We start from the raw sequence: 135247 nt of genomic DNA, 5'->3' as shown, positions 1-135247 counted from the left end.
CACTCCACCATCAGCTGCGGCACTCGACCACCTCATTTTGACATAAAAAAAAGTAGTATAAAAGTAACAGCCGTTTGATCCCAGAGAACATGGACAGTCGAAGCCAAGCCCCAGAAAGCCTCATTCTCCCCATATATCTGAAGTGGATCTTGTAAAAAATATCAGGTCTATAATTACAGTAATCCGTTTCCCGCAGCGCGGTTCGTCCCCCATACACCCTGGCGCCACATTTACAGTTATTTTAAGGATTTCCAGCGATAAAAAATTTGAGAACTATTCTGGGAAATCAAGGACACCTGCAAGCCACAGTAATTACCCATTCCGCACCAGCAGCTTTCCGCTATGGAAGCTTTACCGTACGTCTTATATCTCATTTCAGATACAATGTGCGTTCCCTGTAAATTATTCAGCAGCATTTCAGATCCCTCACAAGTGTTAAGAAATGCTTGTGTGTTGTACAGCAGTCAGCAGCGCTCCGCCAAACAGCTCCTTTTAAGAATAAGTGATATTACACCCACACGACTCGGTCGTAGGGCTTCAAAAGAAGCGCAAGAAATGGGAAAACAAGTCAGGAAAGGGGGAAAAAATAAAAAATTCTGAAACGTTTTAGAACTTTTTAGTTATTTACTATACTTAAGGAAAAGTGCCTACAATGCAGTTGTAGGGTAGTTATTACATAAAGTGGCAATAACGCACTGCCTGACTCAGACGGTATAAAAGAAAACAAAAAATATTTTATTAATACAACACACTAAAATTGGGCTGCGCCCTATAAAGTATAAGGGAACCAGGCAAGTGGAACCCGTATCCTACAGGAGGTGTGTATCGTTGGGATAGTTTGTATTTATCCCTGTCCAGATTACTGTCACATGCACGCTATGGATATTAGTATATATGAATTGAACCGGATGAAGAAATTTAGGAGCCGGCCTATAGTGACCCGATCCCAGAAATATATAGTGCTAAAGCCTGGTGGTGTCAGAGATAAGGGTACTTTCACACTAGCGGTTTTCTTTTCCGGCATAGAGTTCCGTCACAGGGGATCTATACCGGAAAAGAACTGATCAGTTTTATCCCCATGCATTCTGAATGGAGAGTAATCCGTTCAGTTTGCGTCAGGATGTCTTCAGTTCAGTCGTTTTGACTGATCAGGCAAAAGAGAAAACCGCAGCATGCTACGGTTTTCTCTCCGGCCAAAAAAACTGAATACATGCCTGAACGCCGGATCCGGCATTTTTTCCCATAGGAATGTATTAGCGGCGGATCCGGCATTCAGAATACTGGAATGCCGGATCCGTCGTTCCGGCATGCGCATGCGCAGATCGGCAAAAATGTGAAAAAATGTACAAGACGGATCCGTCTGTCCGCATGACAAGCGGAGAGACGGATCCGTCCTTGCAATGCATTTGTGAGACGGATCCGCATCCGGATCCGTCTCACAAATGCTTTCAGTCAGCGGCAGATCGGCGGATCCGGCGACCAGTTCCGACAACGGAACTGCCCGCCGGATCACACTGCCGCAAGTGTGAAAGTAGTCTTAGGAATGTATTAGTGCCGAATCCGGCATTCAAAATACCGGAATGCCGGATCTTTCCTTCCAGTCTGCGCATGCACAGACCAAAAAAAAAGGTGAAGAGAATAAATGCCAGATCCATTTTGCCGGATGACACCGGAAAGAAGGATCCGGCATTTCATCCGGCGATGGAACTGCTTGACGGATCACTCTGCCAAAGAGTATCTTACTGCCAGAAGAACTGATATCATTCCTTGTAAGCGGAGCTGGTCAGCAGTCATATCCTTCTCGCCCCCAGGGCTTCAGATGGCATTAGATACAATGTATGTCAACCCCGGTGCGGTGAAACAGAGTATACTGCTCAGAGATCTGGATACTTTGTATATATTCACAACACACAAGCCATGTGTAAAATGCACCGCTGCTAATGTCAAGTTGCCAATCCTGCTCAACGTGTTTCATGTGTCGTTATTGCGGACACCTCATCAGGAGCTAGGACGAACGGCCATAGAACAAAGCATAGCAAAAAAATGCAAGTGGACCTACTTTTTTTCCCGCATAAAATGTGAGTCTATCAACAGTTGTAGTATATCTTATATGGCGAATGTGGCGTCTTGGTCACCCTCCAGCAGTCTGTAGTTCTCCTGTCTGTAAATGAAACCTTTTCAATCACCAAAAAGTCCATCAAAAAGCAAGGATGTGGATACTAGACAAGGTGGAAGGGTAGGAGGGGGATGCGGCTGCAAGTATCTCTGTCTCTGTGAAGCTGTGTGCTGTGAGGGGGGGGGGGGGGGAGACATCTGATTGGCTTAGAGCAGGGATGCTCAACCTGCGGCCCTCCAGCTGTTGTAAAACTACAACTCCCACGATGTCCTTCTGTAGGATGATAGCTGTAGGCTGTCAGGGAATGATGGGAGTTGTAGTTTTGCAACAGCTGGAGGGCCGCAGGTTGAGCATGCCTGGCTTAGAGCATGCAGCACAGCTCTGACGTCATACTAGGAAAAGCTTTACCTATTCAAGATGCATGGCGGGAGAAAATGTGCATGTATGAGCAAAAGGAAGGGGAAAAAAAACCTAAATATGCAGGTTATACTCTAGTTCAGTCTGCATCACATCTAATACACATCTACAGCTGCTTAGGGAGCGATTGTAAGTTGTTCTTTAAAATAATAGGTACAGTAGTAGACTTGAGTGAACCATTCATATACTTTGTGTCACCTCCCGCACAAGTTTCCATATTACCTTGTACGTATAGCTACTTAAAGGGGTTGTCGAGATTAGGACACTTAGGAGAGCGATTACATAGAGAGCTGCCTCCTGGAAAACCTGTCTTGCATTATAAAGACATGGCATTGTGTACGGTGGACAAGTCCTTTAAATAGCCCCTATCAGCAGGATCAATCCTATTAAATTGTGCATACCGCCGGGGTTGATCATGCTGAATAAAATGATATCTGTTTTGTGAAAATCAGTTGTGACGTTTACAAGAAATAAAAACAGACTTGTATTCTTTATGCAAATGAGGACTTCATTGCACCGAGGGGTGGGGCCTAACACCTCGGTGCACCTCAGCTTTTCAGCTTTCCAGTGCTGGCCATGTCCCTTGGTGCACTGCAACCTTCATTCGAATAAGGGGTCACGAACACAAATCCGTTTTTTATTTTAGTTTTTTTTGGCCCGTAAGCGGAACCATTCATTTCAATAGGGCTGCAAAAAAAAAAAGGAAATGACTCTGTGTGCATTCCGTTTACATATGTCCACAATTCCATTCCACAAAAAAATAGAGCATGTCCTATTCTTGTCCGTTTTGCGGACAAGCCTAGGCATTGTTACAATGGATCCGCTATGGCCTCATACGCACGACCGTATGTATTTTGCAGTCCGTAAACCACGTATCCGCCAAAAATACGGATGACGTCTGCATGCATTAGCTGACCCCTAATAGAACCGTCCTATCCTTGTCCGTAATGCAGACAATATTAGGACATGTTCTATATTATTTTATTTTTTTGCGGAAAGAACGGACATACAGACTTATGGAAAAGGAATGCACACAGAGTAACTTCGGTTTTTTGTTTGCGGACCCATAGAAATGAATCCGCATAGGGTCTGCAAAAAAATGGAACTGACATGGAAAGACAATACAATCGTGTGCATTAGCCCTAAGAATAGAAGTCTTTTTTTTTCGGGAATGCTGCAACCGATTTTCTCAAGTTCTCTTTTAAACCACAGGCAATAACAACTGCTGCATGTTATTGACTTATACATTCAAAGCTGCCAAAACAAAGCTGCCAGCTCTGACACCACTTGATGCTCTGCAGCCATGGGCTAAAGCTACATTGGCCCCCTCCCCATGTACTGTCACAATAATCCTGTTAATATTGTGTACTCTCTGCTCCCGCTCACCTACCTCCAGGGGTGCACCACTAATGAGGCCAGGTGAGGCCCAGGTAGGGGCAAGAGGGGAGCAGCGGAAGGGCTATGGGCAATGAGCGCTTTCAATGTGGCAAAGGGGTTAGGTTAAGAAATTGGAGTTGGGGGGGGGGGGGGGGCGCCGTTTCAGTTTTCAGGCTAAGTGCACCCCTGCCTACCTCTTCATTGATATGGAAGACAAAATGGAGGGGAAAGCTCAAAATATTAACAGGGGGCGGGCAAAGCAGGAAGTCTGCAAGGTGCAATTTTGGCCAATAGTTACAGAGCAGGAAGTGATGTAAGAGAAGGGGGCGGTGCTTAGTCTTCCTCTCCTGTACAGCCCAGTAAATTGCTGCAGTTATCGCCTGCGGTGTTGAGGATCCGCAGTGAGCGACAGAATGAAAAGTTCAAGGTTTGATTAATGTCCCTAGCAGGCTCATTTTACTAGTTTCAACTGGTGTTTCAGTTTAAAGATCTGAAAATGAGTCAGCTTCAAAATAATGTACAAAAATTGGAAAAAAACTTTAAATCTAAATATTGTTATTAAAATCAGTCATGCTGTACATTGCAGAAGCAGATAAGGGGGTCACGGTGTAATAATAATATGAATAGAGCTTTAAGGGTCTAAAACAGGAAACTTCCTAAGAAATCATTTTGTTAAATGGCTTTGTCTTTCGGTAATTGGACTGGAGGGGATACTGCCGAGGCAGCAGGAAAATGACTGATTCACTGTGTCCAGCAAGAGTAATGGCTCTGGAGAGGTCTCGTCATTTAACAAATTATGCTAAGCTGTGTCATAATTATGATTGATGAAATACTTTATCACATGCCAGCACTTACTCTAATGTGTTCGGTGCTGAGTGCAAGCATGTCGCCCCTCTCTTTAATAACTCAATTTCTAAATGAGTAGACCTGAACCCAAACGAAGAGTTAACTGTTACTCTAAATACTAAATTATTACCTTTATTAAAAAAAGGGATTCGGGGTCTACGGAACGGATTAGGATGGGCCATTAATTTTAGATTGATGGGAGTCCCAACAGCTGACTAAGGGACTCTCATAATTTTCTTCAAACGTTTTCTTCTGGTTTATCGGTATTTTGGTGAAGATCTTTTGCCACAGGTTTTATTTTATATTTTAATAAAAGGTTACATTTTAGTGAGTTTTTTACATATACTTTTACGTATACTGCAGCTTCTGTGGCTCAGTGGTTAGCGCTGGGGTCCTAGGTTCGAATCCGACCAAGGACAACATCTGCATGGAGTTTGTATGTTCTCCCCATGTTTGCGTGTGTTTTCTCCAGGTTCTCCGGTTTCCTCCCACACTCCAAAGACAGACTGATAGGGACCTTAGATTGCGCGCCCCATCAGGGACAGTTGGATGCTAATGTCTGTAAAGCGCTGCAGAAAATAGTAGCGCTATAGAAGTGCATAAAATAAATAAATATACTTGATACTGACCACCTGATGGAATTTATTGTATTTCATTTCTGAGAGCTACAAGCTGCCTCGGACTGGCCCACAGGGGTATAGGTGAATCCCCCGGTGGGCCCCTAGTCTCCCACCACCTGCACAAGTGGCACATAACACAGTAGACTTCCTGCACTACATACATATATTCCATGTACAGCACCTCAACCCGCCTGTGTTCATAGAAAAAACTTGATAGATTATTAAAGAAACTCCCAGTTTATTATTCTAGACACGATCAGAGCTGAGATGACTTCTAGGTGTAGAGGAAAGCCACCAGCGTCCTCTTCTCCCCAGGACCTACCTTCTCAAAGTCACTGCAAGGACCCCCATATTCAATCTTCTGGTACCATCTTATTGCTGTGTGAGCGGGTAATATTTAAATATATCTGTACGATGGGCCCCCAAAATAAATTTTACTAGTGGGCTCTAAAAAACAAACAAACTCCAGACTAGACTTCTAAATTCAGACCCTGGACCGGAATCCTAAATAAATTCAGACCCCACACCAGACCCACAAATTAATTCAGAAACCAGACAGGACCTATAAATGAATTAATATCCTAGTCCGGATCTCTAAATGAATACAGACCCCAGACCAGGAGCCTAAATAAAAACAGAAAACTTCAGACTAGACTAAATTCAGACCCTGGATCAGAGTCTTAAATAAATTCAGACCCCAGACCAGACCCACTAATTAATTCAGAAACCAGACCGGACCCGCAAATTAATTAATATCCTAGTCTAGATCTCTATATCTGTGCAGACCCCAGACCAGAATGATATACTTACCCTACTTACGCCTGGGTACTTTGTTACCGCCGCACACATGGGACTGTGTTTTAGTTCTCTAGGCTCAGCATTACTCCATCCCCTGCTGTGCAAAGAACCTCATCCTTGTGATTGACAGAGGACCCTGAGGTCAGAAGCCCGTCAATCATAATGTAATTGCATTTCTTACTGATATGCCATGACATTATCAGCCGGGAATACCCCCAGGATAAATCTAAACAGGACACTTTCCCTTTAAATCTGGAAAATAAATGCTTAAAAATACTGATCTATTTTATCACGAACCGTAATCATTTTCAACATTTCTCCCCTTTAAATCTATATTACCATCGGGGGGATGAGGATTTCGATCGGCCTGCCAAACCCTACCGGTTGTGATCGGAGAAGATACTTTGTTTCTTATTTTTAGTGATATTCATTACACGTGAATGGAAACATCTAACTTTAGGATGATATGAACGCGTCTTTAATGAGACACGACTTTTTTCTCCTCTTTTGCTGCAATCCCAAGCGCTGAACTTACGCTGAAAAGATGATCTTGAAATGTCAATCTTTGAAGTCTCAGAGCGCGGACGGGACTGGAGCGCCGTTCTCTGCTGAACTGCGATGAAAATGTCACCGTGAAAGTACAACTATTCAGAAGGTTAATGATGGAGGTTGGAGCTGCGGATGGAGATTCCAGATGATGAATTTCATCTTTGCGCCCCAGTTTCTAAATGTGTGAAACGGAAACTGACGTGATAGCGTCATAATGTTGAGAACAAAAGATTTCTATCAAAAATGGATTTTACATCTTTGTTAACCCCTTAGTGACTAAGCAATCTTTTTTTTATTTTCGTTGCATTCCAAGAGCTAGAACTTTTTTCATTTCTCCATCGATGTAGTCGTAGGAGGGCTTATAATATTTTTTTTTATGGAACAGCAGGGGACGCTAGGGAGGTTTGTCGCGGTCACGGCCTGCTATTAGCTGCTCCCCCTGTCGCAGGATGTTTTGATCAGCGCGATGGGAAGATGCAGCGGTGGCCGTGTGGGGATCAGGAGTCACGCGTGTGCCAGGGAGCGGGGTAAGCATAATCTACATGAGGGGCCTGTGCATTGGGCGGCATACTTTAAACATTGAATAACCCCTTTAACTCTTTTTTGGGGAATGGGAAAAAACAATACCGCCACTGAGGTATTATGTTATTGACTTTTATTTTTCAGAATAACAGCATAACTTTATAACAATACCAAATACATATAGTTTTAAATGTTTTGCTACTTTTGCACCAAAAACTTTTTTCAAAAAACATTTTTGCCTCCTTGCATGCTGAGACCCAAACCTTTTTTCGCCCTACAGAGCTCTGTGAAAGCTTGATTTTTGCAGGTGGTAGTTTTCACTGGTATTATTTGGGGTACATCAGACCTTTTAATCTTTTTGTATTCAATTTTTTGGCGGGCAAATAAGCAAAACAACAATTTTGTATGGGATAAATTACTTCAACAACAGTATAGGATAAATTACGGTACATAATAGTTCTGTTGTACTAGTCGTTATGGAGAGAGCGATTCTAAATATGTGGTGGGGATTTGATTTTTGCAATTAACGTGAAGATTTTATTTATTTAATAAAACAATTTTTTTTTACTACTCCCACAAGGGGATTATTTATGTCACCGCCAGTTCTGTGAGAAGGTCTGGCAGACGTTCTTCTCTACCTCTTGTATGATGTTCTTTGTTTTGGTTTCACTTTCTCATCTCCTTTCCATCTGCCAGGTGTCACTTATTTAGACTAATCGTCTTCCTTTATTTTCCCTCCCATACTGCCTCACTTTGTGGTTTATACTTTTTCCTGGATGAGGTGTTCACTGCTGGAGGCTGCTTCTGATGTTTGCTCAGATAAGTCCTTTACTTTATTGTGTTTCCTTGCTAGCTTGATTCTAGGTGACCCTGACTCTGTCCGTATTAAGTGCAGGGAGTCGGTGGTCGTGTCCCCTCACTATTATAGGGTTTTCAGGTGTCACACAGACTTAGGTACGTGGGCATGCAATCGTCTTCCATCGAGACCCTTGCATGTGCATAGCAGTCAGGGAGAGCTCTTAGGGTTTTATAGGGCTCACCTATAAGCTCCTTAGTTCGGGATCAAGCCAGTCGCTCGTTTATTCATAAGTTCCAGCTATCTGCAAACTTCATCTGTGACAATTTACAGCCAATCTTTTGATCCCTTATATAATATTTTATTCTGCTTCTACCGTACAGAGTATTATACTGTCAGTGCTCTACTGAGAGGGGCAGCCTGATATGGATATACAGCAGGCAGGCCATGGCCTATCACAGACCCCAGGCTGCCATGCAAATACATCAGGACTAGTAAAGCAAAGCGAGCTTCGGATCCTAGATCACCTAGATCAGAAGTTGCTTCGCTCAAAACTTCGGTTTAATGCTGTAAGGAGATCCATCTACGTATAGCATTAAAATGCATGGCCTCTGACGAGGTGAAGTCAGTTATTTCCGAAGTCTTGCCAGACTTTGGTGAATAATTTCGGTATTTGATTTTTAACTTGAAAAACCATTATAAAACTTGGATCCAAACACAACTTTGGTTTCGACTGGTGCCTTGGAACCGACGTTTTTTCAGTTTAAAAATCAAATACAGAAGTTATTCACTGAAGTCTCGCGAGACTTCGGGAATGACAGACTTCGCCTCGTCGGAGGCCGTACATTTTTAATGCTGTATAGAGACGGGTCTCCGTACAGCATTAAACTTAAGTTTGGAGTGAAGCGACTTCAGATCTAGAATCCGAAGTTCACTTCGCACATCACTAATCAGCACCCTGCAAATTCATTCTCGGGAGCCGCCAATGGGAGACAAAAACTAAACTACTTAGATGCCGCAGTTGCTATTGACAGTGGCATCTAAAGGGTTAAAAGGCCTGGATTGGGGGGGCCTCTGTGAGAACTGAACCCCTGCTTTATGCTGCATGGGTTTAGCCTAGGCCGCCTTAAAAAATGCACTACAAAACTGGCGGCATAGCCTAAGGCCCCTTAGTGATCTCTAGAAATAAGCATATTGGTGGTCACTAAGGGATTGCTGCTGTGTCGAGGACACACTATATGGATAGGAAAACCAACTCATTATACCTCCAGACATCCCATTCTAAATCCACAGGCAATAATATGGAGTTTTTCCCCTTAGCTCTTCTGGAAGGGCTTTTCTATAAATATTTTGGAGGTGTCTGTGGGAATTTTTGTCCATTCATCCAGAAGAGCATTTGTGAGGTCAAGTCTCTGTGCAACCAGACAAGTCCTTCTAACACCAATCTCCCCCAAGCCCAGTCTAGTGGTACTTGTCAACCGTTCATACGTTACACTCATGGGCTTTCTATACAAAATATTGTACTCCTACTGTAGCGTTGTCCGAGTGCCCTCTGAAAGCTAGGAATGTAAACTCTTTCCTTAGGATTTCCATATATTGAACCGATTAGTATTCTTGGCAGGATTCAGCTATACTTTGCATGGGAAGCTTCACTTCTAGTTTTTGCAACTTCTCTACCTAACCATTAGTGTATATTAGAAAGTGGCAGATTTGTTACAAAAACTTTAATTAATGAAAAATTACATTCATCTTCATGGGTTGGGTGGCAAGCACATGGATTTTGGCAAGCCCCATTCAGATCAGTTCAGGAGCTGAGCTGCAGTACCTTGGAGTAGCCACTACAGTGAACTGTGCTTTCTGCTTCTGGCTCCTTCCGGCGCCAACGGATTGGTGAGGGGGCTGGATGTTGGACCTCCATGATATGAACCCGAGGATAGGTCATCAATATATAAACACTGGATAACCCCTTTAATAATGCTATTTATTAACCTGGGAGGAGGGGTGGGGGTGGGAAGTCACAACTGCTCTGTGCATACACAAATAAGGGCTCATGCACACGAGCATGTGTGCCCCGTGTCTGTGTTGCGGACTGAAGATAGAGGGTCCACAATATACGGGCACCAGCCGCGTGCACTCCATATCACGGAAGCCCACCCAATGACTTGAATAGGTCCGCAATCCTCAAAATACGGAGTATTGCAGAGTGGAAGCATGGATCAGAAGCCCACAGAAGAACTATGATGCGCTTCTATGAGATTTCGGTCTGTGCCTCCACATTGCAAAAATAGAACATCTCTTTTTTGCTCTGCTAGATTTGCAGCTCAAGGGCAGGGTCTATTCTGCTGCAGCTCAGGGGGCGTGTCTCAGCTCTCCCTATCACAGCTCAGGAGGCGTGTCTCAGCTCTCCCTATCACAGCTCAGGGGGCATGTCTCAGCTCTCCCTATCACAGCTCAGGAGGTGTGTCTCAGCTCTCCCTATCACAGCTCAGGAGGTGTGTCTCAGCTCTCCCTATCACAGCTTAGGAGGCGTGTCCAATCTCTCCCTATCACAGCTCAGGAGGCAGTTGAAGGATTAAACTGAGCATGTGCGGCCATCTCAGTGAGCAGGACAAAGAAATAAGAAAAAGAACAAACAGCAGGTGGTGATATACAGATACATTTTATTGAAGAACTCAGTGGCTATGCTAAATTTTAAATTACATGCAATTACAAAAATATTTTGACCCAGGTGCTGTTTTGACAACTGCACCATATTTTTAAAGGGACAATCCCTAAAGTTTTAATAATCAGGCCTGAAAAGGCTTCAGTGACCAGACACTTTTTTCATACCTGTTGGTTTAATGGTCCAAACTTTTTTTTATATTTTACACTGTCAAAGTATTTTTTGCATAGTTTTACATGACAACTGGATCTTTTATGTAATATGTACTGGCAAATGGCCAGTTTAGTGCACCAAGGGCGGGCCCGAGCCCCTATGTACACTCTTGCTCCTCCTGCTTCCTCTACCGGCCCCTCCACCCCTTTGACAGGGCCAGGTTCTTGCATAGTCATCTTGCCTGGTTCTGTCAATCAAGAAGGAGAGGGAGGGGCAGGAGGAGCAAGAATGCACAGAGGGGTTTGGGCCCGCCCTCAGTGCACTTAATTACTTATTTGCATATGGATTACAAGTGCTTTTTCACCAGAATGGAGCAGCAGATCACTGAATGAAAGGTGTCATTACGTTCAGCTGAGCGAGCCCTACAAGGCCTTGTGCCTGGTATAACAGTGGATTTCCTGGTGACACGCTCCCTCTAAGAGTCCCTCCTCAAGTGCAATTATGGAGCAGTCTGATAGCACATTTGGGCTTCAGTAGGACTACAGAGCAGCAGGATTAGAAACCAGTTGGGTCGAGTGTCTTTATAATCGATGTTGAAGTGTTAAAGAGATCGGTTATTGCCAAATGGAGCTTCAAAGAGCACAAATCTGGCGGACGCCTCGCACAAAATCCAACTATCTGAAATAGATTTCACACGTTTGATGGGACGGAAATGTAAAATATGTAAATGTTCTGTTTGATTCCAGCTTTTCCGGGCCTCTGATATCTACAAGGAATGATTAGTTTTGTCTCTGCAGACCGTCTCTTGTTTTGAGTTTCTGTCAGATGAAATACCGCCTGATGACATTTGAGGCCGGATGTTGTACAGGAGAACGTCTCCTTAGAGTCTGTCAATTACAACTTCTTTTGGATCACACTGTAAATCAACTTCATACGTCTCACAAAGTGAAGGCAAACGTCTCGCTCGATAAATATGCTTGTTTAGAGGAAACCCCAAGCTACGACGCAACAAAAAATAACAAAAAAACAACTTGGATGGATATTTTGCAACTGTGGCATCGCAGCATGTCACACTGTGACACCATTGAGCTGCACTCACTATTCTGCTGGCGGAGTCACTGTGTACATACATTACATTACTTATCATGTACTGATCCTGAGTCACATCCTGTATTATACTCCAGAGCTGCACTCACTATTCTGCTGGTGGAGTCACTGTGTACATACATTACATATCCTGTACTGATCCTGAGTTACATCCTGTATTATACTCCAGAGCTGCACTCACTATTCTGCTGGTGGAGTCACTGTGTACATACATTACTTATCATGTACAGATCATGAGTTACATCCTGTATTATACTCCAGAGCTGCACTCACTATTCTTCTGGTGCAGTCACTGTGTACATACATTACATTACTTATCATGTACAGATCATGAGTTACATCCTGTATTATACTCCAGAGCTGCACTCACTATTCTGCTGGTGCAGTCACTGTGTACATACATTACTGATCCTGTACTGATCCTGAGTTACATCCTGTATTATACTCCAGAGCTGCACTCACTATTCTGCTGGTGGAGTCACTGTGTACATATATTACTTATCCTGTACAGATCATGAGTTACATCCTGTATTATACTCCAGAGCTGCACTCACTATTCTGCTGGTGCAGTCACTGTGTACATACATTACATTACTTATCCTGTACTGATCCTGAGTCACATCCTGTATTATACTCCAGAGCTGCACTCACTATTCTGCTGGTGCAGTCACTGTGTACATACATTACATTACTTATCCTGTACTGATCCTGAGTTACATCCTGTATTATACTCCAGAGCTGCACTCACTATTCTGCTGGTGGAGTCACTGTGTAAATACAGTACATTACTTATCTACTGAGTTTCACCCTGTTTTACAATACTCTAGAGCTGCACTCCCAGTAACTTCTCTGACTTAAAGGAGTATTCCCATCACAGAAAATAGCCGAGCGCTGCCCGCACGTGTGCGGTGCGCTCCCATTCACTTCTATAGGAGCTTGGTTGTGGACAGACCTCCAGCCACAGCTCTCCCCGCTTCGTTCTCGTTGTAGATGAGGGTCCCAGAGGTGGGACCCGCACCTATCAGACAATGGGGGCATATCCTAGCGATATGCCCCCATTGTCTGTGATGGGAATACCCCTTTAATAACATCTTCAATCAGCCATAATTCCGCTGCGTTATTTTGTGTCGATGTACAGTAACACCCAGATCTCCATAGGCATCTCATAAATTGCAGAAGGTTTGAATGTTTCCTCTGTATTACGGGTGCAAACAAAGCCACCATATGGGGACTGTGTGACGGCAGCCTTTACCTGTAGACTATAGAAGCATTCACAACACTCTACAGTCTGTAGATGGGTTCAAGACTACAGACTCTCCTGAAACAGAAAGATTGAAGGGAAGTCCTGCAATGAAGGAGAAGCATTTCCAATCATAACATTTTGCTTGGTAATTGCTGTTTAAGCAATTTTTTTGACAAATTTCCACAGACACTAGAACTTCAGAAGCGCAGCATTTTCACATTATCTGGTTTTTATGACATTTTTTTAAAATACATACAGTATCTACCGGGCAGCCAGTGATTTTATGGAGTCATCTGGGTCTGACAGCTGTTAACGCTGATTGGTGTTGTTTACACCCTGCACTTTTGTGTCTCCTGACAGGTCTATGAGACGGTCCCATGCTACAATGAATGCAATCAGTACTTGTGGGTGACTGAGCCGTGGTCTGCCTGCAAACTGCACAGCGAGGAGAAGACGGCTAACTGCGGGGCGGGAATACAGATCAGGAGAGTGCGGTGAGTGACAGAGATAAATATCCTGCAGCAATGGCATATTATTGCAATCTAATGCTGCATCATATCCTAATAGCAATATACTTTACTTTATATTCTAATGTATTCAACTGATTCTGTGAGAGAATCTAAACTGCACTAAACAGACATTATAGAGCTGCAAAGAATAAAACAAGGCAACTGGACATACTGTAGGTTTCCTGAAAACGTTTCACTCGTTCTTCCAACGAGCTTTCTCAATTCTGAGTGACTCTACAAGAATTATCTGGGAATAAATATGTAACTGAATCAATATCTGGTAATTATACCCAGCATGGGGTCAGAGGTCATTATACCCAGCATGGGGTCAAAGGTGTTGATTCCATTATCCTAATTGGAGTCAGTAGGTGATAATGACCTCCCAGAAAAAGGTGTGAAGGAGGCCAGCTACGTGAAAATGGAGAAGCCAAGCTTGAATAGAGGCGGGAGGGTTAGACATCTATTGTCTGCCACATACAATGCTGTCTTGACACCTTTTTCTGGGAAGTCTTTATCACCTACTGACTCCAATTAGGATAATGGGATCAACACCTTTGACCCCATGCTGGGTATAATGACCTCTGACCCCATGCTGGGTATAATTACCAGATGTTGATTCAGTTACATATTTATTCCCAGATAATTCTTGTAGAGTCACTCAGAATTGAGAAAGCTCGTTGGAAGAACGAGTGAAACATTTTCAAGAAATCTACAGTATGTCCAGTTGCCTTGATTTATTCTTTACAGATATACCATGACCTGGATAAATGAGAACCTTCACAGACAGACATTATAGAGGGTTGGGATCCCCAGCAGAAGCCAGAGTCAAGGAGTTGTTTGCCCCTTTGTGTAATTTCCAAATCCACATCTACTATGTTGCACACACAGTGAGATAGGGAGCTGCATTCTGCCTGGCATGCAACTGAAAAGGACATTTGGGAGGAGCATTGCGAGATCACTCCCATCAGTGTTTATTGGCTGCCTCTCTGATAAAGACCCCCAGAGCTCCACCCAAGTGTCCTTTCCAGGTGGAACACGGTATACACACCCAAACTATGGTTCTTGAGGGCCCCTGGTGTTTAATTCTTTTCAGGTATCTCTTACTTCTCCTTATGTAAAGGGTCTCATGATGTTGCATATTATCCAGATTTTCTGAACCGTCCTATTTTCACAATGAGATAATGATACTTCATCCAAAACGTGTTTTCCAACTGTGGTTGCCAAGGCAGAGTCGATTATCTACCGCGAAAAATCATTTTTGTAACGTCGGTTAACAAATTCAGCCCAGGTTATTGCGGCTGAAGAGAAACAGATTATTATCTGAGGCTGAAAAGGAGTCTGGATGCAGAGATTCAATAACATTAGTCTCGAGGCTCATTCATCATTGAGCACAAAGTTTCCATTACTGCAAGACATAAAACCTGTCCACACGTGTCTGATGTCTAGGTGCTCAATGTGGAAGATATAGACTGGGCAGTACAAGGGGTTTATGGCCAGAATGATGGTTCCCTTGTATTCCTAGTAGAGGATTGGTGATGTCATGTATTCTTAGTAGAGGATTGGTGATGTCATGTATTCCTAGTAGAGGATTGGTGATGTCATGTATTCCTAGTAGAGGATTGGTGATGTCATATATTCCTAGTAGAGGATTGGTGATGTCATATACTTCTAGTAGAGGATTGGTGATGTCATATATTCCTAGTAGAGGATTGGTGATGTCATATACTTCTAGTAGAGGATTGGTGATGTCATGTATTCATAGTAGAGGATTGGTGATGTTATGTATTCCTAGTAGAGGATTGGTGATGTCATGTATTCCTAGTAGAGGATTGGTAATGTCATATACTTCTAGTAGAGGATTGGTGATGTCATATATTCCTAGTAGAGGATTGGTGATGTCATGTATTCATAGTAGAGGATTGGTAATGTCATATACTTCTAGTAGAGGATTGGTGATTCATGTATTCCTAATGGAGGATTGGTGATGTCATGTATTCCTAGTAGAGGATTAGTGATGTCATGTATTCCTAGTAGAGGATTGGTGATGTCATGTATTTCTAGTAGAGGATTGGTGATTCATGTATTCCTAATAGAGGATTGGTGATGTCATGTATTCCTAATAGAGGATTGGTGATGTCATGTATTCCTAATAGAGGATTGGTGATTCATGTATTCCTAATAGAGGATTGGTGATGTCATGTATTCCTAATAGAGGATTGGTGATGTCATGTATTCCTAATAGAGGATTGGTGATGTTATGTATTTCTAGTAGAGGATTGGTGATGTCATGTATTCCTAGTAGAGGATTGGTGATGTCATGTATTTCTAGTAGAGGATTGGTGATTCATGTATTCCTAATAGAGGATTGGTGATGTCATGTATTCCTAATAGAGGATTGGTGATGTTATGTATTTCTAGTAGAGGATTAGTAATGACATGTTTTCCTAGTAGAGGATTGATGAGGCCGTGTATTCCTAATAGATGATTGGTGATGTCAAGTATTCCTAGTAGAAGATTGATGAGGTTGTGTATTCCTAGTAGAAGATTGGTGATGTCATGTGTTCCTAGTAGAGAATTGGTGATGTCATGTATTCCTAGTGTAGGATTGGTGATGTCATGTATTCCCACTAAAGGATTGATGAGGTTGTGTATTACTAGTAGAGGATTGGTGATGTCATGTATTCCTAGTAGAGGATTAGTAATGCCTTGTATTCCTAGTAGAGGAGTGATGAGGCTGTGTATTCCTAGTAGATGATTGGTGATGTCAAGTATTTCTAGTAGATGATTGATGAGGTTGTGTATTCCTAGTAGAGGATTGGTGATGTCATGTATTCCTAGTAGAGGATTGGTGATGTCATGTATTCCTAGTGTAGGATTGGTGATGTCATGTATTCCTACTAGAGGATTGATGAGGTTGTGTATTACTAGTAGAGGATTGGTGATGTCATGTATTCCTACTAGAGGATTGGTGATGTCATGTATTCCTAGTAGAGGATTAGTAATGCCTTGTATTCCTAGTAGAGGAGTGATGAGGCCGTGTATTCCTAGTAGATGATTGGTGATGTCAAGTATTCCTAGTAGAAGATTGATGAGGTTGTGTATTCCTAGTAGAGGATTGGTGATGTCATGTATTCCTAGTAGAGGATTGGTGATGTCATGTATTCCTAGTGTAGGATCGGTGATGTCATGTATTCCTACTAGAGGATTGATGAGGTTGTGTATTCCTAGTAGAGGATTGGTGATGTCATGTATTCCTAGTAGAGGATTGGTGATGTCATGTATTCCTAGTGTAGGATTGGTGATGTCATGTATTCCTACTAGAGGATTGATGAGGTTGTGTATTACTAGTAGAGGATTGGTGATGTCATGTATTCCTACTAGAGGATTGGTGATGTCATGTATTCCTAGTAGAGGATTAGTAATGCCTTGTATTCCTAGTAGAGGAGTGATGAGGCCGTGTATTCCTAGTAGATGATTGGTGATGTCAAGTATTCCTAGTAGAAGATTGATGAGGTTGTGTATTCCTAGTAGAGGATTGGTGATGTCATGTATTCCTAGTAGAGGATTGGTGATGTCATGTATTCCTAGTGTAGGATTGGTGATGTCATGTATTCCTACTAGAGGATTGATGAGGTTGTGTATTACTAGTAGAGGATTGTTGATGTCATGTATTCCTAGTGTAGGATTGGTGATGTCATGTATTCCTAGTAGAGGATTGGTGATGTTATGCATTCCTACTAGAGGATTGGTGATGTCATGTATTTCTACTAGTGGATTGATTATGTCATGTATTCCTAGTAGAGGATTGGTGATGTCATGTATTCCTAGTAGAGGATTGGTGATGTCATGTGTTCCTAATAGAGGATTTTGTGATGTCATGTATTCCTACTAGAGGATTGATGAGGTTGTGTATTACTAGTAGAGGATTGTTGATGTCATGTATTCCTAGTGTAGGATTGGTGATGTCATGTATTCCTAGTAGAGGATTGGTGATGTCATATATTTCTACTAGTGGATTGATGATGTCATGTATTCCTAGTAGAGGATTGGTGATGTCATGTATTCCTAGTAGAGGATTGGTGATGTCATGTGTTCCTAATAGAGGATTTTGTGATGTCATGTATTCCTAGTAGAGGATTGGTGATTGCAAGGGTCACCAAGTGAAAATGAATAATGTCATGGTCTCTTAGGAGAGAAATGGTAATGTATTGGGTCTAAAAGCTAAGGTTTATTGATGTCACTAGTTTTTAGTAGAGGATTTAGGATGCCATAGGTTGCATGTCAAGATTAATGTTGTCATGGGTTCCTAGAACAGGACAGTTGATGTCATCAGCCCCTAAAGTGAAGATAATTGATGAAGGAGGTTCCTAGGTAAGGATTTGTCATGTTATCGGTGCTAAGGTGATTGATTTCAGTCGTCTCAATTGGTAATCTTTTACAGTAAAGAGACAACACTCATTTGATTGGATGCCTTCAACATAGGCTGCGGCCTGCTTACTAGCAAGGCCATTCCTTTTCCGCCTCTAGGGCATGTGCGCATGCTCCCTTAGGCTCTTAGAGGGCCAATGCATGCTCCCCCTAATCTTCGCCAGCCAATGACTGCCAACCCTGGGGTTCTTAAGGCATTTTTCCCTGGTTCCTTTCTTGCTAGTTCCTGCAAAGATGTGCAATATTTGTTTGCATGTGTGCCGACTTCTTCCCATTCCTGGATATTGACCCTTCGTTGCCTGACCTGACCAGTGCCTGACCTTCATATTGACCCTGCCTGTCCTGACTTTGGACTGTTTATTGGATTTCTTGCATTGTACCTGCCCTGACCTCGGCCTGTCCCTGACTACGATTTTGCTTGATCGCTTGGTGCTCTGCACCGGTGTCTCTTGACTCCCGTGGGTCAGCTATCCGTCACACAGACACTACTCCAGGAGGTAGTGGCCTAGTGATTCCCCTGCACCAAAGTCCAGATCTCTGAATAGGTGTTAAAGGGTGAAAACCAAGAGCATGCCGGGATAACGCTCTTAGAAGTAGCCAAAGCTGAATCTGTTGATTAAGACAGTGGTTCCACACTTCAACACTTAGTTTAGTGCCCTTTATCAAGCTGGTCGGGTGCTCTCTAGTATCATGACGGTCCTAGGATAGGTCAATATTCTACTCCCAGAAAACCCCTTTAATACTGTAACTGCTGCAAGTTTTCCTTCTAACCCAAACAGTTGCTCTCCGTAGCAAAGGGACAACGTTGTGCTATGTCAGAGCCCTATATCTAAAGTATTTGATTTTACCCCTATAGCTATAGCTTCACCCTGTTTTGTGATCATATCCATGCAATGGATTTTATGATTTTCCTTAATTTTTTTTTTCTCTTTTTAGGCAGATTTAGCCCTTTAAGTTGTGCGTGTAGCAGCTGTGACAAATTTATGACACATTTTTGCAGTGACTCACGGCATCTCTGCAGCACAGGAAGGAAAATCAACTCCTTGGCATGAAAAACAGAACTCAGTCCATTTCATTGATTAGTGACAGCGGCTGATACTGACACCTGGTAATCAGAACGGCTGCATTAGGACATCAAAGCAGACATTTACACCGACGCTGATTCATTTATTTTTCGGCAAGTTACTTTTTCTGCGCATTAATGAATTGCGGCGCGCCTGTCAAATCATCGCCCCGGAACTGCCGCGCTGTTTACAGGGTTCGAAAAATAATATTAAAATACATTTAATTAAATTCTGGAATCCTTTTTAGCCTGGGATTTTATTACGCATGGTTGGCATTTATAGAATGTATGAATACAATAATTGGAGCGTGTATGAAGGTTATGGAGATTTATGAAGGATCTTGCCGTTTTCATACACTATGCATAAACCTGTGTGTAAATATTGAGAAACGAGCTTTGTATGGGAATTGGCTGTAATTCAGGAGGAAAGACGATGCAGAAAGCTCCAAACAGATTAAACTTAATTTTACAAAGTGCCTGTAACGAGAGGGAGGGGACGAGGAGCTAATATGGTGCGGCTCATCACCCACCAACCAAGCGTCATAGTTTTTGCAGGACTATCCCATGAACAGGATCATTAAGAGGCAGGGCTTGTGTGTATTTGCATGAACTGGGAATTTGCAGACATTATTGGGGACTTTCTGGACAGAATAGGGGAGGCCTTAAAATGTCAGCGTTATACTGTCACAAGAAAGCTGGGGGACAGTCCGATATCCTCAGAGATTAATGGATTGATACAATTTTGTAAAATTAATACGACAACAAGGGGTTGTCCGCCAAAAATTATTCTGCATTTTTCAAATCAGCACATGGATCTGAATGCTGTTTGTTCTTTTCATTATTTTTCTGCCTATATCACTGAGGTGGTCGCACATGCTCAGTTCTATCCTTCAACTGTCACCAGTAACTTGAGCTGTGACAGAGAGGGAGAAAGCAGCAGCAGAAAGGAGCTGTGATAGGGAGAGGGCTGAAGAAGAGAGGACATGACCCCTGAGCTGTGATAGAGAGTGAACTGCAGCAGAAAGGACATGCCCCATGAGCTGTGCTAGAGAGTGAACTGCAGCAGAAAGGACATGCCCCATGAGCTGCAGCAGAAAAGACATGACCCCTGAGCTGTGATAGGGTGAGAACTGCAGCAGAAAGGACATGCCCCATGAGCTGCAGCAGAAAAGAAGACACCCCCTGAGCTGTGATAGGGTGAGAACTGCTGCAGAAAGGACACTGCCCCCCCCCCAAGCTGTCAGTCTCAAATATGTCTAGCAGAATAATTGGAGCAATGAATGGGGACTTCTCGGGATCCATGAGAGGTACAGGGCTGGTTCTAGCTTTCTTAGAAAAATATAGTTCTGTATTATGATATCTGATTCTCATTTTTTACATTACTTGTAGGATAACCCCTTTAATGACCTACGTGACTTTTTTTTAAGGGCATGTGATAGAATCGACAATTAGGTTGTTAAAAGAGGATATCCCATTAAAAACAGTGATCAGTGGGTGATAAAGGCATCATCACTAGGGGTTCCACTATTGGCTCTTGGGTACTAGAGTAGGGGTCACGAGTTTCTTGTGGAATAAACCCTGGCTGACAACCCTATAGGCGCAGTTCTTCATATGCTGGGTGTATGTTTTCACCGTCAGTAGATATTAAAGTTCAGTCTTATTGAGTTTTAAGTCGTCCTTTGGCTTACAAAATACTTTCCAAATACTTTCTGACTTAGTAGATCAGGGGTCCTTTTTTAGGAAAGTCATCAAAAAGCCAGAGAAGAGAGGAGCTACAAGGAGCATCTCTTTCTGGATGACCCAGCACATCCTTACATTACATGGACAGCCCATTGATTTTAATGGACACTGTGTAATACTTAATTTCACCTGTGGTGGCACTGCAGGGACATTAAGTACCCACTGTCAGGTTACAGCTGATCGTTAGTGGTTCCAGTAGCTTATTTTCAAGGGATCCTTAGAGATCAGGGTCGCAAGTAGAGTCCTATGGTCCCAGGGGCAAATTCTGGATCTAGGCTAGACCCAGACAGTAATAATGCTCTCCTTTGGTGCATCACAGAGTAAACATGCCCCCCACAGTCATAGTGCCCCGACTGCCCACATTGCAGTGGTTTGCTCTGAGTGTCATCTACACATCAGTGCTTCTCTTTGTGCCCCACCTTGTAATAATGCCCCCGTTCTAGCTCCTACATTGTAATAATGTCTCCCATTTCTGCCCCCACAATATAATAATGTCCCCTTTTGAGCCCCCACAATATAATGTTACCTTTTGTGCTCCATATTGTACAAATTTCCCCCTTTTGTGCCCCTATCTTTTAATAATGACCTCACAACATTTGTGCCCCACAACATGACAATGTCCCTCTTTTGTGCCCCTACAAAATAACCCCCCCCCCCCCCCCCTTTGTGGGGCCCATGGCTCTTTTCTCTGCAATAGCTTTTTTTCTAAGGGCTCATTTTTCATCCGCATTTTGTGTAGATTGCACACGGACCCATTCATTTCTATAGATCCTCAAAAAACCTGAGGTCCATGTGCTGTCTGCATTCTGTATGTCCGTTCCGCAGATTATAGAACACGTCCTATTCTTTTCCATATTGCGGACAAGATTAGTCATTTCTAGTAATGAGAGTGAGAAAAATACGGATTGCACATGGAAAGTGTCCGGATTTTGTAGATCCATGGTTTGTGGACCACAATACAGACACAGTCGTATGCAAGAGGCGTAAGGATGTCGACTCAGCTGGTAAATGATACCGGACACCGGTGGACCCCCTTCCCATTCGGCCTGCAACTGAGATCGTTACGCCAACTGTCCCTATGACTAATAGTTGAGTTAATATTATTAATTTAATATGGATTCGAAATGTGTATAATAATAATAATAATATATTACACCGATGTATAAGCACACAGGTAATATATATATATATAAAAACTTAGAATCATTATTTTCTCCTGAATCTGAATTCATGAAGCGGACCCCATGCCCCAGGCCCTCCCAATCCTTTATGCCTACGCTTAGATTACATTTACATGGAGAAATTGCAGGAACCCCACTGACATAAATGTACAAGGTGTTCGGGGCGAGCGTGAAATATGGGCCAGGAAAATGCATGTGATGTTAATGTAGGCAGAAGAGCAGGGGGCATTCTATCAAATGAGACATGTATACATGAGTAGCCGCGCATAATCCTATCCGGTGGAGCCGTTCCAGCGCGCTTGCTATGCGCTCGGAGACCTCATCCATCATGACGGACTCTATCTGTTGAAAGACGTTTTATTCTCTTTTGTAATGTAATTGCTTCCAGCTACAAGATTACAAGCCGAAGACGTTGTCTACAAATTTTTAACTTTTTGATACATCATTTTTGAGACACACGCATTTTGTTTGGTCCATTTGATTCATTTTTATTTCAGATTTCAAGTTGTACATTTTGATGACATTTTTTAATATTTCATTTGATCCCTGAATATTATAATGGCGTGATATGGTGCCCGCCAAATACACATCCCTGTTTAATGGCCTTGAGAGTCAATAGCAGTGGACCTATGGGGTTGTGGTTTAGACGATATGGTCAGATGCTAGAAGGCTGACCCAGGGGAGGACTGGGAACTTAAAGTGGCCCTGGAAAAAAGAACCTAAAAGCGGCCCCATGTTATAGGTGGGTCCAAATTGACAGAAGGTGGAACAACATAAGTAGGCAACGTCAGCAATAGCATAGAACTACTTTCCCATTAGACTCTTACACCACAGTATAGCACAATATATTGCCTCAAAAGTTGTCCCTATGTGGTGGCCATCAATAGATGCCATTTTTTGTCCTCCTCCAGCTGTCTCTCGTTAGGAGGGGGGCTTAGGAGGTGAGATGCGGCCACAGTGGTTGAATTCAGGAGGACATGTGTGATAGCTGGCCATGTACATGAGTACCTGATTCTCACAGCTTTAGTTATCCCTGAGAGCTCATTATGTACCTGGCCAGCAGCAGAGAGGAGGGCTTGGGCGGCCCCCTGGGCATCGTCCTACTGGGAAATTACTCTGTAAGGTCTATGGGCAATCCTCTCCTGGTTAGACCTTTTAGTAGTTGAGTTTTATAGTTGATGCTTATGATCTTTCTCTCAAAAAAAACGGAAATATGGAGTTGACTTCTTATGTGCTGCTAAAAGCTATGGCTCTCACCAGCACAGGTATAGCTATAAGGGGGCAGAGGTAGTAGTCCCACTCAAGGACCTTCTGCCACATACATGTAAGAAGACACCATTATTGTACAGAGAACATGGTAGGTGGTGGCCTGTTACAAACGTTGCATTGGAAAACTGTGCCGTTTTTTTGCGGTCTGCAAATTGCCCGTGTGCCTTCCGCAATTTGCGGAACGGAAAAGAAGGCCTATTATAGAAATGCCTATTCTTGTCCGTAAGCATCTTTTGCGGACCCATTGAAATGAATGGTTCTGTATACGGGCCGTATGCGGAACGCAGAAAACGGCCCATATACGGAACGCAAAATACGTTTGTGTGAACGAGCCCTTAGAAAGTGTCTCATATAATCAATCACAGTTATAATTGTGATTATTTCCAGATTAGCCTAGGTTCAATTTTGTCATACTTTTTATCTTTTACAATTTTATTTTGCTTTTTCAGTTTTTACAACAGTGCTTTTGCAACACTAGTTACAAACCACTTTAAAAACTCTGCATTTTGCCAGAATGTCATAAAAATGTATCCAAATTTATCCTTATTTTTTTCTTACTCGTCGTTTTCTCCCTCCATGTAGCATATGTCAATGATGTGTATGATCCTTCATGACTTCAGTGTTTACTTGGATGAGAACACTTGATGAGGACACAGGTGCACCGATTAGGAATGTCCACGTGACACCCCACATACATATTACCTAGTGTAACACCCCAGAGTGGCATTACCACTTTTTCACCTTGCTACTATCTTTTATGGTCTAACCTGTATATTCACCTATAATTATTTCCAGGTCCTCCACACTGTGCATTTCTAATGTTATGTAATGTACATGTAATGTACCTTGTTCACCAGCAGGTGGCAGCAAACATGGCAGAGCTGTACTTAGGTAGAATGGAGTGTTCCACTCCATTTTAACCCCCCTCTGGAGAGAAGTGGGCAAGACCTACTTCCTACAGGAAGGGTGGGGACCAGATAGCTTCAGTCTAGTTTACCCCCAGCGAGGGGAAGGGTGTGCAAGGGCACGTCTCTGCTAGACATGCCCACGCCAGCCAGAGCACCCTAAGCTCTACTGGCCATGGAGGCCAAAGCTTAAAGCCTCAGGAGCCAGGAGGAAAGTTCCCTGGCATAACCTAGAGTCAGACTACAAAGTGAATTGCAAACCAACAGAAGAAATGGCGCGGTGTTAAACAGGCAGGAAGTGCGCAAACCCATATGCAGTTGTGCATGTGTATACAGGGGAGAAAATCCTGCACTTGTGGCCCAATGCTAATGGCGATCTCCAGCAAAAATGTATACAATGGAGGATGCCCGCAGCAGACCACAAGTATCACAATAGACATCCTACACAAGATAGCAATTATGTGGATGTGATAACCAATATAACAATATGATAACATTTGCAAAGACAGTTGCACTCTGCGCAGGGCCGGTGCTACCATAAGGCAGACCAAGCGGCATCCTTAGGGCGCACCCTGGGGGAGGGCGGAAAAATGTGACATGGAGGGGGAGAAATGTGACATAGGGGTCTGATGGCTGACATTGGGGGCTGATGGCTGGGTGATGATGTCTGACATGGGGTTCTGATCTGAGGTCTGATTAACACAGGGGGTCTGATTGCTGGTCTGACCTGAGGTGTAATGGATTTTTTATTTATTATTATCCTCCTCTAAAACCTAGGTGTGTCTTAGAGGGCGAAAAATATGGTCCTTAAACCAGCCATTGTCTGAAGCAGAGAGAAGATACCAGGACCACACAGAGGAGAAGCGTTGGGGGGGGGGGGGGCCGCCAAATTTTAGCTTTGCTTGTGTTGACAAAAATCCTTGCACCGGCCCTGAATCTGCGGTCTTACTAAACCCTCATACTGATGTTAAAATTGAGAGATTAGCCAACATATCCTACTGTGGAGGACATGTCTGAGCCCAAGCACCGCGCCAAGGTGTCTCAAGTAGCTCGGGACCTAACACTCACCTACCTGTGCCATATGGGCAATGCCAAGAGCCAGTGGGCGAATTACAGGAGCAAAAGGTCCGACTCATAGCCAACTCACCAGTTTCCTCCAGCATGTAGCTATGCTTACAATGGGAGGAGGGAGGATTCTGCGAGTCCCACTCAAGACTAGCACATTTAAATTGGAGTTCATACACCTCCAGGCATCTCTATATACAAACAAACAAAAAATTGCGTGGTGTTAAACAAGCAGGAGGTGCTCAAACCCATATGCAGCTGTGCATGTATATACAGGGGAGCAAATCCGTCACTTGTAGCCGTTGCTAATGGCGATCCCCAACAAAAAAGCATACAGTGGAGGAAGCCCGCAGCGGACCATAAGTACCACAATAGACATCCTACACAAGATAGAAATCATGTGGATGTGACAACTGATAAAACAATATCATAACATTTGCAAAGACAGGTGCACTCTGCGGTCTTACTAAACCCTCATACTGTAATTCGCCTCCTCCTCCCATTGTAAGCATGGCTACATGCTGGAGGTAACTGGTGAGTTGGCTATGAGTCGGACCTTACGCTCCTGTAATTCGCCCACTGGCTCTTGGTATTGCCCATATGACACAGGTAGGTGAGTGTTAGGTCCCGAGCTACTTGAGAAACTTTGGCACGGTGCTCGGGCTCAGGACATGTCCTCCACAGTAGGATATGTTGGCTAATCTCTCAATTTTAACATCAGTATGAGGGTTTAGTAAGACCGCAGAGCGCAACTGTCTTTGCAAATGTTATCAAAGTGAAGTGCAGCATACAGAAGAAGCTGAGTTAGACTGCCAGCCTGTCAGTACAGCAGATTCAGAGAGAAACAGATATAGCAGAGTGGAGTTTGCCTGCCAGTTTCATGCTAAAGCCTGCTGGAACCAAGACAAAGCCTGTAAACTGTTTTGGAGAACGTTTATGCAAAGTAAAGCTGCCATTGAACTTTATCTCAAGGTCTGGACTCAAGTTATTATTTTATCCCTCAATTATTCCAACTATTTATTGCTTCATAACCAAAGCCGTGATACTCATAAAGAGACATTTTAGGCCGCCCTATACCACTCAGCATTTCCTACACCTGGGACGTGTTATGTCGAGGGCCCCAGGGGGAGGAGCATAACACGTCAAGTCATTTTCATAATTCTCCCCCAGATTATTGTGACTCAATGACCCAATTACTTTATGATTTCTCCTAGATGTGTGAATATTTCTGAAAATGCAGAAGATGCTTTTGTAAATGAAACCTATTGCAACCACCTGGAAGCTCCTACGGCCAGGCAGCAGTGTAGCATTTTTTGCCCTGGGGAATGTGTGATGTCTAACTGGGGTCAGTGGAGCCAATGCGCAAAGGTAACGTAATAACTTCTCTATGGTTTATTTATTGCACTGAGAAAATGGTTTTGTTACAGGCTGAAACCTAAATAGTCACAAGGGAAGTGGAAATCATAGAGTTTGGAACATCGTTGCATCCATTTTTTCCTGAATGTAAGATGACATAGGGTTGGTGTAGAAGCTGAGGGTCTTGCTGCCTCCATCACTTGGACCTTGGATTTACATCCAATCACATTATCCTATGCTTGGTTGGTGTCAATATGTTTTTGTTTCCTTTGATTTCCTCCTTTATTTTCAAAAAAATATATTAATATGTTTACTATTATCTTAAGAAATTGATACTAGCATAGGGATGGAGAAGGCGTAGGGAAATTATATTGCGAGGCCAAATGTGACTGTGTACAGCACTTCAAAATGTTCTCGTGTATTTATGCCCCATTCTCACACACAAAAAAACTCTAGAAGCTGAAATACTCTGTTTTATAGAACTAAGCTCCCCTGGTCTACAAGGGTGCAGGAATACATATCCACAAGATATAGCATTTATATACACTCACCTAAAGAATTATTAGGAACACTATACTAATACGGTGTTGGACCCCCTTTTGCCTTCAGAACTGCCTTAATTCTACGTGGCATTGATTCAACAAGGTGCTGATAGCATTCTTTAGAAATGTTGGCTCATATTGATAGGATAGCATCTTGCAGTTGATGGAGATTTGAGGGATGCACATCCAGGGCACGAAGCTCCCGTTCCACCACATCCCAAAGATGCTCTATTGGGTTGAGATCTGGTGACTGTGGGGCCATTTTAGTGCAGTGAACTCATTATCATGTTCAAGAAACCAATTTGAAATGATTCGAGCTTTGTGACATGGTGCATTATCCTGCTGGAAGTAGCCATCAGAGGATGGGTACATGGTGGTCATGAAGCGATGGACATGGTCAGAAACAATGCTCAGGTAGCCCGTGGCATTTAAACGATGGCCAATTGGCACTAAGGGGCCTAAAGTGTGCCCAGAAAACATCCCCCACACCATTACACCACCACCACCATCAGCCTGCACAGTGGTAACAAGGCATGATGGATACATGTTCTCATTCTGTTTACGCCAAATTCGGACTCTACCATTTGAATGTCTCAACAGAAATCGAGACTTATCAGACCAGGCAACATTTTTCCAGTCTTCAACAGTCCAATTTTGGTGAGCTCGTGCAAATTGTAGCCTCTTTTTCCTATTTGTAGTGGAGATGAGTGGTACCCGGTGGGGTCTTCTGCTGTTGTAGCCCACCTTTCTTTCCCATTCTGACATTCAGTTTGGAGTTCAGGAGATTGTCTTGACCAGGACCACAACCCTACATGCATTGAAGCAACTGCCATGTGATTGGTTGACTAGATAATCGCATTAATGAGAAATAGAACAGGTGTTCCTAATAGTTCTTTAGGTGAGTGTATGCATGGGTAAATAATAACTTTGAATGTGCTTTAAAATCCATCTTTTGGATAGGTCATCAATGTCAGATCAGTGGGGGTCCAACTCCTACCACCCCCTTCTATCTTATGCTTAAAGGGGGTCAGGTGAAAACTTTTTTTCATCCTTTAGTTGATTAGTACTATGCTTTGCATTTTTGCTATCCATTGACTCATAGCAGAGATGGACTCTCTGAGCTGCTGGACCTGCTGCCTCCACCCATGGGGACATCTATAAGTGGGATGTGCGAGCCATCTGTTCTCGTAGGTGATTACATCTGTGATGTAGATCTAAACAATGCAATTTCCATTACAATAAATTAGCTAAGACAAACAAATAAAATAAAATTTTCAGGGGGACTTCCAAGAGGTGAATGAAGGAACTCAATAATAACAGGATTTTAATTTCCACAATATATTTGTGTCGAACCGCTCTAAACACAATAGCTGTTCATTACTATTCACCCCGCTGCTGGAATTAAATTGCATTGATGTTGTACACTTGACTCCGACGGAAATTGTCAGCCTCTTCTTCCCTGCCAATTTGGATTCTGAACGTACAAAACGGCATCTTGTTTGTCAAAGCCTCTTCTTTTCTTCCTTTTCTTGTTTTGTTTTTTTATTTTTCTTTATTGTGAAATTTGCATACGCGAAATGGACACATTTTTGGAGAGGCCATATGAGACACGGATTTCTTCTCTGTGTGTCCTTCCTTTGCCAGAGGGGATCGCATTCATTAACAAAAAACACGAGAATGTATTCCTAGGAAACGTGTTGAATATGGATAACAGTGGAGATGCATGGCGTCTTAGTGCGGTGGAGTGACCGGCTGTCTTTCTATTGTATAAGAAGATGCTTTGTACCAAGGAAGATGTGAACACAATTGTCTTCCATTGAACACTATCCCTCCCATCCCATCAGATCTGTATCGGTCATCTGTTGAACAAGACACAAGATGCTCTCCTTGGGTCACGTTAGACTAATGGAGATTAGCTGAGAACACTTTTCTTAAGGTCCGCTCATATATCCCTTGTAGGGTGCAACAGTCAAAAAAAAGTGATTATTTGGAGCAAAATAAAACATTTTCCAATATACTTCCCTAACCAAAGGTTGGCAAAAGGCAGAAAATATGGATGTGTTGAAAGGGGTTATCCAGGACTTTCCATTACACCCCGCCCTGGCTCATCTGAAGAAGGTCCTGTTGGACCGAAACGTCTGGAGATTTATTATACTATGTGGTGTCTTTTGCATGTATAAAAGTGGATCGCTTTCTGGACATAATTTTTGCAAGTACAATTTAAGTCTTTGAGCATCAATTGTGACTGGAATACGGTATACTGGATGGAGCTAATTACTGTAGTGCTGCTCCCCTTCACTTCAATGGGAGCAGTGCTGCAGAAACTAGTCCTACCCACAACACAGCAGATAGAGCTGTGCCTATTCCTTGCCTTAGGGCTACTGCAAAACAGCTGATCGGTGGGAGTGCTGGAATTTGGACCCCCGCCAATCAGATATTGATGACCAATCTTAACGATAGGCTATCAGTATTAGAGTCCTCAAACTCTTTTGACACCAAATTTCCAGACTTGTCCAACCTCAATTAATATATACGATTGCAAGAAAAAGATACTCTTAGAATGATCTTAAAGGGGTATTCCCATCATAATGATCACCGTTAAATCTGTTAATGATTTGACAGTGATCATTTTTGTAAATATATTTGATTAATCAATTCCCAGGAGAAAATTCATCCCCACTTACCTCATTGTTGTCATTCGGTCTCCCCTGGTTATGGCCACTAATATTCTCCGGAATCCCAGTGGCCGCGCTTGCGCAGAAGACTCCTTCTTTTCTCCTGGCCGGGCCGCTCACTGTCCTGAACGCGCAATGGTGACTTCTTCCTGGCCAGAATAGTACAGAACCGCGAACGCGCACGCCGGCTCTGTACTATACTGGCCAGGAATAAGTCACCATGGCACATGCATGGCGGCGTGCGCATTCAGCCCAACGCGCGGCCCGGTCGGGAGAAGACTTCAATCAAGATGAAGCCCGTCCCCAGCCAGAATCCAGGAAGTGAACGGCGCGCTGGCAGCAGGTAAGTATGAAAATGCGAAGTGGGATAACCCCTTTTACAGGACACCTGATCCTAGGGAGAGTAGCAACAGTTTTGAATTTTCTCCATTTGTGAATTTGTGGATCGATGCACACCCAAGTCTTTAGCAATGCTTTTGTAACATATTCCTGCTTCATGCGTCTCTATAGTAGTCTTCTGAGCTCTTCTAAAATTCTTTGCATCGAGATATGGTTAAAACTAATCAATTTTTCTTGACAAGAACAGATTAGTCAATAACCATGCTTTGTGAGCCTTTAATGGGCAAAGCACCTGGAAAGCAATACTTCCCATCTTATCTTCTTAAAAGTTCTTGGAGAAGTCATTATCATTATCACAGAAGTTCACTTACATTTTACATTAGACCACATTTCTTTAGTAATCAATGCAGAACTCCAGGTAATTCCAAAGGGGGTCATTTATATTTTTTGCAGCTGTAGAGAACCGGCCATTGCATCATGGGTAGTGCACATGAATTGTATCACAAACTTGTTCAGTTTTCTTTTTATGCATGACATGAAATGTAAGATAACAGCATCATATCCCAAACACAAAAAATGTTCAACAAACTCCAGACTGCAGATGGTGTCCCTTAACATCTCACCACTTAGCAGCAAAACCTAGAAATGTTTTTCTTAAAAATCTGAAATTATCCTCAGTAATCAGTGCAGCAACTAGAGATGAGCGAATTTCAAAAAAATTCGATTTGGTCAGTTTTCTGAATTTTCCAAAAAGATTTGATTCGATCCGAATTTACTTGTGGCGAATCGTGTTTAAAAACAGCTATTTACTGGCTGCAGAGAGCCTTTATAGTGGTGAAGAACACCGTGCCTTGCAGTAACACGCATAGGGAGTCTGCTAAGGTAGTGAAATAATACTGTGAGTCAGTATGACATGCAGATTACAGGCATCGCTCTTAGAATCACTGCACACTTCTCTCATTTGGGCAGTTATGGGGCCAGGTATAAAGAACCGTGCAAAGGCCCCAGATCCTACTATAGCGTGAAAGAGGGCATTCCTTTTACAGCGTCGTCAGCTGATTCCACATAGATGTCTACAGAACCTGTTCTATTAAACGCTTATACAAGTAGAGCCCCCCAACAGAGTGGAGAGGGTGTCAGCAGTAAGTTTGTGTTGACATCACTGATTATTTTGCCCTTCCTCTGATCCGTCAGAACAATAACCCCCAAAAAACTGATCCTGTCTGTTGAGCATCCGCCTTCACTCGGTCAGCATTTGGTCAATAATCCATCAGTATTGCTAAAGCCCAAAAAACCAGGAGTGGATCCAAGACAAAGATGACACGTGAATGGAATATTTGCATGTCTTCTGTGTTTTGTTCCCACTCCTGGTTTTGGCCTTACAGCTGCTACATAGACAGGATCCATTTTGCGTCTCTTTTTCCTTCCTTATGACTGATCAGAAGAAAGGTCAAATAAATGATAATGTCAACCAGGCCAAAATGGCAAAATAATGGCCCAGTCATGCAGTGGGAGGGTGGGAAAAGCATGGGAAGTCAACAGAGTGGCCCAATATCATAGTGGTAAGGAGGAAGCAGCATGAGGAGACCACAGAGTGGCCCAATGACATAGTGTTGAGATAGCACCAGCATGAGGAGACCGGTCTCTTTTGTCAAGGTTTGGGTGAGGCAGCATGGATGATCTAATCTGATGCATCAGGCATTGGTGGATGGAAACCCTGGCTGACCCACGCCTGATTCATCTTGACAAAGGTCAGTCTCTCCACATTTTGGGTGGACAGGTGAGTTCTCCTTGGGGTAACTATGGCCCCCGCTGCACTAAACACCCACTCTGATGCCACACTACTGGCCGGGCAGGACAGCTTTTCCAGGGCAAACTTGGCCAGTTGCAGCCACAAATCCAGTTTGGCTGCCCAGTAGTCCACAGATCTTAAATGTGGAGTGGCAGTCCAAGTATGCCACCACCTGATGGTTCAAGTTCTGCTTCAGGTCTAGCTGCTGCTGGTGAGTAGTTGTTTTACTATGCTGGTGAAGAAAGCTGCTCATCAGCGACTTTAGACTCAAGCTGCAGCTGATGGTGCTAGTACTGCTCCTACCCCGCCACAGCAGCCATGGCAGTGGAACGAGAATGCAGAGGGCCCCCCAGGTCAGACCTATGAGAGGATGGATGATGGCGCAGATAGACATCGGTCAACTGACTACATAGGATGTCTCTATAGTAGTTCAGTTTGTCCTCCCTCTCAGTGGGTGTAAAAAATTCCCCCATTTTGGACCGGTAGCGATGGTCCAACAGGGAGGATAGCCTGAAGTTATCCTTCTGCCGAATGGTGACAATGACAATTTTTAATGAAAAACTGCCACACCACCGAGTAGGTGATTTTACCCCCAACACGCCACACTGACTGACTGCTATGGCCACTGCCTTTGTGAACCACTGTACCACTACTTTCCAGGCAGGTAGGCTCCTGCGTAGCGGGTGGTCTATCCTGGGCACTTTTGGCTCTCGACCTCCCACTACTGCCACCCTGCTGACTCCCGACCACGCTACCGACTTGCTGGCTCTCCTGCTGCCTCACTTGCAAGCTTCCACACTTTTCTCCCGTATGATGATGAAGTCCCTTTGTCACCCAGCTCCCAATTGCGATCGGCTACATCATCATCACGTACTGTCTGCACGTCACTGATGTCCTCCGCAACAGTCTCGGAGCCAGGAGCCTGACCGCTCGCAACACCAGCTCCCACGCCACTCTCCTCAGAGTCATCACTACTTGCCCGCCTACCGGAGGAAGCAGCGGTGGGTGTCTCCTCCAGCCCTTGGCTGGCCAGTTGCCAGTAGCTGCTGACTATCTTCTAGTAACTCATTCTTGCTGTATAGTTGAGCTGAGCCCACAGCATACAATACTTGTGTGGCTGAGGGAACAGAAAAGGACAGGGGCAGGTTGAGGACAGGTGAGAGAACAGGGCCTGCTCCTGGGCATCCCAACTAAGGGTTGTGTCTGACAAACCCACCGACTTTTGGCTGGGGGTGTCTGATGTCACTTTGGACGAAGTGGATAACCGAGTCAACATTCAAGAACCGCTATGTTGCTGGTCATGACACGACCACTAGATGACACCTAGAGCTCAGGCCTCTTGAAGTAACCCCTGCTGCCATGCCCTCTTACTCTGCTGCGACCTCTGCCTGTGCCAGAAACATTTAGGACTCTGCCACTCCGCTGTGCAGGGCCTGGCCCTTGTCTGTCTGACATACTGTTAGATCAAATAAATAAAAATGGCACACCCTTTGTTCCCTCGGGATATATACTATTATTGGGGCTCCTTCCTGGTGGTAGTTGGGGTGCCCTTAATGGTAGATGAATTGGTTGGATGCAAGGCAGGATCGGTGGACATGGGAGACAATAATTGGGTCTGTTGGTTGTAATAAATAAAGCCTCTCTTGATAGACAATGATGGGATTATAGTACGAATAGCAGTAAAAGGCACAGTTTGAAAAAGATATCACAGTGCAGTGCTCTCCCAATAGCAGAGTATGGACAGCAACAATGATGGTGGTTATAGTACTTCTTCTCTCTAAAGACACTTTGCAGTTTCTCAGCAGAACCACAGGCATGCAATAAGAATAAGGTTTGTGTTAAGCCCTTCTGCAGTTCCCAGACTGAGGGGTGCAGAACTGAAATATGGGTGATATGTCTTCCTCTAAGAATGGGGGATGCTTTAGCAATACACATCAGCAAAGCCTTTCAGCCATAAATTAGCACAATACCTTTTGGCAAATGCACGGCCTTGGTTCTAGACCTTCTATTCTTCTCTCTTGATGACGTGGTCATATGGCTGTTTTCTGGGCAGTTGTAGGCACAGAGACTAGGGTTCTCTAAACTTGGGCCAGGAGGCCTCTCACACAGGTATTTCCTCCAAGCTGCTTCATACTAGAGGCTCTCTAACTAGCCAGGGGTTGGACCTGGTCTATCACCCTAACAACCTAACAAAGTTTGCCAAGTTGTTTACCATGTGTTGTCCATACTGTACTCTTAAAAGCAAATATATAAAATATCACAACACTTAACTCCACAAGCATTGCATTAATTCTGTTAATAGTAGTTAAACCTTCACAGTAGTTCTTCTGGGGTACTGCATTCAAATCATGCTTGAGCCCTACATTTGGCGCATACACTGGGAAAGGCATACAGACAATATATGCCTATACTGTGGCATATATCAGAGCTGTCGGTCACAGGCGTATATCAGAAGGTCCTCCCGACGTATCTCCAATATGAAGCCGAAATGTGATATGAACAGATTTCTTTCAACGACTGTGAGAGCACCGCATGGGTATTTACAGGGGCTCCAGGCACCATGGCTGCCACTATAGATGAGCGAATCGAAGTTGACGAAGTGGAATTCTATCCGAATATCAAGAAAAATTTGATTTGCACCGAATCCGAATTTCCTCACGCTTCATGGTAACGAATGGCATTTTTTCTGCTGCACATGTTAGGACACGGAGCAAAGAACGCTGAGAACGAGGGATCACCCACAATGCCATGCATGCAGCCAGCCAGCCCTGTGATGTCAAAGCCCTATAAATAGCCTCAGCTATCTTAAATTCAGCCATTTTGCAGTGCGCTTAGTGCAGGGAGAGACGTCAGCAGCCGCTAGGGAAAGTGGTAGAAAAGACTAAAACTTTTTTTGGGCTGAATAGAAGTTAAGGGAAAGATCATTAGAAGTGTAAGGAAAGAATAGGGAGGAATTATTCAACACTATAAAAGGAGAACAGGGTCCAATAGGGGAGTGTACAGCCTGGGTAATAGGAACAATCCTATTACACCCTGCTGCACTGACTGGGGATCCAGATTGCTATTATACTGCTGCTTTTTGGTTTGCAATAGATGATACCTCTGTGCTGTGTGATACAGCCATTAACTAGTATTACTAGGAAATATTTGTACATTTTATTAGCCATTGTGCGGTGCAGTTATTTGTTCTAAAGCATTTTATTGGGGTGTATTAGTGGGGGGGGGGGGGAGTCTTATTAGCCATTCAGCGGTGCAGTTATATGTTCTGAAACCTTTTTTGGGTTGTATTAGTGGGGGAAAAAAAGCTTGTTAGTCAATGTGCGGTGAACCGACACAATTACAGCCTTTTTTTGGGGTGTAGTAATTTTCCCGTATCGGTTCTATTAATGCCTCTATAGTAACTTTAATTTTCAGATTTGCACTTTTAATATTACGTCTCAGTTCTGACACCTGGGAACGTGCTGAAGTCTCCTGCGCGCTTTAATCATTACTTTGATCGATCTAATTAAACTACTTGAGGGTGAAAGTGAAATACAGTTCTGTAGAGAACTATGGCGAGAATCTGCTGACATGTACTAGACACGGGGACATTTAGATGGCAGATAAAGGCCAATTAGCCGTGGTGTCCAGTCCATTGCGGTTATTAATAGGTTCTCTCAGTAAAAAGTACTTCATTGTTGTTTTTGGACTCGTATTCGTCGGATGCAGACCCCTATTCCTCTAGATAATGAGCTATTCCTTTTAGCAGAAATTTAATAAAACCCATCCAATTTCCTGTTTATTTGGTAGTGATTTTGCAGGGTTTTTTTCTCATTTATTTGCGCTTATCAGTAATTCGTCGAGCTGCCGGCATTGAACGAGGGAGCGCGGGAAGTTAATTAGTCACCAGAGGACGTACAATGAAATGTAGGATAGTGAATTATTGACAGGCATTTAATAACTGTCAGCCCAGGCCGCAGCGGGCAGCGGTTATTGGAAAGTAAATGTGCGTGGAAATGACGGCGAGGCTTTAATAAACATATTTTTTATTAACAAAGAAAATTATTTAAAAAAAATTTGAAAGTAAAGCTTAAAAGAAAAAGGTTTGCATCAAAGGCATGCACCGAAATTACAGCGCCCTGCTCTCCACCGCAGGCTCTCCTACACCACTGTAACACTGTAGTCCATAATCCCCCAAAAAACAGAGTCTACACATTTCGGACCTCTCTGGTTAGGTCTTTATTCATGACTTAGATCATGACTTAGGTCATGAATAAGGATCTAACCAGAGAGGTGCGAAACGCATAGATACCGTTTTTTTGGATTATGGATTTTATCTGCACCATGTAATATTTAATAAAGATTGTTACTTTTTGGAGAAGCTGGACCTTTTCATCATTTTTTCATTTTATTGCATGAAAAACTTTTATTAATATTTTTGGGCAATGTTTTCATTGGTACAATTTTTGTAGTACAAGTTTTTAGCTGCTGTTTATTAAAAAAAAAAAAAAAAATCCGCACACAGTTTTTTTTTTTTTTTAAGTGATGGGTGTGGTACTGTAGTACCAATTATGTATTTTATTTATTTGTAATAACAATGGGCATGATATAGTTAAAAAGGTGATTTTTGTTAATTGATTTTTTTTTCTAGTTCTTCAAGGGGACTTGAATATTAAATTGGGTCTGGTATAATACACTGTAATACTTCTGTACAGCCTATTAGGCCCTGCCTCGGCACTAAGATGGCAGACCTGGAGGCCGTGATTAGACCCTTAGCAGTTATAGCAACCTATTAGCACCCGGGGGTGGGGGCGGGAAGGTGCTGACGAGTTGACAAAGGAAGCCCCTTAACTGTCTCTTGCCACTTAGATGCTGCATCTATCACTAAGTTGGCAACGACTTCCTGACAGTACCGTGCATGTACAGCAGATATCGAGAAGGGGTTAATGATCTGGCTTTCTGCAGCCACCTCTCATCGCATATAGGTTTAAAGAGCTAGAATTGAACTCTATGGGTGTGCATACGTTTTTATGCTGTAACCTCTCTCTAGGGGTGGCTGTTGGGGGCCGCTGTGATTAGTATCACTGTAAGCAATAATTCTACTCCCTATCGTTTTGGGTCTCATAACAGTCACAATTCCTGCCTCTATATAAGATAAGTCACCGCCTTAAGTTTTCATCTGTTTTGTTTTACAATGTATGTCTTTTTTTTTTTCCTGTGAAATTAGGTGGTCATTAAAAATGTCCAATTGTTTTGTTCCTACAGCTCCTATGCAGACAATGTGTCTCCATGGTAACAGACAACAATCAAACTGTGTAGTCTGATCTTGTACTCATATTCCCTCCCATCTAAATGTGTTTAGATCTTCATGGGAGTTGTTGAAACAAAAGGATACAACATTTCTAATTAAGACCTATTGCAAAGTTGCGTCGCTTTTCACTTCAATTGGTTTTGAAGGTGTTCATGGCCTTTAAGAGCAAGGAGTCCATATATTGGTCTTGTCACCCAGCGTTCCCAGACTCCTGAACAGCTAGTTTTGCTAGAATACATACATTTGGCATTAGGAATTCTAGGACATATGAGCAATTATTCTAATTCTCTCCTGTGTTTTTGATGTAACATGTTTCTCGACTGCAGCTTGTCTAATTGGCGCCCGATCGCAGCATGACAATCTCAGGTTGGGTCAGCATCTGTGAAATTTGCTTCTGCAGATATCCATCCTGCGGGGGCCTGAGATGCAGCATTCATGATATTAACCATCTTCTCCTCTGCTTTTTCCATCAGTCATGCGACATCAACTCTACGAGGTCAAGGACGAGATTTCCACTGAGAATTCCGACTGACGGGAAGACTTGTCCTGAGGATGTGGAGACTGAGCTCTGTGTCCTGAACAGTAATTGTTTCCACTACCAGTATAATGTCACAGGTACAAGCGCACCTTTCGGATATTATAATCTGTACTACAGCCTAATAAATCCCTCCAGAGGGATCTAGAGTCCACCAGAGTGACAAGTACTTTGGATGTGACCTTATATTATTCATCCATTTCTGGTCTTACTTTCATCAGATTTGTGTTGCTTACATACAGGGATTTGGTGCCCGATCTCCGCATGACAATCTTACTTGCTGGCAGGCAGTAATACAGTAAATGTTATCATATAATGAACTGATCTCCAGGCAAATATGATGGTTAGAGATCCCTTATACTGAGATGAATGTGGAACCCGTGTACCGGGGTGGGCTCCCCAGGATAAAAGGAAAGCAACCCCAACACCAGCTTTTGCCAGAACAGAATTTTACTTAAATGTGGCAATAAATACAACCACAAATGCTGGGAACATACAATCAATTTACATACTGTACACCCAGTCCGAAGGCTGAGACCCTTGTGTTGCACAGCACGACGCCATCCAAAGGATGAAGGAGAAAAGTGAAATAATTTACCTGCTAGCGGGCACAACTAAACTGCCACACCTTACCTATTATTACCTTAAAAACAAGAACCACTGTATAGGTGTTTGTTGCGGGATATCCTGCGGTGCAGCACAACGGCTTACAATCTTAACACGTTCTACAGTATTCCCCCTCCCATAACTGGTCCTGTAGCACGTGCCTGAGCATTCCTCCTAAGCAAGAAAACACCAGCCTGGCTTGAGTTTGTGAGAATTTTATCAGCTCCCAATGTAAAATGTTGCTTTAAAGGGGTTCTACAGTTTGTTTTAACTGATGATCTATCCTCTGGATGGATCATCAGCATCTGATCGGCAGCTGTTTGAGAAGGCAATGGCGCTACAGCAGCGCCGCGGCCTTTTCACTGTTTACCGCAGGCCCAATGACGTCACGACTAGTATCAACTGGCCTGGGCGGGGCTAAGCTCCATTCAAGTGAACGGAGCTTAGCCTCGCCCAGGCCAGTTCATACTAGTGCAGAGGACAGATCATCAGTTAAAACAAACTGTAGAACCCCTTTGAGTTAAGTCCTTGAAATGACACTTGTGGCCTGACGCAATCAGAAACCTTAACTAACTAACTAACTAAATACAGGCCTGGTCTCAGTATCTAGGCGCCAACACTGTGATGAGGTGCGTGCACGATCTTACCGACCCAGGTCTATTTTGCATCCGCTGGTGACTCTGAACAGAACAAATGTCTCTCCAACAAGCATGCGGTACCGCAGTGTATGTTGCTTTGTTCCCCTGCTCTCATCAGCATTCCTGGCCGCATTCTTCCTTCTTCTGGACAGGATTAGGGACTTGAACATGATCAGCTTCACTAAGCTGCTGCTCTGGTATCTGTGGGATGCTCTCACACCTGGATGTCGTCAGATTCTTTGCTCACTCAGTTCCTTCGTTTCACCTCCCTTTAAGATGACTGCTCTCTTTTCTCTTCCTCTCCAGGCACTGTGTGTAACCCCACCTCTCTCATGAATATGGAAATACATGCAGTCTTTAGCTGTGTTTAGGAAACAGCGGCATCTTGTAGCCAAACAGCAGAATTTCAGTCCAGAACATTTAATTTAATCTACACAAACAGTGTTCAGACAAGGAGAGCTGTTTCCCCATCTCACTTATGACTGGAGTATAAGGAGGGCACAAGGGTCCCCTTCCACCTTGGGGACCCAGGGAATTCAACCTGTTCCCGACCACCCATAGACTATAAACATCCTGGGGGATTCAGAAATCGCCACTGAACGCTAATTGTGCAGCTGCTGTGCCAGGTCCCACTGTCAGTGACAGCAGTGCACCCCAGGAAACGGTCCTCGGAGTCCCTGCCTTCGGTATCACTGTATACACAACTCTGAATTAGCGCTGTGTATACAGCTAAGGAAGCGCTATGCCGCAGTCATGTGACCACTGGGTCCGGGAGACTGCAGGAGCTGTCGGGTCTTCCTGAGACCGCGATCAAATTGTTTTATAAAATAAAAAAGTCACATATTTAAAATAAAGCACTCTTTTCCCCAATTAAGTAATTAAAAAATTGTTAAAAATGTAACAAAAATTAAATATAGAGATATTTTGTATCGTCGCCTCCGTAGCAATCGGCTCTATAAAAATATCACATGATCTACACCATCAGGTGACCACTGTAAAAAAACTGTCTGTCATGCAAAAGGCAAGCTCTCAGACATCTATGTTGCCAGAAAAATAAAAATGTTAATTTTTTTAAAGCTGGCACATGTGCATTTCTTTCCATGAGGCTGATGCCAGCACATGGATGGGAGACCACGCGAGCGCTCAGGTGACAAGTAAACACGCTTGCGCAACATTATAGTGCTGCAGATTACAGACCACCTCTTGGGCTCTTTTCACAGTTCATTTGTATACATATAAAATCATTTTTTCTGCAAAACTACAGCAGTCATAATTTACACACTGGTATACTTCTGACATGATGTAGGAGATCTCCAATAACATGTAATTGGCTCTATAGGGATAATCCTGGTGACAGAATCTCGTTAAATGGTTGATTTTGTTGAAAATGTAAAAAATTGCTTCTAAAATTCTAAACCTAACGTCCGAAAAAAAATTAAATAACATTAGCTAAATGATGCCAACGTAAAGTAGACATATGTTGATAACTATTTTACAAGGTATCACTATCAGTCTTAAAACAGAGAGATTCTAATTTAGAAAGTAGTAAATTTTTCCACATTTTCAGTAAATTTTGGATAAAAAAAATGTCATAATGGATTGCATAAGTTAAAGCATTTCAAAGTTATTACCACATAAAGTGACACATCAGATTTACAAAATTAGTCTTGGTCAGGAAGGGGTAAAAGACCTGGTCTGGAAGTGATTAAAGTGGTTATGTCAATATTGATGGCAAAAACATGAAAATCGGACAACATATAGTACATGACAATCTATTTCTAACAAAGCTATAACCAGTCCTGTACCTCACATAGATCCAGAGATCTCCACATTCATTGCCCTGCTAGATTATCTTCAGGCTGGTAGCTCAGGGGTGTGTCCTTTCTTCTGCAGCTCTCTTTCTTGTCACAGCTCAGGGGTGTGTCCTTTCTTCTGCAGCTCTCTTTCTTGTCACAGCTCAGGGGTGTGTCCTTTCTTCTGCAGCTCTCTTCCTGTTACAGCTCAGGGGTGTGTCCTTTCTTCTGCAGCTCTCTTCCTGTTACAGCTCAGGGGTGTGTCCTTTCTTCTGCAGCTCTCTTTCTTGTCACAGCTCAGGGGTGTGTCCTTTCTTCTGCAGCTCTCTTTCTTGTCACAGCTCAGGGGTGTGTCCTTTCTTCTGCAGCTCTCTTCCTGTTACAGCTCAGGATGTGTGCCCTTTCTTCTGCAGCTCTCTTCCTGTTACAGCTCAGGGCGGGTGTACATTCTGCTGCTTCTCTCTCCCTGTAACTGACACAGCTTCTAACAATAGATATGGCTGGTTGCGGTTAAAGGATGGAACTGAGCATGTGTGACCACCCCAGTAGGTGAATGTGGATGTTACTATACAGATTTGTGGAAAATAGATAGATATAGCATGGATTCAATAGAAATTAGATAGATAGACAGACAGATATGAGATAGATAGGTAGATAGATAGATAGATAACATCCACCTCTATGCAGTTTACATAGCTCTACCACAGTCTCTGTACTTCAATCCAAACAGCTTTGAGATCCTACAGAGGAAAGCCACCCAGAACATCACATAAGCTGACAGTATACCAGAGCCTGCAGGGGGGAGTACAAACTGGCTCCATATCTGGAGAAACTCACCATCCCCAGAGACCAACAGATCTTGAGCGGCTACAGACTGATTGCCCACAGCCTGCTCATCTGATCCGGGCGGCACCAACAGAACTACAAACCTAGGGAGAGCAGACTGTTCCAGCAGTGCAACCAGGAGACCATGGATGATGAGGCTCTCTTTCTGCTGCGGTGCCCCAAATACTCAGCAGTCAGGGACACTCACTTTGGGAGACTGTCTGATCTCTGCCCAGACGTCACCTCCATGGAGGGGCAAGAGAGACTCTCCATACTGCTGGGGGAAGAGAACACAGCGGCCACAGCAGCACAATATGTCAGTGCCTGCCATGGACTGAGAGGAGGCTGATATGTCATGGGCTCCTGTACACCTACCCTAAAAGTGGCCCTATCCCCATCCCATTTATTTCCCACTTGCTTTGGTAATGCTAATATGTAATTAGTCCTGCCAATAAAGTTAATTTTAATTTGATAGATTTGAGATAGATAGATAGATAGATAGATAGATAGGAGAATGATTGATAGATCTATAGATAGATACATTTTAGAGATGCACTTATGACTCCCTACATAAATGTTACATAAATACTGATGATACTGGATCTTTTACACATTCTTTATCCTCACTAGCACATTGCCCCTTCCTGTCAGTAATGTAAGACTTAACTGTCTGTAGCAATATATTTCTTGAACCTATAAAACCAGTGTAATTTTCCCTCTCAGTATATAGTCATTAACTGGTTTAATGATGCACCGGCAGAAGAATTATTAATTGTATATTTCACGGGCCCATAAATACACTGACTTCACACATCATTACTTGTGGACTTTGGCACATTAATATTTGTCCACATCTCAACAAGTTTGCTAAGAGAAAACTTTGAAACTTCTAATCCCAAAGTATAAGGCTACTTTCACATCTGTCATAGGATCTCCATAGCGGGGAATAACGCTTCCGTTTTGTCCCCATTCATTGTCAATGGGGACAAAACTGAACTGAACGAAACTTAATGCACCAGAATGCATTCCGTTCCGTTTGGTTGCGTCCCCTTAGTGGACAGAATAACGCTGGATAGCGCTGCATCTATCTGTTTTCTCGCACACAATAGAAAACGGATCCATCCCCCATTGACTTTCAATAGTCTTAATGACTAGCGATGAGCGAATTTATGAAAAGTTCGATTCGGGTGATTCGCCGAATTTTACAAAAAAATTCGCTTTGTGACGCCGCCATCTTGCTTGAAGGTCTAGAGGGAAATCCCGCGCGGCGCGAGATTATGTCATCAAGCCAAAAAACAAAAAAATGCATAATTACCTCCTCCATTTGCTCATGACGGGCCAGCTGCCGCCATTTTGATTGAAGATCTCGTCAGAAATCCCGTGCGTGGTGACTTATGACATCACCACCACGGGATTTCGGCCGAGATCTTCAATCAAGATGGCGGCAGCCGACCCGTCACGAGCAGATGGAGGAGGTAAGTATGCATTTTTTTGTTTTTTACACTATTTCAGGTTATATCGATTCGCTAACACAAAGCACAAGGAAATTTGGCTTTGAGGTGAATCGAATTTATCCTGAAATTCAGATCGAATTCCACTTCATGGGATTCCATTCGCTCATCTCTATTTATGACGGATCCGTCATGGCTATATTAAAGATAATACAACCGGATCCGTTCATAATGACGGAAGCGTTTTTGCTGATCCATGACGGATCCAGCAAAAATGCTGGTGTGAAAGTAGCCTGACTTGTACTGTCCAGTACATTCTCCACCCTGTGAATACATCAGTCACAGGACAGGAGGATTCGGCTCTGGACCCATCAGTGTAGGAAATGGTCTGTACTGTACAGAATGTTCCTTATTTCCATAAGTGCTGAGCGAATCGAAGTCAAACTAATTGACTTTGATCAGAATTTCAGGAAAAATGCAACGCATTACTAATCGGTCTCCCTCTCACTAAACTCTCCCCCCTTCAGTCTGTCCTAAATGCTGCAGCCAGGCTCATCTATCCATCCAACCGCTACATGGATGCTACTAGTCTATACCAGTCACTTCACTGGTTGCCCATCCACCACAGAATACAGTTCAAACTTCTCACCCTCACCCACAAAGCTCTCCACAGTGCTGCACCTCCATACATCTCCTCCCTCATCTCCATCTACCACACTACTCATGCTCTCCACAGTGCTGCACCTCCATACATCTCCTCCCTCCTCTCCATCTACCACCCTACTCGTGCTCTCTGATCCTCCTACCTTGAATCTTCAGCTTATTCTTCCACGTAGCGGTGCCCCGGCGACATACGCTCGTGTTTCGGTAGCCAACAAGTTTCCTGGAGCGTTTACGTCACACTGTACGGAAGCCTCAGGGGACCAAAAGAAATCCTCTTCTGGAGTCAATTCAGTGACTGTATTAGAATACATACAAGCACTGGGCATGTATCTACAGGAACTTTGTAACAATTATCAATTATTAGATAAAGTGGCAACAAAAACACATGGAAGAAGGCAATTGGTGATCATCAGTAAGCACAGGCGATATATTTAGTTTTAGTATTCTTAACAGCATTTAGAAAATTGCTTTATGGCAGCCCCATGGTCCATAGATACAATTGTCATTAGGGGATCATTGACTTCTATGGGAGAGTTTTTTAGGCATGCTCTGTGACCAGTGCAGAGGTCATTGTACGAGGAAAGAATAGATAAAATTTGACAATCACCTAGTGTGAGTGGTGGATCCTGTCTTATCACTACACAGAGGTGATATCATTACAGGCAGGATTAGAATGACAGATAAGCAGGTAACTTCAGTAAGGCCTGTATTACAGCAACAGATTATCTGACCGATTTCCTGATGGCCAATAACACACAGACGTTTTGTTATACACACCAACTATTGGTCTGATTGGACAGATATTGGTCAGATAATCTGTTGGTCATACAGGCCTAAAGTGATCTGTACAGCCCAAGATGTGGCGCCTATTATTAGGCTTAGCGGCCAGTGGGAAAACTGTAGGATTTCGTTTTTTTTTGTTTAAATATAGATAGTGACATGGAAAATTAAAAATATCATCATCAATAAAATTATTTTAAAAATGTTAACTATAAAAATTTGATTATCTCCCATCTATAATCTCTGATAACAGAGGACAATAGATTGCATTCAGCCGCACAGCCAATGGAGAAAATAGCTGTGATAGGGTCTTTTGGACCCAGCCTCTCCCATGAGGGTTGCCAACCAGAATTTCTCTTTTTTCTAGACAACTTATACCAAAATCACGGGCAGACACTATTTTTTACAGACAAATTGGAAAACCATATTAAATGATAAAGATTATAAGTAACACAGTTCTATAGCTCAATATACTGATAAAAGATGTAAAATCACAATAATTTACACCAAAATAATCTAGTCGTGTACCAGCAGCCTCAAAAAAATCACGGACACATCCATTTTTTTCACGGGAAAAACAATTTGCCTATTTTTATGGACTGCCCAGAAATTTCTGTACGGTTGTCTCCCATCAATAATGGCTGATAACAGGGAACAATAGATTTGGACGCCGCGTTACATTTTTAACTTTCCCCCCCAAACGTGAATGTAATATTTCAATAACCTTCCGACGATCTCGAGCTCCATGCACTAATCAAACAAAAGCCATCCGTTTTCTTTTTCTTCACATTGAAATATTCTCAGACATTTCTTGCTTTTGACAATGTAAAAACAGACATTTAATTAAAATGCAAATGACTGCATTCAATTTCATTATAAAACAATGATAAAATGTAATTAATTTTGGTGGAAATTCATGTAATTGCTTAATTACGGGACCAATCCATCCATTACCATCCACTGTAATATTTACTATGATATTCCCATGCGGCTTCTCTCGTTATCCGGCGATAGGATTTTTTATTTTTTGGGGGGAATCGGTTCCAGTGACAGCAAGAGATCTGAGTTTGTTGGCCATAGAAGCCAATCGGAGCTGAGCTTTCATTTTTTATTCTGCTCTTGAAAAATTAAAGCTGCGCTGTGATTGGTTGCTGTTTACAACATATCCTGGGATATTTACGTCCCACCCTGGGACCTCCCAGACAAAAAACTCCCACTTTGAGGTCAATTTAAATAAGCTCCACCCCTCCCGCGAACCATATTTTTTCTCCAGGGCTATTGGCTACTATGCTTAGAAGCTGTTTACTGATTGGTTATGAAGTCCATGGCACTAGGCACAGGCCCAACAGATAAATGTGATGAAGTTATAGCTTCATTCCTTAAAATTGAATGTTGGCTTCCAACCTCCATATTTCTTCCAGAAATCGCGAAGATGTCAGGACTTTGGGTCCAAGTGAGATACACGACTGTTTGGTAATAGCCATATGTCATCTACAGCGGACAGGAAGTGGCTTAGAAAACCTCTGAGTGACAACAGGGCACACGGGGAGATGGAGTCTTACTGTTGTCACTTAGTGAGTGCATTGACTGTTGCTAGGCAACATCCAGAGTAAATTTAGGCAGATATCTTCTAATAAGGCCCCTCCTCCTGGTACTGATTTGCTTGCTTGGGCTTCCCTTTACTCAAATTTCTCACAGGATCTGCCTTGAGATAGACAGAACCCCCGAAATATAAGACAATATAGCAATATAGTCCTTATGGAAACCGAGAGCTAGACTGATAGATGGGCCCCCAGCAAAGCTTGTAATGGGCCCTTTGGTCATTATAACCACCATCTATAGCGAGTGGGTATAAGATGTGAAAACCTTAGGAATATCTTGGTCTCCAAGCACCCTTAGCTGTGAGGTCTCACACAATACTGGATCTATGCCGAGGGCTAAGTGCTGTTTCTTAAAGGGACTGTGCCACCTGACTTCAGTCCACTAAACAACCAGAATACTGTGGTATAGCTGGGGTATAGGGTCACAAATCTTCCCACAAAAAGCCATCCATCCCCACACAGAACAGTAAGACTTACTAGGAGAAGAGTCCGGGACTCTTCTGGTCACCGTGCCAGTGACACCAAGGGTGGTACACCTCACTTCATGACACATACATTGAAGTTTGGCCACATACACAGTAGAGCGAGGTGTACCACACTCCACATAATTAGCGCAATGCTAATGGGCGGGCTCTGCTGGAGAAGAGTCCTGGACTCTTCCCCTGGTAAGTTTAATTTTCATTTACTATTGTTTGCTGGGATGGATGGATTTGCTGTGGGCCAGTTTAAAACCCTAAGGGTCCATTTACACGATTGTAAGTGTTTTGCGGTCCACAAATTACGGATCTGTAAAACACGGGTACCAGCCAGCACTATAATAGAAATGCCTTTTATATATAGGACATCTAATATATGAGTTTATGTGTGTATGTCCGCTAAAGCAATCAGCACCGTCGCAGTTACAATCGCGAAATTTGGCACACAGGTACATCAGGTGTCCGGGTTTTAGACCAGGTCTTAGCTCTCTAGCACGTACCGTTCCTGAGATATTACCAAAAAATGCATTAGCCAATAGAAGCCTGGTCACATGACCCTTATCAGCCAATAGAAGCTCGCAGGCTCTTAGTCTCCACATACACACAGTTTTACACCAGGTTTCCATAACAAACCAGCCATTTTTCTTCACTGCTGTAGGTCAGCTTTAAAGGGGCAGGGCCCTGTGGTTGACACTGTTAAGGGAGCGGAGTGCTGTAGAGGTTACAGTTCAGGGGGCAGGTAGGGTGTCCAATGGCCATTCAAAAGACAGACTTAAAAACACCGCCCCCAGGTCCCACTAAGTCACGCCCCTGACCCGGTTAGGCCACGCCTTTCCCACTCCGCAGCCAACGGGGAATGAAAAAATAAAGGTAAAAACCAACTTCTGTCAGCTGCAGGGGTGGGAGGGAGGGTGACTTTCTCCGCACTGTGCTGCTGTCTGAGAGTGAGCTGTTCAAAAGGACATCCCTGTGTCCATCCAGGCCCTGTGTCGGACAGAGGACAGGTAGTCTGAAAGCCAGACTGTCCGGCCTAAAATCGGACCTCTGGCCACCCTAGGGGCAGGCTGCTGTGGAATCACAGTTAAAGGGACGGTCCCCTATAGAGGTCAGTGTTAAGGGGCAGATTGCTGTAGAGGACCACTTTTAAGGGGAAGGAGTGTTGTGGAAATCACTGTTAAGGAGATGGGGTACTGTGGAGGTCACTAATAAAGGGGTGGCCACTGTGGAGGTCACTGTTAAAGGGGCAGGCTGCTGTGGAGGTCACTGTTAAGCTGGAGGGATGCTGTGGAGGTCACTGGTTAAGGGGCGGGCTGCTGTAGAGGTCACTGTTAAGGGGGCGGGATGCTGTGGAGGTCATTGCTAAAGGGGCAGGCACTGTGGAGGTCTCTGTTAACGGGGCAGGGAACAGTGGAGGTCACAGTTAATGAACAGTTAATGAGACGGTTCGCTATGGAGGTCAGTGTTAACGGGCAGGGTGCTGTAGAGGTCACTGTTAAGGGGACGGGGTGTGTTGGTCACATTTTAAGAGAACGGAGCTCTGTGGAGGTCACTGTTAAGGGGGTGGGTTATTGTGGAAATCACTGTTAACGAGACTGGGTACGGAGGTCACTAATAAAGGGGCGGTCGCTGTGAAGGTCACTGTTAAAGGGGAGGGCGCTGTGGATGTTACTGTTAAGGGGGCAGGCCGCTGTGGAGGTCACTGTTAAAGGAGCGGGGTACTGTAGATGTCACTGTTATAGTGGATACTGTTGATATGTTTTAATGACACACACAAACATTAAATGAAATAGATGAAATATACCCGTGCGAAGCCGGGTCCTTCTGCTAGTGCTATATTTTTTGCGAGGCCACGGCACGGTGTGCTGGCCGCATATTTTGTGGCCCCATTGAAATAAATAGGTCCACACAGAACGGATGTGGACCCAGAAATACGGTCGTGTGAATGGACCCTAAATCTCATCTCCATAACGACTTGCTTGTGATTAAGTGACCCCAAACCAGGTGACACGTTCCCTTTAAAGGGGCTGTCTAGCACTAGAAAAACATGGCTCCTTTCTTCCACACCTATCCATAGGTTGTGTGTGGTATTGCTGCTCGGCTCCATTCACATAGAGCTGAGCTGCAGTACAAGACGCTACCCATAGACAGGAGTGGCGCTGTAGTATCAGTACAAGCCCCACAAAGAAATTAGTGCCCAGTTTGCCCTAGTTTTTATGTGAAGATACCCTAAAAGCTAGGACTCAGTAACGACTCGCAACTGACTGAATTGTGGCATTTGTGCTAATTCACAGATACAGTAATGGCAGGTGACCCATCACTTGGGGGCCCTAGCCTGTGTCACGCTATTCCTCCTGCCACTGTCCCCCACCAGGACTGGGTCATGAGTTTGTATGTAGCAGACGGTATTGTGCTTGTATGTTGCCGTATGGTTTCTACATTGTAGAGGCTGTTATTTCTAGGACACATTTTTCCCACCCCAATAAATCCCAGTTGTCTGTGAATTACCTTTCATTAGGGAAGTGCCACTTGTCTGATACTCAGTCACATGAAACCTAAGCTTCCCCCGAAATGGAAAATATTTAAAGGGCATCTGTCATCAGATTTGCACCTCTGAAACTGGCTGACCTGTTACATGTGCGCTTGGCAGCTGACGGCGTCTGTGTTGGTCCCATGTTCATATGTGTCTGCATTAATGAGAAAAATGAAGTTCTAATATATGCAAATGAGCCTCTAGGAGCAACGGGGGCGTTACTATTACACCTAGAGACTCTGTCCTCTCTCTGCAACTGCTGCGCCATCTCCACTCTGATTGATACGACCAGTCATTATAATATTTTCTGTGCCTAGCCCTGTCAATCAAAGTGCAGAGGGTGTGGCAGTTGCAGAGAGAGCAGAGCCTCTAGGTGTAATAGTAACGCCCCCGTTTCTCCTAGAGGCTAATTTGCATATATTAGAACTTCATTTATCTCATCAATGCGGACACATATGAACATGGGACCAACACAGATGCCTTCAGCTGCCAAGTGCACATGTAACAGGTCACCAGTGTCATAGGGACAAAACTGCTGACAGATGCCCTATAAAAAAAACTAAAGGCTGGAAATGATGCATCATGGGAGATCACTAAAATAAAAAACATAAGGGAAGTATACCTTCCCATTGCACCATTTTCAGTTCCAGGCATCCTATAGGGGACTTATGAATGTAAGATCACGTAAAGATTAGAGTTCCTCTTTAATCCCGAATTGATTTACTTGCATATTGGGGATGCGCGATAGTCCCACGGCGCGACAAGTGGATGCGAGTGATTTTAAATTCTGTCAAGCACTGGAGTGGCACTTAAAGGGTCAGTGATGCAGTACAATGGATAATGTATTGCAGTGTCTGAGTCTAAATGCGTTTTTGTTGGTGATTTCAGAGTGGAGCGCCTGTCAGCTGAGTGAAAAGGCCGTCTGCGGAGAGGGAATAAAGACTCGCCTTTTAGACTGCACCCGCAGCGATGGAAAATCTGTAAAAATGTCCTTTTGTGAGCAGGTAATGTTTAGCTTACAAAACTCCTCCAGTCGGCCTCTCTTAACCTCCGCTGTGCTGGGCCCAGCGTGAAGGCGAGCGGTGCGCTCTTCGCAACGGTTTTCTCTCCTAACAATAGTTGTTACATTTAGCAACTTGAAAATATCGAAGTTTCATCAAAGAATAAAATAGTGCAAAAGTAAAAAAATAAATAAATAAAAATTGTTACGGTCAGTGTGGCCATTGTGTATTATCCCATCAGGGAAGATGAGAATAAACAATGGTTAAAAAAAAAAAAAAACTTCTCTGCTCAGAGTGTAATTGGATTTAGGGTTCTCAAGAGGCTGCTGAGAAATCTCAAGATAGAATTCAATTATGCTACAAGAATGCAATTTTATACCAAGGCCTGGACGATATATGAAAATTCCATTAATTTGGCAGCTGGTAGTCCAGCACCAAATTGAAAAATAGTCTGGCTATTATACATTGAACTCAATTATAAACCTGTATTCGTGAAGCTCCTAAGCTCCCTCTATTGGTGGCAGTAGGCAGTTACGTTTTACTATGTAAAAGCCTTGGACACCTGTAGGGACATTCTTTTATAAAAAATTAAATTATATTTTACTCATTTTGGGCTTCAAATCATTTGTCCAATTGGTCTTTTTTAAAAACAAGTCAACAGTTTTTCCCAATACAGCCTTTAGTTTTCACTGCTCTGCAGACTGTTTTTTCTCCTTCTCACTGAAATCCATTAGAAAGCTACTCTTTCGACTCGAACGGTAGCCCTTATTTCTCAGCTCACAAACACAAACATGTGAAGGAGTTGTCCCATCTTGGCCTTTCGTGGCCAAGATCGGAATAGGAGGAGGTGGAGTTATGGAAATGGCTGAACATCCGGTGCGCCGCTGTGTTCGTATCTCCCATAGCTGGGCACAGGAGCTACACAAACAACGCAGCACAGTTACTCCTGAGGTACAGATTCAGCATCACTTGCTGTGCAGTGCTGTTTGCGTAGCTCTCATTCATAGCTATGGGAGTTACGGAAACAGTGGAGTGCCAGCTGCTTGGAGGCTTCTGTAATTCCGACCACCCCAGCAGTGGCGGCAGGGTGGATGTTTCCATATTTCTGGCCACCCCAGCAGTGGCGGCTGGGTGGATGTTTCCATATTTCTGGCCACCCCAGCAGTGGTGGCTGGGTGGATGTTTCCTTATTTCCGGCCACCCCAGCAGTGGCGGCTGGGTGGATGTTTCCATATTTCCGGACACCCCAGCAGTGGCGGCTGGGTGGATGTTTCCTTATTTCCGGCCACCCCAGCAGTGGCGGCTAGGTGGATGTTTCCTTATTTCCGGCCACCCCAGCAGTGGCGGCTGGGTGGATGTTTCCATATTTCCGGACACCCCAGCAGGGCGGCTGGTTGGATGTTCCCATAATTCTGACCAACCCAGGAATGCTAGCTGCTTGGATGTTTCCATAATTCCAGCCACCCCATCAGTGGCGGCTGGGTGGATGTTTCCATAATTCCAGCCACCCCATCAGTGGCGGCTGGTTGGATGTTTCTGTAATTCCAGCCACCCCAGAAGTACCAGCTGCTTGAATGTTTCAATAGTTCCACCAACCAACCTGTGGTTATTCAAGGACAAGATGAAACAACCCTTTAAGATACAGATCAGGGCAGTGGATTGCGTAGACAGAGAAGCTCCCTGACAGATTTAAGTAAGAAGAAGGAACAGTTTGCAGAGGAGGAAAAACTGAAGACTGAAAAATGATCTTTAGACCAAGACTAGTAGAATATGTAAAAAAATATAATATTTAAAAAACATGACACCCCCCACCCCCAGGTTGTCCATAGTCTTCAAATCTCTGTTCATGCAGGAAATTTGGAGCTCTGTATCAAGACAAGATAATATTTAAATAATATTTAAAAGTGGACATTCCCTTTAAGGTTATTAAGAACTCATCTTTTAGTGGCTGATATTGAACAGGTCTGCAGGTTTATCTTTTTGGGGCAGCACGGCACCTCATGTTTTTTTCTCTTTTTGCCTTCCAGCTTGGATTGAGGAAACCTGAAAAGCAGAGTCTTCGCTGTCTGATAGAATGTTCCATTGACTGTCAGGTCTCTGACTGGTCAGCCTGGTCATCCTGCTCACAAACGTGTGGAGTCGGAGGTAAGACCTCGCAAGTTCTGTGTTACACTTTGATTTGCATTGGGATGTGGATGTGAAATATGTCAAGAACTTAAAGGGGTTTTCTGTGTGTTTAATACTGATGGCCTGAGTATCTGATTGGTCAGGGTGTGACATTCGGGACCCCCGATCAGCTGCTTGAAGAGACTGTTGTGCTCGGGGGGAACACTACACCCTCCTCTTAGCTTATCAAGCACAGCGCCATTCATTGTATAGTGGCTGTGCTTGGTATTGCAGTTGAATGGGACTGAGCTGCTCCTAGGCCACGTGACTGATGACTCTGATGTCACTAGCCTAGGAAGAGGCTGTGGCGTTCACCAGAGTACCACGGCCTCTTTAAACAGCTGATCAGTAGGGGTGCCAGGAGTCGGACCCCCACCAATCAGATACTGATGACCTATCCAGAGGATAGGTCATAAATAGAATAATATCACATCTACAGTCCACAAAATAATATGCTCCAGTCATGTATGGTGTTAATTACTTAATTAATTAATTACAATGTAGCTGATGTATTCCCTTTAAGGACTCCTAGACCCTTCTGTGATGCCAGATTTGGGACATTTTTTCAGGCATTTTCCTATGGGAGTTGAAAATGCCCGAAAAAAATACCTGTAAAACATTTTTTTTACGATAAAAAAAATCTAAAAAACAAAATTTTGCTTAATGTGTGGTTTCTTTACGTTCAGGTCCTTGTTGCCCTGCCCTGGTCCACTTGTTATTGTATATGTGGGACGCCCGCCGATCATGAGGTGTCTTGGGCTTTGCAGATGACTTTAGAGTCTGAATCGCAGCTCATTTTCGGCATACTGAGCCTCTCTATTTCCTCCAGAATTGAAAATGTGAGGCAGAGCGATTAACGGAACGCTTTTCTCCTTGTATTAAGCTGATAGAATTAGGAGATCGGCTAAGGAGAACATTTCAATTTCTCTCTGCTCAAGGTCGCCTTAACTTTATTCCTTTTCTTAGGAGTTTCGAGAAGTAACACTCCGTGGTGTTTAATATTTAACCAGAAATTTACTTTAAACATGACCAGACGCACTAAACGTACAATAGCGGTATTAGGGCCCAGGAAACCTGGTGCTGCGCAGTGCCGGGCCTTGCTGCGCCATCCTCGGACTCATTTCAGCACCAATTCTGTCTTGAGCTGATGATCTGCGGAATCTCGCAGGCCGGTTGCTATGGGGGTGCTTCCTGGCAACCAAGGCTGTGGTTGTTAGGGAGACTTTCTTTAGTAACCAGTCTGTTCCATATGATTTACATAATTGCCAAAAATCTTGAATCTGCCTGTTTTACCCCAAATTTTTATAGGCAATCCCAACATATTCGGCTTGTCCTAGCTTGAAAATGAGCAGGGTTTATGTAAACCCCACCCAGATGTGGGTGTTTACAGGTGAGCTTGGGGTTAGGCTTAAATCTATGGATTCATCTGTCGTATCTGTTCTTAGAATGTTGTGGTGTCTTTGAATGCTCCACTGTTATTCCTCCTGGAAATCAATGTATAAAAGTTATTTTTTTCGATATTAGGAAACTGTGGGGCACAGGCAGAGGTTCGGGACTGGCATATAATATCAGCATTACTTTCCTTGGGTTTTCCAATGCGATTCTGGTTTCCAGGCTGACCTTCGTTTACAAGGCTGCAACATGTGACCACTGCAGCCAATTACTGGCCTCAACAGTGTACATTTGAAGGCGATGATTGGCTGCAGCAGTCAGTTGCCCCAGAATTATTCGGAAGAACGCAAGTATTCACTAATATTGACTTGTCAGAAACCCTGAAGGGTCCTCTTTAAAGCAGGATTGTCAAGTTACTGTCAGGAAAACAGCTTTTCGTGTGATTTCCAGCCTCAACCTGCATTATTAATCAGATTTTTAAAAACATAAATATTAGAGCCTCAGGTTCACAGAAACATGGGCCACTTGACATCACAACCAATCAGATCATTTCTTTAATCTTCTGGCATGCATTAGAAGCTTCAATCTGATTGGGTGCTGTGGTCAACCCCTCCCCTTTCTGCTTGCTCTCATTTTCTATGTTTGAGGCCTATCATCCATCTACAGTAGGTATCTTTGTATATGTTGTCATGAGAGCCCCAGTCGCTCCGTGACATCCTTATTATAAGGGAGAAGAGGCGCCTCCAGGATTGTTTAATATGTCGGTAAAAATAGGAAATGAAGGAACACAGCTCTACAAGTCAATTTCTAGTTTTTGATTAGGAGATACAATAAATCCATTTTTTTTTTTTTTTAAACAGGAGATTTATGTACGACAGCTTCATTTTCAGTAGCTGTCAATGAATGAAAGGGCTTCACTTGTATTTCCGGAGGCAGAACCGTTCTCATTTGCTGCTTTATTTTCCAGTATTTTATAACCCATTTTGCTTTTAAAAAAAAAAAAAAATTTTTTGTGAAGTGTGAACGGACCAGAGAAAAAGATACAATTCTATTATGCTTTATACTTGGAACACTACAACTCTCAACATAATTCGACCACTGGACATGACCATAAGGGCTCATACACACAAATGTGTGCCAGCCTTGCCCGTGCTGGGGACTGCAAATTGCGGCCCACAATGCAGGGCAATGACCGTGTGCCTGCCGTCTGCGGACATGGACCCATTCACTTGAATGGACTACATGCACTACTTTTTTACGGTGTGGAGGCACGGATGAAAACTCATTGAAGCACTTCCGTGGGCTTCCGATCTGTGCCTCTGTTCCGCAATGCATTATGTCTCCCGGATTGCGGACCCATTCAAGTTAATGGGTCCGCATACACGATACGGTGTGCACACGGTCCGTGCCCATATATTGTGAACTCGCAATGGCCGTGTGCATGAGCCCTAATACAATTCTATTATACTCTATACACAGAACACTGCAACTCCAAACATGACCGACCACAAGACATATCCATAATACAATTCCTATATACTCTATACACAGAATACTACAGCTCCCAACATGACCTGACCACTGAACATAACCATAATGCATCTCTATATGCTCTATAAATAGAACACCACAACCGCCAACAACACCTGACCACTGACCATAACCATAATACAGTTCTATTATACAGTCCTGATCAAAAGTTTAAGACCACTTGAAAAATGGCAAACAATCCTATTTAGCATGGCTGGATCTTAACAAGGTTCCAAGTAGAGCTTCAACATGCAACAAGAAGGAATGGGAGTGAGACAAAACATTTTTTGAGCATTCAATTTAATGAAAACAATGAATAAACTGAAACAGGCTCAAAAGTTTCGGACCACAGCTCCCAAAAAAATATAAACCCCCCAAAACAGAAATCAAACTTCCAAACATGAACTCAGTAATCGGTAGCTCCACCGTTATTGTTGATCACTTCAAAAATTTGTTTCGGCATGCTTGGTGCAAGCGTTTCCATGAGGTGAGTGGGAACATTTCTCCAAGTGGTGAAGACGGCCGCATGAAGGCCATCTACTGTCTGGAACTGTTGTCCATTTTTGCAAACTTCCCTTGCCATCCATCCCCAAAGGTTCTCAATTGGATTTAGATCAGGGGAACACGCAGGATGGGCCAAAAGAGTGATGTTATTCTCCTGGAAGAAGTCCCTTGTCCTGCGGGCATTGTGTACTGTAGCGTTGTCCTGTTCAAAAACCCAGTCGCTACCACACAGACGAGGGCCCTCAGTCATGAGGAATGCTCTCTGCAACATCTGGACATAGCCAGCGGCCGTTTGATGCCCCTGCACTTCCTGAAGCTCCATTGTTCCACTGAAGGAAAAAGCACCTCAGACCATTATGGCGCCCCCTCCACTGTGGCGCGTAGAACACATCTCAGGTGGGATCTGCTTGTCATGCCAGTAACGTTGGAAACCATCAGGACCATCAAGGTAAAAAAAATTCTCATCAGAGAATAAAACTTTCTTCCACCTTTGAATGTCCCATGTTTGGTGCTCTCTTGCAAAGTCCAAACAAGCAGTTCTGCGCTCTCATACCCCACCACCACCACCGATGGTACCTTCCATCATACATCAGATCATATGTTTGCATTGGGTTTCTACTTTAAATATTTAGTCTTCCCTATAACATCTCCCTGTCTATGGAGAGATATCACTTAGACTAGAATAGATAGCAAAGTTCACTTATTACCACTGAGACGCCGTCGCCTAAGTGATCCTTCGGAGAGATGCAGAAAAAGATGTACAAGAAGAAAGTGAATCCGTAATGAGATTTAGCGATGACAATGGCGGGTGTTGTAGCAAATCAATGGTTGCTTTATTACAAAACATCTCTTCAAAGGCGAGGAGCCACATTGGTAATTGTGTCCCGCTACATGTGACCCATCAGAAATATTAACACTGCCTGAAAAGAGGGGGTCAGGAAGGGGTGCTCTGAAATTACCGATAATTTATTCAATAATTACAGCCCTCTCCTGTGGACTGAACACCGGCCAGTGTTTCCCGTCACCATTACGTTTGTGTTTTCATCTGGGGTAATTGGGACTTCTAAGCTCTCAGGAACGCATCCTCGCTCTACACGCGGCTCTTTGTCATCTTGATAATGAGATAAAATAGCTGGTAGATTTTCCAGCAATTTTCAGGACAAGTTTACACGTTTTTTTCCCCCTTTCTTTGAACAGTACATAGAAAATCGAGTGTTGATCGAGCACCAAAGTGCTCATGTGCTCGGGTAGAACACTTACTTGTTTGCAAGAATCGGCAATGTAATATATTAGCGATAAAGTCGCGATTAGAATATTCAACACTATTCACGAATACGAAAATATAGCACTATATTCTAAATATTTGCAAATTCTCGAAGTGGCGATATTCGCGATTAAAATTTGCGCTCAACCCTAATACCGAGCACCCGAGCACAATGGAAGTCAATGGAGGAACCTGAGCACTAAACCACGCACCCCCTTCAATGAAGAGGGGAGGGTATCGGGACTCTAGTTCGGCTTAGGAGTCCCTGCTCTGACTCCATATATAGCTATGTCCATATATGGAGTCAGTGTTTGGGAACACCCAGTGTATTTAAATCTAATTTAACCTTATGACCTTCTGTATTAGAGGCAAGGCACTTAACCACTCAGCTATAGCTGCATAGCCAGTTACTTAAAAAAAAAAGAGACTTCTACTGTACTGTACTTCTAATGAGACCTATACAGTAGAAGTCTCATATTTTGTTTTATTTTAGGGACTGGCTATGCAGCTATATAGTGTAGTGGTTGAAGTTCTGGGCTGTGATGCAGAAGCTGTGAGTTCAAATCCTCTCATAAAATTTTCAATTTTTTTTTTTGTAATTACGCATTTATTTTGTGCCATACATTTTTTACAATTGCTAAAAAAATAAAAAATATATAAATCTAATTTAACCTCTATTTCTGAAAAAATTTGTGACTGGATTTGAACTCACAGCTTCTGCATCATAGCGCAGAACTTTAACCACTACACTATATACCTGCATAGGCAATAACTAACAAAAATTAAAATATGAGACTTCTACTGTATAGGTCTCAGTAGAAGTACAGTTCAAGTTTAAACTGAGAAAATGTACCATTTTAAGGGAAAAATATGTTGAATCAGAATTTCATGGTGTCAACAAATCCCCAAAAGTTGGGACAAGGCCATTTTCACCACTGTGTGGCATCTCCCCTTCTTCTTACAACACTCAACAGACGTCTGGGGACCGAGGAGACCAGTTTCTCAAGTTTAGAAATAGGAATGCTCTCCCATTCTTGTCTAATACAGGCCTCTAACTGTTCAATCGTCTTGTGCCTTCTTTGTTGCACCTTCCTCTTTATGATGCGCCAAATGTTCTCTATAGGTGAAAGATCTGGACTGCAGACCGGCCATTTCAGTCCCCGGATCCTTCTCCTACGCAGCCATGATGTTGTGATTGATGCAGAATGTGGTCTGGCATTATCTTGTTGAAAAATGCAGGGTCTTCCCTGAAAGAGATGACATCTGGATGGGAGCAGATGTTGTTCTAGAACCTGAATATATTTTTCTGCATTGATGGTGCCTTTCCAGACATGCAAGCTGCCCATGCCACATGCACTCATGCAACCCCATACCATCAGAGATGCAGGCTTCTGAACTGAGCGTTAATAACAACTTGGGTTGTCCTTGTCCTCTTTGGTCCGGATGATATGGCGTCCCAGATTTCCAAAAAGAACTTCGAATCGTGACTCGTCTGACCACAAAACAGTCTTCCATTTTGCCACACTCCATTTTGAATGATCCCTGGCCCAGTGAAAACGCCTGAGCTTGTGGATCTTGCTTAGAAATGGCTTCTTCTTTGCACTGTAGCATTTTAGCTGGCAACGGCGGATTGTGTTCACTGACAATGGTTTCTGGAAGTATTCCTGAGCCCATTCTGTGATTTCCTTTACAGTAGCATTCCTGTTTGTGGTGCAGTGTCGTTTAAGGGCCTGGTTAACAGGTATCCGGTATGGTTTTACGGCCTTGACCCTTACGCACAGAGATTGTTCCAGATTCTCTGAATCTTCGGATGATGTTATGCACAGTTGATGATGATAGATGCAAAGTCTTTGCAATTTTTCGCTGGGTAACACCTTTCTGATATTGCTCCACTATCTTTCTGCGCAACATTGTGGGAATTGGTGATCCTCTACCCATCTTGGCTTCTGAGAGACACTGCCCTCTGAGAAGCTCTTTTTATACCCAGTCATGTTGCCAATTGACCTAATTAGTGTTAATTGGTCTTCCAGCTCTTCGTTATGCTCAAATTTTCTTTTTCCAGCCTCTTATTGCTACTTGTCCCAACTTTTTTGGGATTTGTTGACGCCGTAAAAATTTTAATCAACGTATTTTTCCTTTAAAATGATACATTTACTCGTTTGATCTGTCATCTACATTCTATTACAAATAAAATATTGACATTTGCCACCTCCACATCATTGCATTCAGTTTTTATTCACAATTTTTTTAGTGTCCCAACTTTTTGGGAATCCGGTTTGTAGAAGTCTTATATTTATTTATGTATTTTCTATTTTTTTTTTTTTTTTTTTTTAAAGTAACTGCCTATGCAGCTATTATAGCTAAATGGTTAAGTGCCTTGCCTCTAATGCAGAAGGTTGTGAGTTCAAATCCCAGGAGAAACTTTTCTGAAATACAGGCCTAATTAGATTTAAATACACTGCGGTGTCCCCAAGAACTGACTCCATGTATGGACATAGCAATATATGGAGTCAGAGCAGGGACTCCTAAGCCACAGACTGATACTGAGGGATTCCCTCACTGTGCAGCAATCTTCTGCATAAAAATAGAGGCTAAATTAGTATTAAATGCACTGACTCGAGCACACGCGGTGTTCGGCCAAACTCTGCGATGTGCCGAGCATAGCGATGCTCGAGCCGAACTGGTTTTCGCCCAAACATGCTCGCGCAACCCTATTCTTTGGTCTTCAGAGAGAAAAGGTGCCATTATTTCAATGTATTGCTACCGCTACTATTTGCTAGTATATGCAGGACACAACCACTTTAAGAGAAATATACAGGTGATGACTATTAGTACAGTGTTTTGTGCAGTCATACCCTGTTAACATGTAATTTATTGGATAGTGTAGCGTACACTAAGTATCACTATTAAACATTATATAAGGGCTTGCAGAAGGGAACAGTCATCAGTGTGTAGCTGAAGCCACATGGTGTGAGAGAGGAGGCATAACAAACAGGTGCATACAAAGGAATCGGGTTGGAGTCATTGATCTAGGAAGGATGCAGACTGCAAAAAAGGGGCCGGAGGATTGTTGAGTGACATAGCAGGATTGCAAGGAGGTGCCCTTTGGCTAGCAGGGATTGTGGACTTGACTGGTAGAGATGGCCTTGCGGTTCGCCCGACGGTCATTTCGCGTCGAACTTTGCATGTTCGCGATTCGCCGAACATGCGAACATATGGAGAAATTCGCGCCCGCCATATTCTTTTATATTGTGAAGAACTTTGGCCCATGACACATCCATCAGGTGGTACAGGACAGCCAATTGAGACGTTTCAGCACATGGACACACCCCCTACATTATAAATAAACCTGATCTGGGCGCCATTTTACATTCAGTGTTTTGCCAGTGTAGGGAGAGGTTGCTGTGTGGAGCAGGGACAGGCTGTTAGGGACACCAAACGCTAGCTAATAGGGCCACAAAAGTCATTTTAAGCACTAGTATAGGTGTGCTATCGATAGGTGTGATACACAGAGGGGTGTAATATACTTATAATATACTTTTATAATGAGTCAAAAACACATAGATCTATATAGTAATCACCTGGAAGGCAGCGGCTAGGAGCTTACTAGGGCCATTTTAAGATAGAGTAAGGGGTCGCTCTTATCAGGGCGGGTGGTCTGTGGTTAGGCTATCAGGGCCAGAATAGCACCCCCCTGTAGGGCAATGTCAGAGACAGTTCTTTGCCCACCCTTTTTCTTCAATACCACATCATCATCTAGCCCAGGGATAGATGTTTTTTTGCTTTCCCTCCTGGATTCATCGATGTGCACTGGAACCCCCTGTATTGTGGTAGGACATATGGTTTCTGATTTGGTGCCGCCGAGCACTTGTCATTGCCGACCACATCTATACTTTTTGCTTAACTTTAATAATTTAATTTATTTTCACTTTGAGGGATATCTTTTCCAGTCACATGTCCGCAAAATGGGTCCGCATCCGTTCTGCAATTTTGCGAAACGGGTGAGAACCCATTCATTTTCAATGGGTCCGAAATGTGCTGTTTGCATCCGCATTTGCGGATCCGCACTTCTGCATCTGTGCTTCCGTTTCCGCAAAAAAATAGCAATTGCAGACAAGAGTAGGCATTTTATATTATAGTGCCGGCGATGTGCGGTCCACAAATTGCGGAATGCACATTGCCGGTGTCCATGTTTTGCGGATCCGCAAAACACTTACGGACGTGTGAATGGACCCTCATACTAAAATTATTAAACGTTACGTTTTATCTTCATGTATATTCTAATGGATTGCCTTCCTTGTCCAATGTTTTAATATACTTTCTATGTTAGAAAGTATATTATAGTGCATTTGTATTGTGCGGCAGTTGTGTGCGGTTCTGCTGCTATACTGCTGGTATATAGAGGGACAAGCGTTATTGGAACAAATAATTTCTACTGGTGGGATATAGGGATGAGCGGCAGGTGCCATATTCGATTTCGACGAAATTCGCGAATATTCGATAGAATATTCGTTTTATATTCGTCGAAATCGAATATTCGTTATTATTCTAGTTATCGCGAATAATATGCGATTTAACTTAAAGGCTACTCTCCTATTGAAATAGCAATGCGATTAATTCAAGTTATATTAATCACATTTGCAATTTCAACGTAATTCTCAAATCCGACAGTACATTCTAGTATATGGAGACGTTCCCATGGTGATGGGGACGCTCCATGAGCATGGAATATAGCAGTGCTAACTAAGTTGGCACTGCTAAGTTGAAATCGGCATGCGATTATTTCGTGTTATATTAATCGCATTTGCGATTATCTATATTTTTTTTTTTTACTATGGTTGGCTTCAATGGTAGAATTAGCGAATATGACGAATATATTCGTTATATTCCACAAAACGAAGATAACGAAGTATTCTGCATCTTCGTTTTATCTACCTATTCATCAACTTCGCTAATTCTAGCAATCATATAGGAAAGTTTACTATAGAGACAGATAAGTATAATTCGCTATGCGATTATATTACTTTGCTTTTTTTTATAAATAGATTATAATAATTATCAGGTATTATAATTATTCTAATTATATAAAAAAAAGCAGTCATATAATCGCATAGCGAATTATACTTAGCTGTCTCTATAGTAAACTTTCCTATATGATTGCTAGAATTAGCGAAGTTGATGAATAGGTAGATAAAACGAAGATGCAGAATACTTCGTTATCTTCGTTTTGTGGAATATGACGAATACATTCGCCATATTCGTTTTGTGGAATATAACGAATATATTCGTCATATTCGCTAATTCTACCATTGAAGCCAACCATAGTAAAAAAAAAAAAAAAAAAAAAAAAAATAGATAATCGCAAATGCGATTACTATAACACGAAATAATCGCATGGCGATTTCAACTTAGCAGTGCCAACTTAGTTAGCACTGCTATATTCCATGATCATTGAGCGTCCCCATCGCCATGGGAACATCTCCATATACTAGAATGTACTGTCGGATTTGAGAATTACGTTGAAATCGCAATTCGATTATTTCAAGTTATATTAATCGAATTGCGATTTCAACGTAATTCTCAAATCCGACAGTACATTCTAGTATATGGAGACGTTCCCATGGAGATGGGGACGCTCCATGAGCACGGAAGGCGGCAGAAGCGGCAACGGGCACTGACTGGAGCAGCCAGGAAGCCAGGAATCCAAAGGACAGGTAAGAACAACTTTAGGGAAGTGGGAAAGGAAAAAATATAACAATTAAAAAAAAAAAAAAAAAAAAATCGAATATTCGAAATATCGAATTTATAGCACTATATTCGAAATATTCGCGAATTAGCGAAGTGCCGATATTCGCGAAAAAAATTCGCTATTCGAATATTCGCGCTCAACACTAGTGGGATATACCAGTCGTCCTTCCAAAAAAACTGATTGAAGTGGGGTGTTATATACCAATATACTTTCTTTGCGCATGCGCGTACGCGAAAATTATATTGCCGATATTTTGAATTAAAAATAAATTGAAGATCGCAAATTCGAATATTACATCTGGTCGGTCACTGTCCATGTTGTGGTGCGATTTGTGCACTTCTAGTAATTATTTCTTGGCTGCAAATATGAGCTGAAGGTTTTTCAGGTTCGCCTGCCATTAAAATGAATGGGACCCGCCGCGAACTTGCGGCTCGTGAACATTTGATCGCGTTCGCGCGATCACATTTGCAAACCATCCCGGCAGATGTTCGTCCATCACTATTGACTGGTTCTTGTAATAGTTAGTACTATCACTATAAACTGAGACCTAAGTGCGTTATATTGCAGTTTTTACCAACTAAATCTGAGCATGGGGCAAACAAACATTCCCCATGTGTATTATATTGATATGTGTTGTCATGCTGTGCAACACCTGGTTTACCTGTAATGAAATGGGTATTGTAGTGTTCACTCATCACACTAAGTGCTGCTGTTAAACATTAGAGATGGCCTTGCGGTTCGCCCGGCAGTCGTTGATTCACCGAACATGCGAACATCTGGCGATGTCCGCTGGCGCCATATTTGACCCATGACACACACACACATCAGGTTGGACCGGACAGACAATTGAGACGTTTCAGCACATGGACACACCCCCGCCCTATAACAGAACCCGATCTGGCAGCCATTTTACATTCTGTTTTGCCAGTGTAGGGAGAGGTGCTTTGTGGAGCAGGGACAGACTGTTAGGGACACCAAACGCTAGCTAGTAGGGCCACAAAAGTCCTTTTAAGGACTGGTATAGGTGTGCTATCGATAGGTGTGATAAACTTATGCTTTCTAACAAAACAAAGTATATTATAGTGCATTTGTATTGTGCAGCAGTTGTGTGCGGTTTTGCTGCGATACCACAGCTATATAGATAGACAAACGCTATTGGAATAACTAATTGCAACTGGTGTGATATACCTGTTGCCTCCCAAAAAACTGATTAAGGGGTGCGATATACCTGCTTCCACAAAATACTGATTAAGGGGTTCTATATAACTGCTTCCACAAAATACAGATTGAGTGGTGCGATATACCTGCTTCCAACAAATATTGATTAAGGGGTTCTATATACCTGCTTCCACAAAATACTGATTGAGGGGTGCGATATACCTGCTTCCACAAAATACTGATTGAGGGGTTTGATATACCTGCTTCCACAAAATAGTTATTGAGGCCTGCGAAACACCTGCTTCCACAAAATACTGATTAAGGGGATTGATATACCTGCTTCCACCAAATACTGATTGAGGGGTTTGATACACCTGCTTCCACAAAATACTAATTAAAGGGGATTGATATACCTGCTTCCACTAAATATTGATTGAGTCCTGCGATACACCTGCTTCCACAAAATACTGATTAATGGGTTTGATATACCTGCTTCCACCAAATACTGATTGAGGTCTGCGATACACCTGCTTCCACAAAATACTGATTAAGGGGTTTGATACACCTGCTTCCACAAAATACTGATTGAGGGCTGCGATATACCTGCTTCCACCAAATACTGCTCTTCTCTAGGGACTTTGGCACAGGGTAATTTTGAAAATAACAGGCAGAGGAAGAGACAGACCGTTCCGCAGGGGTGGCAGGTGCACCAGGCCAGAGCGTAAGTGGGAAGTTGGAGAAGGTGCGTGTGATTACTTTAAAGGACGCACCAGAGTTGGTTGAGTGGCTCACTCAGCCTTCCGCTTCTGCACCCTCCTCATACTCTGTATCTCCACCCTCCTCACTCTCTGCTGTGTGCACCCCCAAAGACACCACCGCGACCACCACCATAGCCCCTCCACTCGAGTCAGAGGAATTATTTTCCCATCCATTCCCAGACCTTACCGATGCGCAGCCATTCTTGGCATCGGATGAGGAAGAGGAGGTAGCAACTGCCCCTTCCAGAAGTCTGACGACAGTACCCAGATCAGTCCAAGGAGGGTGTTCCCCGCTGTTGCTGCCTACTACGAGATCTCTAATGTCAGTGGTGGTGGTGGTGACGATGATGACGTGTTGATGGACGTCACGTGGGTGCCCACAATAGAGTTAGAGGAGGGGAGTTCAGAGGGAGAGATGGAGCAGCAGATAGGGAGGAGAAGGAGGAGAAGCAGGCAGAATACACAGTGCACAGGAGGCAAAAAGCAGACAGCAAATGTATCTGGAGCGAGCCATCCACCATGCACGGTCACATCTTGCGCTCCCAGGACGCCAGCACATGGCTCCGCAGTGTGGGCTTTTTTTTAACATGTCAGCTGCTGACAATAGTGTTGCCATCTGCAGCCTGTGCTGTCAACTCCCAACACTCACCTAGGGATCACCGCCTTAAGAAGGCACCTGGCTTCCCATAACCGAGCCCAGTGCGAGCAACGCCGCCAGAGCCCACAAAGACACACTCCCCCCACCCCACGTACTGCCTCTTCTAATATACCTCCCTGAAGCCACATGGTGTGAGAGGAGGCTGCTGTAACACAGGTCCCAACAAGTGAAAAAACAGTTGACTTGAGAGGAGGCATTGTAGCCTCTCAAAGTGGTATATATCTTTACCCAACTCTGTGTTCAGTTGCCAGAAGTTTGTCCAGGCTGTAAAAAGCTTTTTCTTGTGAAACCACCACGCATTTTAACCTTATGTTGACTTTAGCCACTAAAAACTGTGCCTAATTGTGTGACCATAAACCTTTACATCTGGTGAGATAAACATTACTGTATCTCAGCATTTATAACGGGTATCTTTTCCTACGCTATATGCCATTGTGCATCACGAACACATATTGCACATAAACTGTTGCACTGGCAGTGGCTCTGTAGCTCTTGGATCTTTATTGTGACCCTCTGTGTAATTGCATCCTGATTTATGAGCATTTCCCCTTTACGAAGAGCTGCTAAGAAGTGACTATTATATTTCTATCCTAGGTCAGCAGATGCGATCCCGCCACATCAAGATGCAAGCTGAAGCAGATGGGAGACCTTGTCCAGTGCAACTCCACCAGTACAGAAGTTGTACAGTTTACCCCTGCTATTCCTGGAACTTTGGGGAATGGTCAGTGTGTAAAGTGGAGGTATGTAACATGACGGGAACTGACTACTGCAATGCTACAGGTGTACGGTCAGGAGTTTTGCTTTTTCAAAAGAGGTTTCCACTTATAAGGTATTAACTTGTCCAGGGGCGTAGCTATTGGAGGTGCAGAGGTAGCAGTCGCTACCGGGCCCAGGAGCCTGAGGGGGCCCAAAGACCCTTGTGCCGCATGTGAAGACAATGGTATTGCATGCTATTCAAGTTACACCTCTGGCTAGAGGTAAGGGGTTAGGTCAGGAATTTGCCATGGGGGAAATGCCGTTATCATTTTTGCCTCAGGCAGCTCAAAGGCTATGTGCTTCCCTGCGCCTGGCGAGAAAGCACTGAGAGAAGGGGGGCTCAAGCTGAACTCTTGCACCAGGGCCCATGAGCCCTTAGCTACGCCCCTGCGTTGTCGATCAGACTCAAAGGCCATTCACAGCAGAAGACCAGATCTGCCAACAGTAGCTTGCTGACAGTCACCACGTGACAGCACAGACTGTATAAACTGTACAAATAGTTTGCAAATAGATGCAAAGAACAACAACAAATAAGAGTGTCATACAACACTCTAATGCTAAAGGTGGAAATTCACTTTATTCAAAGGGCTTTAGAAAATTGTAGAACTATCCTTAGGATTGGCAGGGGTCCGTCATCATGTAGCCCAAGCGTTGTTTGAGGCACAGCACCTCACTTTTGTTAGTGGTGGTGCCTGGTACTACAGCTCACTGCAACTTCATCCTATTCAAGGAAAAGGAAATGAGCTGCAGTACTGTTTATCGCCACACTGGAGTATGGAGTTCAGCTTGGTAAACCATGATGGGGTCGTGGCAGCCTCTTCAATATTGAATTATAGGTCATCAATATCTTAGTCTGGAAATATCGCTTTACAGTGGTTCTGAACAACCCCTACAATAAGTACTCCCATGACACTAAGTAGTTCACCAATCAACTGTAATCTGTTGGGAAACTTGGCAGCAAGTGTTCCGTTTCCTTGCAACTCCATCACATGGAAAATGAAACATTACACAGTGTAAAAACCTACAATTGTAATGAATGGGTTGTCAATATAATGCAGGACAGGACAGGTCCTCCAGAGCGAAAGATGCTTTTTGAAACCACTCTCCATTCAGGAGATAAGAATCCCTAATAAATGACTCATTCTGTTAGGCTTTCCTAATAAAGGTATATGAGCATTGATCGTCTAAAGTAGAAAAACCCCTTTAAAATGTGTTTGCATAAGGACTGTGCTTCCTTGTGCAATCATAACTGTGAAGGAACAGGTCTTTTTTCCATATTGTTTCTTTTATCCATAGTTTCAGCTACACAGCTAGATGCATTTCACTCAGAAGCAGAGGTCAAATCCCTTCTGTGAAATCTGCCAGCACTGTAGTGCTGTGATGTCCTTTTCTTTACTTCCCACCATGTATGTTTTCAGCTCTAGAGTTCACAGAACTGTTAAGGAGGGGAGATCACACACACACAAAGGATGCTCCAATAATCTTCAAAAGCAGTGCAGAAGCAGTTCTTCTATCAGGCTCAGGATCTCAGCTAGCTCTGTCACGCCTCCATTTCCTGTGACCCGTCTTCTGTGTCTCTGTTACGAGAAATGTATCTTGCCTGACCACAGGCAGTGGACTGCAAGTTAGGTGGAAGTGAGCCCCCTAGTGGCCATGACTTTACAGCTTTTTTCTGGTGGATGCAGGCAGATTTTTTAAATGAAGTGATTTGGAAATTTGCTAGTTACACCATTCTCTAGTAAATGAAATGAACTTGTGTGAATGTACAGTGACTCTTTAAGTATAATCTAAAGGGCAATTGCTAAACGAGTGAACAAAGAAGATAAAACACAGATACAGTGGATATAAAAAGTCTACACACCCCTGTTAAAATGTCAGGTTTCTGTGATGTAAAAAAATGAGACAAAGATAAATCATTTCAGAACTTTTTCCATCTTTGATGTGACCTATAAACTGTACAACTCAATTGAAAAACAAACTGAAATCTTTTAGGTAGAAGGAAGAAAACATGTGCACACCCTTAAACTGATATTTTGTTGAAACATCTTTTGATTCTATTACAGCACTCAGTGTTTTGGGGTATGAGTCTATCAGCATGGCACATTTTGACTTGGCAAGATTTGCCCACTCTTCTTTGAAAAAACACTCCAAATCTGTCAGATTGTGAGGGCATCTCCTGGGCACAGCCCTCTTCAGCTAACCCCACAGATTTTCAATCGGATTCAGGTCTGGGCTCTGGCTGGGTCATTCCAAAACTTTAATCTTCTTCTGGTAAAGCCATTCCTTTGTTGATTTGGATGTATGCTTTGGGTCGTTGTCATGCTGAAAGATGACGTTCCTCTTCATGTTCAGCTTTCTAGCAGAAGCCTGAAGGTTTTGTGCCAATATTGACCAGTATTTGGAACTGTTCAGAATTCCCTCCAGCTTTACTAAGGCCCCGGTTCCAGCTGAAGAATAACAGCCCCTCGGCATGATGCTGCCACCACCATGCTTCACTGTGGGGATGGTGTTCTTCTGGTGATGTGCAGTGTTGTTTTTGCGCCAAACATATCTTTTGGAATTATGACCAGAAAGTTCAACCTTGGTTTCATCAGACCATAACACCTTTTCCCACATGCTTTTGGGAGACTTCAGATGTGTCTTTGCAAAATGTAGCCTGGCTTGGATGTTTTTCTTTGTAAGAAAAGGCTTTCGTCTTGCCGCTCTACCCCATAGCCCAGACATATGAAGAATACGGGAGATTGCTGTCACATGGACCACACAGCCAAGACTTGCCAGATATTCCTGCAGCTCCTTTAATGTTGCTGTAGGCCTCTTGGTCGCCTCACAGACCAGTTTTCTTCTGGTCTTTTCATAAATTTTGGAGGGACGTCCAGTTCTCGGTAATGTCACTGTTGTGCCATATTTCCTCCACTTGATGATGACTGTCTTCACTGTGTTCCATGGTTTATCTAATGCCTTGGAAATTCCTTTGTCCCCTTCTCCTGACTGATACCTTCTAACAATGAGATCCCTCTGATGCTTTGGAAGCTCTCTGTGGACCATGGCTTCTGCTGTGGGATGCGACTGAGAAAATTTCAGGAAAGACCAACTAGAGCAGCAGAACTTTCTTTGGGGTTAATCAGAGGCACTTTAAATGATGGCCGGTGTATGCTGACTCCGATTTTACAATTGAGTTGTACAGTTTATAGATCACATTAAACGTGGAAAAAGTTCTGAAATGATTTATCTTTGTCTCATTTTTTTGCAGCACAGAAACCTGACATTTTAACAGGGGCGTGTAGACTTTTTATATCCACTGTATATTACAGAATAGTAGCGATTACTGTACTGCTATACTACCGACTCTTTAGCCAGTTAAAGGGTAATTTGGGTAAATTCACACACCTAAGAAGAAAAGATCCTTCAACAGAAGCTTGGGGCAGTTTTAGTATTCTTACAAGTATTTTAAAAAATAGCTAACAGCAATAAAAAATAATCCAAAGATATTACAAAGATGATATTGACTACTGTATATACTAATCGGCAATTAAAGGCAGAGCTTCACTCGAGTTAATTCTAATTTAAAGGGCAATTGCTTGTAAATACTGAGGCCTGACGCGAGCAGTGTCAGCGGGCAGCCAATTTATGTCATGCACTGATTAACGTTCACCATCCTGTTCGCTGACATGATTATTAAAGGTCATTGTTACTTAGGTAAACATTCCTGACACTTCTTCCCTCCATCTGCGCGGCATACAATTAGAATAATGGTTCTCGGAGCGCAGGTACCTCCTCGGCTTATTTGCCGCTGACGTTATTGGCAAGGAAGATCAATAAGTCGTTATATATTACGTGGAATACTTCATCCAGGAGGATCTCGGAAGGCCCATTCTGCTGCGTATCAAGGCCGTGGATTTCGGGGACGGGGGGTGGGGTGGGGGAACAATGACTTCTGAGGGTCAAATTATATAAATGCAGTTATTTCCTACCTTTGTACAGAGATGGTCTAAAGGACAACAGTCATCGATCCTGTGGTACAGGAGAATGCATGACCATCCAAGCTTATGTTATAGCAGGTTAGCACATATAAAACTAGCATTACCCTATAGGAGTTAATAATGACAATTAAAGGCTATAGACACCTTTGGAGCAATTTTTATGATTGCATTTTACTCAATTTTGGGATAAAAATCATGTTTTCTGTTGGTCTGTATTAAAACTATTCAGCCGTTTCTGAGATACAAAGGGTTAAAAATCTGTTTGGAAGCTGTAGCAGTCTGCATACCCTTCAATCTTAATCACTGGTTTCGATAACAGGCTGAACTGGATGGTCAGACGTCTTTTTTCAGTCTTATAAACGATGCCACTATGTTACTATCTAGAAGTATATTTGATGAGCTGCAGTCAGATATATTCCTGCTCCTCCTCCCCTCTCACAGCATGCAGTCTCATACAAACACTGAAGAAGACACATTGCAGCTTCATCCCCCTCCCACCCCCTCTTCTAATCACTTTTTTTGGAGACTGAGGTTTATTTTTATTAACCTAAATCATGCACATTAATCCGTTTTGATCATTTCGTTGATATCACTGATTGTAATTATGAGTGCACCTATAATAAAGAGAAGAACACGTGACGTGCGTATGCTTATTCCTGGAAGCACCACTATTGGAAACTTCAAAATGATTTAGTTGATTAGGATAGTAGCATAGAAGCATCTGCTCCATTTTCTACTTCTTGGATCCCATTAGCAGAGATAAGTTCAGCAACAGGAATCTTCAGTGACTGGTCAAGAGAGGGGCCAAAGCATTGGCCACAAGGGACTTTGGTAGACATCAAGGAAAGCAGTCCTGGTCCACGGACTACTGGGAACTATGGCACCAAACCATTGGTTGTCCAGGCCATGGGGTTAAGTCATCAGCACAATGCGGATAGCTCATTTTGCCAGTTTTCCAAGGGTGCTCTGACTTTTGACATATTTATGGGCATTGTACTGCTGTTATCTATGGGGCGGGCGGTGGCCTAGAAGACCGGACCAGGCTCTTGGCACTGTTTTTCCCACTCTGTTTTCAGGGCGTTTTCGCATGGGTGGCGATACAAGACTATTAGTATTCCTCATTTCTCATGATAAAGTCTTTTTTCCTTATAAGATGATGTGTGGAGCACATGAAACCTTAGTACTTCCAGAATATGGTAACCAGTAAGTTATATAGATTTTATACTGGTGACCTCCTGTTCCCAATAACAGGAGTTAAGAGGCAGTAAAAGTGACTGAGAGCTTGGTTAATCTTGGCAATTGCGGAGATGAATGCACATCGTCCTCCTGCAAGGCTTTCATAAAGACACGGCCTTTATAGGATGCTCTCCATCTACATCTCTGCACAACTATACCATATAAACGGCCATCTATCAAACCGCCAGGCACATCCATAAACCTATAGAAACATCCTCACTTCCAGTCACTTCAAATGCCTATAAGACAACAACTACTTTGTAAATCACAAAATGTAGATGTGTTTAATAAAATCTTTATCTACCCGAAAACTGAGAGCAATAACATTGGGTAAAAATGGTTGCGTGTAATATAATATTTCACTTCTTCCCCGATGGACCCCTTGTCGAGAATAAAATGTATTTCTGGGTGATATTTTAAATTGTAGGAGTCATTTAGTTTACTATGAGTAGGTTCTACATTCTGTCTGGATTTATTTTATAATGTATATACGATACGGATAGGGTTTGGTCTTGTAGAGCTTCAAATCCTCTGCTTCCCTTCAAAAAGCCACAGACTTAAATGGTAAGTTTTCACTGCTTTGAGCCACCACTAGGGGGAGCTTAGGTGAAGACACTTTATTGAATTATGTTTAATGGGAGCTGTATGAATCTATATGCAGTGAGCTCCCCCTAGTGGTGGCTGCAGGCAGCCAAAATTTTATAAGGAAGCAGCCAAAACAAAGGTACGACACCTACTAAAATATATTATGAAATAGTTCAGAAGTGTAAAGATAGATATGCTAGGCAGCTAGATAGATAAATATGTGATTGATAGACAAAAGATAGATAGATATATAGTTGTTAGATAGATAGACATTAGATAGATTTATGTATTAGGTCTATAGGCCTATTCTGTAGTTTTGTAGTATGCCCCTGATTATATACTGTATTAAGGCAAAGGAAGTTTTTTCTGCTGGATTCAAATGGAAGTTGACTAAATTTGTACCATGTTCCATTAGATGACATATTATGGAGGTTTTCCCGTAGATTTAAAGGGGTTGTCCGAGTTATGAAAAAAATAATATAGCACTGTAAATCTGATGGTCAACAATATATGCATAAGCTAAGCAAGTTTTAGGCAAATTCTATTTCTTCATTTCCCTGGTTCTCCTCTGGCCCATTGTTTACCTGCATTAACAACAATCTCTGGAGTTTCCTCATGAATATTTGTGCCCCTTCCCCTGCTCTGCAAAGGGAGTGGATACAAGTGCTGCCCTGAGTGACATGTCTGACTGCTGGGAGACTCTGCAGAATGTTGTATGTGTAGAACTACAAGTCCCAGCTGTATAATGACACTGCTAAGGGAGTAAATACAAGAGCTGCCCTGAGTGACATGTCTGCCTGCTGGGAGACTCTGCAGCATGTTGTATGTGTAGAACTACAAGTCCCAGCTGTATAATGACACTGCTAAGGAGTGAATACAAGAGCTGCCCTGAGTGACATGTCTGCCTGCGGGGAGACTCTGCAGCATGTTGTATGTGTAGAACTACAAGTCCCATCTGTTCAATGACACTGCTGAAACATACAGGATCTTCACCCTACCTGTTCTTGTTCAATGCTCTGCAGAACTCCTCCAGTCTGTCAGCTCTGTGTCTGCAGGATGAGGAGGTAAGATCCTGTCTCTTCACTACCTGCAGTTACTCAGCAAAGCCTTCAGCCCAGAGAGTGTGCTGGTGAAGGGGTTAATCTTTCCTGAAGAATCCAGGAGAGAGCAGACATAAGTGCAGGGGGCGTTGCTAGCACAGTGACGTCTTGTGAACAGACACAGACCTGCTCCTCAGGCTTGTGCAAGAAACATCATCAGAGCAGGGAGAGAAGCTGACATCACAGGTCATGTGACCCTCAGCGAGATCTGAGAGAGGAGCTACTGCAGATAAAGTAAGTGCACGGTAAAGCCCTTACATTTGACTAGTTAGAAACATACAAAAGACAAAAATATAACCCCTTTAATGCTCCATGTGCCGTCATGCAGACTCCATTTACCCTAAATACCCACTAAGACAAAGTTTGAAGAGCAAAATTCCAGATTCAGAAGTGTGCACTCCCTCTGGACCCCTCCCTCCCTTTGCGTGTCATGTGTGCAGTGCTGGATTTGTGAGGTTATTTCCTCTAGAACCGATGCTTTTTATGGTTTATTTTCTTATCTAGAGTGGAGCTCATTTTATTGGCCCCTTTTACTTGCTTTTCTTATCGTTAACATGTCGCAGGGATACGCTCGGCTGGAATTGGACCATTGCTTTGTCTTATAAGACGCACTTATGTCTTTTAAATAACCATTACTGCTTTCAAAGAGAAATTATGACGCTTGCAAAGAAAGGCAGAAAGTTTTAATAATTACAGAGTTCCCTGAAAGGGTTTATATTATTAAACAAGAGATACGTGTTTTTCGGGTGACTGTTGGTTTTCTTGACAAATATCAGTTTGTAAAGACATTGAGGCCACATATATACAGTATGTATAATATAGGGCAGACACAAGTTGAAGATTTGCCCATCGAAGTCAACCAGCACCAGGTGGAAAGCATGCAAATATTATGCTTGTAGCCTTCTTTAAAGGGAGTCAACAGTTTTGACCTGCTGACAGCAGTAGTTAAGAGTGAGGGAAAAAAGGAAAGCATACCTTTTGTGCTATTTCTATTATCAGGAGTAGTGTTAATATGAAGTTTTATTCTGCCAGGTTCTGCTCCTGCAAGTGCACTGGAGGCAGAGCTGCTCTGTGCAGTGCTCTCTGCACTAATCTTCTTTACAGACCCTCCCTTCTGATCTAAATGACAGCCGTAGTGGTCTCCTGGTTGGGTGCTACGGCTGTCGCTCAGAATGTAGGGGCAGGACTGTGAAACAGTTTAATGCAAAGAACAGTGAACTCTTCACAGTGAAACTCCATCAAGGCACTTGCAGGAACAGATTCTGTCAGAATAAAAATTCATAGCCACACTACTGATCATAAAAGCTGCCTATGGCTGTCAGCAGTTTAGCATGGTAAAAACTGCTGACAGACTCCCTTTGAAGTGATTTTTTACTATTTTTTGTGCTGATTAAGTTTTAAAAATAATGGGCCCTTTACATGGGTCAATAATCATCCTAAAAGACTGTTCATAAGAATCATTGTTCCCAATAATTAGCTAATCATCATCGCTTGTTACAGGTAATTTATCTGCCTTTGTAAAAGGAACCTGAGGCTGGTCATACACATTACATAGCTGAACCGACAGCTATCCCTCCTGACCCCTTTATACACATGCACTGTCAGCTCGGCCGAGCATGCATGTGTCCTGAATGGGGAGATGGGAGAAAACCCCTGCCAGATTCCTCATGCAGCAGCTTATCTTCTGAGAACAGAAGGATGTTGGAACTCAAATCCAGCATGCCCGATCCTTACCTCCCCAGACATCCCGAGACCCTCATGGCTGCTGCTCCTACTGAACTCGAAGATTCAAAGGACATTTATCTAATACATGCACGGTCAGCTTAAATCTATGCAGGGGATTTGGCCCTCTGTTGGGGGGGATTTGGCGGCTGCATGCTATCATGGTAAATGTAAGAAAAGGAAATCCCAGAATTCAGGGGTGTCGGTAAATCAGACATTACTCAGATAGGAATCCTGGAGGTGTGTGATTTATAAGAGCTTGTGCATCAGGATGAACCTAAAAGAACAAAGTTGCAGGAGGGTGGTCTACTGACAATTGAGCAACCCTTGGTGAATCTGTAACACAGAGTCGTTTTCTTATTGTATATGTACTGAAGTCATAGGTGTGATTTCATGTACTGCCAGGTGGCATCTGTGCTGGCAATACTTGCTCTGTACCACCAATTTCACAATTTTTCATGCATCTTCAGATACTACAGAGTGGCCTACAGCGCACCAGTTTGCTGTTTGACCATAGCTTTCAATGGTTTATGCATTTTGTTAAAAGGGTCCTTTGTGTTGCTGCAAAGACTCCTGATCAGCTGTGATCTGTGGAGGAACCTGTGCTTAATTTTCCTACAGTGCCTCCACAGGAGAAACTAAGTATTACGCCGTTTCCAATTAACTGCATGAACTTGTTTTATCCTCCAGAGCGGGAAATGCTCTTTTGTGATCCTGTTTTTTTTAACCCCTCCTCTATTAAAAGGGTTTTCTAAACCAGACAATCCCTTTAAATACAGAATTGGTAAACAATGATGTGCTCTGTGTCCAATAGACACTCCTTGGTAAAACCGGTTTCTTGATGCCACCTTGGTTGGACGGCCTTCAACCTGTGAATTGCGATCTCCCGTGAGGATTGGTGGGAAATCATAAAGAGATGACTTTCTTCTATGTTACTTTTCCCCATTGACGTTTAAATTGCTCCTGCATCCTTCCAGCTGTGGCTCAGACTTGTCAGAAGAAGATAATGGATTTTCTAAAAGATGTTATTTACCGGGACATTTCTACAAGTCTGAGACTATGTGCATACGGTAGCGATAGCACAACAGATTCAGTTCGGCGTAGATTACACACTTAGCATATCGTACACAGCGGGCGCGGTCCTGGTTTCTAAATGCACAGTAAATATTCCAAGTCTAAGTACACAATCTATTTCACATGGATCCATTTTCTCACTTTCTTCTCCTCCTGGGGGATTACAGTTTGCAACATTTTAGAGAAGTTTTAGAAATGTAACTTTTTAGTTTTTCTGACTGGTTTTCAGAGCTTGTTGAATTGGAATGTAACTGATATATCATAAATATCCAAGGACCGATCTCATTGAGATAAGGGAAAGAGGGGCCAGAGCATTAGGGGCCCCACAGCCCCTCACTTACAATCTAAACCACGTGTTTATAGGGGAACTTGGCGCTCAGCCTTTTATTTTGCATTAGCTAAAAAAATGTTTTATTGAAATCACTTGTAGCTTAGACAGTTTCTGACAGATCTGTAGAATATCATAGAATGAAAGAGGCGGCATAGATATAACAGTCTATAAATGGAATAATAGACGGAAAGCATTTCACACGATGGAACCACATCGGACAACATGCCCAGGAATGACAGTGACTACAAGCGTAAAAATTAGGGGGAGGGGGGACGACGAGAAGAAGGGCATTCTCTAAGCTTCTGGTCCAGATGAGCAGGTGGTGCCTATTAAACTTGGCACAGCTGGACTGACACAGCAGAGCTGGACTAGAGTTGATTTAGTAAAGCTTTGGTGTAAAGTAGTAGAAGTGACTGGGTGGGAATTTTGTGATGGAAAATGGTGTTTGCTTGGTGCTGCTGGGGAGGTACAGTATCTTGTGCTGCACTTTAGTATTTCGCACAGCTGAGGAGGTATTGTGTGCTGCACTTTAGTATTTGGCACAGCTGAGGAGGTATTTTGTGCTGCACTTTAGTATTTGGTACAGCTGAGGAGGTATGGTGTGCTGCATTTTAGTATTTGGCACAGCTGAGGAGGTATGGTGTGCTGCATTTTAGTATTTGGCACAGCTGAGGAGGTATTTTGTACAGTACTGTGGTATTTGGCACAGCTGAGGGGGTATTTTGTGCTGCACTTTAGTATTTGCACAGCTGAGGGGGTCTTTTGTGCTACACTTTAGTATTTGGCACAGCTGAGGGGGTATTTTGTGCTGCACTTTAGTATTTGGCACAGCTGAGGGGGTATTTTGTGCTGCACTTTAGTATTTGGCACAGCTGAGGGGGTATTGTGTGCTGCACTTTAGTATTTGGCACAGCTGAGTAGGTATTTTGTGCTGCACTTTAGTATTTGGCACAGCTGAGTAGGTATTTTGTGCTGCACTTTAGTATTTGGCACAGCTGAGGAGGTATTGTGTGCTGCACTTTAGTATTTGGCACAGCTGAGTAGGTATTGTGTGCTGCACTTTAGTATTTGGCACAGCTGAGTAGGTATTGTGTGCTGCACTTTAGTATTTGGCACAGCTGAGGAGGTATTTTGTGCTGCACTTTAGTATTTGGCACAGCTGAGGAGGTATTGTGTGCTGCACTTTAGTATTTGGCACAGCTGAGGGGGTATTTTGTGCTGCACTTTAGTATTTGGCACAGCTGAGGGGGTATTTTGTGCTGCACTTTAGTATTTGGCACAGCTGAGGGGGTATTTTGTGCTGCACTTTAGTATTTGGCACAGCTGAGGAGGTATTTTGTGCTGCACTTTAGTATTTGGCACAGCTGAGGAGGTATTGTGTGCTGCACTTTAGTATTTGGCACAGCTGAGGAGGTATTGTGTGCTGCACTTTAGTATTTGGCACAGCTGAGGAGGTATTGTGTGCTGCACTTTAGTATTTGGCACAGCTGAGTAGGTATTGTGTGCCGCACTTTAGTATTTGGCACAGCTGAGGAGGTATTGTGTGCTGCACTTTAGTATTTGGCACAGCTGAGGAGGTATTTTGTGCTGCGCTTTAGTATTTGACACAGCTGAGGAGGTATTTTGTGCTGCCCTTTAGTATTTGACACAGCTGAGGAGGTATTTTGTGCTGCCCTTTAGTATTTGGCACAGCTGAGTAGGTATTTTGTACGGTACTATGGTATTTGTCTGGCATTGTGCAGTTACTGTTGAGGTATTCTGTGTTGCACTGTGATATATTTTGACACTGCCGGGAGGGTATTTTGTGCTGCACAGTGGAGGTTTTCTGGCAATGCCGAGAATATATTTTGTGCTGCACTATGGGGTGTCTTTCGTGCTGCTGAGGAGGTATTTTGTGATGCTCTGTGGTACTGGTTTGGCACTGTTCATTTGATGACGTTGAGGTACTTTGTGTTGGGGTATTTCTGTGACACTGCTGGGGGGTGGGGGTAATTTGTGATGCACTGTGGTATTTCTTTGGCACTGCCCCGGAGGTATTTTGAGTTCTTATTGCATGTGGTGCTATTGGGGAAGTAACATATGTTTGGATGTTTCCATGTTGCTTTGCTGCAACTATTTTTTTTTTTACTATATGGGAAGGGGGGTAACATTGTAGGTGGACTGGCGGTATTTCTGTGCCAGGGCTGATGTTTAATGCCAGCCACCCCGGAGAGTAGTGGGACTTTTTTTTTATATAGATAGATGATAATAACCTCAGTTTTTGTAAAGTTCGGATTATGGCATTATGTGTTATCGCAGCATTTGATGCTCTCAGCTTCTTTTATTTTCCTCATCACCGCTGTGTAGTTAAATCCCTCTAAATTGCAATTCCACATATGAGGCTGAAGGATTTTGAGCGATAATGTTGAAATAATGAATCTGGCTAAGAATAACTTCTGAGCAACTCATTAGTTCTAGAATGCTTCTATTTTTACAAACTGGATTATTTAAATGGTTTTGTTCTTGGGTTCGTGTGTCCACTCCGACCCCCTCCCTCGCTCATTATTTCTCCCGCCGCTGGAGTATAGATTTGCTAACCTGCCATCCCCCAGCCTTATTTTCCCACTCTTACAAATAATGAATTGCTTCCTCGTTTACAAGTTTTTTTCTCTTTCCAGGTTTTTTTTTTTTCATTTTCCTTTGACACTTGTCAGAATAATAAATGTAAATGGTGCTGATGTTTTACATCTCCAGAAAACTGTGAAAAGTCAACATTATGCAGTAGCCGTTTATTGCCGCACTTGTAGATGTGGGTCCAAAATATGAGTCATTATCCAACTATTCTGCTTATTTTGTGGTGTTTGGTTGCTTTGGTTGGTACAATGATGCGCTGTTCTGTGTTAGAGCTGCACCTGGTTTTGGCTCACAAATCACTGATGGAAATCACTGACCGAACACTGACGTGTGAATGAGGCCTAAAGGTGACGTTTATGCTGCTTAATGAGTATGTCTACCTATAAAGGTTCAGTGGAGTGACTCCACCAGCAGAATAGTGAGTGCAGCTCTGCCGTAGGATGTAAGAGGCAGTACAGTAACGTATGTTAATAGTGATTCCAGCAGAATAGTGAGTACAGCTCTGGAGTCAGGGGGGTAACTACCATAGCGGCAGACCATGCAACTGCTATGGGGCCCAGGGCAGGAAGGGGCCCAGTTGGGATCATTCTCTATTCTAGAGGAGGTAAAAACTTGGTCAGGACTCTACCCTCTAAAGAAACAACTTTTAGCAAATGAGGCTGCGGAAAAATGCCCCAACGGTCATTGAAAAGGGTTTAGGCAGAAACTCTTCTGTCCTGTGTGGGGGCCTGGTTTGATCCTTGCTATGGGGCCCTTACTTCTCTATGTATGCCACTGCCTGGAGTATAATACAGGATGTAACTCAGGATCAGTACAGGATAAGTAATGTATGTACACAGTGACTGCACCAGCAGAATAGTGAGTGCAGCTCTGGAGTATAATACAGGATGTAACTCAGGATCAGTACAGGATAAGTAATATATGTACACAGTGACTGCACCAGCAGAGTAGTGAGTGCAGCTCTGGAGTATACTACAGGATGTAACTCAGGATCAGTACAGGATAAGTAATGTAATGTATGTACACAGTGACTGCACCAGCAGAGTAGTGAGTGCAGCTCTGGAGTATACTACAGGATGTAACTCAGGATCAGTACAGGATAAGTAATGTATGTACACAGTGACTGTACCAGCAGAATAGTGAGTGCAGCTCTGGAGTATAATACAGGATGTAACTCAGGATCAGTACAGGATAAGTAATATATGTACACAGTGACTGCACCAGCAGAGTAGTGAGTGCAGCTCTGGAGTATACTACAGGATGTAACTCAGGATCAGTACAGGATAAGTAATGTAATGTATGTACACAGTGACTGCACCAGCAGAGTAGTGAGTGCAGCTCTGGAGTATACTACAGGATGTAACTCAGGATCAGTACAGGATAAGTAATGTAATGTATGTACACAGTGACTGCACCAGCAGAATAGTGAGTGCAGCTCTGGAGTATAATACAGGATGTAACTCAGGATCAGTACAGGATAAGTAATATATGTACACAGTGACTGCACCAGCAGAGTAGTGAGTGCAGCTCTGGAGTATACTACAGGATGTAACTCAGGATCAGTACAGGATAAGTAATGTATGTACACAGTGACTGCACCAGCAGAATAGTGAGTGCAGCTCTGGAGTATAATACAGGATGTAACTCAGGATCAGTACAGGATAAGTAATATATGTACACAGTGACTGCACCAGCAGAGTAGTGAGTGCAGCTCTGGAGTATACTACAGGATGTAACTCAGGATCAGTACAGGATAAGTAATGTAATGTATGTACACAGTGACTGCACCAGCAGAATAGTGAGTGCTGCTCTGGAGTATAATACAGGATGTAACTCAGGATCAGTACAGGATAAGTAATGTAATGTATGTACACAGTGACTGCACCAGCAGAATAGTGAGTGCAGCTCTGGAGTATAATACAGGATGTAACTCAGGATCAGTACAGGATAAGTAATGTAATGTATGTACACAGTGACTGCACCAGCAGAATAGGGAGTGCTGCTCTGGAGTATAATACAGGATGTAACTCAGGATCAGTACAGGATAAGTAATATATGTACACAGTGACTGCACCAGCAGGATAGTGAGTGCTGCTCTGGAGTATAATACAGGATGTAACTCAGGATCAGTACAGGATAAGTAATGTTTGTACACAGTGACTGCACCAGCAGAATAGTGAGTGCAGCTCTGGAGTATAATACAGGATGTAACTCAGGATCAGTACAGGATAAGTAATGTATGTACACAGTGACTCCACCAGCAGGATAGTGAGTGCCGCTCTGGAGTATAATGCAGGATGTAACTCAGCATCAGTACAGGATAAGTAATGTAATGTATGTACACAGTGACTGCACCAGCAGAATAGGGAGTGCAGCTCTGGAGTATAATACAGGATGTAACTCAGGATCAGTACAGGATCAGTAATGTATGTACACAGTGACTCCACCAGCAGAATAGTGAGTGCAGCTCTGGAGTATAATACATGATTTAACTCAGGGTCAGTACAGGATAAGTAATGTAATGTATGTACACAGTGACTCCACCAGCAGGATAGTGAGTGCAGCTCTGGAGTATAATACAGGATGTAACTCAGGATCAGTACAGGATAAGTAATGTAATGTACACAGTGACTGCACCAGCAGAATAGTGAGTATAGCTCTGGAGTATAATACATGATTTAACTCAGGATCAGTACAGGATAAGTAATGTATGTACACAGTGACTCCACCAGCAGAATAGTGAGTGCAGCTCTGGGGTATAATACAGGATGTAACTCAGGATCAGTACAGGATAAGTAATGTATGTACACAGTGACTGCACCAGCAGAATAGTGAGTGCAGCTCTGGAGTATAATACAGGATGTGGCTCAGGATCAGTAATAAGTAATATAACATATGTACTGAATTTCTTGTTTGTATTCTAATTTCCAAAGCTGAAATATAATCTCCGCTCATTGATCTCTGCAGGGAAAGAAAGGAAGAAAGGGCACTTCTATGTCAGTTTGTGGACTTTATATCCCATAATTCTCTATAGGGGTTTTTCTGCTATTGAGCACCTTTTATGTACAAAGCATAGTGTGTATAACCAGATCAGTGTGTGCACTAATCACTCTCGCGTTCAGCGTGTGATACAATGATGCATTTCTGTTGATCTTTACAGAACGGTCAGTGTGGAGAAGGACTGAAGTCCCGGAACCTGACGTGTTTGGCGCACAACGCCTCCTCCTCCGCTGTGAAGCTACAAGTAGACCCCAAATTCTGCGGTCAACTGCCAAGAGAGGAAAGTGCACTGAGTCTGCCCTGCCACGTGCCCTGCCCAGGTGAGGGCTCTGCCTGTATCTGTCAGCAGGGAACCATTGAGCTGATAATTAACCATTTCTGTATGAGAGCAGTGAAATGTCAGGGATTACTTTACATAATACATGCTAATGAGTAGCATCCAGTAATTACACAGCTACAGCGGGCAGAGTCACTGACTCCTCGCTGTCTCCTGATACTCTGCCTATGTGAGTGTCAGTCCTCACTGTAGGTCTGATATTTTATTCATGAACCTTGAAGCTGGGATAGACAGTAGAGCATGAGGTTGTGCTGCCGTGCATGGAATAGTGGAAGGGACTGAGCTAAAATAAAACGTAAATGTTAAGATGAATGCATTTCTCATGAATTAAACATGCCATTATCTTGGTAAGCAATGAGGAGTCCTGGACTGCTGTCTAACAATTAGCTGTTTGTGGGACAGGTGCATAATAATTGAGGACGTCTACATGTCCTCTGCCCGAGACACTGCCTGCCCGAGACACTGCCCAGCCATCCGAATCAGCACATGCAACGCCGCTGGACCGTCAACATGTCCGCCACCTACTGGTGGAAAGGGAGATTGTCATCTGGACAGACCACTCCATTGGTGGAAAGGGAGACTGTCCCCTGGACTGTGGACAGACAACTCCATTGTACTGTGTCATACTTAGTTCAGGGTCTGAAGAAGTCCTAGACATGAGGATCAAAGATTTCCTGCATCAAACAATGTTGGTTCCTTTAATAAACAGCATCTCTATAGGAAATGCATAAAGCGCTGCACACAGTACGTCCAATCAGTGCATTATAACAGGTTGTACAGGATTTATTTCTTTTTTAAATGGCTGCTCTCCTCCAGAAACAAAATCACTCCTGTCCATGGGTTGTGCCTGGTATTGCAGCTCGGCTTCACTTAAGTGGATGCGTCAGAGCTGCAATACCACACACCACCTGTGGACAGGTGTGGTGCTGTTTTTGGAAGAAAGCAGCCATATTTATCTTATCCTGTAAAATACTTATTAATGTGCTGCTTGGCACAACATGGTTGCACTGAAATAGTCACCACTGAGATGCCATGGTGCTGTGGTTGCCAGCGACCCTGTGCCATGCTGCACATTAATTTACACAGAGGTGTACCCTGCAGCTGCACATCTGTCACAGGGCTCCCACCTACCATGTGCCTTTGAGGGCCCTTAGACACCAAAGCTGGGGTGACTGCTATCTCTACCCCCTGAATTTACTTAAAGCACGTGCTGTAATTCAGAACCCGTATGAGAAATTGCGGTGCCATTTACTTAAAGGGAATCTGTCAGCAGATTTGTACCTATGACACTGGCTGACCTGTTACATGTGCACTTGGCAGCTGAAGGCATCTGTGTTGGTCCCATGTTCATATGTGTCCACATTGCTGAGAAAAATGATGATTTAATATATGCAAATGAGCCTCTAGGAGCAACGGGGGCGTTACCATTACACCTAGAGGCTCTGCTCTCTCTGCAACTGCCGAGCCCTCTGCACTTTGATTGGCAGGACCAGGTGTCACACATACAGGGGGTGGGGAAGTGACCACTGAACTGCACCCGCACCCCTGTCCCTGCCTACTTGCCTCGCAAGTCCTAGCGACAAGGGACAACTGGTCGACAAACCCTTAGCTAGGAAAGTGCAGGGAAGACAAACAATAACCAAGAGAGCAGAAAGGTACCGGAGGAGCAAGCAGAAGATCGTCAGGAGAAGCCGAAGTCGGGACCAGGAGGGAACGCCAAGACCAAAGGATGAGACTGACGGGAAATCAGAAGCCAAGCAGGAACAACAAACCAGGTTAGTAAATCGCAGGAGGGACCTCAATAACAGGCAATCTGTGGCCAGCAGATTGCCTGTTTAAATAGGGCGCTGGTGGAGTCATGTGACGTGGCCAGCATCACATGACTCCTGAGTTCTAATGCTGCCATGGTTACCATGTGAGCGGGCGACGCCGGGCGCGCTGATGACGTGAGCGCGCCCCGGCTGGTACGCCGGTAAGACCCCCGTTGCTCCTAGAGGCTCATTTGCATATATTAATACATCGTTTTTCCCAGAAATGCAGGCACTTATGGACATGGGACGAACACAGATGCCTTCAGCTGCCAAGTGCATAATCCAACAGGTCAAAACTGCTGACAGATGCCCTTAAAAGTTGTTTTTTTTTGTGACCGTCTTTGGATTTCTACATAATTTGCTATACTACGCAGGTACCAGAAACAAGTGTGAAATAGAAATCTCCCTCTGTCTCCTGCGGAGGATTATCTCCTACGACTCTGTGCATTTTATTTCCCTGAATCGTATGCAGCTTTGCATAAAAAAGAGCAGCCGGTGGCGCAGTGTGGGTCACGTCCCAGGTGCATCATTACAGCAAGCACGAGGCGCCGCTGCTGGCTGACATTTCTAGATTGCGTTATGTTCGGCTCCAGAGAGGGGACGTTACATTCTAATCACCTGATATGTCTGCCCGGCTTTTAGGTGACTGTCATCGCACAGAGTGGTCAGGCTGGAGCGCCTGCCAGGTCGCCTGCATCGACGGACGCAGCTTCGAAACCAGCGGTCGCCAGTCCCGATCTAGAACCTTCATTGTCCAGTCCTCCGAGAACCAGGAAAACTGCCCAAAGCCCGTCATCGAGACTCGGTCATGCACAGGTTAATTTACAAAACTGCCATTTGTTGTTACCCCCATAAATGACTAAAAGAGATTGTCTTATTAGGACAAACCTCGGGAAAATTGGGGACATACCATTTTAAGCCCCATCTCTAAGCATACTGAGAACACCCACTTTAGGGCACCTTTGCAGAAGCCTGCCCCTTTTCGGGTGTTTATGGTTGGGAGTTATAGTGGAGAGAAGCCCCCGGTCCAGGTGACTCCACCCAACCAGGTGTTTCTGCTCATTCAGTTGACTTGGTGGCATGTACCATCCCATTCATTAGATTTAGGACACTGTTTTGGCCTCCATCAGGTGACCACCACTGATGGATTGCAGGTGGTCTGTAACCATGGAAATGAGCAGTATATAATGTGAAGGAAAAATGAATCCAGCCAGCAAAGGAAGCCATATGGACAATAACAATACATTAGTAAGTGCCTTGTATTAACTTTCTCTACATGATAAATGCAACTTACTGAAGTGAGACAACCCCTTTAATGGCTTACTCTCAGGATAGGTTGTATCTGATCATTGGGGGTCTTGGTCACTTGATTGCGCTGAGCTGCAATACCAAGGACGGCCACTATACAAGGTATGGCGCTGTGCTTGGGATAGTATGAAGAGGTGGCAGTGATGGAACCCTTCAAAGGCTGATGGGCAAGGGTGATGTAAGTCAGACCCCCACCGACCTAAGCATAGGTAATCAATATTTAATTTCCACAAAACCCCTTTAGGATATCCTATATATCTCAGTCTTCTAATAGGACTATTTTCCTATAAACTGACTAGTCATTGAGGCTGCAGGTTGTTGCTATAGAACCTGAGTTTAAAGTCACACCATTTAGATCTTTACATATCTATGTGTGCATGTATCATTACAAACCAATATTGCTTTGGGTTATGATAGTTCCCCCATTCCCCAAAATCTTACTAATATGGGGCGGCGAGATGCTGCGATCTAGAGGCTTCCGTCCAGCTTGCCCGGAGCATGAGAGAGTAGTCACGATCAACCACGGCCTCTGTCTGCTCAAGCACTCCCCCTGCTGGACCCTGTCATATCCTACACCCATATATATGTAGCTTAAAGGGTAACTGTCATGTTTTCATCAAAAAATCTATTTTAGCATATGTTACTGCTGCAGCAGCATTATGCATAAAGCAATCTTTAGTTATTTCACATACCACTGTTTTCCTTGAGTTTTTCCCTTAGGTACAGCTGTTTAAACATTTACAATATGAGGGGACCTTCTCAAGATGGCTCCTCTGCCAGTTCTCTGAGGCCAAAACTGCTTTCCCTCACTTCACATACACACTTGCTGTAGCCAGCAGCTCCCTGCCAGCCAATCAGATTGGATTACTGAGAGACACGCCTCCTTACTCTGAAGCCTAATGCAGGCATGCAGTGTGAAGGACCGCCCCTCCATCTTCCTAGCCAGAGACAGATGAGCCCTAGCAACGATCTTTTAAGGGAGCAGTGGAAAGGGACAGAGGACATTAATAGAAGCTGTTATTATAAGGTAATTACAGATCTTTTGGCAATCATTGACAGACTAACTCAGGTATACATGCCGAGCTCTAATAAACTAGCAAATAAAAAAAGTATGACAGTTACCCTTTAAGTGGGGAAAATGTATCAGGCGATGGGTTGTCCCTAGCAACCAGTTAGTTTACGTTCCCTTTTTCTTAGCATTTTTTGCACTCCCCCCCCACCCCCTCCCCAGGAGGCATTTAAAGTCGTCAAAGTATTTATTGCCACAATTTCTACTGACGCTGAGTTGGCAGCGAAAGCCGCAGCTGAGAGTCAGAACTTGGCAGCGGCGGCCGGTAATAACGGCTGGCATACATTTCGGCTTCTCTCTCGGCCTCACTTAGTGTTCATTAATAATCCAGCTCCGCATTGGAAGCTTTTGCACCTATTTGGCTCCTGCATCATAATTGCCCAGCGCCGATATTACATTTCGTGAGTCTTTCAGTTCCATCTAATCCAAGCAATTAGTCACCGACAGCTGAGAGTTTTCTCCTTTGGAAAGAGAAGACGTGACGTGGCTTGTGTGTTTATTCGCAGGGGGAAAGTGTTTCCGATACTCGTGGAAGATGAGCCCCTGGGTAGATAATGAGAGGACGGTGTGGTGCCAGCGCTCGGACGGAATAAACGTCACAGGTACCGGCGGCTGAGCCTTACTGTACATCGCGATTTATTACCTTCCTGTCTCTTAATCGTTTCTTAATGTCAGGTCTCTTCGGATGGAGATGCGGTATGTAATCAGGGCTGCGGCTCTGGAGACGCTCGGTTTCAGGCTTCCAAGTCATGAGTTATATTTGGAGGAAATGATGACCTGGAAAATGGCTCATTCCAAATTCTTCTCTTTTTGCCTATTGGTCACTTTTCAATGTTGCAGATCAACAATGAGCGATGAGCGTGTCCATTCTACACAACTCAAATTTGTTACGAATTTCCTAAAAAATTCTAAAAACTTTTATGATTTGTCCCGTATGAGTCGCTAAACATGCGGAGACGTCTCTGGAGGGATCATTTATGGAGTGATTTTTTTTTAATTGCTCAGGAGCTGCTGCTCAAATCCAGGTAGTTCCATCCAGTTGACAATTGAGTCTAAATTTGCTAGTCACGTGGATATGATCCCTCAGACCTGTTGTGTCTAAACATCGCTTCGAACCATAGGACCTGTCTGGGAATGTGAAACAGGCTAGAACACGGATCAGCCAGCTCCGGCTCTCCAGCTGTTCAGAAACTACAACTCCCAGAATTCTTCATTCACTTCTGTGGGAGTAAGAAGAGCAGCCGAGGATGTTTGCATGCTGGGAGTTGTAGTTTCACAGCAGCTGGGGTGCGGGAAGGTTGCTGATCCCTGAGCTAGAAGGTCTCAAAAAGCAGCACATGATTCCACGTTCTAGAAAGGGTCTGGAAAGGGTTACAAGTAGTGTTGAGCCATTTGAAGTCCGTAAAGTGGGCTTCAATGCAAATTTCAGGATAAATTCGATTCGCCGCAAAGCCAAATTTCCTCGTGCTTCGTGGTAGCAAATCGATTTTACCTGAAATAGTGTAAAAAAAAACTAAACATTTTTTACTTACCTCATCCATTTGCTTGCAACGGGCCGGCCGCTGGCATCTTACTTGAAGATCTTGCATTTGACGCGACCCCGTCGCGAAACAAATGAATGAGGTAAGTATGATTTTTTTGTTTTGGTTTTTATTTTACACTCTGTTATTTACAGTACAGACCAAAAGTTTGGACACACCTTCTCATTCAAAGAGTTTTCTTTATTTTCATGACTATGAAAATTGTAGATTCACACTGAAGGCATCAAAACTATGAATTAACACATGTGGAATTATATAAATAACAAAAAAGTGCGAAACAGCTGAAAATATGTCATATTCTAGGTTCTTCAAAGTAGCCACCTTTTGCTTTGATTACTGCTTTGCACACTCTTGGCATTCTCTTGATGAGCTTCAAGAGGTAGTCACCTGAAATGGTTTTCACTTCACAGGTGTGCCCTGTCAGGTTTAATAAGTGGGATTTCTTGCCTTATAAATGGGGTTGGGACCATCAGTTGCGTTGTGGAGAAGTCAGGTGGATACACAGCTGATAGTCCTACTGAATAGACTGTTAGAATTTGTATTATGGCAAGAAAAAAGCAGCTAAGTAAAGAAAAAACGAGTGGCCATCATTACTTTAAGAAATGAAGGTCAGTCAGTCCGAAAAATTGGGAAAACTTTGAAAGTGTCCCCAAGTGCAGTCACAAAAACCATCAAGCGCTACAAAGAAACTGGCTCACATGCGGACCGCCCCAGGAAAGGAAGACCTAGAGTCACCTCTGCTGCGGAGGATAAGTTCATCCGAGTCACCAGCCTCAGAAATCGCAGGTTAACAGCAGCTCAGATTAGAGACCAGGTCAATGCCACACAGAGTTCTAGCAGCAGACACATCTCTAGAACAACTGTTAAGAGGAGACTGTGTGAATCAGGCCTTCATGGTAGAATATCTGCTAGGAAACCACTGCTAAGGACAGGCAACAAGCAGAAGAGACTTGTTTGGGCTAAAGAACACAAGGAATGGACATTAGACCAGTGGAAATCTGTGCTTTGGTCTGATGAGTCCAAATTTGAGATCTTTGGTTCCAACCACCGTGTCTTTGTGCGACGCAGAAAAGGTGAACGGATGGACTCTACATGCCTGGTTCCCACCGTGAAGCATGGAGGAGGAGGTGTGATGGTGTGGGGGTGCTTTGCTGGTGACACTGTTGGGGATTTATTCAAAATTGAAGGCATACTGTACCAGCATGGCTACCACAGCATCCTGCAGCGGCATGCTATTCCATCCGGTTTGCGTTTAGTTGGACCATCATTTATTTTTCAACAGGACAATGACTCCAAACACACCTCCAGGCTGTGTAAGGGCTATTTAACCACGAAGGAGAGTGATGGGATGCTGCGCCAGATGACCTGGCCTCCACAGTCACTGGACCTGAACCCAATCGAGATGGTTTGGGGTGAGCTGGCAAAAGGGCCAACAAGTGCTAAGCATCTCTGGGAACTCCTTCAAGACTGTTGGAAGAGCATTTCAGGTGACTACCTCTTGAAGCTCATCAAGAGAATGCCAAGAGTGTGCAAAGCAGTAATCAAAGCAAAAAGTGGCTTCTTTGAAGAACCTAGAATATGACATATTTTCAGTTGTTTCACACTTTTTTGTTTTGTATATAATTCCACATGTGTTAATTCATAGTTTTGATGCCTTCAGTGTGAATCTACAATTTTCATAGTCATGAAAATAAAGAAAACTCTTTGAATGAGAAGGTGTGTCCAAACGTTTGGTCTGTACTGTATATCAGATACCGCGATCATGTATATGGTGGGGGGGGGGGGGGGAGGGGCGCAATCGCTACTCCCTGTCATTGCACCCTCTTCTTACAGCTTCCCGAAGCAAATTTTTTGTAAAATTCAGCGAAACAGCCGAATCAAATTTTTGAACAATTCGTTCATCTCTAGTTACAAAGGCCATTGCTAAGGCTCCAGGACTCCAGCGAACCACAAAGAGAGCCATTATCCAGAAGTAAAGAAAACTTGGAGTTCTGATGAAGCCTCACAGAAGTGGCTGACCTACAAAAATTTCACCAAGAGCTCATCAATGACTCACCCAGGAGGTGACAAAAGAACCCAGAGGCGCTGAGACTCCAGTGAGCCACAGAGAAAGCCATTATCCACAGATGGAGAAAATCTCGGAACAGCCTGCCAAAATGTCACCATTCAAGGTCACGAAAAAGAAGCCAGACAAACATCTAAAGCATTTCAGGCCTCATTTGCCTCAATTAAAGGTCTGTGTACACAATTCCACAATAAGGCCTCATGCACAAGACCGCTGTTGTGCGCATCCGAGCCGCATTTTTTGCGGCTCGGATGCGGACCCATTTACTTCAATGGGGCCGCAAAAGATGCGGACAGCACTCCGTCTGCTGTCTGCATTCGTTGCTCCGTTCTGTGGCCCCACAAAAAAAATATAGCATGTCCTATTCTTGTCCGTTTTGCCGACAAGAGTAGGCATTTCCACCAGTTTCGTTCCGCAAATTGCGGAAGGCACACGGGTGGCTTCCGTTTTTTGCGGATCCGCGGTTTGAGGACCGCAAAAAAACGGAACAGTCGTGTGCATAAGGCCTAAGAAATACTGGGTAAATATGGCATCCATGGAAGAATTACAAGGCTCAGACAACTGCTGACTAGAAACATCCAGGGCCGTCTTTAATATTGATTGTACCCTAAGCAAGGATTTACTTGGGCCCCCTGGGTCCCGCCTTCCCACACCCTAGCATGCAATCACGCCCTCCACCACAACACACACACACAAAAAATAATAATCCACACACCTCATAGAGTAGTAAACTTTAATAATGTAAACATAAAGAACTGGTTTACAAATAAGTCCTTAGCTTGACCTATTTACCACCTGTAGCTCCCTCCCACTTCTCCAACCACCAAGCACCCTTAGGCCTCATGCACACGATCGTTGTTTTGGTCCGCATCCGAGCCGCAGATTTTGCGGCTTGGTTGCGGACCCATTCACTTCAATGGGGCTGCAAAAGATGCGGACAGCACCCCGTGTCGCTGTCCGCATCCGTTGCTCCGTTCCGTGGTCCGCCCCAAAAAATATAACCTGTCCTATTCTTGTCCATTTTGCAGACAAAAATAGGCAGTTATATCAATAGCTGTCCTTGCCGTTCCGCAAATGGCGGAAAGCACACAGCTGCCACCCGTGTTTTGCGGATCACAAAACACACACCGGTCGTGTGCATGAGGCCTTACTCACATAAAACAATATATATATAATATAGCTTGCAGTGAATTACTGTAAATACTTACAGTTCTGAAGACTCCAGCGGCTCAGGATCAGTGGTCTGGGCAGCTGGACGGAGGGTTGGAAGTGGGCACCGCTCTGCAGTTCAGGAAGGAGACCAGGGCTCGGCTCACCTTAGTGTTGCGCCGCATACGCAAAGGGCAGGGGAGGTCGGGAGGAGGAGCATGCAAGTACCATATTTTTCGCCCCATAAGACGCACTGGCCCATAAGACGCACCTAGGTTTTAGAGGAGGAAAATAAGAAAAAAATATCTTTGATTACACCTCAGGTCCAGCAATATTAATCAGATTTAATCTCACAGGCCCAATCAGATCCCCAATGTTAATAAGACCTCAGATCAGAGCCCAATATAAAGCAAACCCCCAATCAGACCTCAGATGAGACCCCTATGACTAATATCAGTCCTCCATGCCTCATATCAGCCCCCAGCCATATTTAATTAGCCCCCAGACATATGTAATCAGCCCCCAGCCATAATGCAGCAGCCTCAGATCACAAAAAAAATAAAGCACTTACCTCTCCTGCTCCTGGATGCCGCTGCTCCCTCCTCACCGTCCGCGATCTTCTTCCTCCTGCTGTCGGCTGTGCTCTGTGAACCGGCGCACACAGCCTTCACAGCCGACAGTGGAGGACCAGGAAGCGGTGAGTACAGAGTTTTCACTGCTTCCTGGTCCTCCGGTACTAATGAGCGCTTTCATAATGGAAGCGCTCATTAGTATTCACCCCATAAGACGCAGGGGCATTTCCCCTTTTTCACCCCATAAGACGCAGCTGCCCCTTTTTCCCCGCATTAAAGACAGCCCTGGAAACATCACAAAGGCTCATCTTGAATTTGCAAAAAAAAAATCTAGATGACATCCAAGACTTTTGGAATAATGTTCTGTGGAAGTCAAAGGTGGAACATTTTGGAAGACATGGGTCCCATTTAATCTGGTGTAATACTAACACTGGATTCCACCATAAGAACCTCACACCAACACTCAGACTTGGTGGTGGGAGTGTGATGGCCTGGACAACTTGTCATCATTGATGGAACCATGAATTCTGCTCTCTGTTGCAAAATCCTGAAGGGAAATGTCCTCTCATCAGTTCATGACCTAAAACTCTAGCACAACCTTGGTCATACACCCTGAAGTCCACCTGGAAATGGGCAAAAGAGACAAGAGGAAGGTTTTGGAGTGGCTGCATCAAAGTCCTTGTTTGAATCCCTTTCAGATGATTTTCTAATATCTTAAAAAGGCAGTTCATGCCTGAAAACCTTCCATCGGAAGCAAATTAAAGCAATTCTGCAAAGAAGGGTGTGCCAGAACTAAACCAATGATTAGGTTTAGGGGGCAATTACTTTTTTACATGGATGATATGGGTTTTGAATAAATCTTTACCTTCAGTTACTGGAATGATCATTTAAATTCTAGATTTTGGGTTTCCTTGTCTTTATTTTGTCTTTTGTATTAAAACGAGTTAGATTTGAAGTGTGACAAAGTAGCAAAAATACAAGAAATTGGGTGAGGGGCAAACACATTTTCTCAGCCTTGTACTGCCCCAGGTTTGTATGCGGCACTATAGCAATTTTATTTGAGATACTCAATGACTCCCTGCCAAGCAGAGTGCCCCCGTACAATGGCAGCCAGCCACAATGTTCCCTAATAGTTGCAGCAGTCACAGTGCCCCCTACAGGCGTAGTGACCCTAATATAACATTTGTACTAGGACACCCCCACTGATGATGAGAACAGAGGCCCCATAGCCACATCTGAAAGGAGTGGCAGGTCAGGCAAGCGATAGTGCTGTACATGGCTATCTCCAGCAGTTCCATAGACAGGGAAATGGGACCCCCATTTTTAGGATCAGAGGGGGTCACAGAGATCGAATCCCCCACCGATTAGCTACATGACTTTTAAATGTAGCACAACTCTGTTAGATACATTTTTAGGCCTCGCCCCTCCTAGTAAAGTATGCTCACTTTTTCAACTCTTGGCAAGTACGATGCAAAATGAGAATTTTTTTGTGCCAACTATGAATTTTGGGGCTCAGTTTATGTAAAAATGTGAGTTCCTTCTGTTTTATTATGGCTATGCCACTGATGGTGCCCCCTAAAATTCTAATTAACCACAGTATCCCTTTAACTGTGCAAGCCAAGATTACTTGGTAACAGTGGCAGGCAGAGTGTCCCCATAACAATCCTAAAGTCCTTCCTAAAAAAGAAGCAGCCACAATGTCCCTGACAGTACAACCCTTCATCTAACACAGGAAGGAGGTTTCCTTATTATCAGATCCTTATGCGTAACTTCCTCTTCTGTGCCAGAAGTTGCGTTATCTTCTCAAGCCTAGATAACTCTTTAAAGAACCTCTGTCAGCATGATCAACCCTATTAAACCAGGCATATAGCCTGGTAGGGTTCATCATGCTAAGTAAAACAATATACGCCTTTCCTCGTTAGGGTTAATAAGTGCAGAAGTATATTATTTTTTTTATATTTATGTAAGTCAGGTATTTGGAGCACCAGGGTGCTGACCATAGTGCTAGGAGCACTGCTAGCTCAATGTCCCCTGTGTTCTCTGTACCCCCACCCTTCTCCTTTGACTGACAGTGCTGGATATAGGAAAGGCCCTGGCAAACATGCATTATATAATTCATAGAGAAGGGGCTGTTGCGTAGCAAATATAAAAATGAAGGCCCTTTCAGGAGCTGCTTGACACTAGCACACACCTAGCCATCCAGGAAATAAGGTCCTGTAACTCCATCCCCTGTGCGGGTTCTCACCATTCATTCTAAGGGCTCATGCACACACCGTATGCATTTTGCGGTCCGCAAAAAATGGATCCACAAAGAATACGGATTTCTGTATTTTACGGAACGGAACAGCCGTCCCCTAATAGAACAGTCCTATCCTTGTCCATAATGCGGCAATAATAGCACATTTTCTATCCTTTTGCGGAATGGACATACGGACACGGAATGCACATGGAGTAACTTCCGTTTTTTTTGAGGACCTATTGAAATGAATGATTCCGTATACGGTGCGCAAAAAAAAAAAAAAAAAAACGGAAAGAAAATACGTTTGTGTGCATGAGTCCTAATGGGGAGGAGACCAACCTGGAATGGGTCCCCTCTCTACAGGGGCCCGTTAACAGCATCATGGGATGGCTCTATGGCACGTACGCCCTTAATGTACACAACCATTGGGGGTTCATAGAGGGCCCATAATGGACCCCGTGTGGCAACGATTTTACACATGGCCTACTCGATATGTATTGTGGTATTGTGCCTCTGTGGCACTAGGAAAATGATCCGCTAATGGCGAACGCTTTTAATTTGCGTAAAAATGTCTATCTGAGCACAAAAATACACGTTCACCAAATTTCAACCTCGTTATGTTTGTCTTTAAAACTTTGCTAATATTGTCTATTAAAATAATCATCATTTTATGAATATTCCAGTCATTAATTGCAAGCTGCCAGGTGCGGTTATTAACGAATTCCTATTCAAGTGGGAAAAGCATAAAAAGTACATGCAAAAAGGCTAGATAAAACCCAAATAAGTGGAAATTGAATAAAGTAACCAGCATTTATAGAACATTTCTTCCCCAGAGTCGCGCAATTAGACTTGGAGAATAAGTAACATATTCTGAAGAATTTACAGAAGTTAATATCATTGGGGAAAAAAACATCCAAAAAGTGAAAACAGACGTAAAAGGAAGTTAAGATGACAAGTAATCTAGAGTAGAGCTTCCCCTTCAAAGACAACCTGTCAGCAGGGTCAACCATATTAACCCAAACACAACGCATGGTAGGGTTGATCCTGCAGATCACTTGTCTTATGAAAATCGATTGTGCCATTCCCTTGAAAAAAAAAATAATCTTTATCCATATGAGGGCTTCAGTGCACTGAATGGCTGGCACTTCAGCGCCTCGACTTTCCCATGATGGCCCGACCCCATGGAGGGGGCTTTATAGCTTCCCTGATTTCACCAGCAGCCACCAATAGTCAGAGCTAACTCCATACATAATAGGGGCGCTCCCATTGTCTTCTATACTAACTCTAGATATCCATAGGCGATGAGCTCCCCCTAGTGGTGGCAATGCTAGACTTTATAAAGACAGAAAAGTAGAGCTACGTTCTACAAATCTAATATGAAATTAGTCAAATCAGAGAATTTTGGACCTAAAAACGAAATGTTGGAAAACTTTGAATCTCATGGGAGGTTTTAACTACATAGGAATGGAGGGCGAATAGTAGGTGGATTTTTGGATTTAATGTTAAAGGGTTTTTCCGAACCCAAAAATGACCTACCCAAATGTTCAGGCCCCTCACACAGATTGTACTTACCTCGCTCCCTGTCACCCACGTTGCTTCTGATGCCCGCAGATTAAAACATCCGGCGACAGGGGGAGCAGCCAATAGCAGGCCGCGACGTGGACGAGCCTCCCTAGCATCACGGGAGATGCAGCAGTGGCCGTGTGGGCAACAGTAGCGATGTGGGTGACGGGGAGCATGTAAGTACAATCTGTGTGAGGGACCTGGGCATTTGGGGGGGGGGCATTTTTTTAGTTTTTAATGCTCCTGCATTGCGTCATCAGACTGACCTTATTTTTTTCAGGATGTTTTTGGAATTTGGAGCATTGGGTTTATTTGCAGTCCTATATAAAACCACTCAATTACTGATTTAAAAGGGCTGTCCCATAAAAAATATTCTACAGTTTTCAAATCAGCACCTGGATCTGAATACTTTTGTAACAGCATTTAATTACAAATTTTGTAAAGCCACTGAGCTATTCAATAAAATGTATCTCTAAAGCGCCTGGGTATTTGGTTTTCTTATTTCTTTGTCCGACTTACTGAGGTGGCCGCACATGCTCAGTTTCATCCTTCAACTGCCTCCTGAGCTGTGATAGGGAGAGAAAGGACATGCCCCCTGAGCTGTGATAGGGAGAGAGCTGAGACACGCCCCCCTGAGCTGTGATAGGGAGAGAGCTGAGACACGCCCCCTGAGCTGCAGCAGAAAAGACCCTTCCCCTGAGCTGCCAGCTTATTTATTTATTTATTTATGCACTTATATAGCGCTACTATATTCCGCAGAGCTTTACAGACATTACCATCCAATGTCAAATATCACTGAGCCACCGTGCTGCCCCATTTGATATAAAGCTAGCAGAGTAATTGGAGCAATGACTGGGGAGATCTCTGGATCCATGTTAGGTACAGGGCTGGTTCTAGCTTTGTTAGAAAGAGATTGTCATGTACTATATGATGTCTGATTTTCATTTTTTCATTAGTCATGGGATGGCCCCTTTAATTCCCATTATCCTGCAGATTGCGAGCTACCTCTGCTGTTGTATCCCAGCCATATTTATTCCATCCCTCAGATGGGCAGTTGCCAAGAACTGCAGATTAATTTATGATTTATGATAAATAGGCTGTAATTATGACTCTGGAGAAATTCCTGGATCATTCCTGTCCAGTCTGATAGCCACTCCGCTCATGATGGGAACTAACCTGTATTACTTATATAGGGATGCCATATGTCGCAGTGTTCTTAGATTCCTGGACGAGAATTAATATCAAACAACTTTTTTCAACTTTTATAGAATTCACGTATTTTCAGGAATGTGCTGACAGTTTAATGTAGCACTGCTTAGTTGTCACCACTAGGGGGCATCTGTGCAACACTCTTATTTAGGTGAACAGGATTAAAGCTGTTTATAGAGTGCCCCCCCTAGTGGTGGCAGCAGGCAGCAAAGTATGTGTATGGCAGAACAGAGGAACGGCGCTCTGTACTGATGATGGCGAGCAGCATAACCTTGCTCTAAACCATTCGCATTTCTTATTTTGCACAAACTTCCATTAATGGTGATACTCCTGACTCCAAAATCAAGCCTGATTTTTATTTAATTTTTTTTTATTTTTTGTGGATAGACTTTTTAATTTCATCATGACTTAGGTCAAGTTCAGATGTGGCAGATTTGTAGTGTGTTTTCCTGCACTCAATTTGCCATAGATTTACGATGAGATCCAAGGAAGAAATATTTAGAACTTACCTTCAAGCTCCACGCCAAGGCTGCATTTAGGATGCCCCCTGCTGGTCGGCTGCCTTGCTGTACTCTAAATGAATGTAGGAAAAGCTGCATAAACTAAAAAGTTGCATCTCCTGCAATGACACCCATGATGTGATGAGGTGTCAGGGGTGCGCCTGTCAGCACTGGTATATACCAAACCTGTGTGCCTTGTGTTTCCAGGTTCTGTGTCTTTAATTTCTAGGCACCTATTATGTTACATTCATTATACAATGTTGCGGTGTTACATTATACAATGTAGCGGTGTTACATTATACAATGTTGCAGTGTTACATTATACAATGTTGCGGTGTTACATTATACAATGTTGCGGTGTTACATTATACAATGTTGCTGTGTTACATTATACAATGTTGCGGTGTTACATTATACAATGTTGCGGTGTTACATTATACAATGTTGCGGTGTTACATTATACAATGTTGCGGTGTTACATTATACAATGTTGCGGTGTTACATTATACAATGTTGCGGTGTTACATTATACAATGTTGCGGTGTTACATTATACAATGTTGCAGTGTTACATTATACAATGTTGCGGTGTTACATTATACAATGTTGCGGTGTTACATTATACAATGTTGCAGTGTTACATTATACAATGTTGCAGTGTTACATTATACAATGTTGCGGTGTTACATTATACAATGTTGCGGTGTTGCATTATACAATGTAGCGGTGTTACATTATACAATGTTGCGGTGTTGCATTACACAATGTTGCGGTGTTGCATTATACAATGTTGCGGTGTTACATTATACAATGTTGCGGTGTTACATTATACAATGTTGCGGTGTTGCATTATACAATGTTGCGGTGTTACATTATACAATGTTGCGGTGTTACATTATACAATGTTGTGGTGTTGCATTATACAATGTTGCGGTGTTACATTATACAATGTTGCGGTGTTACATTATACAATGTTGCGGTGTTACATTATACAATGTTGTGGTGTTACATTATACAATGTTGTGGTGTTACATTATACAATGTTGCGGTGTTACATTATACAATGTTGCGGTGTTACATTATACAATGTTGCTGTGTTACATTATACGATGTTGCGGTGTTACATTATACAATGTTGCGGTGTTGCATTATACAATGTTGCGGTGTTGCATTATACAATGTTGCGGTGTTGCATTATACAATGTTGCGGTGTTACATTATACAATGTTGCGGTGTTACATTATACAATGTTGCAGTGTTACATTATACAATGTTGCAGTGTTACATTATACAATGTTGCGGTGTTACATTATACAATGTTGCGGTGTTACATTATACAATGTTGCTGTGTTGCATTATACAATGTTGCGGTGTTACATTATACAATGTTGCTGTGTTACATTATACGATGTTGCGGTGTTACATTATACAATGTTGCGGTGTTACATTATACAATGTTGCGGTGTTACATTATACAATGTTGCGGTGTTGTAAAATATTCTGAATTTGTTGCCTTCCCATGAATAAATGCTAATAATGTTTCCTCCTCTGTGATAACCGCTCGCACCGCCATCCTCCTCCTCACCTTGCCGTATTATACAGAATATAATGGAATATTTGCAGCAGGCACACTATCATTGATTTCTGCTCCTCACCAGCACAAAACACATCCAGGATGGAGAACGTTCCGCACAGGGTTCACGTAGAGATGGGGTGGGGGCAGGTGAAGATGGTGGCTTAAATAATATGGGATATTGATGTTTTTCTCCTTGCAGGAGGCTGCTCTTCCAATTTCCGGCCGGCAGCTGTTCGACACTGCGATCCACCCTGCAAAAAACCCTTTTCTTATTGCATGCAGGTAACCTACTTATAGAAAGGAACACCACATAACCAGCCTGGTCTGTGAAGAAATTCATTCCAATGGCATTGTCTTGTGAAAGGATATAGTGCCCCCTAGTGGAGATTCGCAGTATAAGGCAATTCAAATGATCCTGTAGTAGGATATTCATTTCAAGGGATGGCAGCCTTTAACGGATTGTGTCAAAGTGACAGCTCACCATAGCATTTCGGTTGTCTCGGGAGAGACTGGTGTCATCTCCCACTTGCACAAGCTTAAAGGGGTTGTCTGAGTTTACAAAAACATGGCTGCTTTCTTTTAAAACAGCAACGCACTTATCATAAGGATGTGTGTGGTATTGGTGCTCAGTCCTGTTCTCTTCTATAGAGCTGAATTGCAATACCACACACAGCCTTTGGATAGGTGTGGCACCGTTTTTTTAAGAAACCCCTTTTATACACAGTCAAGCCTATCTAGGAAATTAATTTAAAAAAAAATATTTAAAAAAAATAAAGCTAACCATAAATGAAAGGGGTTGTATGCTTTCTTCCATAAGCAATGTTATTCTTGTCAATGGGTTGAGCGGCAACACCAGACACAGCTCGGTGGCGCTATTGCTGGAGGAGTAGCCATGTTTTTCTAGGCTTAGATGTCACATGGTAAGAGCTCATTTGTCAAGTCACATGTCTGTTGGCAGAAGATCTAAGAGGCATACAATCCCAAGAAGGAACTACCAAATAGTTGTTTTGGGTGTGAATGGTGAAGAAAATTGCATGTACCTGAAAAGAAGTACAAGAGAAGAAATGGAAATTATTTACAAAGTTTCTCAACTTAATGTGTAGATTTTTGCTATGATTTTTTATTTTTTTTCAAAAGTGGAGAATTATTTGAAATGGTTCCAATGTACAACACAGAAAAATATGGCTGCAATATTCCAATAAGGGCTCCACACCTGTCCATGGGTTGTATCTGGGATTCCAGTTTAGCTCCATTGTAGTGAGTGGTGCTGAAATATATATAGTATCAGACCAGTGATGAGCAGCAGGGGTCATATTCGAATTCGCGATATTTCATGAATATTTTGTAGAGCATTCGTTGAATATTCGCGAATTCGAATATTCGTTATATTCTAAAAAATTTTACTCAAACAATCGGCAAGGTAATGATCCTGTAATATGCGCATATTACGCGATCAATACAGGCGTGGGTCAAAAACAAATATATAGCACTATAAAATTTTGTGCTATATATCAGTTTTTTAGAATATTTGTCTTTTTTTTTTTCATCTGAAGTCATGATTCCTCCCTGTTTAAGTAACTTAAGCAGGTAGGAATCATGACTTCAGATGGAAAAAAAAACAAAAAACAAATATATTCAATATAGTGCAATATATTTGTTTTTTAGAATATTCATAATATTCTAAAACATGAATATATAGCAATATAGCGAATATAAAAAAAACGAATATAGAGCAATTTAGCTAATATAGTGCTCTAACTTCAGATGAGAAAAAAAATTACAACTATTAGACAAAAAAGATTATAGCACTATATTAGCTAAATTGCTCTATATTCGTTTTTTTTTTTACAATATTTGCTATATTGCTATATATTCTTGTTTTAGAATATTACGAATATTTGAAAAAACAAATATATTCGATATAGTGCTATATATTAGTTTTTTAGAATATTCGTAATTTTTTCCATCTAAAGTCATGATTCCTCCCTGCTTAAGTTGCTTGTGGGCCAATGAATCATTGGCCCACAAGCAAGAAGCAGGGAGGAATCATGTTTTCAGATGTTAAAAAATTACGAATATTCGATATAGCGAATACATAGCGAAGTTGCAATATTCAAGATAAATATTCATAATTCGAATATTCGCGCTCAACACTATACCAGACCACACAAAACCTGTGGGCAGTGGTGGTGCTGTTTTTGGGAAAAAAACAGACATCCTTTTTGGTGTCCAATAGTTACCCCACCAGATTACCAGAGGATCCTCTATTTGTCCTAGAATCTTACAAATCATGGGCCATGAAGCCCAGCTGGAGACCACCTCATTTGGAGGTGACTTCGGAGCTCATCACTTACCACTTGGATCTACATCTTAATCGATGATTCACATATGAACTATTATACCTTAGTGATTACATGTCCTGCAGGTGGATGTGTCCCATGGTCTTTTTAGGTGGAGCATGGGCCCTTGGAATCACTGCGGTCCCAAGGTATATCCTGATTACCTTGTGATGCCATATTTGGGTTTCTACACAATGGATCTTATGACCCTACACAGGTGACCACCCATTCATTTGGATTCAGATACACTATGACCCCGGTGGCTCCTCAACAATAATCAATGCATTTCAAAAAGGGGGATTCAAGTGGGATGCCAAGACTTTTATAAATGGGTGGATGAGGCAGGGTGAACTTCAAGCCTTTTCTAATCAATTCACGTTGCTTGGAAATAGATACTGGTGTTTGACACAGACATAGGCATGCTGGGCATGTTATAGGGAAGTGTTTGGCAAGTGGTCTGCAGTCCTTTGAAGGCCCAGGATGACCCCTTTAATATGCTGTGTATATGTGCTTTCCCTTATTCATTGATACCTGTTGTTTGATCATCCAAGTCTTGTCTTGCTTTATATTCATGACATGGAAAGCGCAGCACATGAATCCGACCATCAATAACCCCAAACCAGAAAAGCCGCCTGTGGTCTATCATCCTTATTGATCAGCCCCACAGAGAAATCAATGATCACTCTTTATACTTCAGCTCGAGCTGCAGTCAACGTTTATTGAACTCAGCCGATAAAAATGTCTCCTCTGTAGGTGGTTGAGGGCTCGTGTGCATGACGCCAGAATGTCCGCATAGTTTATGTCTGATGGTCTATCATTGCCGATTGTCAAGCTGTTTTTTTGGTTCTGCAGAGTGGAGTCTGTGGCTGCGAGAACGGGTACACACAGATCATGAGATCTAGCGCGGTTCTCGACTACTGCTTGAAGGTCCCGGGCATCGAGTCCAAGAAGGCCGATGTGAAAACATTCATTCCAAAGAGCAAACCCATCAACTCCAAACTCCCGGAGATATTCAACTGGTCCATTCAGCTATTTGACCAAGGCAAGTATGGGAGAAAAAAATACATTTATGGCTACATAGTAACCCACCAAAAAATCTCACTGCTTCCTTAGGTATGTGCAAATGTATACGAGTTACTTTTTTGCTTTTTGTTGCATTGGAGGAGTTTTCTGGTAACGTTAACCAATCAGATGACAGAATAGCTGCAGCTGCCTGTCCCTCCTCCCTGCCAACTGTTTACTGTATTACACTACATGGATTTTTTGAGGAGGTTTCTAAACATATATCATATAAGAAAATTAATCAGGCAGTATGGGTGTTGACCCCAGTCCACCCCATGCAGTGTAGACTATATGTGTGTAGGAAGTGATTGACAACTGCACTTCCGATCTCTGCAAATTAGTCCTTGGAACAACACGGTCAACTTTTAAAGACTAAATCCACCTTCGCAAATACATTTTGTTTTATTTCCTCAATGCATATAAAGTGGAAAATGGAGCAACTTTGCTCTGGGCCAGGGAACAGCAACCTCCGGCACTCCAGCTATTCTGACACTACAACTCCCAGAATCCTCCTTTCACTTCTATGGAGTTACAAGAACAGGCGAGTAAGTGTGCATGCTGGGAGTTGTAGTCTTACAGCAGCTGGAGTGCTGAAGGTTGCTGATCCCTGCTCTAGGCATTCATTAAATATGTTCTATAGAGACGTATGTGTCTCCATGGTAACAGACAACTAACAAGCTCTGTGTAGTCTGATCCTGCAGTCATACTCTGATCTAGCTGTCTTTTCCTCTGGCTAACCTACCAACTGTACAGATGGAAGACAGCATGAGCCTGCAGACTGTACAGAGTTTGTTTGCTGTCTGTTACCATGGAGACACATCATCTGCATAGGACCTGTAGGCAAAAAACTATAGGAAATGTGCTTTATGTTTTTTTATTTTTTTTATTTATTTATTGGGAAAGTGAATTGTGAAGATGTATTATATGGCCTATAAGTCACTGCAGACTCCAGTAATGCATTCACTAGGGTTAACCATTTTATATTAGCAATGCCGGCCCTGTGAAAGGACCCCCGGGGCTGCGCTGTAATAGCTTCCGTCAGGGCTAGCCTTAGGTCATAACTATACTATGACCATAGCAATCTGTACCACAATGATGACTGAAGGAACATGGAGGGGGAAAAAATATAACTTTTTCTTATCTTTATACCCAAAATTAGCTGTGTCCTTGGTGGCTTAGCTGAAACTGGTAGAAAAATAGCAGATTATCTTTGTGACAAGGAGATATCACAAAAGGTCAAGTTCAAGCAGACACATTAGGATCCTATGAAGCGTGTCTAGAAGAAGCTTCAGCTCTCATTTTTTTATACTGCAGATCCCAATGGTGATTGCAAAGAACAATTGCTTAATGCAATTCAAAGAGAACTCCGCAAAGCCAATTTTATACTCCGTCAGGTCCAGAGTTGTCCCCATTTTTGTTGACTTCTCCTGTTTCTCATTTGCAGATGGAAGGGTGAGTCTCTGGGTCTACGTTGTAGGTGTCGGGAGCTTCCTCATCTTGGTTTTTCTCATCATTATTTCTTATCTAGTCTGGTAAGTAGTTTTTAGTAAACATTTTTGGGCTCTTTACAGGACAAGAGGTGGTTTCCACATAAAAAGGCATTTATGGGATATTCATAGGATATTCCAAAAATGTCTAACTGGTCCAGGCCACCGCTCTGTTCCATCTATGTCTGCATCTGCTGGTGGCCTCACCTGGTAAATTCCAGAAGATTCTCATTTTGCCTCCCCATAGGTGGAGGATCATGAGGTGAGACCACGCTCTAGCAGATTCTCTTTTGGGAAAACCCCATTAAGGGTCAAGTATTTCTAACCATTTAGAACAGTGGACCATCTCATTGTCCCATTTCTTTTTAAATGTTTTGTATCTTGGAGATGCTGAGGAGGAGAACCGCTGTCAGATAGGATGATCCTTCTGATGGCTTTCCCTTCCCATTTCTGCAAGTTGCAAAATCATACAATTCTTACAGTTCTCCAGGCTCCAACATGTTGTGGATGCAGCATCCCAAAAATTCAATGCTGTCATAGACATTCATCCAAATTGCCATTAAATGTCCACATCTTAAGTAGCTTGAATAGGAACATTTATATTGTATATGTTAACATGTAGACATTGATGTTGCTGGTGATTTGGATCCCACTGGTTCACCGTCTACATATTGACATCACTGGCTGGAGAGTCTTTTCTGGATTTCTTCTGGTAGTTAATTGGTATTTTCTCTTTTTCACCTTGCAGCAAAAAGCCACCAGAACCAAAAACGGTATTTCCTCAGCAAAAGCCCCTCACCTTGGCCTATGACGGAGATTTTGACATGTGACTTACATCTACATGTTGGAGCCTTGATATTCAGCTGCCTTAACTGCTCCTCTGTATGAGAAGATGGCATCCTCCCAAGGTTTAAAAAATAAATAAATTAAAGCAGTTCGCCTAGTTGAAATCTAAATTTGTCCTGTAGGAATCTGCATTGAAACGAAGTATGAGACAATATGGAAGATGTGGAATGGAGTACCGGTGGCTCGTACCCTATTTGGCTCTGTGGACTCTGGCTCACTTTGGACTCTTGTGAACCAAGAGGAAAAATTGCAAGATCGGTTTCAATGCATCTTGATCCATAGGATGAGGTTTTGATGCCCAGTTAAACCATTTTAGGCACAAAATGTCACTTGAGGAATTGACCTTTGTGGCCAGGTGATGATGAGGGAACCTGAAACGGTCTGCAGTCATGTGCCCCTCTCATAGTGGAAAACATTGGTAGAGTTTTCCACTATGGTGCACCTCATGCCATGTAATAATATCCATCTTTGCCATAGTTTAGATGGAGTTTGCAGATCCTCCTGCTTCTCTGCGGCAGGCTACATACATCTCTGCACAGGTCTTCTCTGTAAACTGTAATCACACTGCGCTTTCCTTACAACACAAAAGGAGAAAATCGAGAAGTTCTTGCAGTGACTATGGATGCCAAGGAGACAGAACAGGAGCTTTATGAGGATTTGCACAGACTGCATCTGGGAAGCAGGAGAACCTGTACGTCATGTTGACAAGCTGCCAAGTAAATGAAGGCACCAAGTAAATGAAGTGCATGGTGTGCACCAAATATATTATGTGTTTTTGACACTTCTTATGCAGCCTCTTGCTGTCAGGGCATGCTGGGAGTTGTAGTTTTGCAACAGCTGGAGAACCACAATTTGGAGATGATTGTTATAGACTAACCCCATCTTGGCACACCATTATTTTTCAGCTCCTTACATAGGTGGCACTGTCATCTGTAAGTCATAGGAATGCCGGTGAGCTCTTCTTGCTCCTACCCAGTATATGTAATTGTACATACTGTATATACTTGGCCACATTTTAACTCCTGCAAAACAGTTTTTTCTACATGGGATTTTGTGATATCTTTATAACCCGAATTTTGTATCTATGTACAAATCTGTCGCCTCCATGCTCTTCGGCCAATTAAGCCTTCAGAGGAAGACTCATGATGGATTCAGTTGTTATTGCCAATTAAACTTCAATGAGGAACATTCTGGTGTCCTTTTTCAGTGTATTATGGGGTATCGTTGAAGACCATGGAAAACGCAAGCTGTCTAAGGGTGGACATGATGCCATAAGGATGCTACACTGAGTGGCATTGCTCTAAGGGTTGTAATGATGGCCATTGCAACCGGGCCCAACTTGGCCTCCACCTTGCAAGCCTATGGTTTAAATGGCCTCGGAGTGAGAAGGATGATGTAAAGGTGGTGAATGAAGATATGTAATCATTGGTGTCTAGGTATAGGGGTAAAGACATCCAAATTAAAACTTTTCCTATATGGAAAGAACTTAAGGTTTCAAGTACAACAACTGATTTAAAAGGGTCAGATCACCGATCATAGTGACCATTCGTTGGTTGTCATCTAGCATCTCCAGTATAAATTATTACAGCTCAGGGACATCTATATATTGTTCAAGGAGGGCTCTTCTAAAAGGGCCTAGCACCGACCACACAATTACATATGTCTTATTTAGCCATTTTGGAGGTCAAAGAGTTGTGTCTCGTGATTGGAAGAGTAGAGGACCTGGCACAACCGCTGGAGTCAATGGACAGCCCAGAGATAACAAATGTATTGCTTTTGCCCGCAGAGAAAATGTACATTGTAGGTCAGCCCACTCATTGACGATAATGGGCGTCCCACTGCTCGAGGACCTAAAGTAGAAAACAAGATTGTCTAATTCTTCCTAAAAGAGTGTAGCGGTTGGTGGTCCCTTTTTCTGATTCAGTGCTCCAAATTCTATGCTTAGAGTCAAATGCTGCAGTTATGGCTGCCTAGTCCTACCACTAGAGGGAGCTAACTACCTCGTGTGTAGTTAATGAGTTCAATGTATAACTAGTATACAGCTCCCTCTAGTGGTGACTGCAGGGAGCCAGAGTGTGTGGTTTTAAATGTAGGTGCATGCATGCGATTTGTAGCTCTGTATCAGAAAAACAAAGCTCCGACCTCCTATGAAGATATAATAAGCAATTAATCAGGCCGCACCCTACTCAGATACAAAAAAAGTGGTTCCATGTGAGGAGGTACAGTGGGTGTACGGATTCTTAAAGGCAATACTCAATGGGAAAAAAAGTATGCGAATTAGCTCCCCACCACAAGGAAGAAAGCAGGTTCTTTGGTACCACCTATAGGAAGATGTTCTATAAGGGTCCATTCGCACGTCCGTAAGTGTTCTGCGGATCCGCAAAACACGGACACTGGCAATGTGCAATTTGCGGACCGCACATCGCCGGCACTATAATAGAAAATGCCTAATCTTGTCCGCATTTACAGAGATAAGGCTCCATTCACAGGTCCGTGGTGTGTTGCGGAACTGCAAATTGCGGATCCGCAATACACCCGCCCGGCACCCCTATAGAAATTACATGTTCTATATTTTGTGGAGCTGCGGCCCCGAAGATTGGGGTCGCGCTCCCCAAATTCGGATGCGGACAGCACACTGTGTGCTGTCCGCATCCATTCCGTCCCCATAGAGATGAATGGGTCCGCACCCGTTCCGCGAAATTGCGGAATGGATGCGGACCCATTTGCGGACGTGTGAATGGAGCCTAAGAATAGGACATGTTCTATTTTTTGGCAGAAACGGAAGCATGGATGCGGATGCGGACAGCACATTCCGGACCCACTGAAAATTAATGGGTCTGCACCCGTTCCGCAAAATTCTGGAACGGATGCGTACCCATTTTGCGGACGTGTGAATGGACCCTTAGTCAATGTTTGACACATCTTTTATGGGTATCTACCTATAGGTGGCACTAAGAGACAACAGCTAATATCTGCACATTCACATTCAACTTAAAAATCCTTGCATTCTCCTATAATAAACAGAATTTACCTCAATTTCTACTGTATAAAGACATGACCCCAGTACCAGCCCCAGCCAGTAACATTAGCTCCAAACAGTTAATTTGGAAATGCACTGATGTAGCTGAGCCTCACTTGATCGCTCCCCTGGAGGAGTTTTGCCAAACAAGCTAGATTGAATGCCCTGGTTCTACATAAGACTTATGTCGGCTGTCAAGAGTCTGGAGAATTAGGACATGGATTGTTTACAGATCACACTGAGCAAACCTCAGGGAGAACAGAGCCGGGCGGAGGAATCTTAATAGACTTAACCATGGAAAAGTCTGTGCAAATGTCATATCGCCCCTGGAATGGCATGAAACAACGGCAATGAGGCATCTATCAGATAGGGGATAGCAACAAACTGGGACCAGTTCCCCCTGCACCCATAGACATACATGTATACAGTGAATAAAGATCAAAGCCCCCCCCCCCCTTCCTGTAATGTTCAGATGGGAAATATAGTCAAAATATGATCCATTGTATAAAAAATAAAGATTTTATGATACTTTTATTTATTGTTACATCATTTGCTACTTTTATTATTTCCATTTGTGGCCACTGAGCCTCATTATCGGCTGACACTTTCTGTTCTGTAGAGGTCACTTCTCAGCAGTCATCTCATTATCATCACAGGCAGGATTACAACGACAGGTAACGTTTATTCATATAAATGGTGGTCCCTCCATGACACCCTTGTCTTTGCCTGGACCATTTCCAGGCGCTTAACAGAAGAGAATTTGGTGTCAGGACGTCCGTTATGTGTCCTGCCATGGACAGCCGGCCACTGTCGCCTTCGTTTGCAGAGGCGCCGCGAACGAGAAACCTTGGCTGCTACGGACTGGAAGCATATCAGAGATGGTGTCAAATACAGGTTTTGTTTGGGATCCAACGATGGTCAGGTTCGAGTATGGAGGCCTCATTGCGAGCTCTTCAATCCTGCCTCTGCTGTGGAGCGACACACTGCCCCCTGCTGGCGATGATCTGAAGAGCCATCGCATACGACAGACGGTCACCCCTAGTAGTGATACGAGGGACACTAACATCCTGCCTTCACCGGGCTCCCTGTGCGAGAAGTCTTTTTGGCGTCCCCCTCCCCCCACACACACACCTACTTTTGCAACCAGTATAGAGAAATATAGTAAATTAGTAGCATCAGATTTAAAATGTAGAAGAAGATTGCATAACTAATGTTTAAAGGGATATTTCCATCCGAAACATTTATGACATATCAATAGGATATGCCATAAATGTCCAATGCAGGTACAGCCCCCGACTTGTTACCACTAGTGTTGGGCGAGCATGCTTGGCCGAATATCACGTGTGCTCGAGTCAGTGTATTTAAATCTAATTTAGCCTCTATTTCTGAAAAGTTTCTGGTGGGATTCGAACTCACAACCTTCTACATTACAGCCCAGACTGTTAACCACTACACTATAGAGCTGCTTGGCCAGTTACTTAAAAAAATAAAATAAAAAAATATGAGACTTCTGCTGTATATGAATACTTACTACTACTTCTTCGCTGTAATGTAGAAGGTTGTGAGTTCAAATCCCGCCAGAAACTTTTCAGAAAAAGAGGCTAAATTAGATTTAATTACACTTGGCGTCCCCAAGCAATGACTCCATATATGGACATAGCTATATATAGAGTCAGAGCAGGGGGTGCCTGGATTAATGCTCGGGTTCTCCCATTGACTTCCATTGTGTTCGGGTGCTCTGTACAGCACCTGAGCATCGGGAAGTGTTCTACTTGAGCACCAGAGCACTTTGGTGCTCGACCAACACTAGTTACCACCACTCTGTACCCTTACTGCAGACTGCTAGCAATTCATTCATTCAGACTGCTAGCAATACATCCCCACGCTGGCCGACGTCATCACAGGCCAGCAAGATTGCGTGCTGGATCTACAATCAAGATGGTGTCCTCCAGCTATTCGTGATCAAATCGATTAGGATAAGTATGATTTTATTATTATTTCATTTTTAAGTTTTATTTTCCACTGTAATATTGCTATCAGGTGCCGCGATCAGTTATGAATGCAGCATCTGAGGGTACAATGACGGGGAGCAGTGCAATTCCCTGTCATTGCACCCACTACTTACAAAGAAGTGCGCTTTGTGACAAAGTAATTCATCAATACTTTGCTCATTGCTACTCATTACATAAATACAGCACCAAAACCAAGCACATTACAAACATACAGGACCAGAACCAGGGGCTAGGGTCTGAAATGATCCGGGGCCCAAGCCCCAATACATATGGCCCCAGTCTTTGCCCCCTGCCCGCACTAGCACTAAAGACATTTTACTTGCTTTACTTGCTGCATAGACACTATCAAACATACAGGAGTATACAGCAGCACATACCTCGCACATCCAGAGCCTCCCAAGTGGCGTCTCTACTGATCTTCTCTGTCATCATCTTCTACATTAGGTCAGGACAACTTCTCTCAGCCGCCTCGTCTCTGCAGAGTGTGACACACAGACATCTTAGCTTCCTCACATTTCTATCATCACCCCCAACAACCTGGAGTCCCCACAGTGTTATCCTGCTGCTCGCTATGCCCCAGCCCCAATACCCCCAAATACTACCCTGAAGAAAAATTACTGCCATACAAATAGTCCCCCCATAGTAATAGTGCTCCTCCAAGTCCCACCAATAGTAATTCCCTTCTAGAATGCCCTTATTAGTAATACAGTGCCCCCAATCGTGATAATGCTCGAAGGTCCTTCTCCACCACTGAGCTCTGCCTGACTGTGATGTCATCACGGGTCCTTCAGCTCTTGCAGTGCATCCCTGGTTAGTAGTCAAGCTTTTTTTCATTAGCAGGCAGTACAAAAATATCTGGGGCCCAGGCCCCGAATGTTTTAACCTAATGACGCCCATGACCAGAACCAACTTCATTACATAAATACAGCACCAGAACTAAGCTCATAACATAATAGTGCCCTCTATAGATAATGGCTCCCGCTCTGTGTCCTCCCGTATATATTGATTCACATTCTGTGTCCCATATATATAGTACCAGGTTCTGTGCCTCATGCTCTGTGACCCCCATACTGTACCCCCATATATGCAGTGCACACACTGCATAATGTTTACCTCCTCCTGGTCCCACAACATCCTCTAGCGATGTAGTCCTGGTGGCGCAGGCCGTCTGCATCACAATAAAGCATGTATTGCGAGGCAGAGAACCACTCGTTTCCTTGTCTCACCAGTGCTAAGGCAAATACTCAATTATATCTGTGTCCCATAGAGACAGGTATTATTAAGTGTAGGGATGCACGGACACTGGGTGAATTGACCTGGTGACCTGGTGACCTGGAGAGGAGGCCATCTGGCACAGCTTTCACTAATTAAGGGTAGTGCACCTTGTGCAGTCGCATACCCCTAAGGCCGGCCCTTGAACGAATGTCTCCACCATATTACAATACTTCCTTGGCTGCTTGTTCACCAGATTTATTGTCAATCAAGCATTTATGGTACCAGCTGGGACACCAGCCTTGCCAGCCTACGAGTGTGCAGGATCTACTGGCCCAGCTGTGACATCTGTGGGAAAAATGTGCCACAGGATACCAGGAACCTGTATGTATCCATGCCCCACTGTATCTTATCTTTTATCCAGGCTAGAGTCTGTATCTCATCTTGTATCCAGGATAGAGGCCGTATCTCATCTTGTATTCCGGCTAGTGGCTGTATCTGATCTTGTATCCAGGCTAGAGGCCGTACCTCATCTTGTATCCAGGCTAGAGGCCATATCTCATCTTGTATCTAGGCTAGAGGCCGCATCTCATCTTGTTTCCAGGATAGAGGCTGTATCTCATCTTGTATCCAGGCTAGAGGCTGTATCTCATCTTGTATCCAGGCTAGAGGCCGTATCTCATCTTGTATCCAGGCTAGAGGCCATATCTCATCTTGTTTCCAGGATAGAGGCCATATCTCATCTTGTATCTAGGCTAGAGGCCATATCTCATCTTGTATCCAGGCTAGAGGCCGTATCTCATCTTGTATCCAGGCTAGAGGCCGTATCTCATCTTGTATCTAGGCTAGAGGTCATATCTCATCTTGTATCCAGGCTGGAGGCCGTATCTCATCTTGTATCCAGGCTAGAGGCCGTATCTCATCTTGTATCCAGGCTAGAGGCCGTATCTCATCTTGTATCTAGGCTAGAGGTCATATCTCATCTTGTATCCAGGCTAGAGGCCGTATCTCATCTTGTATCCAGGATAGAGGCCACATCTCATCTTGTTTCCAGGATAGAGGCTGTATCTCATCTTGTATCCAGGACTAGAGGCCGTATCTCATCTTGTATCCAGGCTAGAGGCCATATCTCATCTTGTATCCAGGCTAGTGGTGGTATCTCATCTTGTATCCAGGCTAGAGGCCGTATCTCATCTTGTATCCAGGCTAGAGACCGTATCTCATCTTGTATCCAGGACTAGAGGCCGTATCTCATCTTGTATCCAGGACTAGAGGCCGTATCTCATCTTGTATCCAGGCTAGAGGCCGTATCTCATCTTGTATCCAGGCTAGAGGCCATATCTCATCTTGTATCCAGGCTAGTGGTGGTATCTCATCTTGTATCCAGGCTAGAGGCCGTATCTCATCTTGTATCCAGGCAGTGGCATACATAGAGAAGTAATGGCCCCATAGCAAGGATCAAACCAGGCCCCCCACACAGGACAGAAGGGTTTCTGCCTAAACCCTTTTCAATGACCCTTGGGCCATTTCTCCACTGCCTCATTTGCTAAAAGTTGGTTTTTTTTAGAAGGTAGAGTCCTGACCAAGTTTTCACCCCCAGTAGAAGAGTAGATCATCCCAACTGGGCCCCTCTTGCCCTGGGCCCCATAGCAGTTGCATGGTCTGCTGCTATGGTAGTTACGCCCCTGTATCCAAGCTAGAAGTCGTATCTCATCTTTTATCCAGGCTAGAGGCTGTATCTCATCTTGTATCTGCAGCTCATGCGTGAGTCTTAAGCTCTCCTTAAAGCATGGCTCCCAAGTGTCCGTCTTTTGGAGTGACAGTCCCTCTCTTTGAACCAAGTCCCTCCATCCTTAAATGTCCCTCTTTTTGACCTGGGAATTAATGTATAAATGTGCATTAATAAATTTACTAAATTGCTCCTTTCTAAGCTGTTCATATGGTTTCTACCTGTATATTAGACCATAACTTCATTATTTGGTGCAATTTGGACCTTAAAATATCTATAATCAGATGATTTATCGGCTAGTATTCAAATGGATATTAAAGTAAAAGAAAAAAGAAAATAGTCCCAGGAATAAAGGAACTTATACTCACCTAACCGATTCTCAGCTGCTGCAGATTTGACAAAGTCAGTAATTATGCTTTGGGCGGAGTTAGAGGCGTGGCCTAAAATAAAAAAAATGGCCACGATGCGCAGCGCACATATTGTCCCTCTTTGCGATTTTTTAAAAGTTGGGAGATATGCTTAAAGTGCTAGCAAGTGATTCAGACTCATGTACGCCCTACCGGTTCTAACTCTAGACTGGCATCACATGATCCCGGAAGTGCCAGCCGCATGTGTGGCATCTCGGAAAACTCCTTTAATTTATTTATTTTATGCACTTCTATAGCGCTACTATATTCCGCAGTGCTTCACAGACATTAGCATCAAGCTGTCCCCAATGGGGCTCACAATCTAAGGTCCCTTTCAGTCTGTCTTTGGAGTGTGGGAGGAAACTGGAGAAAACACAGGAAGAACATACAGACTCCATGCAGATGTTGCCCTTGGTTGGATTTGAACCTAGGACCCCAGCGCTGCTAGACACCAGTGCTAACCACTGAGCCACCGTGCTAATACTGTAATGGAAAAATCATTTGTTTCTAATTACTACAGAAAGCCTTATTAACATCTAATGCCTGTATGAATACTGGTTTTCCAGACTCCAGTGGAGTGGCAGACTCCAACGACCTCATCATTGTTACTGGCATAGCATCACAGTGCCATCTGGTGTTCAGAGGTGGTATTGCACATATCTTTAAATATATTGCAGGGGATATATGATTTTTGTTTCTACGAATTGATGAGTCTATGGAGCGACATGAGGAGCAGATAGATCTTTATAGTAGTAAGTAATTCCCCCAAAGGTGTGAAAAAAGGAAAATAATAATAACAATGAAAAAATCCTCGGTAGCATTTAGAAGATCCTACCCTATTCGCTATACGCTATTATGAGTGCAGAGGTAGCAGTCACACTCAGCACTCGGCATACACAGATTTTATAGGGCCCCACTGCAAAACTTAGTATGGACCCCCCAACCAGGCTCCACAGTGGACGTGTGTCAAACACTCCCAGGCAAAGCGGGATGCAAACTCCCCAGAATTTAGTATTTTTTTGTAGTGGAAAAATGTTTAAAAAGAAAACAAACTTTTAAAATAAAAAATGAAAACTACTCTTACTGGTAATTGGATTTTTCTCAGGCCTTCACAGCGCACACACATAACAGGGGGGTTACCCCCCCCCCCCTCCCCAGGGACAGGAAACAACGTAGAGATCACTAAGAGCCCCCTTCCCTTTACCTGCTGCAGGTAATAACAGAGCTGCAGTCACTCATTATATTATAATATACAAACTGAAAAATAAACAGAATGAGAACAAAAGGAACAAAACAGTATTGTGGAAAAAAATATAAGGGTGGGTTAAAATAAAATCTGTGCTGCTGTAGAGGATAGAGGGAATCTAATTACCAGTAAGAGTAATTTTCATCTTTTCCCTGCGCCTCCACAGCGGCACAGACTTTCCAGGAGGATTAACAGAGGAATACTCATGGGACTACAGCTGACAACACCTTGAGAGCAAAAAAACATTTTTTTTCTAAAGCCTTATTAGGATCTAATGCCTGTATGAATACTGGTTTTCCTTAAAGGGGTTGTACACTGACACAATGAGGTCCATTCTCCCTATTTTGGTAAATCTTGAGTGGCAGACTCCAGTGACCTCAGCATTGTTACTGGCATGGCATCACAGTGCCATCTGCTGTTCAGAGGTGGTATTGCACATATCTTTAAATATATTGCAGGGGGATATATGATTTTTGTTTCTTCGAATTGATGAGTCTGTGGGCCTAAGAGAGGAGCAGATAGATCTTTACAGTGGTAAGTGACTGCCCTGTAGGTGTTAAATACCCGGAGGTGTGAAAAAAGGAGAATATTAATAACAGTGACAAAATCCAATCCGCTATTGTGGGTGCAGAGGTAGCAGTCACACTCAGGGGCCCAAAGGATGAAAATCTGATTGTCTTTCCGTCTTACATGGACTGCTGAGATAGAGGCTAGATGCTCCTCTGCCCAAGGAAATATCTTTGCTGATACTGCTGCCAGGGCCTTGCTCCTTGTTTGTTGAAAGAGGTCACTTCAGTAACATTGTCCGACAATATCTTCACATGTCTGTTTCTTAATTCTGGCAGAAGAGCCTTTAAGGCTTCCCAGACTCCTGACTCCTTAAATTTGAAGATGTTTGACTCAAGCTCTGGTTCCACCGACCTTGTACCACTGGTAGAGAAGAATGAGCTCCCCATCCTTCCTTTCTGGCATCTGTTGTAAACCATTACAGGATTGTTTTGTCGTCAATGTGTAACATCCCAGAGTATGTCACTAAACTCTGTCTCCCTGCTACAACATGTTAGGTGTGCATTTCTTATCATCTTGTGCAATTTTACTTTACATTTTCCTGTATATGTATTTTCCAGGCTTGTGTCATGTATTTGCTGTAATTTCCCTGTCCGCCAGCAGGTGGCAGCAATGTGTAAGCAGTTCATGGTTAGTTAGTATATCTAGTCTGGAATAGTCCATTCCAGTCTAGGCTCCCCTGTGTAAGCAGGAGTGGGACGTCCCCATGTCCTGTCTCATGAGGAGGAGAAGGAAGTCTAGTCAGTGTACCAGCCACCCCCTGCTGGGGTAGGTTGTGTTGGTAGGTGCTCCCAGAACCAGGGATCCCAACCCTGGATCCCATCTCGGCTGAGGCAAGGATCCATCTTCCCAGCCTGAGCCATCAGCCTCAGCTGGTTGACAAGAAAAGCAGCCATCTCCAGGAAGAAGCATACCCTGCGAGCCAAGCTGTGAGTACATATCCAAAGTCCAGGAGAAGCCAAATTCCTCCTCAGCTAGTCAGGCCCATTAGAAGCAGAAGACAGACAGAGCAGAAGATAAATACCTGCCAGATTCTCCAGGCATATAGTATAGAAGCAGAAGAGATAGTGATCCCTGCCATACATTGCCTATACCTGCTGGGACCCAAGACTATTGCTGTAACTTGTATGGATTTAAAGCTGCCATTCAGTAAAGACAAGTTGGATCATATTACCTGTTTGGATCTCAATTATTCCTCAATTACTCCTGCTAACCACACTCAATGTATTGCAAGTAAGCCAGGATCCAGGCGTCCAGCCGTACCAAGGTAGGAGACACGGTTGACACTACACAGAGACATTATCCCCCTCTGGCATTCCTCACCTGGTATGTGAGCTATAACATCTTAAGGGGCCCTGCTACAGTACCTGCGCAAGCTGCAACTGGCGTCACGAACTCTTACACTTATATACTGACCCACTGCATAGCAACCCCACTGACCCAGTGTCCTGCTCATTGCACATGTACTCCTTGGTTTAAATTTCTTCTGCACAGCCGCCAAATCAGAGACACTGAGGGGGGATTTTTACTTGTTTCTCTAGGGAAAGAGAGACGCTTGTCCCAATTTTTTAACATGAAGGCTTGCAGGGTCCTCGAGTGTGCTCGTGCCCACATTACTGCCGGGAGAGCAGAGGTCATGAGCCCCAGAACTGTCATTAGTTCTCGAATAGACGCTTTCCTGGATCTGTAGAGGGAGGACACCTTCTGTACTGTTTAGTAGGGAATTATTCTCTGTGTCAACCAAGGGATGGCAGCCATTAACCCCTAGGGTGATATTCAGCACTCTTACAGGAGATAGGACAGAACGCAGCAAGAGAGAAACCGAACCACTACCTAAAGAAGACAATTGGAGAAAATATGATATGTATAGTTTTTTTCCCTTGCTTCTCACTGTTAGGCCTCATGCACACGGCCGTTGTTTTATTCCGTGTCCGTTGATCCGTTTTTCGTGATTTTCTGTGGACTCATTGACTTTCAATGCGTCCGTTGAAAACTCGGCTAATGCACCGTTTCTCATCCACATCCGTGATCCGTGGTTCCAGTCCGTCAAAAAAATATAACCTGTCGCGGAACACGGTTTGCGGCCCCATTCAAGTCAATGGGACTGCAAAAAAATGCGGAGGCACACAAGATTGTCATCCGCGTCCATTTTTTTCCTATCATTTGCATGGCAAACCTGACTTAGACTTTTTTTTTACTTTCCTTTATGTCGGGTGGTCCTCCAAAAATAAAGGAAGACACATGGAAACAAAAACGGAAACGGATCACGGAACAACGGAACCCCATTTTGCGGAACGGAACACAACAACGGTCGTGTGCATGAGGCCTTATCCTAATATAATGGAATTTTTATCTGAATATAATGGATTTTTGTCCCAATATACTAGATATTCCTATGTGTAAATTATCATAATGGTGGGGAGCAATGAAAGGAAAACACCCCCCAAAAAAAGCATATGTAAGAAACAAACGCAGCAAAAACGCATCAATACCGCAGATGCAGAAAATGATATAAAAATAATAGTTGGATGCTTGACTTGTAACTATTTGATTCTGCACATGATTGTTATATAGAGATAAAAATTATAAGAGAGGAGAACGTGTAGAGAAAGACTGTGAGAGTGAAATAGGAGCCCCCCGGTCCAGCTACAGATTTTAGATGTATCCATTTGATTAGAGGACTCCAGTCCAGTTTTTGGAAATTAAGGAACAGTATATAAATGAGCCAAACATGTTCTGTGACATATAGCCACTGAGGAAGGAGCTGGAGCTCCGAAACGCGTCTGGCGTTACAAGTCACTTTGTTACCTATGTCGACATTCGTCTAAAGAATCAGCTGGGTAAGCGCTACAATATCTAATTTGGCAACATAACATTCGTCCGGCAAGCAGCAGGAGAAAGTATCACGTGCTCTGACACGTGCTCCCACTGAAGAACGCTGAAGACCGAAAACGCTGAGCGCCATTGTCAGCACTTGTAACTACCTGCAAAGACATCACGTAAAGGCAGGGGTAAGTGCACAGCCCCGTAAGCCTTTTTTATTAAAGATAAGTGTTACAAATAATAAGTGTTACACAAACAAGCGCTACCGACAAGGGATGTTTGGAACTTTGACATTTAGAAGATGAATTGATGTAGCGGAGTTCTATTATCGGATCTATTATCTTTCCTATAACAGTTCATCCCCAAGTCCTCAGATTTGTGTTTGCGTTTATATGGATTGTGGAACAGACAATCATGGAGTTCAACCACAAATCACGTCTTGAAGATTGTATGTTGATTATGTTTACACTATTATTTCTTTGTCCCAGAGTTATTGCTCTGGGACATTACTTTTATTAGCAGTGTGCAGAAATGCGATCAAAGTATATGCCATGATTAATTGTGGGGATGATCTTTTTATCAATGTATTATGAATTTTGATTATTTTATATGCACTATGGTCCCTCAAGATACAATATTAATTGGTTCCAGGACGACCAGTGTATGTTGAAACCATTGTAAGTTGAGTAATCGGTTCCAAAGCCCCAAAATGTCATCCAAGATAAGAAAAAATGAAGATTTAAGAAAAATAAGCAGATAACTAAGACAGATAACAGTCAGGAATTGCTGCTAACTAGTACCTAACCCAGCGATTTGACCAGAGAAGTGGCCTGGATCTGAGTCTGAGACATTGTATGTTGAGTCTGGTTTCAACCTATGATGGGTCAGGAAAGACCATTGTATGTTGAAAATATTGTATCCTGAGGGATCACTGTATATATTTTTATATTTTTTTTTTACATTATTGTCTTTTTATTTAAATAAAGTTGGGGGTTCTACATAATTACCAGAAGGAGGAGTGCCTATCTTATTTATCTACAGGTAAAACTCGAAAAATTAGAATATCGTGCAGAGTTCATTTATTTCAGTAATGCAACTTAAAAGGCAAAGCTAATATATGAGATAGACTCGTTACAAGCAAAGCGAGAGATTTTAAGCCTTTATTTGTTATAATTTGGATGATTATGGCTTACAGCTTATGAAACCCCAAAGTCTCAATCTCAGGTCCCCTTTGCTCAGGGGGTATGGATTAATTAGCTGACTAGGGGGTGACACTTTGAGCCGAGTATATTGAACCTTTTCCCAAAATTCAAATTTTAAGCTCCATTAATGCAATTCCTTTTAAGTTGCATTACTGAAATAAATGGACTTTTGCACAATATTAGAATTTTTCGAGTTTCGCCTGTATATATTTTGGGGTTCCCAAACGGATAGTGCACCAAACAATATCCATTGTCTACAGTGTGGACCCCGCCGTTGAGCATTTCATTATCTGTCCTTTGAGGATATTGGTCTTCTTAGGGACCCTATGGATAAAAAGAGTGAAGCCTTCCTAAAAAGATCCTGGGAACCCTCAGCAGCCATCTTTAGACCCAGTGTTGCTCCCACTTATATGGCCAGATCTCTTTTGGATCAGTTAAATGGAAGAACATCTTGTAGCCGGCACACCTAGATAAAAACAAGCAGCAAATTTTCATGGCAGACGCTTGGGCCAATACAGTGACATTAGCAGACAGATCGGCGACAAGAAGAGCTGTTTGGTTGAGGTCTTGGTCAGGGGATGCATCATAGAATAAACTATGTTCTATTCCCTGTGAAGGAGACACATTATTTGGCTTGGTCCTGGAAGACATCCTAGAAAAGTCCTCAGATAAAAAGAAGGGATTCACCTCAGAGTCCTGTTTTTTCATTACGTAATTTTAGAACTCAATAAATAGGTAAACCTGAAAAAAAAAATGAATTTACAGGAAAATGTCCGTCATCCAGAGGAATGGAAACTCCTCCTAATAACAGCAAAATCAGTGATGCCAGAGGTTCAGTAGGGGGGGAAAGAGCCTACAAAATTACTTCCATGCCTGGAGAGAAGTGTCCAACTCCTCTTGGATTCTGATTGTAATAAATTCTGGTTTTCTTTTTAAGCTTTCTTCTCTACCATCGAATTTTGTTATAAATAAACAAAAAGAGAGGATTAAAAGGCTTTACAAGAACAAGTTACTATTCTCCTTCAGAAGGGAGCACTAATACCAGTCCCACCAGATAAACAGGGCCTAGATTTCTATTCCCAAAACTTCCTGGTAAAAAACAAACAAAAAACAAATGGCTCATACAGGGCAATAATCAATGAAAAATCCCTAAACCAGGGATGGACAACCTATGACTCTCCAGCTGTTGTAAAACTACAATTCCCACCATGCCCTGCTGTAGGCTGACAGCTGTAGGCAGTCTGGGCATGCGGGGAGTTGTAGGTTTGTTACAGCTGGAGAGTCACGGATTAGGCATCCCTGCCCTAAACCATCACATACAATAAAAAAAATCCAAGATGGAGATGGTAAAATCAACACTAAATCTACTAAGCCAAGATTGCTGCATGGCAGCACTCCATCTGACCTATGCTTATTACCATATCTCCATCCACAGCAGTCATCAGTTCCAGGTTTTTCCATTCGGTCTGGCTTTGGCGCCAAGAGTATTTGCAAAGGTCAGAGTGTTAGGCCTGGGCCTTCTGCCATACCGCCCGCTGTCTCACCCTTCATATCCCCAGCATCTCCTTCCTCGCTGCCCGCTACCTTCTCCGCCAGATGTGGCAGACACGTGCCTGCCAGGTGCATCCTCTGGCCAAGCTGCCTCCATCCCATGCTCAAATCCACAGGCTTTGTTTGTGCTATTTAAACAAAAAGGCACACCCAGTGGCGTTGCGAGGGGGGTGCGGGGGGTGCGGGCCGCACCGGGTGACACCAGTCTGATGGGAGGGGGCGGGGGGGGGCTCTCTCCCTCCCCCCTGTGCTGCTGCTGCCGCTGCCTCCGCCAATGAGAAGAGGGATGGGAGGAGGAGGGGAGGGGCTGTGGCCACTGCGCCACCAATGAAGAAAACTGACCTGTAATACAAATACAGGAGGCGGGTGCCGGAATCAAATAGCCGGCACCCGACCTCTATGACAGTGAGCGGCACCTGAGGGGTTAACTGCCACTGATCGCAGCCCCCTATCATAGAGGTCGGGTGCCGGCTATTTCATTCCGGCACCCGCCTCCTGTATTTGTATTAACATTGAGTGCTCAGTATAATTAACATTTTGTGCACCCCCCCCCCCCCAGTATAATAAAAATTTTGTGCACCCCCCCCCCCCCAGTATAATAAAAATTTTGTGCACCCCCCCCCCCCAGTATAATAAACATTGGTGGTGCAGTGGGAAGTGCCAATGAGGGTTAAAAAAATAAAATAAAAAATGAACTCACCTCCTCCAGTTGATCGCATAGCTGCCGGTCTCCTGTTCTATCTTCAGGACCTGTGGTGACATCACTGAGCTAATCACATGGTCCATTACCATGGTGATGGATCATATGATGTACCATGTGATGACCACAGTGATGTCACCACAGGTCCTTTGACAGGTCCTGAAGATAGAACAGGAGAACGGCAGCTGCGCGATCAATTGGAGGAGGTGAGTTAATTTTTATTTATTTTTTTAACCCTCATTGGCACTTCCCACTGCACCACCAATGTTTATTATACTGGGGGGGGGCGCTCTCAATGTATATTATACTGGGGGGGTGGCCGCACTCAATGTTTATTATACTGTGGGGGGGGGCGCTCTCAATGTATATTATACTGGGGGGGCGCTCTCAATGTTTGATATACTGGGGGGGGCGCTCTCAATGTTTGATATACTGGGGGGGGCGCTCTCAATGTATATTATACTGGGGGGGGGCGCTCTCAATGTTTGATATACTGGGGGGGGCACTCAATGTTTATTATACTGGGGGGGGCGCTCTCAATGTTTATTATACTGGGGGGGCACTCTCAATGTTTATTATACTGGGGGGGGGCGCTCTCAATGTTTATTATACTGGGGGGGCGCTCTCAATGTTTATTATACTGGGGGGGCGCTCTCAATGTTTATTATACTGGGGGGGCGCACTCAATGTTTATTATACTGGGGGGGCGCACTCAATGTTTATTATACTGGGGGGGTGCTCTCAATGTTTATTATACTGGGGGGGCGCTCTCAATGTTTGATATACTGGGGGGGCGCTCTCAATGTTTGATATACTGGGGGGGGGGGCGCTCTCAATGTATATTATACTGGGGGGGGCGCTCTCAATGTTTGATATACTGGGGGGGCGCTCTCAATGTTTATTATACTGGGGGGGCGCTCTCAATGTTTGATATACTGGGGGGGCGCTCTCAATGTTTATTATACTGGGGGGGCGCTCTCAATGTTTATTATACTGGGGGGCGCTCTCAATGTTTATTATACTGGGGGGGCGCTCTCAATGTTTATTATACTGGGGGGGCGCTCTCAATGTTTATTTTACTGGGGGGGTGGCCGCACTCAATGTTTATTATACTGGGGGGGGCGCTCTCAATGTATATTATACTGGGGGGGTGGCCGCACTCAATGTTTATTATACTGTCGGGGGGGCGCTCTCAATGTATATTATACTGGGGTGGGTGTTCTCAATGTTTGATATACTGGGGGGGGCGCTCTCAATGTTTATTATACTGGGGGGGCGCTCTCAATGTTTGATATACTGGGGGGGGGCACTCTCAATGTTTATTATACTGGGGGGGCGCTCTCAATGTTTATTATACTGGGGGGGCGCTCTCAATGTTTATTATACTGGGGGGGTGCTCTCAATGTTTATTATACTGGGGGGGCGCTCTCAATGTTTATTATACTGGGGGGGCGCTCTCAATGTTTATTATACTGGGGGGGCGCACTCAATGTTTATTATACTGGGGGGGCGCTCTCAATGTTTATTATACTGGGGGGGTGCTCTCAATGTTTATTATACTGGGGGGGCGCACTCAATGTTTATTATACTGGGGGGTGCTCTCAATGTTTATTATACTGGGGGGGCGCTCTCAATGTTTGATATACTGGGGGGGGTGCTCTCAATGTTTATTATACTGGGGGGGCGCTCTCAATGTTTGATATACTGGGGGGGGGGCGCTCTCAATGTTTGATATACTGGGGGGGCGCTCTCAATGTTTATTATACTGGGGGGGCGCTCTCAATGTTTATTATACTGGGGGGCGCACTCAATGTTTATTATACTGGGGGGTGCTCTCAATGTTTATTATACTGGGGGGGCGCTCTCAATGTTTGATATACTGGGGGGGGCGCTCTCAATGTTTGATATACTGGGGGAGCGCTCTCAATGTTTATTATACTGGGGGGGCGCTCTCAATGTTTATTATACTGGGGGGGCGCTCTCAATGTTTATTATACTGGGGGGGCGCTCTCAATGTTTATTATACTGGGGGGGCGCACTCAATGTTTATTATACTGGGGGGGCGCCCTCAATGTTTATTATACTGGGGGGGCGCTCTCAATGTTTATTATACTGGGGGGGCGCTCTCAATGTTTATTATACTGGGGGGGCGCACTCAATGTTTATTATACTGGGGGGGCGCCCTCAATGTTTATTATACTGGGGGGGCGCTCTCAATGTTTATTATACTGGGGGGGCGCTCTCAATGTTTATTATACTGGGGGGGCGCACTCAATGTTTATTATACTGGGGGGGCGCCCTCAATGTTTATTATACTGGGGGGGCGCACTCAATGTTTATTATACTGGGGGGGCGCCCTCAATGTTTATTATACTGGGGGGGCGCTCTCAATGTTTATTATACTGGGGGGGCGCACTCAATGTTTATTATATTGACCTTCTACTAAGCATTCTGTATTCAGAATGCTATTATTTTCCCTTTTAACCATGTTATAAGGGAAAATAACACAGTGAATAGACTTTCATCTTAGGCTAGTTTCACACTAGCGGCAGGACGGATCCGACAGGCTGTTCACCATGTCGGATCCGTCCTGCGGCTATTTCGCCGTGCCCGCGGACCGCCGCTCCGTCCCCATTGACTACAATGGGGACGGGGGCGGAGCTCCGGCGCAGCACGGCGCTGCACGGAGAAAGCCGCCGGACTAAAAAGCCTGACATGCAGTAATTTTAGTCCGGCGGCCTTTCTCCGTGCAGCGCCGTGCTGCGCCGGAGCTCCGCCCCCGTCCCCATTGTAGTCAATGGGGACGGAGCGGCGGTCCACGGGCACGGCGAAATAGCCGCAGGACGGATCCGACATGGTGAACAGCCTGTCGGATCCGTCCTGCCGCTAGTGTGAAAGTACCCTTAGCAACCAAGCACGAAAATCGCACCGCATCCACACTTGCTTGCGGATACAATGCGATTTTCACGCAGCCCCATTAACTTCTATGGGGCCTGCGTTGCATGAAAACGCACAACATAAAGCATGTTGCGATTTTCACGCAGCGCACAAGTGATGCGTGAAAATCACCGCTCATCTGCACAGCCCCATAGAAGTGAATGGGTCCGGATTCAGTGCGGGTGCAATGCGTTCACCTCACGCATTGCACCCGCGCAGAAATCTCACCCATGTGAAAGGGGCCTAAGGGTTAATAGGACAAGGGTTCCAGCCCCTAAGGGGGCTAATAGTAAGTGAAAATAAAACACAAACACTAAGGCTACTTTCACACTTGCGGCAGTGTGATCCGGCGGGCAGTTCCGTTGTCAGAACTGCGTGCCAGATCCGCCGATCTTGATGTGACTGAAAGCATTTATGAGATGCATCCGGATGCGGATCCATCTCACAAATGCATTGCAAGAATGAATCCATGTCTCCGCTTGTCATGCGGACAGACGGATCCGTCTTGTATCTTTTTACCGGCATGCGCAGACCGGAAGGACGGATCCTGCATTCCGGTATTTTGAATGCCGGATCTGGCACTAATACGTTCCTATGGGAAAAAATGCCGGATCCGGCATTCAGGCAAATCTTCAGTTTTTTTCGCCGGAGATAAAACCGTAGCATGCTGCGGTTTTATCTTTTGCCTGATCAGTCAAAATGACTGAACTGAAGACATCCTGATGCATCCTGTACGGATTACTCTCCATCCAGAATGCATGGGGATATGCCTGATCAGTTCTTTTCCGGTATTGAGCCCCTAGGACGGAACTCTATGCCGAAAAAGAAAAACGCTAGTGTGAAAGTACTCTAAAATATTAAGTTTAAATCCCCCCTTTCCCAATTTTACATATAAAAAATATATACAATAAACATATTACATAGCGCTGCGTCCGAAAAGTCCAAACTATTAAATTATTAAAAAATATCTCCTATGCGGTGAGCATTTGCCATTTTTTAGTCACCTTGTCACCCCAAAAAATAGGATAGGACTGTTCTATTATGGGCCGAACGTTTCATAAAATGCGAAATGCACGTGGCTTTTTTGCTTGGTATCGAGTATCGCAATACTTTTTTATGGTGATGAAAGCGAATCAAAATTTTGGTATTGAAACAACCCTACGCCGATCTGATCGGCGTAGCGTTGTCACGATACCAAAATTTTCATTCGGTTTTGATTTGGCGACTAAAAATGTAATTTGGCTCCTAAATTTTTCAGTTCAGGAGCCAATGGCTACTAGGTATTTTTTATAGTCTGGAGCCCTGCTATCAGAGGCTGGCGCAGGCGGCGCGATGACGTCATCGCGCCGCCTAAGCCCTGAGCCGTACACAGCGCGGGACACAGGCCAGAAGAGGCCTGCATCGCATCGCTGCCAAAGAGGTAAGTGTTTTTTTCCTTTTTTTTTTTCTGTACAATACTGATGGCTAGTGGCACATGATAGGAGAGGCCCTATGGCTAGTGGCACATGATAGGGGGGGCCGCCTATGGCTACTGGCACATGATAGGTGGGCCTATGGCTACTGGCACATGATAGGGGGGCCCTATGGCTACTGGCACATGATAGGGGGCCCTATGGCTACTGGCACATGATAGAGGGGCCCTATGGCTACTGGCACATGATAGGGGGGCCCTATGGCTACTGGCACATGATAGGGGGGCCCTATGGCTACTGGCACATGATAGGGGGGCCCTATGGCTACTGGCACATGATAGGGGGCCCTATGGCTACTGGCACATGATAGAGGGGCCCTATGGCTACTGGCACATGATAGGGGGGGCGCCTATGGCTACTGGCACATGTTGATGGGGGGCTGAGGCTACTGGCACATGATTAAGGGGCATCTATGACGGCACATTTCACTGGCACATTATTGGGGGACATCTATGGGGGCACTTCTTACTGGCACATTATTGGTGGCACTATAGGGGCATCTACTGAGGCCACAAAGAACGGTTATTTTATATGGGGGCTCTGTATAGGGGCATTTTATACTGGGACACATTGTGTTGGGTACTATGGGGAAGGGGGGAGAGGACTACTACGGGGAACTGAGAAGGGGTATTTTATGCTTACAAATTATGGGGGACACTGAGGGCATCTACTGGCGCACTATATATCGGGCATTTTATACTGGTACATTATGGGGGCACTAGGGGGGAGAGGAGCACTATGGGGGCATTTACTGGGGTCACTATATAGGGGTATTTTATACTGGCACATTATGGAGGCACTATGGGGACATTAGCTCAACTGGGGACATTACAGGGGGGTATTTTTTGCACTGACACATTATAAGGAGAATTATTTCTACTGGGGGGGGGGCATTATGGTGGGCGTTATTACTCCCCATGGTATGACCCCCTAGTAGCAGCACCGGCCTCTCCCTGCTCTGCTATCCCTCTGCCCCTTCTCCAAATACTTATTATGAAATCTTTCTCATTAGGATAAAACACATCATCAGCTCCGCCGAGCCCCCGGCCAAAGTGTGGAAGTGGCGTCCGAGATCCCCAAGGGCCAAGCCAAGTAATTGTAAGTGTTCATATGAAATATGTTTGTTATCTACATATAGCCTACACTGTCAGGTGTCACCCAGGGGGGGTGACACCATTTTCTACCGCACCGGGTGACACCAGCCCTAGCAACGCCACTGGGCACACCATAAGGTAATACCGTATGCAACAGGTAAATATTGGTTCCAGTACAAGGCTCACCTTAAAAGGTTGTGCTACCTGTAGGCACAACTCTAGAAAGAGCTCGTCAGGATGTATTCCTGAATCCCGGTTGGTGGTGGGTCTGCAGCCACGGATGAGGGTCTTCTTATTGAAGATGCCCGAAATCCCCAAGAAAATGCAAGCTTTTCCAGAGCAAAACAATTTCCCACGGCGCAAGAAACTAACCGCGGTTCAGATGATAGTAGTAAGTTGAGGTCTTTATTGCAGATATACAACACGTTTCGGGGAATCGCTCCCCTTCATCAGATAAAAACACTGCATAAACATTATAACATACACCAAACATTTATATATACAAGAAAAAAAAAACAAATAGGGGTCAGGGGGTAGGGAGGAGGTGGTGTCAGGGGTGATTGATGTGTCTCCAAAATGTAGTGTAAATAGATGATAGTAGTAAGTTGAGGTCTTTATTGCAGATATACAATGCGTTTCGGGGAATCTCTCTCAGCAGGTGTGATCTTGGGTGAAGCAAGTTCTCTCAGCAAGGTTCTATCTCTGTGCTGCAGTCTCTCACAACTAGACACATGTCCTTTCTTTGGCTGAGCATGTGGTAACTTCTAGAAAGCTTCCAGGACCTCCTTCCTCAGAGCTGTGCAGGAAGCATCCCCACAGGACCCCGCAGCTCCTCCTTCATTTCAGCCAGAACGCTATCAATGCTCAATGTTTTATTAACAGCATACTGAGTCCATCTGCCATCTACTGGGCATTTCAGATAATGCAGCCTGTGTAACTTCACAGGGTTACATATATACAAGAAAAAAACGCCAAATAGGGGTCAGGGGGTAGGGAGGAGGTGGTGTCAGGGGTGATTGATGTGTCTCCAAAATGTAGTGTAAGTAAACTGGTAAGAAAAATGATTGGTACAATCAATATATAAAAGCATTGGTGGTTCAAATGGTATATGATGGAGCTTGAACTGAAAATTATCAAAAAATAACAATAGAACGATGTCCCGGGGTTCGGGAACGATCGTTCGGTTGGAGGGGGTCATGTGATCGGGGTTCTGATCACATGATCACGGGCAGCACCACGTGGTGCCCTGTTGCTGGGTGACAGGACGCTCAAAGGCCGGGCTGCTGCAAGAATGTGCAGCCCGGCCTGAGCTCTTCAGAGCAGGGAGGGAAGAGATGCCTCAGGGTCACGTGATCGCTCAGCAGGTCACGTGATCTCGTTGCTGGGTGAAACTGGACGCCGGCCTGTATACAATGTATAGGCTGCCTGATAGAGAGGACAGCGATTGAGGAAAGGACATGGGGGCTGGATGAAGCTAAAAGCTACTAAGGAGTAAAATACAGATGATGGGTGATGGTTAGGTGACAGGAGCAAGGGGAAGTAAAGAGATAAAAGGGGATGGAAGGGTCAGTTAAGACATATATGAATAAATAGTTAATGTGGATCTTGACAGTGATAAAAAGATAAGAATTAAAGCATGATTAATACTAATAAAATATATATGAATTTGCGAGAAAAAATACAATAATATAGTAGATATGAAAATAAATATAAATATGATTGTAATATAAAAATACTAATTATAAATAAAAATATACACAGGAAAGGGTCCGTTCGTACGGGGATCAAATAATAAAGAGCGGTCAAAAGGTCCATTATAGGTGACCTTTGGTGGTAATACAATGATAGCAAGTTAAAATCAATAGGTGAACGTAAGAACATATATGATCATATAGGGCCATCACAATTCTTCAGAGGTTAATGGTTAATTTCAAACGCTTCATTTAGACCACGGGGATTTAAACAATTGAGTTTATACATCCAAAACATTTCACGTCTCCCTATTGTCTGTATAATCTTATGATAATTTGCATGGATTTGCTCAATAGATGTAATTGAAAAACCTAAAAAGAGGCCCTGGTGGCGGTTTAGAGACGCTGTGCTGTAAAAACCTTTTTGATATTTGATCGGTGCATATTCAACCTGTTTCGCAAAGTTTGGACGGTTCGCCCTACGTATTGCAATCCACAAGGACATTCCAATAGGTAGATGACATCTCCCTGTTGTATCTGCTGCGAAATGAAGTAGAAATGCGTATGGAGATACAGCATAAGCATTTGGGCTGATTACACCTAAAGCTTCCCGGTGGTCCAGAGGGGGATGTCTCATTGGCGGAGCCCGTGTTGTTCCGTATGTGGGTCCACAACTTGCTTGGGGCTAATAGGTTTCCTGTGAGAGGGTTTTAGCTTTGTTGAAGGCCGTTTCTACAATTGTGGGGGGATATCCTTTCCGTATGAACTTTGTGCGGATTACCTCACTCTGGGAAATAAAATCCTTATCCAGGGAGCAATTTCTTCTTATTGTCTTGGATTGACTAAAGGGGATATTGATTTTTCCACTTTTTGTGGTGTGAGCTGGAGAAATCCAAGTATCTATTGCAGTCTACCTTTTTGAAAAAAGCACGGGTCTCTATTTTGTTATTAATAATATTCAATTCAAGGTCTCGGTATTCAATTCTACAGTGGTCATGTGTCCCGGATATGGTGATGCCCCAATCGGTAGCATTGAGATGTTTAATGAAATTTTCGATAGAGCTGGTGTCCCCGTTCCATATGAATAATAGGTCATGGATTTGGCGTCAATAAAATATAATGTTTTCTGTCCAAAAAGTAAAGCTATATATGAAACTGTCCTCAAAATCCTGCATGAACAGGTTCGCGAAACTTGGCGCGAATCATGTGCCCATAGCGGTCCCTTTGGTTTGGAGGTAGAGCGTGTCTTCAAAGAGAAATACGTTATGTGTTAAGATGAAATGTATGGACTCTAGAATGAAAGATTTCTGATTGCTTGGCATCTGTGGGTCATTATCCACAAATTGTTTTGTACAGTTGATACCTAACCCATGCTCGATATTTGAGTAAAGGGCCGTGACATCTAATGCCACGCAGACATATGTTTCTTTCCATCTGACCTCTTTAAGTGATTGCATCAAGGAAGTTTAATCCCTAAGATAAGAGGGTAGGTCTACGACATACTTTTGTAAGAGAATATCAATATTACGCGATAAATTGCAGGTAAGTGACGAAATCCCTGAAATGATCGGACGGTCTGTTTTTTTTTCCGTATCTTTGTGAATTTTGGGTAGATGGTAAAATGTTGCAATTACTGGATCTCGACTTGTTTTTTGCAATTATGTTTGCCTCATGGATATGCACCTGTGATTCTGAAGGTTTTAGTCTACATTTTCTTGCAATATATTGGGGGTCGCGCCCCTTTTAGACTGGACTCGCCCATCTACCTGGGACTTCTGAGCAGAGTACTTTTGCAGCTAGTTCCTACACTGCCCTGAATGTTGTAGGCTTAACTAAGTCCAAAGTGAGGCAGTATCTTTAGTGATAGGGACTTATCTGCGGAAGCCACCTTGACGCCTGGTAGATGACCCCGACATATATGTGCGTTAAGAGCTTCCATTATTCATTTATACTCATTTATAGTCGGTATTGTACCACTTTTATCTAGAATGACCCCCATTTCTTAGCTCTATTTGTATATATAACGGTGCGCAGCCATTTTGTTTTATGTAATTATGGATCTCGACTAAGGATATATTCTTGTTTTTTCTTACTGAGTATATGCGTTGCAGACTCGATGAGTGTCTTGAATTCCAATTTGTGTTCTGTTGATGGATCCTCACTCCAAGATAGTAGTTTGTGTCTGATAGAATGTGAAGTGCTTCTCTGACAGTCTTCTCTGTCTTGAATAACAATACCTCCACCCTTATCTGCACTACGGATCACGTATCAGTATTTTTCTGTAGGCGTTTTACTGCCAAGTTCTCTCTGAGGTTGAGGTTGCAGTTGAATATAGGTTTCTGGTGGATAGTGCCAAAGGTCACCTATAATGGACCTTTTGACCTCTATTTATTATTTGATGAATTTCGCACACAGATTTGATCCCCGTACGAACGGACCATTTCCTGTGTATATTTTTATTTATAATTAGTATTTTTATATTACAATCATATTTATATTTATTTTCATATCTACTATATAATTGTATTTTTTCTCGCAAATTCATATATATTTTATTAGTATTAATCATTCTTTAATTCTTATCTTTTTATCATTGTGAAGATCCACATTAACTATTTATTCATATATGTCTTAACTGACCCTTCCATCCCCTTTTATCTCTTTACTTCCCCTTGCTCCTGTCACCTAACCATCACCCATCATCTGTATTTTACTCCTTAGTAGCTTTTAGCTTCATCCAGCCCCCATGTCTTTTCCTCAATCGCTGTCCTCTCTATCAGGCCAGCCTATACATTTTATACAGGCCGGCGTCCATTTTCACCCAGCAACACGATCACGTGACCTGGTGAGCGATCACGTGACCAGGAGAGCGATCACGTGACCTGGTGAGTGGTGCAGATAGGTCTTTATTCCTATGAAAGGGGCACACAGGACTTTACTACTATGGAGGGGGCACAGAGGACTTTACTACTATGGAGGGGGCACAGAGGTCTTTATTACTGTGAATGGGGCACAGAGCCAGAGGGCATTACTACAATGAAGGGGGCACAGTGGGCATTATTAGTGTGAAGGGGGCACAATGGGGATTATTACTGTGCAGGGGGCACAATGGGGATTATTACTGTAAAGCGGGCACAATGGGGATTATTACTATGAAGGGGGCACAATGGGGATTATTACTATGAAGGGGGCACAATGGGGATTATTACTGTGAAGGGGGCAAAATGCGGATTTCTATTATGAAGGGGGCACAATGGGCATTATTACTGTGAAGGGGGCACAATGGGGATTATTACTGTGAAGGGGGCACATATAGGGCATTACAACAGAGAGGGCATAACTACTGTGAGGGGGCACATATCTGTACAAAACTACTGTGAAGGTTGCACAATGAGGGCAATACTACTGTGAGGGGGTACAGTTTAGTATTAGGGGGGGTGCCAGAGAAAGGACCTGCCCTGGGTGCCAAACATCTTAGGCACGCCCCTGAAGCAGGGAACTGTTTGCTACCCACTCCACCATTGAGCCGCCAGCGCTCCACAGCAGCACGTTGTCCTCACACATGGTCCTGCTGATCTGTGTAGGAGAAGGAGCGGGGCAGGCTGGGAATCAGCCTCTGCTCCTCCTACATAGCAGCGCCATGTGTCACAGTATCCTGCTGCTGCTGATGGGGAGGAGCCAGGGGACTGAGGAGAGGAGTATTTATTGTTTGTTTTTTCACTTCCTGTGAAGGGGGCACATCTGGGCATAACCACTGTGAAGGGGGCACTGGGCACATATCTTGGCATATCCACCATAAGAGGGCACATATCTTGGCATATCTACTGTGAAGTGGGCACGCATCTTGGCATATAAACTGTGAGGGGTTGTGTCTGGCAAGGCAGGTATTTTCATCCTAGTATGTGCGTCTGGGCTAGTTTCCAGCCAGGTGAGGTCAAATACCGGACCAGAGTTTAAGTGCCGTTCTGGGTTTTGGCAGCACCTGGCTCTCCTTAAATAGGCAGCTGGGCTCAGAAGAGATGTCTCTGTTTTGGGGATCTAAGGCTTTGTGCCGTGCTGGAGGGCTGAGAGCGGCACGCTGGGGAAACAGGCCCCCTAAAGCCTGCTGTGGACTACGGGAGGCAGAACTGCCAGCAGGGTGACTTGTTATATGAACTTTCCAATGTGTGTGAATTAACACCAAGACTGCAAAGTTACGTGCTGTTTTGTGCAATTGCCTCAAGTGTGAATAAACACGGACGTTTTGAGCCTCTGTACTGCACCCGCTTACCCTATCTACCAGAGCGAAACACCACAATTGGTGGAGGATGCGGGCAAGAGCAGTGAGGCTGGTGTGAACACCAATATTTTTGGTTTCTGCATTTTTCAGGCACGGTTGTATGTCGTACATTTAACCAGCTGTATTACAACCAGTGCCCCATGACCTGTTGTGAAGGCCCTCATGGAGGCTAATCTGCAGCAGCGAGAGACAAACCTGCAGCAACGCGAGGCTAATAAGCAGCAGCAGGAGACTAACCAGTTGCTGCTACAACATGTGATGGCTTTGCAGACAGCAGGAGCAACCCCGAGCATCCACGACAGGCTGACCCCCCCACCCCTGTAACCTCTGCAGCAATGCTGAGCACGTGCACTCAGCTCTCTGGTCGACCATGCTGAGGCCTGTTCTGAGTAGAACCCATCTTGTTTAACCGCTGTATGGTCTTGGCCATCGTGCTGCAGCTCAGTTTCAGGGTGTTGGACATCTTCTTATAGCTTCAGCCATCTTTATGTGGACAACAATTCTTTTTTTCAGATCCTCAGAGAGTTCTTTGCCATGAGGAGCCATGCTGAACTTCCAGTGACCAGTGTGAGAACGAGAACACCAAATGTAACACATCTGCTCCCCATTCACACTTGAGACCTTGTAACACTAACAAAACATATGACTCCGGGGAGGGAAATTGGCTAATTGGACACAATTTGGCCATTTTTATTTAGGGGTGTACTCACTTTTATTGCCAGTGGTTTAGACGTCAATGGCTGTGTGTGTTATTTTGAGGGCACACCAAATTTACACTGTCATATAAACCATACACTGACTACTTTACATTGGATCAAAGTGTCAGATCTTTAGTTCTGTCCCATGAAAAGATAGAATAAAAATATTTACAAAAATATGAGGGGTGTACATAATTTTCTAGCTAAGGACCCACCACCTAGGGTGACATTAGAAACAAACACCATTTGAACGTCAGTGACATGCCATCTACTGTCTAACAGACAGATTGTGAGAAGATACTCCAGGGGAGGAGGCTTACTGGGCTGAGGGCTCTGGTCTGTAGGCCTGCCCATCTTATCGGAATCGCTTGGTGCCGATATCCTGGCCGAGCGGTGAGCAGTTTCCACAAAGGAATCGGCGCAATATCTGCACGCTGACTCCCTCTGCATTTATCTTCAGAAGTGACACCGTGCCCAACGAGAACCTCACCTGCGTGAGTCCCACATGACCAACCGTTCTTGCATGACATGGCCTAGACATCGGAGGACATGCAAAGGGAAAGAGTCTGAGCCAGCTCCGCGCCACCCTCTATCTGCCGGGTTAACTCCAGTGATGCTAAACCAGACCGGGCGCAGAACTTGAAAGAAAAGCACCTCCGCACCTGAAGGGTGATATCCACGAACTTCCAGAGGGACAGGAACCAACTGGAGGAGGTAAAGGGGAGAGGGATTTTATTGATCTTCCCATTGTTTCCTTCCCTAGGGAGGTGGGGTAACCCTCCTGTTAGGTGCGTGCTGCTGTGGAGGCACAGGGAAAAAAGCGGTCACACTCCTCCTCGCCCAATTTAACACAATGTTTCTCAATGTTTTTACATCAGACGATTGTCATAAACACTGTGAGAAATCTCAAACAGGATATTATAAATCTGCCTGCCTGTTGCCACCACTAGGGGAAGTTCTGTGCAAAGGAATTTTTATAGTTACCATTGAGATCAACGGAAGCTGTAAATTTCTTTAATTCTGCTTATACTGGAATGGTTGTTGTCACTGGTATCAGGACGGTCTATATATTGGACAGGTGGTTGTCAATGGTACCAGGACAGGCTCTGTAGTGGACAGGCAGTTGTCACTGGTACCAGGATGGTCTCTATACTGGACAGGCAGTTCCCACTGGTCCAGTACAATCTCTATACTGGACAGGCAGTTGTCACTGGTTCCAGGACAGTCTTTGTACTTGACAGGCAGTTCCCACTGGTACCAGGACAGTCTATATACAGGACAGGCGGTGGTCACTGGTACCAGGACAGTCTATATACAGGACAGGCGGTGGTCACTGGTTCCAGGACAGTCTTTGTACTTGACAGGCAGTTCCCACTGGTACCAGGACAGTCTATATACAGGACAGGTGGTGGTCACTGGTACCAGGACAGTCTATATACAGGACAGGCGGTGGTCACTGGTACCAGGACAGTCTATATACAGGACAGGCGGTGGTCACTGGTACCAGGGAAGTCTCTGTACTGGACAGGCTGTTTCCACTGGTATCAGGACTCTCTTCTTAGAAGGCAGTGACTCCTCTGCCAGCACAGGGCTTGTCATCCAGCTCTCCTTAGACCGTAAAAAGCATAAAAATTATCAGAAAAAATCCAGTTACCTGCCATTATAATTCTAAATATCTTTTAAGCCCAAATCATCACAGAGAATATGGAGAGTGACCCACAGCGGCTGCCGCCCGCACCTCAGTGGCCTGATCCCATACATTTATTGGGCAGACTAGATGGGCCAAATGGTTTCTATGGATCATAAGGAAGATATGCTGCACTGCTGCCATCTAGTGGACAATTCTGAGATCAATTGAGACATTTTCTGACTATAGATAAAAGAAGTTGAACGCAGGAATTTGTCAATCCATGTGCGTGAAATGAGATTATACTGGAAAATATAAAAGCGGATTCCTTTACTTTTAATCTGGGCTAGGTTTTTAATTTTGTTTTCCTTTTCCAAAAGTTTTTTTTTTTTTCTTTTTTAAAGAAATTTATAGATCAAACATGAATCAAAAATTTGGTGTTCTCTAGAAAGGATTCAGTAACATTGAGCACGG

General features: G+C 43.6%; 1 protein-coding gene across 1 annotated transcript; it reads left to right on the top strand.

Annotated features, from left to right (window-relative positions):
* Positions 1–13584: 13584 nt before the first annotated feature.
* Positions 13585–104881, top strand: THSD7B (thrombospondin type 1 domain containing 7B). Its single transcript, XM_044305047.1, has 13 exons — positions 13585–13700; positions 26581–26734; positions 37834–37975; positions 50147–50262; positions 52287–52404; positions 66033–66178; positions 81996–82155; positions 84626–84799; positions 86867–86962; positions 98973–99055; positions 101965–102154; positions 103619–103706; positions 104410–104881. The coding sequence occupies exons 2-13, from the start codon at positions 26699–26701 to the stop codon at positions 104489–104491; spliced, it is 1431 nt and encodes a 476-aa protein (XP_044160982.1). The 5' UTR covers positions 13585–13700; positions 26581–26698; the 3' UTR covers positions 104492–104881.
* Positions 104882–135247: the final 30366 nt, after the last annotated feature.

Source organism: Bufo gargarizans, chromosome 8 (genome assembly GCF_014858855.1).
Source record: "Bufo gargarizans isolate SCDJY-AF-19 chromosome 8, ASM1485885v1, whole genome shotgun sequence".
Taxonomy (NCBI): domain Eukaryota; kingdom Metazoa; phylum Chordata; class Amphibia; order Anura; family Bufonidae; genus Bufo; species Bufo gargarizans.
Note: the sequence above shows the minus strand (reverse complement) of the source record. Positions and strands in the feature narration are given on the sequence as shown.

Excerpts from the sequence above, each read along its gene's own strand:
- THSD7B (XM_044305047.1), top strand. The coding sequence starts at position 26,699 with ATGTCTAACTGGGGTCAGTGGAGCCAATGCGCAAAG. Across the intron at positions 99,056-101,964 it reads CCTTTTCTTATTGCATGCAG|AGTGGAGTCTGTGGCTGCGA; the intron begins GTAACCTACTTA and ends TTGGTTCTGCAG. Across the intron at positions 103,707-104,409 it reads ATTATTTCTTATCTAGTCTG|CAAAAAGCCACCAGAACCAA; the intron begins GTAAGTAGTTTT and ends TTCACCTTGCAG.